The sequence below is a fragment of the Glycine soja genome, chromosome 11 (assembly GCF_004193775.1).
Source record: "Glycine soja cultivar W05 chromosome 11, ASM419377v2, whole genome shotgun sequence".
Lineage (NCBI taxonomy): Eukaryota > Viridiplantae > Streptophyta > Magnoliopsida > Fabales > Fabaceae > Glycine > Glycine soja.
Genome location: NC_041012.1, coordinates 16371168 through 16515346, shown reverse-complemented (window position 1 = coordinate 16515346; position 144179 = coordinate 16371168). Strand labels below are relative to the sequence as shown.

Below are 144179 nucleotides of genomic sequence, written 5' to 3'. Positions count from 1 at the left end.
TGGAAATAGAGAGAACACTAGGTAACTTTGGTAAAATTCAGATACGAATGCTAAGTGTGATGGATTCCTACACGAAAGAGATGTGAGGATCAAAGAAAGAAAAAAAAAAGATAAATCAAGAAGAGTGAGTGGAGAACAATTAGCTTGGTCTAAGTTATTCTGCATAAGTCAGTGATTTTTGCACTATATACTGTTATTCTTTGTAGGAAGAGGTTGAGGTTGTGTTTGAGATGGTGTGAAATGTCATGTGACATCATAAATCATATCAAATTTTGTTTTGAATGAAAAAAACATCTAACCATTATGCTTAGGAAAGCATAAGATTTAAAAGACATCGATACTTTTCTATTTCTCACTTTACTACTAAAAAACAATTAGGGGTGGAAATTACAACAGATGTTTTGCTAATTAAACCCAGAAAATTACAAGAGAATTTTTGTACTTATTCTCATTTGATTTTTTATTCCAATTTATTTTGTTTAATTAAATTTATTGATTTATTTTAGTAGTTTTAAATCTTAATATTTATGTAAAAATTAAACAACCCTAAAAATAAATAATTTTGAATATAATATAAATTTTTTTGAATAAACGGTAGATGCTAATGATGTGAGTTCAATTTTATATTAAAAATGGTCAATACTGTTAAAGTTTAATACATAGTAATTAATTGTAGTTCATGTAGAATTTCGGTTAGTGTTACTAATCTAAACCTACCTGGAGAAAGTATCTCATCTTTATCAACTCATGGTGATATTTTGGTCAACCACATCTTTTACTTGTCTAGAACCTTCTCTTTTATATACATTGAATTAAAACAAAACTCAATATAATCTAATTTAATCCATGGGTCTTTATAAATCCCACAATAATATTTGTCAAAATTTGTCTTCGTATTTCCTTTGTTTTTTTTTATATATTTCTTTTCAACCATTCAACTAATGCATCTTGTGTGACACTTTGAAGAAACAATTTGAACTTAGAAAGTATGTAGTAAAAAACAAGAAAGGTGTAGCAAAAATCTTTAAGAATTGAAAAAAAAAACAAGCCTACATTTTCAATCCCAAAAGTTTAGGGGGTGTTTGGGTTGACTGTTTTCTGTTTTCATTTTCAGTTAAAACAGCAAATGGTGATGAAAATGTGTTTGGTTGGATTTTTGAAAACATTTTCAATAAAAATATTACATGATGTAAATAGTAACTCTAGTTAGTCTTAGTTAATCATAGTTGTAACTGAATTAGTTTAACCAAGTTAAGAGTTTGTCAGTTAGCTAGTTTACTATATATATTAATTACTCTTATGCATTGTAAGTTGTTCTTTTGACAATGAATATATTCCATTTCATAATTTCTCTCCTTTGGTATTCCAAAGTTCACATGGTATCAGTTTGAAACCGTTTCCGCAATTTTTTCGCGCCTTCATCTTCTTCGCGTTCTACAATTCTTTCTTGCTGAATCACCTCAACAATGGTGATTTCTTATTCTGATTTTGCTACCAATCCCTCTAATCCATACTACATGCATCCGAATGAGAATCCTTCTCTTGTTCTCGTTCAACCTGTGCTTGATAACAAAAACTACCAGATCTGGTGCAGATCGATGAAGGTGGCTCTTATCTCCAAGAACAAGGTCAAATTTGTTGATGGCACTCTTTCCCCTCCCCCTATCTCTGATCCTCTCTATGAACCCTGGCTTCGTTGTAATAACCTCGTTCTCTCATGGCTTCAACGTTCAATCTCTGAAGAAATCGCGAAATCTCTCCTCTGGTGTGATCGCGCTTCTCTTGTATGGAAAAGTTTGGCGAATCGGTTCTCTCAGGGTGATATTTTTCGCGTTGCTGATATTCAAGAGGAAGTAGCTCGTCTTCAACAAGGAACTCTTGACATCTCTTCGTATTTCACCAAATTGATGACGCTTTGGGAAGAAATTGAGAATTTTCGTCCAATTCGTGATTGTACTTGTGCTATACCGTGTTCTTGTGGTGCTGCTACAGATTTACGCAAATTCAAGGAGCAAGATAAGGTAATCAAGTTCTTGAAAGGTCTTGGTGATCAATATTCTCATGTTCGCTCGCATATTATGCTTATGTCTCCACTTCCAACCCTAGACAATGCGTTCAATTTGATTCTTCAACAAGAACGCCAGTTCAATCTTCCTTCAACCACTGATTCTTCAATTGAGAATCAATCATCGGTGAATCACTTCTCTCAAACGCCTTCTCGTCCTTCTAATAATTTCGGTTGTGGTCGTGGTCGTGGATATTCCTCCGGTGGCCGTGGCAACCGGCTATGCACTCACTGTAATCGCACCAATCACACTGTTGAGACTTGCTTCATCAAGCACGGGTATCCTCCTGGTTTTCAACATCGTAAGTCCAATTCCTCTGGAAATGCCTCTGTGGTGAAATATGTTCAAAATGCTGGTTCTGCTCACATTTCCTCATCATCATCTGCTTCCACATCAACAAATGGATCAAGTGCTTCTTTGTCCACAGTTCAAGAGCAATATACTCAGATTTTATAGCTACTCCAACAATCCAACTTGCAATCTACTTCACCTTCTTCAGTTAATTCTGTTTTTGCTACAAATTCTGTCTCTCATACCTCTCCCTCTCCTTTATCTGGTACGAATCTCTCAAATAATATCAGTCACTGGTGGATTGTTGACACCGGTGCCACTGATCATATTACTCATATCTTTGACAGTTTTTCTTCCACATATCACATTGCACCCAAAACTATGACCATGCCTAATGGTGACACTGTCACTACCACAATAGCTGGTTCAGTTTTGTTATATGACTCCCTTGTTCTTCATAATGTTTACTACTTTCCTTCGTTTCATGTCAATATTATCTCTATTACTACTCTATTTGATTCCACCTTATATGATGTGAAACTCTACCCTAATTGTTGTAAAATTGTGCAGCTACTTCATCCCAAGATGACTGGATTTACAGCTAGGAGGATTGGCAAATTGTATGTGCTTGACACCACCTTACCTCTGGTTTTCTCTCCCACACCTGGTTCTGTCAACACCTCCATCTCTCATGATCCTGCCACCATTTGGCATTTTAGACTAGGACATTTAAGTTCTCATATACACAAATGTATTTCATCTTACTTTCCCTTTGTCACTTTCAATGACAATCATAAACCTTGTAATACTTGCCATTTGGCTAAACAAAGAAATTTACCTTTTGCTCATAGTACTACTAAATCTGTTGCCATTTTTGATTTAATTCATGCTGATATATGGGGACCTCTTTCCACCCCTTCTATATATGGCCATAAGTATTTTCTAACACTTGTAGATGATTACAGCAGGTTTACTTGGACAATTTTCATGAGAAATAAAAGTGAAACCAGAACTCACTTAGTTAATTTCATTTCCTTCATAGAAACTCAATTCAATAAGAAACTCAAATGTATTCGTAGTGATAATGGGCCTGAGTTTCTCATGACTAGCTTTTACCTTTCTAAAGGTATCATCCATCATAGGTCATGTGTTGAAACACCTCAACAAAATGGCATCGTGGAAAGAAAGCATCAACATATTTTGAATGTAGCACGTGTTCTTTCTTTTCACTCTCATCTCCCTCATAACCTTTGGCACCTCTCCATACAACAAGCTATCCACATTATCAACAGACTTCCCACCCCTCTTTTGAACAACCTCACCCCTTATCAAATGTTTCATTCTACTCCTCCCAGCCTTCATCATTTAAGAGTTTTTGGATGTCTTGCATACTCCTCGACCTTACATAACCATAGAACCAAATTTGCACCAAGGGCAAGAAAATCCATATTTCTTGGATATAGGGAAGGCACCAAAGGCTACCTTCTTTATGATCCTATCACCCATGAGTTTTATGTTTCAAGGAATGTAATCTTCCATGAAACTGTCTTGCCTCACCTCCACCTGCCAATAATCCTGTCAGTGTCAACCTCGATATTACTACCTTAGACACATCTGACATTCTCCTAGATCTTCCATTATCCTTACCTCCACCAAATGAACCTACCTCCCCTCCTGCACCAACCAGAAAATCACATAGACTAACAAAACCTCCTGCTTATCTCTCTGAATACCACTGCAATTTGCTATCCTCAATGCTGCCAGCATCTAATCCAGGTAAATCTCCTTACCCTCTTTCTTCTGTACTGTCATATGACAAATGTAGTCTATGTCACAAACGTTTTTGTCTGTCCATTAGTTCCCTTACAGAACCCAAAACTTATAAACTAGCTTGTAAGTTTGATTGCTGGAATCTTGCTATGAAATCTGAGTTAGATGCTCTTGCATCCACAAACACTTGGTCTGATGTTGATCTGCCTGAAGGTAAGCAACCAATTGGTTGCAAATGGGTTTACAAGATCAAGCATCATGTTGATGGATCCATTGAACGATACAAAGCCCGTTTGGTGGCAAAGGGATACACTCAACTAGAGGGTGTGGATTATTTTGACACTTTTTCACCAGTTGCTAAGCTTACCACAATTCGCACCCTTCTATCTGTGGCTGCTATTAAGGACTGGCACTTAGAACAACTTGACATCAACAATGCTTTCCTTCATGGTGATCTGCATGAGGAAGTATATATGGATCTGCCTCCTGGGTTCTTGCCACCTGGTTCTTCTTCTAATAAAGTATGCAAATTACATAAGTCCTTATATGGACTGAAACAGGCTAGCAGACAATGGTTGTCCAAGTTATCCACTGCTCTTATCTCCCTTGGATACTCACCTTCATCTGCTGACCATTCTTTGTTCACAAAACTACATAATTCTCATTTCACTGCTCGTCTAGTCTATGTTGACGATATTGTCTTGACAGGTGATGATTTGCAGGAAATACAATCTGTCAAACAATTCCTTGACTCCACATTCAAAATCAAGGACCTTGGCAAGCTTAAATACTTTCTTGGATTGGAAATTGCAAGATCTACTCAAGGCATCTTTCTCAATCAAAGGAAGTATGCATTGGAATTGCTTGAGGACAGTGGTTTATTGGCTACTAAGCCTAGTACAACTCCCTTTGATTGCTCCTTGAAGCTTCATGACAGTGACTCACCCCCTTATGAAGATGAAACAGCCTATAGGAGACTTGTTGGCAGACTTTTATATTTAACTACAACCAGGCCTGACATTGCTTTCATTGTTCAGCAACTTAGTCAATTCATCTCTCAGCCATTACAAGTTCATCACTCAGCAACAATTAGAGTCCTCAAATATCTCAAAAGTGCTCCTGCCAAGGGATTGTTCTATTCTTCCTCCTCCACACTCAAACTCTCTGGTTTTGCAGACTCAGATTGGGCAAGTTGCCCTGCTACTCGCAGATCAGTGACTGGTTACTGTGTCTTTCTTGGCACATCTATGCTGTCTTGGAAATTCAAAAAGCAGTCCACAGTATCCAGGTCAAGTTCAGAAGCAGAATATAGAGCTTTGACTAGCTTAACTTGTGAATTACAATGGCTGCAGTATTTGTTCAAGGATCTTCACATCTCTCTTGATCAACCTATCTCAGTCTACTGTGATAATAAGAGTGCTATCTATCTTGCTCACAACCCCATCTTCCATGAGAGGACAAAACATATTGAAATTGACTGTCATGTCATTCGTGAGAAAATACAAACTGGCCTCATTCATCTCCTGCCAGTTTCTTCTGCTGCACAATTGGCAGATGTACTTACCAAGCCATTGCCTGCTCCCTCCTTCAATTCATTGATTTCCAAGCTTGGCCTATTAGACATTCATAGTCCAGCTTGTGGGGGGCTATTACATGATGTAAATAGTAACTCTAGTTAGTCTTAGTTAATCATAGTTGTAACTGAATTAGTTTAACCAAGTTAAGAGTTTGTCAGTTAGCTAGTTTACTATATATATTAATTACTCTTATGCATTGTAAGTTGTTCTTTTGACAATGAATATATTCCATTTCATAATTTCTCTCCTTTGATATTTCAAAGTTCACAAAAAATGAAAACAGGAAACAGCTAGAAAATGAAAATAATAAAATTTCGTTTTCAGTTAAAAATAGAAACCTCATTTTGGGTAAAATAAAAATGCGATGGCAAGAAATGTAATTTTAAGCAAATCTAAAAATACAAAAAAATACAAGAAATTAATATCATAAATTTTCAGTATTTTTATTTTCTGAAAATAAAAAATAAGAAGTCAAACCAAACATATTTTCAGAATTCTAATCTTTAAAAAATGAAGACAATTTTCAAAAAATAAAAATAGAAAATGAAAATACAAATCAAACACACCATTTAGGGATTCACTTTCCACGCTTAAGAGCTTGTACACAAAGTTATTATCATAATAATCAATCAAGACTACTAATTGCCGTTTCATATATTTTGCTTCGAACATTAAATATGTATAATTTCATCTGGTTGACACATCTAATCCAAGCAATTATTTTAAATTTAAGTTGGCCTCTTGGGCAAACTTTGTGCCAAACTAGCTAAAAATAGCCTCACGTACTTGCAATAAACATTTGTTCTATCAATAGAACAATCTATGTCCTTCATCCCATCACAAACAATCAAATTCAATATGAGAGCATTATATCACCTCAAATGCATTTAATCCCTACCCAATGATGTGCATCTATTAATTAAACATATTTCTCTTTAGACATGCTAAAGTCATGTTATTAGCGGTATCATTATTCCTTCAACTTGCATGAATAAGTTTAGCCACAATAATTTACATCAAACCATATTTCCTATCCTTTCAAAACGAGCACAAGCACCACAAACTGGTCAAGTAGTTTTTTTAAGCACTACCTCAGTTACACTCTCAGGAAAATCAAGTTATGCTTAAAATTAAATCGGTTCTTTGTTTTTTTTTTTTTGTGAGTTGATAAAGGATACTGTGCCTCATGTCAAAGAAGTTAACGTGACATTGGAAGATGTTGTAAACAATAATCAATGAATGCGATATATGTCTTTGGAAGATTTTTTTTTCTTTTATTTATCTAAGTGCTTATCATGCATAAGTTTGTCCTTTCAAGATTGACTTTATTTATTTTAAATTTAATTTTTTATTTAAGTTTTTTATCCTGATTTTAATTAATATTTTATTTAAGTTATTCATAAAATTTAATTATTATTTTATTTAGTTTATTTATTGATTTTAATTAATATTTTATTAAAGTTTATTATTTGATTTAATTAGTATTTTATTTAATGATTATAATTAATTTCTACGTCATATTTTCAATTAATGTTTTATTACATTTATTTATTTAATTTAGTTTATCATTGTAATTTTGAATTTTTTATTTAGGTTCATTTGTTTTTTTTATTTAATTAGTATTCAATTTATTTACTTTTTACTATTTATTTATTTAATGCTTTTTTTGAATTTCGTATAATTTCATTATTTAACAATTTAGTGTTATTCATTCATTTTTAAAATTTTAAAGGTTGCCACATGGATAGGCGGCATTCATATGACAATTTTTTTAAATTGTGCTGGTCATGTGACACATATTTTATTTATTTTATAAAAAAAGTAAAAAAAAATCATACAACACTTGAGGTCATCACGTAATCTTAAAGTTTAATTTAATTGATTAACCGATATATATAATTATTATAAATTCTTTAATATTTAATTTGATTCATTATGGATTAAAAAAAAGTTGTCACGTATATTGAGAATTTTCATGATGAAGTGACAAAACCTCTTCACTTTTTGTAATATGTTTCAAAATGATTATTTTACTTTTTTTTTTATAGTTTTGCAGTCCAACCTATTTTTTTTTCTCGCTAGCATTAAATTAATATATATATATATATATATATATATAATTTTAATAATTATTTTAAATTTATATTATAATAATTGCTAATTATTTTACAGTATAAAAAAATTTACACTAAATTTAATATTTTCTTAAAATACGTTGTAAAATGTTTAAGAAATAGTACCAATATTTCTCTAATAAAATTAGTCATTAAAATAACTTATTCTTTATAATTATTTGAATTAGATATGCATCTTAATTATTTAAAAATAAATTATTAAATGTTTTTAACTTTTAATCATATTAAATATTAATATTTTTAATAATTTCAAAAGTTATTATTTTAACATGTACCTTAAATATTCATGCTAAAAAAAACACTTTACAGCATCTTTTGACCAATGCCATTTCATTGTGAGAGATTGAATGTTATGTGTAATTTAAGCAATGAAATTGATTTAAAGGTGTTATATATCTATATATTATATAAAATAGGGTTGCTCACTGTAATTCTTTACACCTGACAAATAATTGTAAAATTATATTTTTGTGTAATTAATTTATCTTTTCCGTTAAAACAAAAATAAATTTCAATTAAAACATAAAAAAATAATTAATTTATTTGAAATGTTTATTTTAAGATATCATCTTATATTTGTAAGAATCTAGAGGAATGTTATAACTAACCCATAACAATATATCTTCTCATTTAATATTTTTTTATAAAAAATAGTATTAAGGCAACCTCATTTGCTTTAAAAAAGAAAAAGGTTGGTATGCTTTATTTACTTAAACCTACATTCATTGATTTAAGCCAATTGATGCATTAAAAGATTAATTAATGTAATTAATATATTTAAGTTGGTTATTAAAGTAATTAATACCACAATTTGAATATTCAGTTATTTATTTTTAAGATATTAAATATAAATTATAATTAATCTAAAAGAGTAAGATAAATCAATTTTTATACATGATAGATAATAATCCAAACTTAATGGTACATTTATGAATACACTTACAGGCATTCACATACTCATTCCCATACTTATACAGAAATGTAGAAATGTATGAACACAAAGACATATTTAAAATAAAAAAAAATTACAAATATATTAAATATGATATATATATATATATATATATATATATATATATATATATATATATAGACCTAAAAAAATTATATTTTTAGTATAAAAAGAAACTCTATTATAAACTTAAATAGTTGTATTAATTACTATAAATGAAAATATAAATATTAATTTTTTAGCACAATAAATCAATCGTGTTTATCATATACATAAAAAATAAATTAATTGTTTTTATCATAATCTCCGTTAAATTTATATAGTATCTTATTGGATATTGTAAAAATCTTTTACCGTCTATTTTCAATGTAAAAGTGGTAACCAACATACGTTTTTAATTAAATAATAATTTTTTAAAATAATTTATTATATTAGTTTTAGAAGTAATATGGTATGACCTCTTTGTCATTTACAACTAGTAAAATATTTTTTTATCGATAAAAATAGAAAATAATATTAAAAGATTTATAATAATGATACGTCTTGCTTTACCAATCCTTTAATAAAGTATTCTGATTTAGGTTTCAACTTGTAACATGGAACTTCTTTACTTGCAATCTTTTTCAGTCTCATTTTCTTTTTCTTTTTCGAATATAGTATTAAGACCTGTGATTATAACTTTTTTGTAATTTAATTTGTTTTCTCTTTCGATTCTGATTTGTTTAAAAATTAAAATATATTTCTCAAAAAAGAATAAAATCATTTCACAATAAAAATAACAATCTTATTTTCTTTTTATACTAAGTTATTTAAAATTTGATATAAAAATTAATTTAAAAGTTTAAATGAGTTTTCTCAAAAAAGAATAAAATGATTTTCATTATAAAATATAAAACCTATTTAAGAAGTTTTTATATGAAAGAAAGAGAGAAAGGTATTATTATTTTTCAATTTTAAAACTACTTTTTGAGTGGTGTCTTGTAAATTGTAATAAATAGTTACATACCGTTTAAACTTTAAACTTTTTTTTTTTGTTTTTTTGTGACAATTTAAGCTTTATACTTCTAATTAAGATTTTGACGCATTTTGCTATAATTTTTAATTTATGATTTAAGACTCAGAGAAATATTTTTCAAGAATAAAAATAAATGCCATATTAAAAACTAATCAATATTTTACACGGAAAATAATATTTGGGAAAAATCTGATTAAATATTATAAAACATTAATTTTTTAAATTCCCAACAATTAAAATTTTAATTGCCAATAAATAAACCATTTAATATTCAAATATTTTTATTTTCATAATCCGCGAGATTCCTTCTTTCGCCCTGTATATTTATTAAAAACAATAGAAAATCAATTGCAATACGAAATAATAATAGCCCGTATTAAGCTTATTTTGTCCTTTTTTATCTCAAGACTCAAAATTCCCAGTGTTCATACAAACAAATCCCCATTTCCTTTGTTTATAAATTCACATTAAAAAACACAGAACAGTTATTTATTTTTTTCTGGAAAAGAAATAAAAAAAATCCAAATGTCTTAAGTCAAGAAAATAGTTTGCACGAGTGTCTGTTGTCATCTTCTTCTTTACATTTTCACATTCTAACACCTCCATCACTTTTTTTTTTGTCACCCACAAGAAAATTTGTTACTTTTGCTGCGAAAAGTTGACAATCCCAAAGGTGTCTATAACCCTATTTTCATGGAGCAACAGAACCATACGACGGACACTGATCAGTTTTTGATCCTGGGCCCCACACCGAATGAGCCACACACTCCAATGGCGCACGTCAACGTCGCCGACACCAACAACAACGTTGTTGGCGGCGCAGTTAACGTTGGAATTGGTTCTGGTTCGGCGCATGTTGTGGCCGTAGCGAAATCCGAGACTGTAGGTTCGGGACAGGCGGTGAAGAGAGGGAGGGGGAGGCCTCGGAAGAACGACATTGTCGAAAACGCGGTGTCGCCGGCGACGGGGCCGCCGGGATTTTCCGATCAGGCTGCCAAGAGAGGCAGGGGACGTCCCCGTGGTTCTAGGAAACTGCAGATTCTAGCTTCCATTGGTGAGTTTTCTCGTGTTTTGTTCGTATTTTGCGTTTTTTTATTTTTGTTTTGTTATGAGTCGTTACCCAACCATTGATTTTGTAAAACTCAGAAGATGCATGCCTTTGAAGAAGAAAGAAAAAGTTTGTTTTTGTGAAGTAATATTTTTTTTTTCGCGAAGAATTATGTTTTTTATAGAATGAGAAAATTTATGGTTCTTTTTTTTATGAAAAAATTAAAAGAAATTGGTATGTATGAGTTTAAATTTGTAACAAAAAATATGAGTTTAAATTTATGTCATGAGTGCTTGGAATGAAAATTTTGCCGCAGGTAATAATCTGAACCAACTTGAACAAGGGAGAATTTTATTGCACATAGCAATCATCTGATTTGAACAACAGAAGATCTTGCTATATGTGTAATGATCTAATGTAATTTGAACAAAATTGTTTCTCTTGAAAAATACACGCCGCGGCATAATTTTTAATTTTTTTTACACAAGGCCTCATTTATTCTGAATTGAAAGGGACCTTTAGAAGATAAAAACATACTTTTTCAGATTTTTTCCACCAAAAAGTTAAAAAAAGTTTCCATGAAGAAAAAGTAAATACACAAACAAGGCATATGTATAATGAAATTAAATATTTGCTCTTTACAAGATTTTTCTTTCATCAATACGTATTACAAAAATAAATAAATGTATTTTATAAATATTTATTTATTATTATTATTTATCTTATTAATTAATTCAAAAAAGAAGTAAACAATTCTTTTATTTTTTATTTTTTAAATTGTTATTATAAACTTTAAAGTTTTGCCAATGATTTTTTTAACTTTAAATTATTTGAGGGAAGGGAGAACTCTCTCTGTGTCCCCCCTCTTAGTTTTAAAACCAACATAATTTTATGTTAAAAAATTATGCTTGAGTGTGCTTGTTTTATCGTTTCAAACCATCGGCATGCATTCCAATGCAACGTTTTGTGAGAAGTAATCCTTGGACATAAGTTTGAAGCTTGTTGAACAGAAAAACAAACACGCTTAATTATTAAAGGTTTGGTGGTAGACTGGTGGTGCAATACAAATGGACTATTAGTCTATTAGACAAAAATTGTAGGACTCTTAAATACTACATGTATAACTAGAACATGATAATTTTTTTTAAGTTATCAGGTGTATTAACTTCAACTTCAAAAGTAATATTCATTTTTTTTTTATTGTTTAGACCAGACACTAACAATTTGAAAATAGTCATCAATTTTGAAGATAACGTCTAGACGTGGATAAATCGAAATGAAACGTCTTATTCTATTTCCTTGTTTTGGCATGAGTATTTTTTAAAGGAACGACAAATGCGCTATGTTTTAATCTCATTTTCTATTTTTTAAACATTCCATGCATAAAAATATTTTGATCTGTTTCTCATACTTGAAACTTTATTTGTTACGGGTGGGTTTGTGGCAGAAACAGCTGGGGGAAGCATCATACCTCACGTGCTGACTGTGAAAACTGGAGAGGTAATGCAAGACTCGTAAAAAGAATTGTTCAAATTTCAGATTTTTCTTAGTTTAACAACTATTCTATAAATTTGCTATCAACATAAAATTATATGTTTTTGGTCATTTTCTTCAGGATTTGGTCAGCACGATAATGTCATTTTTTGACAAAGACCCTCAAGCAATTTGCATACTTTCTGCCACTGGTGCTGTTTCAGATGTGGCCATTCGCCAAAATGGTGCTTCTCATGTTATTACGAGACTCGAGGTACGTAATAAATAGTATATTCATGTGAATCTTCATTTCTTTACTTTGTGCTTCACTTGACATCAAAGTTATGCATTGTGTTACAAGAGTTACATGATTTTGGGTTAAGGAAATTTGATAAGAGTGAGGCTGCTAACAATTATATACTGAAATTTTGCATGTTAATGTTTATATAAGTTCTCTCACTTCTTTTGTGTGTGCTTGTGTTTTGTTTTCTGATTTTTTTTTTCAAATTAATTGTGCTACATACAGGGTACGTTTGAGATATTGTCTTTATCTGGAGCATTTACCTACGCTAATAGCCCTACTGGTCCAGTTAGTAAAACTGGCTCGTTGAGTATTTCATTGGCTAGAACTGATGGGAGGGTTTTTGGAGGTATTCTTGAGAGCGCATTGGTAGCAGCATGCCCTATTCAAGTAAGAATTTTGTAAAATGCAGTAGAGATTTATCGTTTTATTTCACGGAAGCTATGCTATTTAAAATTGAAACATGATGAAATTTAAAGTAAATTTGAAAGGTGATTCATATCAGTTAGTCTGGAGTTATAAGTATAGTTATATTATATATATTCTGGAACATATAGGGCATATGAAAGATGTCTTTACTTTTTGGATGGCAAGAAATCTTTTAAAAGCTAAATGAACTTATGTAAAACTTTTGTAGTTTGTACTTTTTGGGATAAGTTGTACCTTATGATCATTTGTAGCCTTTAATGGGACAAGCATTATGTAAACTAGTGTTGTTCAAACTTATTGACAATTAATTCATTGTGTTTATTGTTGACTAGGAAGTTAAATTTTGCACAAAACTTAAATACAGTTCTTTAGGTACTTTTAGTATTGTTCTTCAATTAGAACTAGAGTTGTACATACTTAATGCAAACTATATGTGAATTATGAAGGTGTAACTTTAATTCTAATCGGAGAATGACATTAACACTTAGAAAACTATATGTAAGTTGCCTTTAAATTTTGTTAGATGTGCTATGTTTATTTAATATATTGATCACTGTTGGATAAAGACCATTTTCAAACCTTTTCTATCTCTCGTGTGTATCAGCTTGTTATGGCCTCTTTCAAGCAAAACATCAGCAGCCAACAAATCAAGAGAAAACAGTTGTCTGAATCTTCTAATGCACCCCTAATGCTGTGCAATTCAGATTCAGAAAGGGACCAACTGAAACTTCTAAAGTTGACGGAAGGTGGTGACAAGAGTTGTCCTTCACCACCACCAACAACAACACTTGAGCCAACAACAGCAACAACTAATGGTGTAGCGGATAATGTCTTTACTGCAACATCCAATGGAGTGGTTGATAATGTTTTTCTTCAAAATCAAATTGTGCACTCTGCCTCTGTTAATGGTGTTGCTGATTTGGACAGCCAGGCCCCGCAGCCCGCATCAGACTATTCTGACCAAATGACTCATGCAGATGTGAATGCAAGTGTCATTGTCTTATGAAGTTATCAACAATAGCCTCTTTCTTCAAGTTTTCATTGTGGAGATTAAGTTTTATGTTTCCTTTTGTTCATGCCAGTGGTTAAATTTTTTTATAGTGTCTGACTTTATGAAAAGTTGTTCATCATGTAGGTTTTGGTTAAGTGGCTGAGAACTCGTTAGTTATCTTTGTAAAAATGTGATGCTTCATTTGGTGATTTCATTTCATGCTTTATTTCTTAAATGGATGAGAATAATTTTTCTTTCTTGAAGTCTTGCTAAGGTAAATTCTTTGGTATCGTGTTTAATTCTTATGGATATAAAAAAAAGTCTTGGTTAAGGTGTTGTGACAGACCACCATTGCCTTCTAAACCCAGTGTGGGGTCTAGTTGTACTTTGGTTAAAGTGTGATTTTTTGTCACTTTTTAAGCTCAATCCTATGGAGACTGTGGATCATTGTGACTGAATCAAGGGCAGAAGATCACATCCAAACTCACGATTTTTCTTATTCTCTTCACCATTAAACCAATCTTATAACTCCAGTTCATACATGATCTTGTTCTGATACCCTCATTATTCATTGAATATAGGAGATATATGCAATTTACAATTTATACATAAAAAAGTATTGTAACAAAAAAAAATCAGAGTTCCACCTTAGGAATTGAGAGGTCATATGCCCTCTTTTAGAACACACGAGACATTCAATTTCCTTGATTAGCAATGTTTAGTTTAAAACTTCAAATTCCTTCAAGTAATTGCGATGTATGAATATATGTGTAGTTGAAATCAGTGTCCACAATGCTTCATCTTATAATAGTTACTCAGTCTCAGTTATTGTGTCTCTTTAGTTCATAATGTCGTTCTGTAACAGTCTTCATTTAATTATATTAAGTCAAATAGCTCAATGATTGGTCTTAAACTAATAGAGAACATTAACGTGAAGAAAATATGATATGAACCATGATATTGAACAACAAAACTTCATATATTAGCAAATAATTGGTAATTTTTAGCATCAAGAACTATCTGCCTAACTGCTGCTATAGCTCCCAATGCGGAGAAAGCCACAACAATTGTCACATTCAACCAGAAAATAGGGCTTCTCTTAGATGGCTTAAATGTCAAATTGTAGAAAACCATAGGCAAGATGAAGTCAAGTGGGATAAAGCCAAATGCTCCTATAAGAGAGTTTATGTCTCCAAAAAATGGAAGCATGGCTGCTATAGTGGTTGAAATAGTAGTAGCTAATGATCGAGAAATCACTCTAGGGATTACATTGGGTTTAGAGAACTCAGGGCTTTTGGGGTCTCCAAATGTTTGCTCCAGCACTTCATTTGTTGGTTGCAAATAAACCTGCATTAAAATTCAAGGGTTATTTTCCTTAAGATGAAAGATGTTAAGGTTAGATAATGTATGCAATTCAATGGTTCTCATGCATATGACTCTAAATTTAACCTAACTATGGTTGGTTCAAGTGGTTAGGACTTAAACTTCTTAAGCATGTGGTGAGAGATTTGAATCCTAATTGGTACTTATGGAATAACTTACCTATGAATGCCAATAGATTTCTTAGGAGGAATTTAAAAATTAAGGTGACCGATCGAGATATTTATTTGCAATCATATGCACTAAAAAAAGAAGTTCTAAATTTATATTTCTTTCTTTCCGCTTGATAAACATTAAATAGGTAGGACGTATTTAATGTTTTATTAAAAGAAAGGTAGATTGAAAATTTAAACATGAAATTATCATTAGATATCATAATGGGGTGGAGCGCGGGTTAAAATTTATTATCCCATCCTGTACCCGTTGGATATCGGGTATCCCGACCCCATCCCGTACCCGATTTAAATTAGAAAAATAATTTTTTTGTAAAAAAAATATTAAAAATTTGATTTTAGAAAAAAATAAATTGATTGTTAAACATTTATTTTTAACTACTTATATATCAATAAATTTATTATAGCGCATATGTCTTAAAAAATCGTTAAGAAAAAAATATTAAATTCTGTAAAAATTTTAAAATAAAATTAACTAGTAATAAAAATTCTAGGACTTTTGATTAAATTATGTCAAAATTCTAAAAAATTTAAATGGCGGGACGGGTCCGGGTTTGGGGTTGGGACGGATGTAGTGATCTCATACCTGTACCTTGTATCCGACTTTTGGTTATCGGGAAAAATCCGAACCCAAACCCATATCCGACCAACTCGGATATTAACTGTCAAAGTCGAGACAGTTTTGGACGGGTACCCACAGATACGAATTTTCTTGTCATGTCTAAATATGATGTAAGTTAACCAAAGTTTGAAAACTTACAATTATCATGTTAAAAGTTAACATAAGTTAAACATGAAAGGGTAACTCCTGTAAGTTTGAAAAGATTATTAATTTTTAAAAAAATTCAAAAACTCTCTCATAAGTTAACAAAACCGAACAATGGTTTCTATAAAATAAATTGAATCAAACATATACTAACTCTCAATTTAGGTGGTGATACTGATGATGGGATGTAGTGTTACTGTGTTAGTGAGTCACTTACCACACCAACCGCAGATAATTGTGTTATAATCAAAATGTTGGTCATGTAAATAAACCACTTGGGCACCAGAGGCTTCCCATTGTCCACGAAGTTGCTTAAGATGAGGCCTTCAGATTCATTACCAAATGCCCAATAACCGGATACAGATACGCTAAAGAAAGTGACTATTAGTACAAGATAACAAACACAGTCCTTTGAGCATCTTCCCTTTTATGGGTGGTGCTAATGTTTTCAATCGAAGAAAATGAGTTTTTTTTTATTACAACGATTAATTTGATGGACCAAATATGTGGTCTTAATCATAGGGAGATAAAATTGTTTCAGACCTGAATTGCTGGAATGATTCCATTTCCATAAGTTGTGGCAATGATAGCTATTACATTGAAGATTCCAAATAAGCGATTCACTGAATCACCTTTCAAAGAATATCCTTTTCTGGTCCTTTTGATGACTCTCCTGTATATTGGTGAAATGCAAACCAAATAATAAAATCAACTCAGTTGTCAAGCATAAAGTGCAAATTACTAAATTACCAAAAGAATTGAAAAGGAGATTGAGAATTTAATTTACCAATGTATATGGAACCAATAGTAGCACCGGCACTATAGGCTAAGCAGAGAACCAAGGAAACTAGATTAATGTGCCTCAATGAGTGGAAAGATGGGATTTGAGCCAAAATCAGCATGAAGCATCCAAATATGATTACAAACTCGTAAAGCTTCATGGTTCCGTTTGGATTTGACAGCAAGTAAATTGCCTGGAGTTAATTCCATTATAGGAAAAAGCATAAAAGGGTAAGGACAAGGTGGAGGTCATCAATTTGATTTTTCTATATTCACAAGTGACCTTTAAAGTATAAAATATGGAGTAATCTTTGATTAAAGAACCATTGGTTTGAAATACATGCACATAGTTTGTATTCTAAAATATACTTTTCATTTTAATGGAGATATCTAAGTAAGTCAGATGAATAGTTCAAGATAACCTTCATGCATAGTCCTCCCAAGAGATTACAAGCTACTACAGCCCCATAACAGACTGCGAATTGAATTGGGCCGACAAAATAATGACCCCATCCTTGACCTGTCAAGGATTTACATTGATGGTGAGAAGTTAGACGAAGGAGAGAGAAGAAAAAATGAAAAAAAATATATATGAATTTCTAGTTTGTTTGAATCGAAAGAAATAAAGAAGAATAAAAAAATCAAATTTTTATTAGTTTTTTTAATTTTAAAAACTATTATGCTTAATTATACTTTTATAGCTACTATAGTTTCATGAATACGTAACTTTAGTCCTTATACAAATTATACAAATTTAATTAGTCATTTCATCCTTAATATATTTTAAAAATTGAACAATTTTAGTTATTCGTTAGTTTGTTATTCAAAATTAAACAAAAACTGTTGATATAGTTCTGTTCATATAGTTCTGATTAATAACATGTGTGCCTAACTTATCTGCACAGAAAGTTAATAATATTAAAAATAAAAATGCTTTAATACATTTTAAAAATATATATTTTTTCAAATAATTATTTTTCAATTTTTAAAATGTATTAAAGAAAATTTCATTTTTTATTTTATTTTTGCACTAATAATTTCTTAAGTTGATAAGTTAGTCCCACATGTTATCAATCATGACCATATATATCAACATTTTTTTCTCTAATTTTAGATGACAAACTAATGATAAACTAAACTTGTTTAATTTTAAAAATATTGAGGATTAAATGTGTAATTAAAATTTTCTAAGGACAAAAGTTGCCTATTCACTAAACTATAGATATCAAAAATAAATTCAAGTCAAAATAAATTATAATTTTATTTTATATATATATATATATGCTGTTGTTAACCAATAAAGTAATTATTATCAAAATATTTTGTCAAGATAAAAATGTACATAAGATAAATATTTTTCTTTTAATATGATTTATTTTTTATATAAAATTAAAATTTAAACCTTAAATTATATTAAAGAATACAAATTACTATCTTTTGTGTCATTAGTTATATATTATTATTATGCACAATAATAACACTTATGCTTTTTCCCTTAAAAAAATTGTGATTTCTAAAATAAAAAAATTGATCACATGCACAATTTCACATTTTTTTTAATTTTGTGTTTTCATCGGTATGATTTCATACTTACGGATCCATATGTTTTATACAGATAAATTTTATACTTACGGATTAACTTCATCCGTCATACAGATCAAGTTAATTCGTATGTGAAAAATCTACTTATAGATCACTATTTAAAAAAAAAAAATAACAACTTAAAATAGAACAATGAGTCAAAGACATTTTGGATATTAATAAAAAACACTCAATACACCTAGCAAGACCCCAATCACAATGATCATAGACTTTATTACTCAATTCTTCATGTGCAGAATAGTCATTTCACGTGTAAAGAAATAATATATTATCGGTTGATATTGATGCAAAAGGATATATATAATATCACTCGTAGGCTTATATTATATATATCATATCATGTCATAGACCTGCTACAATAGCAAACAAAATGAACACAAGAAGAGGATAGATAGTGTGAGGTACCTAAAATATCGCGAGCCATGTCTCTAAACCGTAGCTGACGCTTACCCATCTGAGCGTGGTGTTCAAGAACCCTAGATATTAGATTGTATGAATAGAAAGTGACAAAAGCTCCAATAACTAAGCTTAAGAAGGTGAATGCATAAGGAAGGCTTAGAAGAGGTGGTGCCACAATTGAAGTTGTCAAAGAGGTACCCACAATGCATCCAAGAACCTACAAAATCGCACGTATTAATATCATATAAAATTCCATTGTGTGTAGAATATTTTCTTGTCTTAATTGCTTGTTGTACATCCATGTGCTCCAATTATTAAAACAAGACAGTCAAGGAAGACACGATTGCATCAAATTTTTCCTTCATCAAAGTCGGCTGGGAGAACAATCAACAAGGAAATGATTTTTATATGATGAAATCATGAAATCGCTGAAAGCCAGTTAGTAATGATTAAACTCCCACTTATAATTTTCTTCTTCTTTCAATTTTCAGTATATTCATCTACCAAAAAAGTTAAATGACTAATTTTTTGTGATGTTAAAATTTATTTAAATTTAAAAAATCAATCCAATATATGTATTTTTTTACGCAAACTTGAATATCAAATTCAAAATTAAAGTTTTAATAAATAAAATTATTTATTAATCATATCATATAATATCAATAAAAGAATAATAATACAAGAATATTTTATTGTTATAAAAAATGAATATTTTATTATATTTAAAGATTTCATTAATATTTTTCATTTTTTTTTACTTTTTTTATCATATCATAAATTTTATTATAATTTCTTTGAATTAAGAGATTTATTTATCTTTAATTAAGCATGTAACTAACAATTTTTTGCATGCAGCTATTTTTATGGTAAGAGACTATGATTCAATTGTACTTATATTTTTCTCTTATTTTTTTTTAACTCTCGTACTAGGTATTGAATAACATTTTGGATGTCACCAATCATTTTCCTTGATAAAATATGATGCTCATCATATTCCTTTCTATAATTATGGTGGTGGTACTGGTAGACTAGAGGTGTTTGGTGTTGGTTTAGGGGAAGAAAACTTGCCATTTTCTTTTTATAGTTTTGTTTATGAAATCACAAAGGTTATGGAAGGACCAACACTTTTTGTGCAACATATTCTGAAGAAGGAAAGGTGGGAGAAAAAGAAAGAAACAAGGACAAGAATCCTATGGGCTATGGCTCTAAATAATGTTTCATAAAAGACTAAACAGAAGAACAAAGAGACTTTAAGAAGGGCATAAATGATGAATACCTTCGGATTTGAGGACAAAGAGAGCGCCAGCATCCACATCTTTTTGGTGGTGAAGTTGTTCTCAAGCACTTGGATTCTCTGATTTTTCATCTGGAAGCAGGGTACCCATCCTCTGTCTTCTAAGGCCTTAACAAATGAATAGAGTACGTGATTGAAGGCAGAATAACAGTATATATCTAAAATAACCTCGTAGTCCTTTTAGAGAAAAATAGTGTCAATTTGACAACATACCTCAGTGATGTTGCTTTTATAGACGCCTTTTGCGCTATGCAACGCCAAACTTGGATATAGGGATAGGGATATGACCCAAGCTTCATTAAGAACAGAGAATCCAAAATGGCCTCAGTACTGTCCAAATTTCATATTAGCATAATTAGGAGGAATATACAGGCAAGGCAAATGTTTTATACACATTGACTCAGACGTCCTTGAATTGATATCTAATTCAATCTCAAAAGATAACTTAAGAGATAAGGATTATTTTTTATTTTTATATTCTAATTTGATTTTATTCGTAGTCAATGTGTGACCTAGATTTTTTCCAACATATCTCCTCACGTCCAACACTTTCTGTACTTGATGTGTGAAGAACGATAATAGATAATTTTTTTATTATTATTAATCTTTAATATGGAATTTGGATTTTTTCCCTAACACTATCAACTACCACATTACTTTTCCGAAGAATATGAACTATCTTCACCTCTCAGTCTTTAGCCAACCCAGCATGAGTTTGATTAACCATGGAAGCATAATGGTGACTAATATTAAGAGGCCTGCATATAAACTTAACAGTTGGAGAATTCGACTCAACAATAATCTATCTAAAACCTTTCTCCCAAGCCAACTGAATAGCCGAGAAAATACCCCACAATTCAGCCATCAAAACTGTACAAACACCTTGGTCATCTCTGAAAATATCTCCACAAGAAGCAGAATAGGGATGATTAATTACCGAACCATAACGTTAAATTTAAACCAACCAATATCAGGTGGTTTCCAACCAACATTAATCCATGAGTAAGCCTTACACCTGTGATAAATAAAACGACTCTTGCTGAAAAAGATGTCATGCACCATGGAATTAATAAGTAACAAAACTTTGTGCACAAGCAGCAAAGCATCCTCAAAGACATTGGAGTTTCTCCTCTTCCAAATATGCCACAAAATCACCCCAAACTTAATGTGTGTCTGCTGAGCAAAGTTTGTGCAAATTCTAAAAGGTTTAAGATTAATAAACAACCATTGATTGATATCCCCATAAAAGAAATTAGAATCAATATAGTTGGAAAAATCAAAGAACTAAACCTGTCTAGCATGATAACAAGCCCTTAGCAAATGAAGATATGTTTCAGCCGCACCAGAGCACATGATACACATATCATCCTAAGCCAAGCTATAGTGATGCCTTCTATTGTTTGTCTTTAAACCCCCCTTAGCAACAGTCCAATAGAACAACCTAATTTTCTCAGGACCTTCCCATCACAAAATGATCTTCCAGTTAGGGATAATATTAGAGTCAAGGGAACCTTCAAAGGAATGATAAGCTGAAGCTGTAGTGAACACCCCATCAGGAGTGGGGCCCAAATGGGACAATCATGCGCTAACAATTGACGAGGAGACAAGGTTCCAGCTATTTCCAACAAAATCTCTTTTGGGAGTAAATCATTAAGGATGTCAAAATGCCAAAATCCTGATTCAACAAAAAATATCCACTGTTTTGTTCTTCAAATCTCCCACGGAATAATTCCAATACAATGATCAGCCAAACGAATCCCTGAAGGAAGCCAAGACTGGTTCCAGAAAGACACAAAGTGCCCATCACCAATACTCTACAAAGTACACTTCATAACTTGATCCCAAACTGCAATGCTTTATTAAACAGAAGAAGGTTTCGAAAACCCATGCCTCCACAAGTCTTCGGGTATGTTTGGAACGAATAATGTAATATGGATGCGATACTCTTTCTCCTCGTCCAATACTTTCATTAGGGAAAAGCAAGTATTTGTGGCTTCTGTTTTGACGTGGTTAATCACTTTAAAGAATTGAAAGCAAACACTCCAAGACCTATCAGAATGAGTATGCCAAACAAACTTTCTTATCAGAGATTCCAGCTTCAAACACGTATCTTTAGGCAGCAAGGTGGTCTGCATAGTATAACTCGGAAGAGCCTGAGTAACAGAAGAAGCTAAAGTAAACTTCTCATTTTTTACTCATGCCTTTTTTTTTAAAATTATATTAACGTAAAATCGGAAAACAACTCTGTTGGGTTTTAAGTACGGGCGTACACATCTCAATTTTGATTGGATTTAACAAAACATCCAACCTAATCCACTTAAATTTGAAGGCATTGATTTGAGTTGAATTTCTCATTTTAAGACTTAACCAAAAGTAACTCACTTGTAAACTGTTTGGTTGTGTTGAGTTGAGTCAACTGATCAAAACATTTGATATTGTATGTTATTTTTTAAAATCTAATATTTTTTATAAAATAATTTTTCTTTAAATGAAATAACACATACATTATTTATATATATTATTTATAATTGTTATTATCATCATATTGACTAACATATTATGTTAAACATGATTTAAAAATTAAAATATAAGTTTAATTATTCATTTGTTTTTTATAGTTTTTAAATTTATCTTTTTTAGTCTTTATAGTTAATAAGTGAATTTTTTAGTCTCTCAAGTTTGATAAATTGATTTTTTTAGTCACTCAAGTTTAATAAATTAATTTTTTAGTCTCTGAAGTTTATATTTTAATTCTTAAAAGGTCCCTACCGTTACATTTTTTTTAACTCCATTAGTTAAAGAATTTTAACGCATATACCTTTTGAGAATTAAAATGTAAATTTCAAGATTAAAAAATCCACTAATTAACTATAGCAACTAAAAGAGATAAGTTTAAAAACTATAAAGATTAAATGAGTAATTAAACCTAAAATATAATATACAACTTCAAGCACCACACCCACGAAGTCTAAAAACTCAACAACTAAAACTATTAGAACATAATTTGAAAATTATAATGTTCTACAAATGTCAAATAAGTAATGCAGCTGAAATTTAAATTAAATCTAAAATAGTTTAAAATAAATTAAAAAGCAAAATAATGTTCTACAACCGGCATGGGAGTTGAAACTCTAATTTTGTGAGAGTAACTAAGTAAAATCATGAGAACTAAGAAAAGAAGAGACAATTTTACTATTATTTACTAAGTCAAAAAATAATAATAAATGATTTTTTAATTTAAAAATATTTATTGTATATAATACAAATTAGCAGTTCAATGATACTATATATTAAAACTATGAAATTTAATCCAAAATTTAACAAGTTTGAATGGGTTGAGTCAAATTTTATCCAAACACAAAAAATAATCATTCTAAATAATTTGATTGGTTTAAGTCAATTTCACTAAGTAGATAAAGCGTGCCCCTAGTTTAAGTCACCAAATGGGCCTTCACAACTTCATTTATTTAAGTTTGGTCACTTTTGAGTATGACAAAGAAAGGATAGTAGTTTTCCATTACTTTTTAATTTTAAAAATTATATGCTAATTTTTTTAATTTCTTTCAACATAAAAATGACCCAATAGTAAAACGAAATTATCATCGTAATTTCTCACAGTAATGCATTCAATTTGCATGGTGGAGCAACCTGTTTGCCCTTTTCTGAAAGTGGTTCTCTCTAGCTACTAGCTAGGATTGTTTTAATTTTTTTATTTTGGGACAAGGGTATGGACTTAAGGCCCATCTTGGCAAACTTTACAGACCTTCCTTATGTCAGAGAATGGTGGGTTTTATTAATAGTGTTTTCTGAGGCAACTGTTCATCACACTTAATATAGGGCAGTTGCTTCCTGTATCTCCATAATTATTTCCTACATCTAATTTGGAAATGAAATTTTTTATTCTAGATTAGCCTTTCCTGAATATAATTAAATACCGAACTAGAATTTTTGGAAAAATAAAATAAAATTGAATTAGCTTTTTAGAAACTTAAAATGGTGCCGGAAACAAATTTAAAGGTGCAGGAAGCAACTGCTTTTAATATTGGTTACAGCCTGTTAACATTTATTTTTGCAAAGTAAAGGCCTAGGGCCCATTCTATTTTCTTATGGAAGGCCTAAACTGTCATGGACAAAAAGGAAAAAGAGACCCATATTCAATACGTTACTATTTTTTTTGTGAACAAGGGAGAAAAAGCAACAACAATTATGGAATAGTCAAAATAAAAAAGAAAACGAAATCAGAGTGTAAGCTTTGATAGGAAAAAGATCAATCAAATAATAGTCATATCATATAATAAAATCACCCTTAAAATTTATCAAAAATAAATTCTTGAGAGGTAAAAAAATATTTTTTTATTATAAAAAGATAACAATTAAATAAATTAAAAAAAAAAACTACTAAATAAAAAAAATTATTTTGATTTTCAAAGAAATAATACTTTCCTAAAAATGAAATCTTTTGTTGTGAACAAGGGAGAAGAAGGCAACAACAATTATGGAATGGTCAAAATAAAAAGGAAAACGAAATCAGAGTGTAAGCTTTGATATGAACAAGATCAATCAAATAGTAATCATATCACACAATAAAATCACCCTGAAAATTTATCAAAAACAAATTCTTGAGAAGTAAAAAAATATTTTTTTTATAAAAGATAACAATGAAATAAATTCTATAGAAAAATAACTACTAAATAAAAAAAACACATTATGTTGAATTTTCGACGAAATAATCCTTTCCTAAAAATGAAATAAGTCTATCTCTCTCTCTCTTTATATATATATATATTGGAATAATTACCTTGAATGGTAGTTCTTTTAGGATTTTTTCGTTGACTAGACTATTTTAAAGATTTTTTTCAACCTCTTATTTCTTTTGAGCTATCTTTTTCATTTTTTAAAATTAAATGTTAATACTTTAAAAATTACCGATAGTTAAAAGTTATCTTATGTCACAATTTAAATTTTTATCATAAATTTAAAATATAATCTGTATATTAAATTATTTATTACACATTTTATTATAATATAATTTATACATTCAAAATTATTTATTTATTATAACTTCATTCATCTTGTTCATTGCATAGACTAAAGTACTAGTAGAATATTAAAATTTTAAAAAAGAAAAAGATAAAGGAGAAAGTAGCCAGGCCAATTTAAATAAAAATTAAAAACATCAAATATTAAGTAATCTTTATAATGCATTGATTTTTTTTGTTATCATGTTATTGATACATAATACTTAATGATTTGATTGATAACTAATTTTTATCAAAAATTTTGAATGATTATTTTTAATGAGGTTATTTCCTGTTAGTTGAATAAATATGAAAGTTTCATATTTTTTTTTTCCTTTTATAAGACCTTCTTTTCTTTTTATCCTATAAAAAGAAGAAAAAAGAAAAAGAAAAGAAGTGAATTTCTAGATGTAACAAAATACCACACTTTGCTAGAAAGTAAATATTTTTTAAAATCAGCACATATATAGTTTTGATTATTAAGTCTTTTAAACAAATAAAATAAAATATGCATTTAAATTGGAGAAAAAATTAATAAGTATTACCTATCACATCATATAAAAAAAATATTACTATTTAAACATGAATATATTTTTAACATATGTAATATTGTTAGCCAATACCTTGTAAGTTATCCAGCAAGATAGTTACAGATCCTATAGAATATGCTGCAAGGTAATTAAATAGATTGAAATATCTGGCTAAGGTAAGGATGATGACACCTTGCACAATGCACTATGTTCCAAAATGGGTGACAATCACCGACACTCTAATCACAAAGACGGGCAACCTTTAGTTCATTTCCAGAATTAAATTCATGTGCCCCTTATTGAGTTTTCTGAAGGGTACCCTATGGAATCATAGGTCTTTAAAAAAGTTTATAACATATAAACTGTCATATTCATATTCATGGTTGGCTATTCTTCAACTTGAGTAGGACGGACATTTATATTAATGCCCAACACCCAACTTTGTTTGCCTGAGGTAAAAGCTGGCATAAATTAATGTTCTTAAATAAGAACCGCTATTTGTTTTTGGTTTTGGCCAAAGGAAAAAGTAAATAAGTATGTGAAATTCTCCCTAGACGGAGAGAAAATAGAATAAAGAAATTAAGAATTGTTTCCCTAGATGAAGAGAAAATAGAAGAAATAAATATTTTTTACTGTACTTTTTACCTACTTCCCCTTACTTATTAATTTCCTTTTAAATTTTAATTAATACCCTTTTGATTTTTTGTTTTTATCTTAAAAATTTATATCGATTTTTTAAAATAGATTAAAATGAAAAGAAGAACAAAACTCTACTATCGAAGACATACACATTTGTATTTGGTTCATGAGTTTTTTTTTTCTGTTAAATTTGTATATAACCTTTCATAAATATTCATTATTTTTTTGTAAAATTTTATTTATTTAATACTTATGGAAATAGATGCAAATATAAAGTTGTTATAAGATTAAATTGTGAGAAAAATGGTTATAGACTCTAAAATTTTTTATCCCATCATTCATTCACAAATCATTATATAAGTTTATTGATTTTTAAAATAACCATTTTAAAATAACTTAAATAGTGATTTATGATTAAATGATAATGTAAAATTAGTTTATACTATCAGTGCATAAATCTTAATCTCTTAAATTATCTAATGATAATGAAAAGATAATTTAGTATTTTTATATTTATAGTCTCTATAAATTTTTATTTCACTTTTAATTTCTAACTTTTTCAAACATTCATGAATGTTAAACATGATATCATGGATGTTGAGGTCATCATAGTGTTAGATGGACTATTTTTCTTAATTTTTTTTTTATAGAAATTAAAAAAAATACATGAACAAAAAAAGAAAAAAATAACAGCAAAAAAACATTTAAGCATTGAATATAATATGTAAATTTAATTTGAAATTAATATAAACTGAAAATCTTAAATAACAACAACAAAAATCAATAAATAATATAATGTATCACTCGACTAAAGTTTTTTGTTAGCTTGAACATCCTACACAATAACCAAAATTTATTAAAACTCATATTTAAAGTCACCCATCAATAATGTATGAAAGAGAAATGTTAGCAACACTCTCTTTTTAATACCTTTTTATGTGATTTGTTAAAATTTATTAAAAATTATCAATTTTAGTGAATTTCATTTATTATTAAATGATTTTTTCTTTTGATTTAGATGTGTGAGATACACTAAATTACTAATTTTTAATAAATTTTAACTAATTACATAGAAGATATTAAAAATAGAGTGTTAGAGAGAGTGTTACTTGACATTTCTCATGTGTGAAAATAAAATTAAAGATCATACATTCTTTCAATCCTTCTTTATTTTATTACTTGTTCAACTCATCAATTGTACTCTCAAATTGATGACTTTTTATTTTACTCTAAATTGATTTTTTTCTCTAAAATCTTGGACACACAGGAAAAATATAAACAGTATTTCATTAAATTTAGAAAATAAAAATAGAATGCAAAGAAAAATTACTATTTTTAGACCTTTTTTCTGGGAAATATGTTTATGTTTAAAATATTCAAAATAATTAAACGTTTTATAAAAAAATTAAAACAAAATATGATATTATTCTCATCAGGTAAAGCTTGAGTTTATTCAAATAATCTAAATTATATTATAAAAATACCTTTATTAATTAATAACTTAATAACCAAGTTATGATTACTTATTGAATACCATTTCTTATTCAAGGCACCGTGCTGCCATTGGTGAAAAGCCACACTGGATTCACTATAGTCAGGCTTCACACATTTAGGCCCGCAGCCATGATCTAATGGCTGATTTTTTTTTTTCCTTATATTCGATGAATTTTATAAAAAATGAAAAATAAAATTTAAGGATTCAGACTAATTTTTCTTCTCTCTCCCACCACAGGGAATCCTCATCGGTTGCAAGCAAATTGCATGGGTCAGCACAGTGGCCTGAAACCAACAAAGATGGACTAAATTGGTAAGTAAGAATGTAAATTTGATTTTTGATGTTGATGTGAGATTTTTTTTTTGTGGATAATTTATAAGTATTTTTATAAGTATTTTTTGAGTATTAAGATCTGATTTTGTTCCGTCTATGAGATCTAAGTATATATATAAAGCACACACAAGATCCGATTCTGATCTAATCCTAAAAATATGATTACAGAGCGTAATATTTCATTCTGCATGATGATATTAAATTAAGCCAAAACCAAAATTGAACAAAGTTGGTCCATAAAACCATAATGAAGAGTTGGAACTTTTCCAACCAGATATGAATGTGAAAGTGGAGGCAGACAAGTCCTCACAGAACCAGCTAAGTTCGTAGTGGCACTTAGGGGATCGTTGGGAGAGGAATATATATACTATATATAGATCACGTAGAGCTAAATTGGACCCATGGTGGCATAGCTTTGTTTTATAAACCAACTTGCAAACATATGTCTTAAAATTTGTTGTCATTTTTCAAGAGTTACATTTTTCTGTGGAGATATGTTAGTAGGAATTAGGAAACATTAAAGCGGGTGCACATAATTGGATGAATAATAAATTAAATAATAAAAAAAGTTTGACAGAAATCATGCCAAAAAAAAGCTGATATATGTGTTTAGTGTAATTTGATTGTATCATATGGTAATGTAAATGTTTCGGTCGCTAGGTTGTGTAAAAAAAAAAAAAAAAAAGAGACCTTGTTTAGAAGCATTTGAGTGTAATTTGTCATACTTTCTAGGTTTAGAATAAGTTATATAATAACGATATATTTAAATTGAATCATTTGACATTATAGTTAATAAATTGTAGGTCGATCAATCCAATAAAAATGAAATGATACACAAGGGTTCATCCTCAAATGTTGTAAGTCAAAAAAACTAAATATATATAAAGTGAGTAAACATGAAAAGACTTAAAATAGTGAACAAGGTCAACATTCAATTGAAAAGTAATCCACGTTTAAAACCAGAGAGAGTGGTACAATAAAAAAAAAAAAAAAACCCAAAGTTGCACTATAAAAATGGTGATTATACAAATATTATTTCCGACAATGCTGTACTGTGTCATTTTCCCCTTTTCTCCTCCCTTCCTCTCCCCTTATAACACCCACGAGTAACATGATTGCTCTGACAAATTGTAACATGTTGTATCACTTCTATTGGTCGCTTAGATATTTGGAATTAGACGTGAATGGTAGTAATAGCATAGCACGAAGGATGAAAATAAAATTAAAATAGCACTAAGGAATTTTCTGGTAAATAAGAAGGATTATCGTCATGAAAAATTCTATTTGTGCATACATGTGCTGGAGGGGAGGACCGCGAGGGAGTTCGTGAATGAACAATCTACACATTTCAACTGATATCATCAGTACTTGGATATACAAGCGGTGTTGGCCTATAATTATCGTTCTGTAGCCTTTCACAAATGGAATAAATTGGTTCCAATTACTTTTTGTTTGCATCTCAGGGCAGAACCAACTAAACTACTCTATGATTGCATCAGACCTATGTAGCCCATCACAGCCAATTTTGTAAGGGGGCTTTAGGAATATATATGTGCCTATACCAAAGTGTGTTCATGACATAGACAAGAAAATTTTATAAAAAAATAAATTATAAAATGAGATAATGAAATAATTTTATATTATCATTCAATCATAATTTATTATATATGATAAGCTTGTTAATTTTTATAATATTATTTTAAAAGTGATATCAATAATGATTTTTGTTTAATCGATAATGTAAAATTATTTTAAATTGTTAATATATCGTCTTTAAATTCAAATTTTATTCTCACCTCTATCTGCCTCAAAATTTTGACTAGATTATTAATTTGATATTTAACTTGATTGAGAATTTGAGATTGATAATATATTGAATCAACTCAATTAATCAATATAATATATTAATTTTAATATTAAATATAACTAAATCGTAAAATTAAGAAAATATAAATTAAAATTGTGAGATTAGATATATATTAATTTTAATATTAAATATAACTAAATTGTAATATTGATATAAATATAATTTCATGATTAGATTTATATTGTCCTTTAGAAAACTTATTATTAATATATAATTATTAAAAAAATATACTTTTAGACTAATACTACAAGATACTAGACTTGAATAGGACTACTCAAAACTAACTTTAAATGGGATTGGGCCGAGTTAATGTACATATGACATGTCGAAAATATCCCAATGCCTAAATCCACAAGCTTAATAGGGTTTGATAAATTATCTTAATGCTGAAGAAAAGTTTGCCGTAACTCTTGGTTATTTAGAAATCATGATATTGACTCTTTTTTTTTATTGGCTACATGTCTTTATTAGACACAATCCTATTTGAGTCCAATAGAACTATTATAAACAATAAAACTCTTCTTATTTAATAAATATAAAAGTAAATAAATTTATCATTCATAACTTCTTATGATTTGTGATTTGATGATAATACACCTCTTTATATATATATATATATATATATATATATATATATATTTTCCGGTTATTTTTCTGGTAGTTTAAGGTTTTCCTTTTTCCCCAGTGTTGCTAATAATATGCATTATGCCAGGGTCTGCTTGCATGGTTGAGTAAGGTTTGACTGAAAATATATTGATTTACATTCCTTTCTTCACTCTTCCGACAACACAAGTGTGCAATTAGGCTCCACCTAATAAAGTTTACAGAATATACATTTCTTATTTACTTGCAATTGCGGTTCTTTGTGCTTCACCAATATACATAATTTTGGCCTAAAAAGTGTATGATTTTGATGATTACCTTTACCTCTAATGAAGCGTCAAGCTGCTGCTGATGTGATATGCATTTGATTTGCCAAAGTTCGGTAACAGAGTTTTGGACTTTTTGGGATTAAAAACAAATGACATTAACTAACATTATTATCTTATTAACGCTCATGTCACATTAATATCTTCCCAGCTCTCTTTTCTCTCCATCTTCTTGGCATGCATGTATGTTGTTTCTCCGACAATTATCTCCATCAAAATCGATAAATCTGGTCATTTTCACATTGTTTTCTATGGCATGCGCAACTATCTTCGAGAAAATCCCTTGACAGTTTAATGTCACTGTCTATGTAGACATTTTTCATTAGAGACGCACTAACTTCTCATAAATCACGGTCTAAATTTTCTCAAACATATTTGGGTCATTTTATAAATTTATAAATGATCTCTTGGACTAATATGGAAAACAAAGTTCCTAAAGATTAAGATGAGTCTTGTGCTATTTCGTAGTCTAATATGAGGAGCCAGGGCATCTGCTTTACGTAGGAATTAAGTTTTTTCTTTTTCTTTTTTAAAAAAAGAATATGAAAGAAAGAAGGAAAAAAAAAGCTGTATTATTGGGGTACAAAAGAAAGGCATTGGTATTTTAGTTAGGTATGATTGACTCTTGAATTGGACAAATTATTAATTGATTTGGGATTATCATGATCCTCACTAATTTTTAAGTAACTGTTATTAATTTTTTAAACTAAATGTATTCTAAGTTTATTTAATAATTTTTTATTGAACTGGTTATAATCAATTTTTTAGAGTTTAATATCTATGTATAATGGTGTAAGTTAATTTTATACGATCATCTAATCATAAATTATCATTTAAATTATTTTAAAAATTAATAAACTTATCATATATACATAATAAATTGTGATGGAATGATTATGTAAAAAAATTTATCTTTATTAAGGCATAACTCTTTTTTTCTCATCTTTTTAATAGTGACAACATGTAATAAGCACGTACAATTTCGGTGTAGCTTTTTTTGCCCTCTTGACCCGATTACTTACCCAAAGAAAAATGTGACAAACGCATAGAAAAGTCGAATTCTGTAGAGGAAAGAATAGCAAACCGGGAAGAAAGATACAAAAATTTATAGCTACATAATAGAAGTGGGTTGTTCTTTTTCTTTTGGAACAAAAAGGGACAAAATTATACAAAAGAAAAAGAAATTGTCATTAAACAATGACTATGACTAAATTTGCTTTTTTATAAGCGGAGAAAACAAATCGATTAGGTGGGCATAAAATTAATTTAATTACTCATAATCTTTAATGAGTATGAGTTGGACAAAAGAGATTTTTCCTTATAATCTCTTTCTCCCTTTTTTTTCTCTTAATTCTAAACTAAATCTTTGTAATTTTTGTAAAAAAATTAATAAAATATGGAGGAATGGGGCTTTTGGGAAATAAGTAAAGAAGGGTATGGTGGGTGTAGTCAAGGAGAGTTGCCAAGTGGGTCTCTATGATCTACGTTTTGTAGACACGCAATTCAATTTCAGGGTACTCTTTCTCTTCTTGATCGACAAATTAAAGAAGAAATGGTGTAATTGAGATTCCCCTTCTATTGTAGCTAGTTTGCATTGTGATTTGTCTATCACACCTAAAAATCAGGATTTGATAAATTGGATTTTGGTTAGATTAAGAGAGACAAAGGTTAAACTAAATAGACTTCCAATTCAACTTTGCCATATATATATGGCGTGTTATACATGGTGTTCCAAAATCACCGACCACCTCTTAATAATATCAAATTGCACTTCTTCAATAGAAAAAAAAAAATTGAAGTTATTGCATATTGCACTTATAATAATTGCTGTCTAGCTATCAATGGTAGTAGAGGAACGATGGCTATTGGCTACCGACAGTTTCATTAGTTGAATAGTGCTAAGAAATGGTTTCCAAGACGTTATAGCAAATAACACCTAAAACTTAAAGTTATTGTATTATTTTAACATAAATTGTTTGCATCCGTGTATAAAGTGGGACCAAGCAATCAGATTTGGTTGCTCATTTCCTTCATTATTCATGTATTTATCTACAATTTAGCCCAATTGAGTGTGTAAAATGGCCCATAGGAGAAGACAACCAGAATTTTCTTAGATGCTTTTAGAAGAAACTGTTATTGTCATAAATTAATTATTTCAGAAGTTTAAATTTAACATGTCTATAAGTTCCCACAACAGCTCAATTAATTTTAGGCCTATTTTAACTATATTACTCTTAACTACTTACATTATGTTAATCATGGAAAGGGAGATACTTTCTGTCTCTCTAAATTTTTAAATAATAAAAAAATATAAGTTAAATGCAGTTAATAAAAAATGATAGAATAAAAAAATTAATAATATAAAAATAGTGGGAAGTTAATGTAAGTTAAAAAAATTAAAATTTAAAAAAAGGGTTTAAAGGTAAAATTGTTCAATGAAAATGAAGAATGATTAGTGAGTGGTTACCTAATTTTGGTTAGTAGATCAGTTTTAATTTACATCATTAAAGAGGATTAATTATTGTTATTACTTTAATATTATTAAGTATAATGATAAAATGGTCTAAAAATTTGGAGACCAAAAATAGTTACACAAAGTTATATTCCTTTTATATATTAGTATAGATTATATCATGTTAAAATCCAACTCTTAATTACTTATGTCATGTTAATTTTAAATGAAAAAGAGAAAGTAGTCTAAAACATTGATAATATAAAGTAATTTTATATTGTTATTTTGATTCAATTATAAATTATTAAATATGTTTAATTTGTTTACTTTTTAATATTATTTTAAAAGTTATATTTATCATGAGTTTTGATTGATTGACCATATAATTTTTTTATATTAAAAGTACATAGAAATTAAATCCAATAAAAAAAGTTTTCTCGAATCTAAACTTATCTTTATACTACAAATTTATTTATCATTAATTTAATGTAAAATATATTATAATCTTAAGACTTAAGAGTGAATACATTGCTATTTAACAGACTTTAGAAAAAACTTATTTACCATATTAACTACTTAAAACTTAAACTACTATGGAAAAAATACATTAATGATTTATACTTTTCATATCTCAAACAGTTACTCTTTTTATATTATTAAATCTATATCATCTTAATTATAACATTAATTAATATTATTAAAATAAAAAACAAGCATTGAATGGAATAATACGTTAGAGGGAGTAGTTGGTTAGTTAACCAGTGATGGCAAGCGCAAAAAGATACAGAGTGATGACTTTATGAGCATATCAAAAGGAGAGTCCACGGGATATATTTTTTTCTTTATAGTAATTATTGATTATTGATTTACGTGGTAGTTAAAGTCTACTTGTTTATTTTCGCTTGGACCATTTTGGAGATTTCAGATAAGAAGGAAAAAAAAAGGGGACCTTAAAAAGTGGAAGATGACTGATTGTGCATGAGACAAAATTAGTATGTCTGCAGCGAACAATTGATTATTGTGTTTTGGATGAACGATCCAAATCAAAGCAACTAACAAATGTAACAATTGTAGGCAATGCTCGAGAGTGAGTAGAGCGCAAAATAATGCGCATGTTACTGGGAAGATGGTATATACCAATAACCAATTTGCTCAAGATTTGTCAAAGTTGGTTATTTTGAAAGCAATTAGCTGTGTGTATTGTGCTGCAAAGTCTTCAAACCGAAAAATTGAGAAGTCTGAACATGTGTGTTTCTCTTTTACTGTTTAAAAAAAGGAAAAAGGGGGAAAGAAGAATGAGACTTGTCCAGTTTGACTATAAAAGTTCTTCTTGTTTTAATGTTCTTGATGGAGATTTATTGCTAACGGGGTCATTAAGCTGAAAGACCTAGCTATAATGCAAAAACTAAGTTGGTGACTAAAGAAAAGATAGGAACAAATTGACATGTTTTGTCTAATTTAACATGAAAAAAAAAAAAGTACAACTCATGCATTGAAGTTGTAGGGTTTAATTCCTTTCAATCTTTCATTGAGGGTTAACTTTAAGAACATATCTTTAAAAACACATGAATTATATGATATTCTTTGAGTAGCTTTTTCTTTCTTTCTTTTTTCTTTCTGGCTTTTCTCTTTTTTGTTTGAGAAAGTTAGTGTAGGTTTGTTATATTGGTCCCTTTTTCATATATAAAAAGAGAACAAGAAAGATAAGAACAAAAAAAGGTAGGTACCATAGATGTGTCCACAGTAGTACTTACTCAATGTGGTGGGTAGGTCATATTTCCAACCCTTTTTTCACATGATATTTAGGAGCATCAGAACATCAACAGAACTCTATATCCAATGCGCCTAGAAAGGAGATTTTTTATCTCTAGATACAGGGGAATCTGCAAACTCAGAATCCCAATACATTTTTTCTCTCAGCTGAAAACTAAACTCAAAATTGTAAAAAATTGGAAATAAGTTACTCCTACCTTGAGAGTTTGACTTGGGGCGTTTTCTTAGTTTAATTGAAAGGGGATAAAATGAAACATTTTTAACTTAGTTCAATCTCATTCTTACTGTGTCTCACCTAATTAAGCAAATTGTTCATGACATCAATGTACTATACATATAGGATCCAGTACTAGCTAGGCTTCTAGCTAATGACAATAATATAAATAAATAATTAAGATCCTAGTTATTTGGCAATTGGAAATTCCTACCTCTAGATAAAAACAGTTATGTAAGTACAAGAATAATGCACGATGGTGGAGATAAGCTCAACTATACTTAGTTAAATGACAATCACAGTTTGTTCAACTTTTCACATGGATAAACTGTGAGGTTCAGTTTCTGACTTTTTTGAGAGAAACCGAAATTGAAGGGAATTTTGATTTTCAGATTATACACATTCAGTTTCCTCAACATAGTGCCGAAAGAAGCACAAAACTTTGACAACATGACAGACATAACTCCTTAATCAAGGGCTTGTTAAGTGTCAGGTGCTTAATTATATGTAAGAGGTCATCGAAAACCGATATAAGCATTATTCCAGAGCGCTAAATTTCATGTCACTCATTAATACCTCACATGATTATTTCTTCCAACTTGCTAAGGTTAATATTCTTGTCTATATAGGACTTAAGTATGGCTAATTAAAAAGTAATTAAATTATGCTGTGTACATAGTTTTCCCGCTAAACTATTCCACATGTTTTGTACTAGTCTTTAGCTAGTAGTAGAAGTATCACGTTCTTGATAGTGACGATTTCAATAAATTAAGGTTAAGTAAACACCCGCACTTCACTCACTCTGCATTAACTTGACATCCTTGACATTGTCCTCCAATTACATTTGTACTTTTCTTTGGGAAGGAATGGAGAGATTAAAAAAAAAGTAAATAATTTATGTAGAAATAATATAAAAGATTTTTGCATTGTTATTTAATTAAAATTTAAAACTTATCATGTAGAATAAGTCTATTAATTTTTAAAATAACTAACTTAAAAAACATGCTAATAATATTTTTTATTGGTGGACAATACAAAAAAAACACTATACTAATAATGCATAAAAGTTAAAAACTTCGTACCCCATTACCCGGAGGCTCTTCGCTATGCGAAGGTATGGGGGAGGGATATTGTACGCAGCTTTACCATTGCATATGCAAAGAGGCTGTTTCCGGATTCGAACCCATGGCCAACAAGTCACCAAGGCACAACTTTAGCGTTGCTTCAGGGCTCGCTCTCTAATAATGCATAAAAGTTAAACTAAAAAAATTATGCACATGAGATCATTGAAGAGAAATTAAAACAGGAAGAAAAATTGAAGGGAGTTTGTGAGGGAAAAAAATGGGAATACAATTCCTTGACTAACTCATTTGATTATAATTCAGATTGGATCGATGATCTCGACTGAATATGCTTTTGGTCTCTCGGAACTGTACTTCATATATTTCCCTTCTCCCCAATTAAGAAGGTAATGAACTTTGCCTTGTAGATTATAATATACCTAAAATAAAATAACGTCTCTTGAACAGTTGCGTTTAATATCTAATTTAACAAATGTATATGACATCCTGTATTGGGGCACAATTTGGACTATTCAGAATCCGGTTTTTTGTCCATATGGATAATATCTTTCTACAATTTGTAGTTATATATAAGTCATGCATAATTAAAAGTCAATTTGAACGTTTTCTTTAATCCAAGTTAATCAACTCAATTACACCCAAATAATAATCTAATGCGAAATGCTTACTTATCACCAATAAAGTTTTCTGTATGGTTCTCATGGCTCTTATTCCTTAATAATTGTAATGTTGCTAGAACTTGCATGATAGTATTCTTTGGCAGAGCAAAAAAAAAAAAAAAATCTTAAAACTTCCATTGTTTAATCATTTAAATCTAAAATGCTACTGATTTCAACTAGCATTGTTTCCTCATCACTTCGCATTTAAAAATAGTACTAGTACTTCCACAAGTCAAGAAATAAAAAGTGAACAAGCGTTGAAACAATCTTTTGTCCAGGGGTCGTTGTTTATCCAATTAAATTTTTAGTTAGAAATGGTAATTCAACTTAGATCAAATAGGTATTCATAGAACTTATTAATAATGGACAATATTTTTACTCCGTAAATGGGTCTAAATTAGGTATAAGTAATTATCCACACAATTTTTTTAAGAAAAATTTTAAATATGACCCTGTGATGTAATACTATTGACATTGACTATATGAATAAACCTTAGTGGGAAAAAGGAAAGGAATTCCAAGCTAGACTAGTATAAGTTCATCATACAATAGAGGGGTTCAAGCATAGAAAAAAATATTTGTAGAAGAGGAAACTTCGATACTTCAAACGAAAATCAGCCTCACACAAGTATAAAAAGGAAAAAGGAGATCAACTGAAAAATAATAACGAATTCTTTTATTTTTCCAGAAAAAAATAATTATCTAAGTATGTGTTTCGGTAGTGGCCACGCACAAGGCTCTAGGCTTAAAACACGTCTCCATAGCCAAGGTCATATATAGATTTGACTTTAATGTTACTCTTACTTTATACTACTATTATTACGTTATTTTTACTCTAATACAGGGTTGACCACAAGAATGTAACACTAATTTAATCCAACTTGAGAAAAACATTTAATGCTAGAAGTATCAACTCGGATTAAAAAGTCGTAAATAGAGTATTACCCCCTCCCCTAAAGCACCCACACCCGAAAATGTAAATACTGAGTTTTCTTCAATTTAAAAATCTACATCTATATCCAAATTTGTCTGTATCTCAGTTTTCACCTACCAGACTCATTTTACATCTACATTAATACCCAGAATAAAAAACCAACCATCACAAGTTCATATTCACACATCACACATGCACGGATTAAAAAATTTAATTAACCTTGATAAAAAAAAACTTTAATTAACATACTGAACATTAAAAAATTGTAGATTTATCCCCGTGAGGATGGAATAGTTTAGACTTTAGACAAATGCACCAAATTTACAGTTGTTTTCCAGAGTATCAGTATCACGTTGGATCACATGGTAAGGAGCAAGTTTTTTCACAAAATATCAATGCATATCAATTTATGGAGTTTGGTCCCCAACTTCACACAATCTAGTATCCTAAAACAACAGTATAGTAATAAAGGGTATTTTTTCCTAATTGAAACTTTTTTCTATCAATTACAACAATTGGATGTCATTTTCACTCAATTCTAGCAATACAACAGTATGGGATCTCTTGAAATTTAGAAATTCAGAACCCTAAACCCTAAATCTATACTCCCACCCTACTTTGTTCCTTCTTCGTGAGCAGTGCTTGGTCGTGGCTCAATGGCCTTCTTCACGTTTTCTGTTCCAAATAACCAAATTCCAAGCTGGACTAGTACAAGATCTGTAGTTTAAACTTCAAAGATACATTTCTTGTTTACATGACTGCTTAATCAATAAATATTTTATTTAAAATTAATTTTGTACATATGTAATATAATGTACTATTTTATTGGTATAGTCTTATAACGTTTACACACATTTTGTATGCTAGTAAATTGTCTGCAATATAATGTATTATTTTATTAGTATTGTCTTAAAAGGTTTACACACATCGATACACATTTATGTTAGTAAAATTATAGGATAAATAGTTATTTTTATCTCTGAATGTGTAATTCGTTGATAAATACGTTCCTGAAAGACATAAATATAAAATTTAGTCCCTGAAAATGTAAAAAGCGTGACAAATTTATCCGGTCGTCAACTTCTGTCAGTTACCGTTAAAAAAGTTGCCTACATGACACAAATGGATGAATTTGTCACAAAATTGATTGCCAACATGGTCATGCTTAATAGATTGGACGAAAATGTCACTAAGATATCATTTTTGAACGTAAATGTCAGTAATATTTTGTTAGACGAAAATGTCAATATTTTTTTATTGGAGGAAATTGCTCGTATTTTTTTTGGACCTAAATGTTAGTACGTTTCGTTAGACCAAAATGTCAATAAGTTACTAATTTTAGACGAAAATGCTAGTAATTTTTTATTGGACTTAAATATCAGTATATTCCTATTAGACTAATTTATTAGACCCCAAATTTCGTTTCATTTAAGGGTAAAATATAATTTTATGGTAAATTTTTGTCATTTTTTTATCGTTACAAGTATAATATCACAATAATCACTTAAAAAAAATATTTTGACAAACATAATTTAAAACAAACATAGTAATAAAAATAATATTGATTATGAACCATAATTTGTCTATCAGAATATAAATTATCCAAAACAAATATTGTACTAGTTTATCAAAATAAACATTGTAACAGTGTATCAATCATTACAAATTTATCCAAATTATAATAATTAGTCACAATCTACTATAAATAAAATATAAATATATCTCATATTTCACTTCTTCGAATCTTGACGACGGGGCAGTCCTGGTGTGGGTATAAAACTCATGTAATTCGGTTGGTTCTTATATGAGATACTCCATCTGGGAATATAATTTAAATTGGTGCTGGAGGCCTAACTGGAGGTGATCTAAATGCAATTGACATTGGTGGAGATATGAAGATTGTTTCTTACGATAATAAATAGTGATTAGTTATGCATAACATAATTTAACATTAACTAATCAATTATATGTTAAAACCACTCACAACACTTGGACTTGGAACACTTTGAGCTGGAGCACTTTTAGCATTAGGAGTTGGATTAATTTCCAAATTAGTTGAAGGTTGTTCAACTTGTGGAGCAGATTGAGAGTAATTATTCTCATCCTACAAATATGTAACATATAACATAAATAACTTGTAAGCAATAATAAAACCCAAACTGAAGTTGTACAATTGGACTTGGATTTAGAGTTTTGCAACTTGCATTGCAAACATATTTTTGAAAATTTTGGAGACCATAATCATCCACAAATTATTCGATATGTCGAATATAGAGAATGATCATCAAAATATGTCATGTATAGGTTGTATTCTTTATAGCCTTTATGTTATTCACAACTCCACTGTTGAAGTCCAATATGCAAAAAGAAATTCAATTTGATGCCAAGAGAGGGGACTATCATGTATTTTTGGAATTCATAGGAGAGGAATGTTCCAGGTCCTTAGGTATTCATTTCAGTCCATGTTCATTCCTACCTTACTCAAGAATCAGATTGATACAAGATTTTGAGATTTATGTTAATGGTGCAAACAGAAAGTAATTACTTTTGGCTATCTAACAATGACAGATGCAACTGTTCGACAGTGACTGGGGGCCTAGTTAAAGCCTACTATACGGCTATCCAGTAATAGTCTTAAATTAATTTAAGCATTTAACTAAAAATGACCAAGAGCAACAAGTATTGAAATCCTAAACATATGGGTGTTGAAGCTTTAATATGTCTACAAACAAGGGGACTAACAACAGTGTTGATATGTGTTTTAGCCTCTGCACAAATTTAGTATAACTATAGATAAATAGATTATTGAGCACTAACATCTATAACTAATCATAACAAATTAAGTGATATGATGCTCTTATTTACTCTCCTAATAACCCTTACAAGTTGACAGCGATGCTAAAAGTCACCAAGATCAACTTTAGCAAATGTCTACATGCAAGTAATCCCCCTACGAGGCAAGACAATAAACTTTGAAACCAAATTCCACATGCAAAAGCACAAACCAATTAAGATTTTTATTAATGAATTTTATTGCTTACACAGAGAATTCACATTTGATTCAAAGCACTGTTATTATTGTCAAGTAAGATTTTTATTAATGAATTCTATTGCTTACATAAAGAAATACAAAATAAAGTATGGTTGCAGTAAGCCTAGACAACCTATCCATGTCCTAAACCAAATGTATTATGTTGGTAACCCCCTACAACCATGCCCCGGGAACAATAAAAAAATTAATTAGATTTTTAGAAATATCCTACTAGTGTTGTTGTGGTTGCATTTCTGTTAGTCTCTTATTCAAGAGTCAGTTTCCACTTTTTTGGTCTTGGTAGAACACCACCATTAATGCATCCTCTCCTATTATGACCATTCAGACTGAATCTAGTACAAGTAACCTCTTTGTATGATCTTTTTAGTCTACTATTGTTGACTTGACTTTCATTCTGATCCTTTCTTCTATATTTTTTGGGTCGACCAGGTCTCTTTTTAATATGGGGTGGTGTCGGCCTATCAAAAGGTGTATTTTCCTAATATTGTTGACTCCTGATAGGGCATATGTAATTTTCATAGGTTGCGTTGTAAGATCCAATGGTTAGATACCATCACTGTAGTCCTTTGGTCTGTGGTTATTGTATCTAATGACAACAATCACATGCCTACAAGGCAGACCAGTGTACATAAACAAAATTTTCATAGTGATGCAATACATAATATCCAAAATTGACAAATTTAAGTAACTTAGTGGTATACCTGTAAGTTGTCACATCCTACATTTGCATGACTGGTTTTGTAGATCGACATCAATTCTTGTTTCATAATGGCATACCTCAAATCTAGTTCCACCAGGATAACCAACTCAATTTGCAATCCATTTGTTGGATTCAACTTTCTCCGTTTCAAGCCTTGACTGTTGCATAGGTACCAATGGTCCTAATCTTAGCTGTCATCTTGCACATAGTATAGGTTCTTATATCCTCACACAGACTCAAAATTGGCTTATTTTTTAACTTTAGAATCTTTGCATTAAAAGACTCACAATTGTTGTTGGTTATGCTGTCAACTTTGCAATTTTCACTGAAGTAGGATTTGGTCCATGATTTATGGGGCCACTTGTCTAAATAAGTCCATGTCTTTTCATTCTTCCTTTTGACAACTTCCATACTAACATTAAATTCTGATTCAGTAGTTGATTATGCACATTTCCAGACTATGCCTCTTAACCTGTTGCCTTTCCACTGCTTGGAGAAATTCCTCCATAAGTGCATAACACAATACTTGTGTTTAACACCTAGCATAACTTCCTGCATTGCAAGAAGCAACCCCTACACATAGAATATAAAGAACATTACATATTAAATATTAAAACAAGAAAGGGCATTTATACAGAACAGTATAATTTCATATTTAACTTGTGAAAGAAAATGCAGACAGGGAGAATTAAATGATACAAAAAGATATATAAACCAATATAAGTTCAGATATTGAAGGATTATATAAACCAATTTAGACTTCTTTTTTCCTTGTTTCTCAATTTCATTAGCCTTTGTCGAGGAACAATTAATAAAAGCAACATTTATGGAAAAGAAAAAGTTTGACAAATCATTTGAGGAACAATTTACTACAGTGACAAAGATAACCCTGATGTTTATAACTTATTGACATTTGTATCCTTAAAAAATTATACTTACTAACAAAAATATCCACAACATAAACATATATGATATTGCTAGCATGACACAAAAACTATCACATGTGCATGCATGGAATCAACTTTCTATATTTAAACCTTACTTTGCATCATAATTACTGAAAATAAGACAATTGAATTGCACCTTTTGGATGTCTGACATGAAATTTCAACCATATTGCTTGTAGTCTCCAATGTCTTCATGTAACAATGTGAGGAACTACTTTCAATTATCTTTATCTTCAGCATTTAGTATTGCATATGCAATCACAAAAAATGCATTGTTTGCATCTTGTCCCACTGGTACAAGCAAATGACTGCCAAAGTACCCTTTCAGAAAACAACCATCAAGACCAATAAAAGGTTTGCAGCCAGCCTTGAATTCTTGCTTGCATGCATCTAAACATATATAAATTCAATGGAATTGTGGAGAAGATCTAGGTATGGGAATGCAATTCATTTTCACAGTTGATCCTTCATTGCTTCTTGTTAAGTCATGTTAATAGTCCCAAAGCTTAGCATATTGCAATTGGATACTTCCCTCAACCAGCGACCGAGCCTCTTCAACAGCCCTAAACATCCTTCTTTCATCAATGTGCACACCATAATATTCTCTAAGATGTTCATGTGTCTCCAGATGATTTAGGTTTGGATGAACCCTAAGCTTATCAATCACCATTTTTGTCACCCATTTCATTGTAGCTAGCTTATTTTTGAAGACCCTTCCACTATGTGCTCCTCCAAAAAAGTCTTGATTTGAAAGCTTCTTGTAACTTCAGACCATGAACAAAAATTTTCCCATGGACATCCAATTTGTTTATAGCATGCTCTAACTCGAATGGTGTCAACTTTTACCCATTTCAGATCTTTGCCATTAAAAATGGTATAGTCTCTTACAACTTCAACAAACATATTGATAGTATTAAACTCCATCCCAACCTTCAAATGCACTTGTCCAAAACAACTTCTAGGATTGCATTGATGATAAACAATTTTAGAATTGGTGTCCCTTTCATCATCACTGTTGGGAAGTGATTGAAATTCTTCAGAGTGGTAATTATCATTACTTGTGCCACTTGATTGTCCATCATCTTCTAGAGACATATATACATAGTCTAGGTCACTTTTAGAATGATAAGAAAAGTTAGCATCCTCATCATGTTCTTTAACTTCATCAGCATCTGCACCATTGTTAACTTGAGTTTCAATTCCAACAACTTCAGTTTCTGCATCTTATACACCAGGTTTTGTTTCAACTCCAACAACTTCAGTTCAGCATCTTATACATAAGGTATAGTTTCAACTCCAACCACTTCAATTTTAGCATCTAAATCACCTTTACCCACACTGTTAGCACCATCAACATCCATATCTTCAGTACCATTCTCAGTAGAGTCCTCAGGAACAGCCTCAACCACTTTTTCTACACTATAATTTACAGGCAATGCATATACTTCAATCTCTGACCCAATTTCATTAAGAAGACCCCTCTTCTAGATCAGCATGTTCTAAGTATACACGCACTTGTTTTTTTGTATCAGCAAGCCCAATTTTACACATAGACAAACACATCACGATCATTTTCCAGCCTCTGTAAACTAGTATCAAGCACCAAATAATATACTGAAACAAACTTCACATAGTTGTGACAAACTTTGCACAATTTGTGGGTTATCCACACACTAACCAAATATGTTTCAACTTCTTTCCAGACACAGAATTCACCACCGACATACTCAATGCCCCATTTGCATTTTGTATGAATTTATCATTGTGGTGCAAAATAAGAGTGATTTCATCACACATCCTACAGGTAAACATAAAAATCATTATTTGTATTTTTACAAACCCTACTTAAACACAATATCACTAAAATGACCCCAAAATAGAGAAGAGAAGAAGTTTGAGAACAGAGGAAAAATGAATCACTGTGTTCCAGATTTCAAAATCCAAATGGATGATGACGACGACGGAAAACACAACGGTGATGGCACCATTACGGCCACCATCGAAACCCCAAAACAACTGTCAATGACCACAACGGACAACGATGGTGCCGTTACGACCAACCAAAAATAACATCAAAAAAATGACATACACATACAAAAAAAGTGATGAAAAGCGTAGAAAAATGAGTGAACAAACGAAAAAATGTAAACCTGGGTGTGCGATAGAGAAGAAGAAAATGCTATGGCGATCGTCGTCGGGAACACAGTGCGTTAAAAAAGGAAGCACCTTGGGGAAGGAAGCAATGGAAGTGTGCGAGAAGAAGAACAAGAGTCAGCGTTGGGAAAGGAACGCCAAAAGAAGAAAAAGAGGCGTAATGTGCGTGAAGGATGAATTTTTATTTAAAATTATTAATGTCACAAATATCCTTATTTCCTGAGTGTGGGAAGATCAAAAGTCAAGAAAATGTTACATGACAAATATGTTCATATGTTGGCAATTAAAGATCACCACATTAATAATCTTTTTAGTGACAAATTTGTTCATCTGTGTCACATAGATTATTTTATTAATGGTGACGGACATAAATTAACGGTCAAATATATTTGTCGTACTTTTTACACTTTCGAGAACTAAATTTTATATTTACATATTTCAAAAAATACATTCATAAGTGAATTACTCATTCAAAAACAAACTAATTATTTACCTTAAAATTATATGTAACATAATGTACTACTACTACTTTATTAGTATATTACAGACACATTTTGTATACTAATAAATTATCTGTAATATAGTAGTGTATTATTTCATCCGTGTACTCTTATAACGCTTACATACAACTAGTCTTATAACGTTGACCCACACTAATATAATATATTATTTTATTAGTATAGTCTTATACCATTTACACACGCGCGGAAGAACCATGCATGTGTTGGAGACTCTGTAAAAAAAAATGTATGTGTTGTAGAATTTTTTTTTTCTTTTTTTTTTTTTAAAAAAAAAGGGGGAAAGAGAAGAGACATCAAGGAAAAGGGGAGCATCGAACCAGGTTGTCACCCTCCCCCTCACCAATCCCACAGCCAAAAATTTATAGATGAAAAAATAAAACTACAATCCTTGATGTGAAAACCATTTTAGTTTTACTTAATGATATAAGATAAAAAAAAAGCAATAATTTAATTGAAATACACTAACATTATAAATATTTTTTTATCTTGTCATTCAAGCCTAAATTATCATATAATTGAAAATTATTGGATTTATAAGGTTAAATAAATTTGCAGTTCTTTGATAATTTTTTATTAATTTTTTTTTTATTTTTTTTCTTCAATTTGTATCTATTTTTCAACTGGGACATGCAGATTAATTTAACTAATTTATATATATTTTTTAAATCATATTTAAAATGGTTTCTAATTAGTTAAATGTATAAAAATCTTTACACTAATAGTATATTAAAATTAAACTCTACAAAATGCATCAAATTAAGACATAAAACAATCCCAAAATTAGCACGAAATATTCGTATTAAAATTTTAGACATAAATCATTCTGGTTCAATTAGAACAAAAATATCAAATTCATCCCAACAATAAATACCGAGTTTTGGATACGACACGTCATGGTTCATAAATTGAATTTGTCTAATCCACACCAACCACTGCAAATCGAACATTTACTTGAATTGTGTCAGCAAGTAGCCAAATACTACTACCTATAGCTTGTATTTGTAGTTTTCTACGACATGGGTGCTAAGGGAAAATTGATTGCGAAGATTGGTTAACTAATTATTTAGTTGACATGCTTGTGTCGCATTCATTGTCGGAATCGCAGTCATACACTCATACTCATCTGTAAATCAATTGGTGAGTTAACAATTTAATGCCCAAATACGTCTCGTTTAATTTGATTCACGAAATTTTAAATAATAATAGGTTTGGAATGGAGCAATAATGACAAAAGAAATAACCATTCTCAATTCATAATTTGGTAGCTTTCTAAATTGAATGGTTTTTTAAGTCATAGTAATTAACACTTGTCCATTGCTTCTCGAGTTTATTCATAAAACCGTATAAAAGGAATTGCTTCTTTTGCCTGGAGGCGTCCCTTCGGTGAGACAGGTCTTGAATATCTTCTAAATCATTGCAGCTATTCCTTGGACAGGCAACGTTAACTGATGAGGGTCTTGTATCCCTAATTAGTTAGTTGAGGAAGATTTCGTCCATTGGATCCAATTATATTGAGTACTTGTGCATTGGTAAAATAACTTAAGGCTTTATTTTCAGCTTTTCATATTTGTAGTAAGGGGTGCACGTCTCATTAAGCCTTTCATAAACAACTTTATCGTTGGATCGGTCCTTGTTATGATCTTTTAAATGAATTTAAGCTCTAACTCCATCCATGTTTGATTATCAATGTCAACCCGAATAATAGTTTGATTGTCAATGAATTTCAAATTGGTATCTCGTCTTAGCTGTTTCTTTAATTAGTAGCTAATCGCCTAATCCTGGTGTTGCTTCAGATTGCCTTACAGCATGTGCTTCTCTAGAAGGACAAGTTTGGGTATTTTTATTCTTTTCGGGGTGGGGCTTATGGTCTTGTTTGAGTTTAAATGTGAATGTGAAGTCTTATATTTGAAAAAAAATCATATAAGTGATAAAAATTCATAAATTTTATGTCTTAAGATTTTAAGTTGAAGTGTGATATCAAATTTATTTATATAATTTGTTTGTAGTCTATTAATGGAGATGGTCTTAGTATTTAATTTTCATTGAATTTCTAACAATTGGTATTAGAGTTGATGGTTTGATCAGGTCACGACTCGGACGAGTTGACAACAATGATTAAGCAAGCTTTAAGTGTCACTATTAAATACTCATGGATGAAAAAGACTTTCACTTGAAAGGAAGTTATCAAAGAAACTCACTTGAGAGAAAGATTGAAATTCACATTGGATAAAAATAAACAAGTTGAGTAATGTATAACTTAAAAAAAAAAAACTCATAAACTTGATGTCATAAGACTTTGAATTAAATTGTAGTATCAAATTTTCTTGTGTGATTTGTTTGTTTCTAAATCTCTTTGGATTTTTTCTCTTGCATTTCCCAATAGGTATTATAATTCTCCTTTGGATTACCACCTCTTCCTAAAGAGTTTTAGCTATAAACATAAAAAAAATAAAATATTTCTAGGCATGTTAGTTCCTTGGGAATGAATGTTAAAAATGTCATACCAAACATAAATTTAATATTTTTAACCCAAGATTCTAAAAAAACTTGAAATAATTCCACTGTCAAACATACACTAAGATAAACTTGAGATGGAGAAATTCAAAAGTGTGACATTTGAAAAATTGAAAATCTCTTTCAAACATGTGAACAAGACACACAAATTAATCATCTTAATTACTAACAAAAATATTTAATGAAACCTTAAGTTGAAAAAAGATGAATTTTTTATATAAAAAAAAGTCATTTTTAAAAGAAAAATATATATGTAATTCCTTATTTAGTTTGAAATCAGTCAAATTACAATAGCGAACCAAATAGACTGACTTTAGAATTTTAGAGGTCTTTAATTTTCTTTTTCCTCTCCTACTTTGCGCCTAGCTTGTGTGTGAACAATCTCAACTCTCAAGTACGGAGTCAATTGCGGCAAATATCCTCCTCCACTTTATTTTTCAGATTATGGAACACGTACGATTGGACAGTCTTATTTCTTAAACCCCAAAAGATTATACAAAAATCAAATAAAGTAGCTCCTAAATTCATCCCTGATATTTCGTATATCATTATCATATGACTAATTATAACATACTCACATAACCTGAAAAATGCGGAGTGATCGCAACCACATCCACTTGTAATTTTTAGCAATAATTTATTTTGTACATTCATTTTTCCTCACTTCATTGACACTAATAGAACGAGGCTAAAACTTTGCCCCTCTTTTGGTATATAAGATATTTTCCCTATATAACTAATGAACTTGTGAACACTATTACAATTTCCCTTTTTCCAACCTAAGTAGCGGAGAGGTATCCCAACCATCAATCATATAACAACAAGAATAAATAAATGTACTGTATAAAAAATAAAACATAATTGTTGTAATGTTTAAACAATGAATTTATTGTGGTCGCAGAGTAAAAAAAAACGAAAATGTAAATAAAGTCGCATGTTCTGTCAGACATTATTAACTGTAATGACAGATAGGCAGCCCTCGTCAGTGAAGTTCAGAAAGTTATTTAAGAGAAGATCCTCATTGAAGTCATAATTGATTTCGCATCATCCAAAATATTTAACGACAATAATCGAGGCTTTTGAGATCAGTATCAAACTATTATTCTTTTTTGCGTAGTAATTCTTCTTCTTTAACTACTTATAAGATTTTTTTAATTATCTTTTAATTAATTTACAGTCTTAGAAAAATAATTTATTTAATTAATCACGTTAAATTTATTAATTATTTGAATTATTATTTTAAAATTGCTATTTTTATCTACTTAATTATTTTTTAATAATTTTTTAAGAGAATATTTAAATAAAAATATTTATAAAAAAATAATTAATACATCTAAAAATTAAAAAATCATCTTTTAACAAAAATAATAACAGTCTTATAATAACTAACATAAGAATTAGGAACATAGGAAGTATACTGTAACTTATGGTTATCCATTTAATAATATTTATATATATATTCTTTATATGTATTTTTATAATTATGTATATATATTATGAAAAATAAAATGTTACATTATTAATAGTCTATGAAATATATTTTTTTAAAAAGTAATAACAAAAATTATTGGCATGTTTGTTTCCGCCTTTTTTTCTATCAATTTAGGTTATATTTCTTTTACCCATTTTACTATTTTTTTGTTTATTTTCATAGTTTTTCACTAATTGAATTTTTTTTTGTCCACTTACATAATTTTCAACAAATTTTGTTATCCATTTGCTGTATATTTTTACTCGTTTCGATGATTTTCTCCTATTTTTGTTTCTTTTTTGTATATATTTTTAACACATTTGAATATTGTTTTCCGCTTATTTTAATTTGTCTCTCTCATTTATATGATCCCGTCCCCAATAAGCAATAGCCACTCATTTGAGGGTTTTTTTTTTCTCTTTTCATGCATCTGCACGATTTCCCCCCCTAATTTTCCTACTTTTTTTCATTGTTTTGTTTCTTATTTTCTTGTTAATATTTATGGTATTTTTCTAACTCATCTTACGTGTGTGATCAATTACATGAAAAAATTGTTTCAAAAATAAGTTTTTAAACACGTGAAACGTAGGTTGTTAAATTAGAATTGTATGTGTATTTTTTTTTTTACAGAATAATTGTATGTGTATTTAGTTAATGTTTTATATAAATATTTTTTGTGTATTTTATAAATATTATTTAGACAGATAATATTTTTTGGTAAAATAAAAAATTATTAAACTGCACATAACTGAAAACTTAAACTACTAAAAACAAAATTGTGGGTTTCAATTTCATACAGTGATTCATCCAAAAATAACAAATAAGAAGAAGAAAAATATAAGACAACGAAAACTAGGGTACAGACAATGAAATTGTATTTGATCCAGTTTTTTATTCTTTGTCTAGCTGCCGCCATTTGTAGGATGAAATAGCACATCGACAGCCAATCAAGTATATAAAGTCTTAAAAAATCCAATTTAATATACTCTATTATTAAATAAAAAAATATCTTCATATTTTTAAAATTAAATATATTTATTTCTTCTACAATGATTTTTATAACGCACTAAAATATTATTAGAAAATATTATATGACTCTTAATAAAATATAGATTCTAAATTTAATTAAAAAAATTAAAATAAGTACATTCAATTTTATTCTTTTAGTAAATAAATATGTATTTTTTTAAGAAGGTAGCATTTTTTATCTTGATTTTTAAAATTACACTCCTTTCTTTTGATAGATGCAAGTATTACATTGTTCTCCTTATGTTAAAATGTTCAAGTTAGTTCATTTAACTTATCACTGTTTCTCCTTAAAAAATAAAAAATAAAAACTTATCACTGTTAAGGTAAATAATACACCCCTCTTTTTGAGAGATGAAAGTATTACACGGTCGTTTCCTCTTTATATTGAAATACGCAATTTAGTTCATTTAACTTAACATCATTAAAAAATATTATTTAGAGATTTTTATTTTACCAATTTTACTTTCAGTTGCTCGATGTCCTAACAGTAATTACTTCCTATGTAGATATCAACATTGCCCTCTTTTCCTACAGAGTTGCAGGCGGCAAAGTAAAACGTCTAATTAACCAATTAAATTCAAGGAGATGAATTTAATTGTGAAGGATAAAATCTTTAAAGAAGAAGAGAAAATCAAATTGATTCAATTGAAAATAATTGGAGAGAATTAAGAAATCAAACAATCGTAACAAGTCAATAAAAGGGAGTAGGGATAGAGAAATTGTGCTTCGGAGATTTAATTATTCTGTAACTAGTCTCTAAGTTACATTTAAGATTTTCCCATTATCCAAGCAAAGTATACAACAACAAATCCCTTACATTCAAGGAAGTCCTTCTTGACAACTTCACACTAAACCACTCCAGTTATGCTTAAGGGATCACACGTCCTAGAAAATAAGTGATCACTAATCCTCAAATGTAAACCAAGGAAAAAAATACCTTTGCTCATAAAGAAACAAATAAAAAAGTAATGAATCACTCAATGATAGTGAGATAATCACAAATAAAAGCACTAAGAACTCAACTAAGAACTCAACCTTACAGTATATAAAAAAACTCAACCTTAACAAAGGAGACTCAAGAGAAAATAGTATGATCCGAATTAATTTCTCTGTCTTGCTTAATATAGGTTTTTGAAAAGTTCATCTTATACAATGGATTAAAAGGAAAATCCAATTATTTGCAAAATTTATTTATTAATTTAATTTGCAAAACACAATAAGATTTTAGGCCAAATTCTTTTAAATTTCTCAAATCTCGTGGTGACTTGATTCCTTCTTGGAGACTTGATTCTCTTATAGGAGAATAAATTCTTTACGAGAAAATACCGCAGGAACTAGAATCTATTGATAGAAACTTGATTCTATCGCAAGAGACTATCTAAGATTTTGTTTGATTCAAAAGTTGGGAGATTTTGATTAAATATTTTGTTTGATTAGAAGGAGAGTGGAGAGATTTTAAAAATTAATTTACTTTTATATTCTTACAATTTTAAATTTCAAAATATAAGTAATGATATTTTAGTAAAAATACTTAAAATATTTTAAATTCTCTCCCTTCTCCTCCAAATTCCTCAACATTAGAGGAGAACAAAACCTGAATGAGGAGGGATTTTGCTCTCACCATTTCCCTCTCCTCCCCTCCATTACCCCAACCAAACACTCCCTCTCCTCCCTCCATTAAGCCCAACCAAAAGCAATTTTTATTTTTACGAGATTTTTTACTTAAATATTGTTTTCTTATTTCAATATCATATTTTAGTTATTTTTTATACTTTATAGAAAGCCTACTTTTATAGAGTTAATCTAAAGAGTCATACATTAAATTAATTAATGGAAAACATAAATAAAAACAATTAAATTTCATTGAAATTAAAAAAATACTCCCTCTAGTTCTTATTATAAGACACTTTTAACGTAATTACAAAAACCAATAAAAACAGTTAAATTAGTTAATTTTATTGGTTTTTTAAAAAAATACTACTAACTTTACCCTTATTAATCATCATTTAATTACAACTATGAAGCATATTGTTACTGGAGCAAACCACCATCAACAAACATTATTGCTTTTTTAAAAAATATTGCTCCTTGAAGTGACTTAACATGTTTAAAAGTTGTGTGTTGTGTCATATTTTAATTGAGTTTTTTTACCAATGACGTTCATAAAAATAAAACTAAAATGAGTTTTAAATAATGATAGTATTGCAAAGTAAGAGTAGAATAGAGCTTTCTTATTGTGTTGAATGACCTGTAAAGACAAATAAGTAAATAAGTAAATAATGATAATATTTGATAATTAACAAGCTGTAAGAAAGAACAATAATTTCATAGAGAAGACTATAGATGAATTCTCAAAGGAAAAAAAAAGGTTTTATTTCTCCTCATTTTTAAAGCACATATGCTCAATGTCTTTAATAAGAACAAATAAGAAATAAATAAATGTTTCATAAAACCTGTTAAATGTTTTATACAAAGGATCGATCATATCTTCTACAAGGTATCTTATAATAAGGATCAAAGGGAATAAATGTATCTATTAAATGAAAGTAAATAATAATTGGCTGAAAAATAAATGCAAGAATTAATTTAAATGGAAGCAAAAAAATGGCAAAAAAGTAAATGTGTGATATTAAATGAGAGTGAATAAATATTAGAAAGTAAATGCATGGATTTAAATGAAAGCAAATAAATGATCGAAAAGTAAATGCGTGAATTTAAACGAAGCAAACAAATGAAATATAAAGAACCACACTTGAACTTAAATGGGCATAGAGAATAGATGGTGAAAAATGTAAATGACAAGTGAATTTAAATGCAATAATATGGAAAGACAAAAAAAAGACTTAAAGTGAAAAAAAGTAAAAAAAAAATAAATGTTTTAAGGTAAAATACTAAACAAATTAGGGTTGATTTAAAAATGAGTGATAATTCAAATAAATTTTAAGAGAAATATTTTTACTTTAAATGAGAGAGTTTGTGTGAGGTCTTTTGCTAATAATGTGGTTTTTTTAGTTTATAAGAATTTCAAAGTACAAGTGTCCAATGTCTTTAACAAGGACAAATAAGTAAAATAAATAAATGTTTAGTAGAAAGTGTAAAATACCTTATACAAAAGATCATCCATATCTTCTAGTATGTGTCTTATAATAAGGACGAGAAAGAATAAATGTATGTATTTAATGAAAGTAAATAAATGGTTGGAAAGTAAATGCAAGAATTTAAATGAAAGCAAACAAATGTTTAAAAGGTAAATGTGTGATATTAAATGAGATTGAATAAATGGTGGGTAAGTAAATGCATGAATTTAAATGAAGCAAGCAAATGAAGCATGAACTTGAATGGGTAAAGAGAATAGATGGTGCAAAATGTAAATGATGAGTGAATTTAAATGAAACAATATAAAAAGACAAAAAAAAAAGGACTTAAAGTGCAAAAAAGTAAAAAAAAAAATGTTTAAAGGTAAAATGCTAAACAAATTAAGGGTTGATTTAACAACTAGTGATAATTCAAACAGATTTTAAGTGAAAATATTTTTACATTAAATGAGAGAGCTTATGTGAGGTTTTTTGCTAATAAATGTGGTCTTTTTTAGTTTATAAAAATTTCAAAGCCCAAGTGTCCAATGTCTTTAACAAGGGCAGATAAATAAAATAAATATTCCATAGAAAGTGTAAAATACCTTATACAAAGGACTGCACATATATTTTAGAATGTGTCTTATAATAAGGTTAAAAAAGAGTAAATATATGTATTTAATGAAAGTAAATGTTAGAATTTAAATGAAAGAAAATAAATGGCTAAAAAGTAAATGTGTGATATTAAATGAGAGTGAACAAATGACCGAAAAGTAAATGCATGAATTTACTCTTTGGTCTTTTATTATAAGAATATTTCAATTAATTTACATCTTTCAATAAAAGTAATTATTGCATTAAATTTTTTTTTGTACTATCATTTCAAATTATCTTTTTTATTTTCTCTTTATCCACTTATTTGTTTTCTATTAATGTTTGGAGAGAGAATAATTAAGTAATAATATACACAAAAAATAATTAATAGTTCAGAAATTAGAAAAAAAGTCTTATAAAAAAAGAAAAAAATTATTAAATTTTTTTATAATTAAAGATAAAGGAAGTAAATGAAAGCAAATAAATAATCGGAAATTAAATGCATGAATTTAAATAAAGCAAACAAAATAAACATAAAGAATCCTAATAAAATAAATTACTATTATAAAATACTCCCTTCATTTCAGATTATATTTCAGATTATATGGCGTTTAAAGTTCTGAGATAAAAATTAAAGGAAAAAAATTCACCAAACTATAATTAAAATGTACTCATTTAACAAAACTAAAAATATATTTAATCCTAATTTCTACTTGCATCCAGAAATACAATAATGAAATAGATTAATTTTGTGGAATATATTTTATCTTAAATGTAATAAAGAGGCTAAACATAATTAATTTCTATTTATAAGAAAATATTTTTTTATTATTGTGCTCTCCGTAAATTAAATCAAGACATATTAAAAATATTATTAAAAGATAATACCGATACTAATTACTACATACAGAAGTGAGTATTACTTGTGATGAGGTAGAGTTACATTAGGAAGGGCTAAATAGAAAAATATATTTATATATAAGAAAAATATATATTTTTAAAAAATCAAAATAAAAATGTTAATAATCAGTTTTACATATTACAAAAAAAAGTCCATAAATTATTTTTTTACTATATATCATTAGGTTAAGAGCTATTAATTTTTTTTCTAATTATAAAAATTTATCAATTCAAAAATTTATTTAATATATAAATATTTTGAATTTTTTTATATCATTTTATATATTTCATTTTAATTTTACCAATTTATAAATAAATTTCATAAATTAATATATAAATTATTTTTTAAATTGATTTTAATATATAGATTATTTTTTTACTCTAATTTAAAATATATTTATATAATTAGAATAAAAATAGTTTACATAAATATATTTTAACATGTAAACTATTTTTATTCTAATTATATAAATTAATAAAAAAATTATATTTAAATTTTTAGGAAACCTACATGTTAATATTTTGGTTTTTGACTATATGAATTTATTTAGTAAATAAATTTATTTTATATAGCAATTATATAAATCAATTAAATTGTATAAATTAATATGTAAGCTTTTTATATGAATTTTTTATTTAATTATACAGAGATCAAAATTGTGGATTTAAAATTATAGAAAATCAAAAATACATTTTTTAAAGAAAAAAAACCCTATTAATTATAAATTAGTATCGGAAAATAAATTATTTTCAAATTGTTAGAAAGTAAGGGAAGAATTTTGTATCATATTACAATAAAAAAAATTGTATCATGATAATAGGCATTGTTGTATCTTTCACTATTAAATGAAAAATTAGCAAAACTCAAATATTTTTTCAAGAAAAAATGTAATTATTTCCACATTTAATACTATAAAAAAAAAATATTTTTCTAAAATGAGAAAAAATCATTTTATCTCCACAACAAACACTATAAAAAGAAAATAAAATATTTTATCAAAAAAATGAGATACACTTAAATGCTATTATTTCTACAATCAGACCAATAAGTTGTTGGTGAAATAATATTTTTATCCCTCTTAATTATTTGATCTTTCGTTATACGCACGAGCAAATAATAATAAGGGGGAAAAAATAACTGCTGCCTTTGGAAACCGAAGTAATTAAAGACCGAGAAAACACTAGTTAAACGCCAAACCTACCTTTAGTTTCAGATTACTTTGGGTAAGGTAAACAAATGGCACCTAGTAACTGTGAATATGGTGTGAGATGAGAACCAAAATAATAATAATAATAATTATAATATAACAAAAACGTGATAGCAGGAAAATCTATCACCAAAACATGACTATAAAGGGACCCCTTTATCTCTGCATCTATTGCCCCTCTCTCTCTCTTTCTCTCTGTCTAGAATGCCTCTATTCTCCTCTGTCGGTCACACACAGCGATAGATAGATAATAGAGAAGAGAAGCATTCATAGGCGCCAATTGTGAGTGAGAGAGAAGTTTCTGTTTTTTCTACTTTTCCATTTTTTTGGGAGAGATAGAGAGAGAGAGATCTGATTCTTCACCATAACTGTCATTGCTTTGCTTCTCTCACTCAGCACAAGTTGACAAGAAGGGCATTGCCATTTCAATCCCATACAAAAAGCACACACCCCAATTCACCACCATTTTCCTAAAGCTTCACTCTTTTCTCTGCTAAGAGAAGAAAGCAAGAAAGAAAAAGCCAAAATGGTTGAATCTCAGCCCAAGTTCTTCATCCCGGACTCAATCAACGGCGTGAATTTCGACGTAGCGGCGCAGATTAAGATGGTGTGGGAAGTGATGAAGGCGCCACTGATCGTGCCTCTGCTGAACCTGGCAGTGTACATTAGCCTCGCCATGGCGCTCATGCTCTTCATGGAGAGGGTCTACATGGGCATTGTCATCATCCTCGTCAAGCTCTTCTGGAAGAAGCCACACCAGCGCTACAAGTTCGAGCCACTCCAAGACGACGAGGAACTCGGCAACTCTAATTACCCCGTCGTGCTTGTCCAGATTCCAATGTTCAATGAGAAAGAGGTCAGAAATCAGAATAAAGATTCCCTGCTCTTGTGCTTTGTTTTTCTTTCTTTTTTTTCAACTGATTTTAATTAACTCAAACTCAAATTCCAAGACAATATTAGCATTCACTCATTACTGTTCGTCCTGTCAGATTATCATTGTCTGACTGACCATCAGTTAATGTCTGGCTGGTTCTACAAATTTCACGCTCCAATGTCTGGTGCTTAACTTATATTGAAGATCCAATATTGATTTGTAATATAAATAAAATAATGTATATAAGTAGAGGAAAATTCTTGAATTTGAGTTAAGTTTAAACTGTTACAAAGTTTTGTGCCTTTCTGGATTTATTTGCGCTTTAAAATTGGTGCTTATGTTATAATGTATTCATCTGGGTTGGTTATTTTTTTTTTGGATTCAGGTGTACAAGGTGTCGATTGGAGCAGCTTGTAATCTTTCATGGCCTGCGGATCGTCTCGTCATCCAAGTGCTTGATGATTCTACTGACCCTACCGTCAAGGTATATACACACTCATAAGAGGTTTTTCACATTTTTTTTCAGTTTAATTTTGAGTTATATTCAATGTGAGTTTTTAATGTGTCAATCTTAAAGATTGGAATGTAGAAGTAGCCTTATCGTAGCCTTAGGTGTATAATCATGGTGTTAAGATATGTGGAGTGGGTGCATTTATGTTGAGGGGTTTGGTGGAGGAATTGATCAAATGGCATCTTAAATTTATGTACTCTAATAATGAATTATATGAAATTGAATTTGTGATTGATTGCAGCAAATGGTGGAGATGGAATGCCAGAGATGGGCAAGTAAGGGCATAAACATAGTGTACCAAATCAGAGAAACAAGAGGAGGGTACAAAGCGGGTGCTCTAAAAGAAGGCCTAAAACGTAACTATGTGAAACACTGTGAGTACGTGGCAATTTTCGATGCAGATTTCAGGCCAGAGCCAGATTTTCTCAGACGTTCCATTCCTTTCTTGGTGGGCAACCCCGACATTGCTCTTGTTCAAGCTCGTTGGAGATTTGGTAAATAATTAAAATTAACCCATAGTAAAATAAAATTTTATTAATTAATGCATAAGTAGTAAGTACTAGTACTACTAACTTCACTTCTTGGTTTTTTGACTTTCACTTAATACAATACTCCAACTTTGCTTCTTTTTTTTTTCCCACTCAAGTCCTAAGTGTCGGTGGCATTTCATTTCATTATTTTATTTTTTTGTTTAATTGGAGAAAAATTATTTGTAGTGTGGACTTTCACTTTCCCCTTTGTCGTGGTTTGACCTGCTAGCCCACTAAAACAAACCCTTCAATCACGGTTGGGGACCACTAACGAGCCAGTCACCCTCCCTGTGAAGGTTGTCTCCTTCACGGTCATGTCCCTATTTAGATTAGTAAAATTAAAATAAAATAAAAAAAGAAGTGAAAAAAGTATAAAGAAGAAACAAAACAAATAAAAAGCGTCACTCTTCTAAGTTCTACTCTTAGTTGCCAGCTCAGAAAAATCTAGCCATCCATGGTTAATGCACACACCCAAATATAATAATTGTAAGTGGGGTGTGTGAGATAACTATTGATTTGTGCTTCTAAAATTTTGTCAGAACCAATTGTTTTGTACTTAGTATTTTAATAAGAAAGTGATTAAGTGGAAAGGGGGCAATTTTGTCAATTTAAGTGAAGTGGATCCACTCGTGCTATCTTGCCACAAATTAAGAATTAAACAAAAGCAAGATGGGTTAAGTTAACTCACTCAAAATAGGTTACAAAATAAAAACACTATTAAATCTAACTTTTTTATTTTATTTTTTGTGGGGTTTATAGAGCAACCCGCATTGTCTGACACAATTTATCACTCTAGGGGAGAGGCAGAAGAACTATTTGGGAAAGAACAATAGAACATGGTGAGAGGGGCAAAACTGTCATTTAAGAATCCATCCAAACTTCAAAGTTCCCAATCCAGCGAACCCACTTCCCACGTGCCTTTGCAGTATTGTTTTTTGGGGAGTTAGATAAGAAACAAAAAAAAAAAAAAACTAATAACAGTGAGGGGAGTACCATGTGCCTAAAGGTGGACTTAACTCTTCCTTGCCGACACTTCTCCAATTCCCCATTCTCTTGAGCTGAAAACAGTGATCAAATAAAGAATAAACTTAGTTAGGTAGGATTTTTGTATTTTTTCATTAGTTGAGTTATAACATTGATCATATGGTATTCTCAACAACAATTAGTGGTAGTTTATTATGTCTTTAATTCCACTCACATTCTCAAATTAAATTAATTTTAGTAAACATTAATTTGCAGAAAAATAAAATTAATGTTGTGTCATGTGCATGTGTGGGGCCGTAGCTGACTTTTGCCTTATTGTCTCTGTGGTCCGCCACGGTAGTAACGGCAAGATGGCATTGTGCCATTTGTCCTTTGATTCTGTACTAGTACACTTAGCTTATGAAAAAGTTAATTCAGTAAAAAAATAAAATCATATGATCACAAGTCAAGAACTTTTTTTTCTTCCCTTTTTTAACTTCATACATATTGTTACTACTCTTTTAATCATTTTCACCTTTTAATTATAAAGCTAATCATAATATATATACATTGCTAATAACGTATCTCTTTTTTTTTTTTTTTTTTTGTGACAGTGAATTCTGACGAGTGTTTATTGACAAGAATGCAAGAGATGTCCCTGGATTACCATTTCACAGTAGAGCAAGAAGTTGGATCAGCCACTCATGCTTTCTTCGGTTTCAACGGTAATTATATTCATTTAATTACTTTCAACTCTTCCTAAAACATGTTGACCTTACCTACCACAACATAAAATGTGACACATATGCTACGTGGTACTACATAGTCATATCATAGGTTAGTTTCATAATGATCATTTGTTTACTAAGAAATGTTGCTGTTTTGGGACCTTAATGCAGGAACTGCTGGTATTTGGAGAATAGCTGCTATCAACGAAGCTGGTGGGTGGAAAGACAGAACAACAGTGGAAGATATGGACCTTGCTGTTCGTGCTAGTCTTAGGGGATGGAAATTTTTGTACCTTGGTGACCTCCAGGTTAATCAATGTTCCATCTACTTACCTATTAGTACTTCCAAAGTTAACAATTAACGGAGAATATGAATGACATATGATTATGAATTATCATTTCAATTTTCTTATACTAAGTAATGGTGCCTTTTTTTTAAATGGTAACTTTATATAGGCCAAAAGTGAGCTTCCCAGTACTTTGAGAGCCTTCAGATTCCAGCAGCACAGATGGTCATGTGGTCCTGCTAATTTGTTCCGCAAAATGGTGATGGAGATTGTGAGGAACAAGGTAAGTACTCATTGCAGTTAAGTAATATATATATATATATATATAAAGGGACAATGTTGTTTAAGTAATTCCATGTCTGTTCTGATGTTTTCTTTTGTTTACATTTATTTTCTGCAGAAAGTTAGGTTTTGGAAGAAAGTGTATGTTATATACAGCTTTTTCTTTGTTCGCAAAATCATCGCCCACATGGTCACCTTCTTCTTCTACTGTGTTGTGATTCCCCTTACAATCTTGGTCCCAGAGGTTCATGTTCCAATCTGGGGAGCTGTTTATATTCCTTCTGTCATCACCATTCTCAATTCAGTTGGAACACCAAGGTATCATTAATTTTCTATTGTTTTACACTTTCAATTTGCCATAGTTAGTCCATTAATTTGTTTCTAAAAGATGTGTGGAACTTTGGCAGGTCCATTCACCTTCTGTTCTATTGGATCCTCTTTGAGAATGTGATGTCTTTGCACCGTACCAAGGCAACATTTATAGGTCTCTTAGAGTATGGGAGGGCTAATGAATGGGTTGTGACTGAAAAACTTGGTGACTCTGTCAATAATAATAAGAATAAATCAGGAGATGCTGCCAAGAAGAATAATGCCATCAAGGCCACCCCCAAAAAGACTCGATCCAAATTTGTTGAAAGGTCAGTTCTTAATTTATTTATTTTATTTTTATTTGTATTTTTCGAAAGCAAATAATTGTGTTTGCATTTGGCATTAATTATAGTTTCTTCTCTACATCTCGATTGTGAATTTGTGATTGTCAATCATGCACAAACTGGTATTATGGAGATGGGTTCTAGACTGTGTGGTCAATAATTTAATGATTGCAACAAGGAAATAATTTTGATAGGTTCCTACTTATTAGTGAGTAATTTTTAGTTATTCTTCGTTGTAAACAGTTAAGATTCTCTATGAGTAGGTGAGCATTTCTTTGATTTTTTTTTAATTCCATTTCCAAATCAACGGCATGCCACCCTAATCAAAACGTTTCTGTCACATGCACATGAATATGACATAAGATTTTAGAAAACCACATGCCCATGTCAAGATTTCAGAAAACCCACATCAAAATAATTTTAGTATGAACTCAAAACATGTAATCAAAGAGGAGTTATGTCCCACTTTTCTACTCCATTATTAACTCTCACTTTATTAAACATAGGCCATGTTAAAAGAGAATTCAAATGTACTTACTGTATTAGCCAAATCACACTTTACATTATTGACAAGTACCATATGCACTTTAAGAGGTCTTAAATTTTCTCATATTAGGCCTCTAATTGCAACAAATATTCATTTTTCATCATCTTTTTTTCTTCTTCTGTCTAATTATGATTTCTTTTTCTTGTTTGAACATGATAACAGACTTAATTTACTGGAGTTGGGATTTGCTGCCTTCCTCTTCGTATGTGGATGCTATGATTATGTTCATGGGAAACACAACTACTTCATCTACCTCTTCCTTCAGACCTTAACATTCTCAATTGTAGGATTTGGCTACGTTGGCACCATCGTGTAAACCTCGTTGATCCAAATTTCTCAAGTTACTTAAGTTTCATCAATGTTGTGTCCATATTTTTCTAGTTTCTCCTAAAAAAAAATACATCAAAAGAGGCTGATTTCTTCAAGCAACAAACTCTGTACCAAATCATCTACAGCTAGTTTAGCTCAAATAATTTTCAATTCGGAAAGAAAAAAAAAGTCCTTTCCAAAATTTCATTGTCATCCATCATCAAGAAGATACAAATCATCACAGGCAAAGTGCTGTTATTACTAGAATTGCATTACACAGGCTTAAGGGCAGCTATGAAGATGTACCAAAAACAAAAAGTGGTTAAATTAGAGCCTTAGACATGAAGTAGAGACAGTGTGATTTTGTTTGCATAGATTGTTTTGTGAGATTTTATAGTTATATATTTCGTGAGTCCTTTATTTGTTTAGGTTTGCTTAGTCTGAGCCAAAATAATTTGGTGGATAAAAATGCGCTTCTAATTCATGTTATTTGTCATTTTTTCACCAAGGAATGAATTTTATTTACCATACATGCAATCATTTGCTGCTTTCTTTGGCATATTTCGGTGTGGAGGACTAAAGAGTAAAATAAAGTCATCTTCAATATTTCAATATTTTATTAATGATTCTTCTCCTCCTTTTTATCGCTAGAAACTGTGTGTTTTAGAAAAAAAAAAAGTGAAAGGAATTAACATACTTTATAATCCACTCTTTGTGACATATTTTATTATTGGTTAAAGTTTATTAAAAATTAGAAAATCAGAAAAATAACTTATTAAATAAGAATTGAAACACAAAAAAGTGTGATTTTTAATAAATTTTAGTCATAAAGTGTGATCAAAAGAGTGAGAGAATGAATGGTTAACAATTCTCTCAGAAAAATAAACATTTGTTTTTTAAAATCTCTTTTAAGAAACTGCTAAAAATAAGTCATTTGGCTACAAAGAATGCGAATATTCCCTACTCCCTAGCTTTCTCCTACCGACACTTCTAGCTATGCTCTACGCCTAAGCTCCAATGCATAATTTATTCACACGCACACCTTAATGCTTGATTTATTTTTATAAAAAAATTAAAAGTTACAACTAATAAATTTGATTTCTTAACCTTCCGACAAGAAAACAAATAATTGAAAAACTTCAGATAGTCCTTACATCCAGTCATTTTCATTGGTTCAAAAAGAGGAGGTCCATTGTGTTTTTTCCATTCCTTCTTTTCCCCTTATTTAATACATGTCATGCTACGAGGGAAAAGCACGGGATGCCATATTGCAGTTTTTGTTCATATCTTTCAAGCTTTATAAAAACAAACACTAAGGATAAGAGATCACATGCAGTAGCGCATGTGCCATTTGTTGTGTTCTCTAAACCACACCATCAACCATAATTATTATTTTTCCCATTAGTAAACTTGTTCTTCAACTGACTAATATTCTTAAGCCAGTTGTCTTAGTGCAAATGGTTCAATTATAACCTTATCACAATATTGCTTCATCATGTTTATAAGGTAATGATGTTCTTTTCACAAAAAGTATCCTTTTGGGTTTCACCAAGGGATTAAAAATGTGAGAAGTAACCTTTTTTGGGAATACTTTTCATGCCTGATGCTCAATCATAGTAACCTGTGATGGCAAGAATCATGAATTGTCATTTGGTTACTTCAAGCAAAAGTGTCATTATCCAATGTAACATTTAACATATTTTATAATATCCCTTTATTACTGTCTAATTTTGTTGGCAGAGCGAAAGTTATTAAGACAAGCAATCTTAGTCCTCATAGTCATATGGGTAGGTATATTGAGGCTAATATAATAATATGGGTGCTATCAATAAAATTAAGTTTCTTAAGAACAATGGAAAGGGCCAACATAATTTTGACCATTTAGTTTAAAAGGTACTATGTCACAATGATTGTCCTCTTTATTTGATAAAAAGTAGAAACTTTCAGGGTAAGATTTTTCTCAAAATTAAGCGTCTGCTGGTGATATAAAACAAAGGTTAAAGTAACGGCTACATTTTGTTCTTACACAATATTCATACTGAATTTCTTCTCAAGCTGGCTTTCAACTCTTGTTAGATATGTCACCACCAATTCCGTCAGCTCTATTGTATTATTTTTCAATTTCAACACTGAATAAGATCTTACACTTTCAATCTCCCACAATGTTGTTGTCCTATTGCTAATTAAGCACCGCATTGTGATCATTTTGACCGTGTGGAAATTTCAACATGATATTACTATATTAGAGCCTAATGCAACTAAAAAAAATGTAATTTTGATACTCGATATGCACAAGCTCAGACAAACCAATGATAAAGGAATGTTTTTCATTTCCATTTTTAATGTAAACTTTTCTTTCAAACTTGATTTTTTTTTACCAATAATTATATGTTGAAGGCTGAGCATCCCACTCGTTCTTTAAAGTAATAATAATTTGCTTAAAAGTACATTGTTCAAGCTAATCGTAAAATCAAAAGAAATTAATAAATGCAAATTTAACATATATAAGAAGGCGGAACAACGATTTTAAGAAAGTATAGAAGTAAAAACAAAAATCAATCTAAAACCTTTAAAAATCGGCTAATAGCCTAATAGTGCAAAAGATGCAAATACATGTGATGATATAGAGCTTGTCTCACATCCTATATTAGTAGAAGATGACTATCTCTTATCCTCTTCCCTAGCAACGACCCCACCAAGGGATCATTTTACCAAACCCACAGAATGAGTCATGATCCAAAATTTGCCTTGTCTGCCAAGTTGGTAGAAGACGAAGAATGTCAAGAAATGGCAATTTTAGTCTCAAATGGCTTTGATCAGAGTAATGATACTCACAACCCCATTTTGGGGTGGATGAAAGAGAGAGGCGGATAGAAAAATGATAGATATAACATGTGATGTCAAAGTAGAGGTAGAGAGATAGGAAGAAAAATGGAATGAAAGTGAGAGAATGAGGGGTAAAAGAATGAGATGGATGAGTATTATTTTTTCTTTAATAATTAGGTATTTTTAATTATTGATTAAAAATGAGTAAACACTCAACTTGTGATAAAAAAAAATTATGTGTATATATAATAAATTATGAAGTTGTTAAAATACCAACAAAGAATTTTGAAATCTATGGTTACAACATCATATTTTATTTTTTTTGTTTAATCTACCAGATTAGATTCAGACTAGGCAAAATGATCAAGGATGGCAAAAAATTTTCTACTGGGAGTTATATTACTCCAAATCACTAATTTAGTCAAAATCCTCCTATATCATAATACATTTTTAGCGTTTACTTGTCCTCAAATATGCATTACGATTTAAAACTAAATCTCTAAGACTAATGCTATATAACAAACTTGTCATTTAGTTATTTTCTAAGTGCATACTAATGATTTGTTGTTATTTTTTAAGACTAACCCTCGAAACATAGAGATTATTGAAATAAGTTTTGTCTTTCTCAACAAAATTTTTACCATACACACGATTAGGAGATCAAACCCCTAACAACATGATTAAAGAAGCTAACAATCTATCAACATTGTCGGACCTTTTGGGTTATTTACTAATCTATTATTACACACTAAAAAAATTGTATTACCTATTATGCAATGTTTTTACGATTTTAAAAGAGTGGTGCAATACTTTTGAAATGTGCAAAAATCTCGAGTGTTGCAGCTTAGCAACGCATTGCTTTGCCTCTTTTGCAAGAGCTTTGTGGCCCAAATGAAACTAGTTAAATTTGGGCTATGAGATGAGCTTCCCGCTCTAAAAACTTTCCAAAACAAAAAATGAAAATAAAGAAAGAAATTTAAAAACTTGCTGGCTGTGGGGTTCGAACCCACGCGCACTTATGTGCAGAAGATCTTAAGTCTTCCCCCTTAACCTCTCGGGCAAACCAGCTGAATGTAAAATGCAGGGTGTTTTTTATATATTTAACTATAGTCATTTTATTTTCAACGGAGATTTCCTATTTTCTATCTGGACGAGAGCTATTTCGACGTTTGTTTTACACACAATTTACAACGTTTTAAACCTTCTGCGTAAAAAAAAAAAAAAAAAAAAACTATGTCTTCATCACGTAACCCATATGCTGCTTTTTTATGTTATATATTTTTAACTTCACACCAACAAGTCTCGAAGTTTTCAATCATGTTCCACATTGTATTGTTCAACTGATTAGTGATTGTTAATGAAATTCCTTCTTGAGTTTGCTTTTGTCAAAAAAATTAATTATTAGCCCAACTTTAAATATTTAATCAGCCATTTATTAGAATGTGATCAGTTTCTCGTAATCTCTTTTTCTTACATCTGTTTTTTATATTTATTTTCGTTTTTTGTAACATTACTGACGGTATATATCTTTCACTCTCTTTTTCTCATCTTTCATTCTGATTGAGTGGTTTTGATAAATTATTAATAGATGACAAAGGATAACCAATGTAATTAGAGTATTTAGTTAAGCAATTAAAAAAGAAAGATTTTTATTAAAATATATTATTCATAATGTTTTTTACATTCTCCCCTGTAATTTTTACAATAAATATTTTTTCCTAACCTGTGATTTTAATATTTTTTTCCTAATAGTTAGCAAGACGCTAAATAGATTAATTGACTATTTTTAATTCATCCATTTCAGTCCTAACTCCAAATACTAGGCACATTTTTTTCCCTTTTTTTATTCCGCTAACCATGATTGTGAAGAGTTCTAACCATTCCTTCGTTGCACATTTATTTTTGCCTATGGTATTCCTATCGATTTGCTGATGCCAACGTGAAGGTAAAGAGACCATCTCTTTTTGTTGGCATGCATCCCTCGGCCTTCCTTTTATATTGTTGAATAATAACAAGTAGCGTTTCAACTTTTAAACCTAAGGGAGAAAATATATCAGCTTAATTAAAAAATTTAATATCAATAGTTGTTTGATTTTAGAGATTTCATTCTTCTACTTCTAGGTATTTATTTCAAAATTTCTCACCAGTTCAAGAAACTTGTAATGAAGAAAATATATGATAAATTAGCTGTAACAACAAACAAAGCAGCTACTTCTAATATAAATATCCTCAGTTACGTGTATTGGCAGTTAGTTATCTTGAAATTCAGTGCATCATCTATTTCTTCTCCATACAAAATAAAAATGACTGATAATTAAGTGGTTCTTTTTTTACTCATAATGCTCTAGGATGTACCATCTGATGGGTAAAATTTATACTTCAAAAAATAATGATGCATAAATTACTTTTCATTTTAAACACACCACCAACATCTCTTATTTCTCTAAATTTCTCTCTTTATCACGTCATAAACTCTATTAAATGTTTTCCCACTTCAAAAGCCATATATCTCTGATCATTGTGAATTCAATAAAATATTTTGTTTGATTTGTTTAAACGTCTCTTGTTTCTTTGTTGCTTGCAATTGCAGATTTTGGGACAGGTTTGTGTTGATACCGTTTTAGGAAATGCAACGTTAGGAGGCATCTATGGTGGACAAAGGAAACGTGTTACAAAAATTAACCTAATTTGAATCTTGAAGTGTAACTTTTTTAATCGTCTGAAAATTGATTATATGTGAGCTGTTAAAATCTTGCATATCGAGAGAATTTTACTTATGAAGCACATTTCATTTGTCAACACCTTCAAAGGATTCTAAAATCTCCATGACTTTTATGGAAGTGTATGCTTAGGTATTCCTCAGCTACTGTCTTTGGAAGGTAAAACAGCGGGCCTTACACATTGCTTATGGGTCCTATCAAGAGAAAGTGCACTCCTTTGATTATGTTAATAACAAATGGGGCTGATTTGCACTGTAAAGTCACTAGTTACTATTAAAAAACTTATTAAACAACATTCATTTTTTTTTTGCTGAAAACATTACTTAACTTCAACTCATTTAACCTTAAACATCCACGTTGTAGACAAGGTTAATACTTTTGTTTTATTCAAATGAAAAACCATTCAAACGTTTTTAACATGATAATTTCGGTTTTTTATCTGTTGACATTAAAAATAATAATCAGTTAAAAAACACAAAATACATACAAACTAACGTTATTATATTCTTTGAAAATTTGGAAGATAAATGCAAACACGACACTGCTTTGTTTCAGTTCTTTAAAAAAATCATCCATTAAAAATAGCATCACGAAGAAAATAGCTCTAAATCTCTGGAAAGAGCGATTAAGTTTTGAAAAAGATACGGACTTCATCCAGAAAGGTTCTTAAACTTTTCAGTAAAAAATGAATTAAATGAAATAAAAAACTTAATATCAAGAAAGGTTCTTCAAATTTTCAGTAGCTTTACACATTGACATTCAAGAGGGAATGTTAAAGAATACCCCCATTCTCATTATGCTTTTTCCATTTAGAGTGTCATACCATACATTTGCTCGTAGCAATAGACAACATCATCGGCCAGATTTGAAAGAGAATTTTAATGCCACAAAAGAAAAAGCAAAGCACCAACATCATCACAATATTCTAAGCATTGAATGATTAACAAAATTTAAATGCAGCAGTTCCAATATATAGGGACTCAAACATCAAAACAAAATTTCGAAGTTTCGTTTACTAGCCTAATAGTGAGGATAAATTACCAACCTTCCGAACCTACTCACTGTAATACAGGGGAAAATTACTACATGAGTACGATAAAATGCAGTATCAATATTCACTGACCACCATGCTTAGCCTTCTTATGTTGTTGCAGACCGACTTCGTTGGTGAAAGACCTAGACAAAACCATAAAATAGTCCGTCATAAATCATAATGTAACTTAATAAAACTATTCTTTAAGGTTTACTTAAATCACTTTTGCTACTATTTGCAAAAATAGAATCATACTTTTTACAACTTGCGCAAGATAGTTGTCCAGCAGAACTGGGAGACTGGCCTTTTGTACTGTTGGGTGTCTTTCCACCTTTCTTCGAAGGATGGGGAGTTGCTACATGTACATTTTTCTTACCATCTACAAACAAATTTTGATCAAAATATTACCACTGCATAATGGAAAGATAAACATGAAAAATGCATTAAACAAAAACAATTATATAAGCATTTATTTACAAGTGTCACTCAAACACAGAATGACAAGTAAAGAGTAAAATGTATAATTTGTGTGCATAATACAAACTGAATTCGAATACATTCATCAATGACACACTAGTCTATGAACAATGAAGAACTTGGGAAAACTGACATGAATAAAAAGAATGTATGGAAGATACACTCACTAGTCTTTTCAGGAGTAGCAGTTTTAGCTTTCTTGGCAGAAACAGGAGTTTTTGCTGCAGACTCATTTGGTCTCTTCTTGCCCTGATCCACCTTCACAAAATAAAGTCACATATAAGAGCTGGTGAAGTTTGCTCACTACTCACCAATCATATAGAAGACATTAACATATGTGACCAAACAAAACAATACACAATACAACAGCAATATCATTACCTTCTTAGCAGGGGTCTCTTCATCACTCTCCTCATCACTATCGCTGTCATCATCCATCTACAATGATCAATGATGGAAAATATTTACCTCAAAAGAAACCTCACACCAGCAAGGAAAATCAAGAGATTCTTTGCATAAAAGACAAATGCAACGTTTTACTTAAACCAAGAACACTCTTGCATAAACATTAAAGTGTGACAAAGAAACCTTTTGAAGTGTGCACATTAAATTACAGAAAATGCATCTTGACATCTCAAATGTAGAACATATTGTATAAAACTGAAATTTAAACCATGAGTGACTAAAATACCTCATCGGAACTTCCAAATTCATCTTCACCAGCAAGATCATCATCCGATTCATCATCAGAATCATCACCCTTGTCTTTCTTAGGATCAGCTGTTTTTGCTGGGGCACCAATCTTGGGAACAGGTTTAGAAGGTTTGGTAACCTTTGCACCTTCATCTTTTATTTCAGGTTTTCATAGAAAAAAATAACTATTAGTTACCCGCATGTAACATGCACATCTAACAATGTATTTCACATCAAGAGGAAGTATCTACCATTATCTTGACCCTCCAATGCAAGTTCCTCATCCTCTTCACTATCTGTCAAAATCATATACAACATTTGCATAACTGAATAAAAATAATGATAACAAGAAGTTCAAGAGAGACAATTGATCCTCACCAGAAAAATCAGAAGCATTGTTGCCACCACTTGTGCCACAGGAACACATCAGGTTAAGGGAAAAAAGTGAAAGATCAAGAAGATATTTGAACGAGGTTTAGTAAAAATCCTTATGTCAATGTTGTTACACACATACAACCATCACTAAAAGAAATTCAATCAACCTATAAACAAAAAAGTGTAGTTTCATCACAATAGGGTCTATGTAGCCACAAATGCAACCGCAACCACAGTGTTAAAAAACCATGACTTTCAGGCCAAACACATAACATAACATTTCTATAAAAAAGTAAAACAATATTTTTTGGGTCCTAGGTCATGGGTCATAGACCCAATCCCCTGGATTAAAAACTAATCTCGCTCGCTGTTCATGGCTGCCACTGGCCCAAAGAAAAGCATTTGGGTAAAAAACTAATCTCTCATTAAATAGATGATACCCACTCAGATGAACGCAGCAAGACCTTGCACCGCTATGCCAACAATTTGGGTTAAAGTAAACCAGTATATATCAACAAATCAAGAATGTGATATCAAGGATACGTTAGTACTCTGTACCCACAGAAAAAGACACTGGCACTTTTTGAAGTGTGGGAAAGCTCGGAATCGGAGTCCAGAACCAAATCCAACGATAGATGAGGAATGCCATCCCTAGAAAGGGTTCCCAAGACAATCTTCTGTTCACCAACTTTCAAATACAAAACCACAGACTCATTAGGTTTCTCCTTTTTCGCCTCTCCGAGCGCAACCTGAGATATGTGTATGTATGAATCCACAGGATCCATTGGGTCAACTGTCACGGTCTGACCAACCTTAACCTCAACACCTAAATTTCAAACCAAGACAACATATCACCACATCAAAAATCAATTCACCGAACCGTAAATAAAATATAAGCAAACGAAATTTTCAATCAGACGTATTAAAAGAACGGTACATAGAAGAAACACACGGACGCATAGTCACGGATTAACGACCTTTGTTTGCACAATAATTTTGCTAGATTGAAATAATAGAATAACGAGTATTATGAAGGAGTAAGACTATACCGTAAAATATCGCGAAATGAAGAGAAATCGATCATTAAGGAAATTGAAAGGAAAAGATGAATACGAAGCGAAAAAGAAAAGAGAAAAGAAGAAGTTACCCCAAAACTCCATTGGTGCATCCATTTGGGAGGAACGGCGCAGAGAGGGGAAGTTTGAGCGAGGAGGAAGAGAAAGGTGGAATGCGATGAAAAAAATAATAATTAGGGTTTAAGGGTTTAAGAAATGTATATATATTGCTCGCTGCACCGCATTAGGGTTTCTTTGAGTTCTCCTCCCCCGCTTCTTCTTTCCTTTCTTTCTTTTTTTTTTTTCGAGGAATGATTTTTTTTTCTTTATTTGGTTTTATTTTATATATTTATTTAATAAAAAAATATCTTAAAATAATTTAAAAGATGAAATATAATTTGATAATAATGTAAAATTTTTTTATATTATCATAGACATTAAACTGATTTTAGTATTAGTAACTAAAAATTATCTTTTTAACATTATTTTTTGTATTTTTATTTTTATTTTACTTTTTATTATCTTAAGTTTTTATTTTTGTTAATCTGTTTTATATACATATTGCATTTTATTTTTATATTAGACTTTTAATTTTCATAGACCAATGTAGAATTATTTCAGTTTAACCAAAAGTGTTAAATTCGAGTATTAAATATTTAATTATGTTAAATACTTTAAAAAAATATTATGTATAATGATCTTATTTGATTAAATAGGATTGTATTTAATGTAAGAGTGGGATCTAAAAAAAAACACATATAAATTAAAAAAAAAATCAATCAATTATCAATTATACTAATATAACAATATATTTTTCATGGTGTATAAATACTTGGTCACAATATCATATAATTTTTTTAAAATAATATTACTGAAATTTTATATTTTTTGTTTTTTTAATTCATAAAAATATATAATTATAGTAAGTAAGATGATTGCTAACAATTATATATTTTGATTTAAAATAATTAAGCTAATTATGATCAACAAATATATATATATATATATATATATATATATATATATATATATATGCATGTGTTGTAACCAAGATCACGATGTGTTTCTTCTATGTATATGTTTTAATTTAATTATATTATTAAAAAATAATTTGCATAGCATGTTTTGTAACGATGATCAAGATGGGACAACAAAAACACAAAACCATAATGTTTTGAAGAGTTAAGGAGTTGTTACTAATATTTTATGTGAAAATATTTCTAAACAAAAATAATCTTTGAAAATCAGATTTGGATTCGAGAGTTTACTACACACCGGGAATATATTAACACCCTACATCTTGACGTATTTATTTATTTTATTTTGTTATTATTGTTATTTTTTTTCTTAAGATTTATGGACTATCACAACTCATATATCTTAAAATTAATAGTGATATCACACCAAAATTAATTCCTTAAAGCAAGTTAATGTTGATTTAAATACTTGTTTTAGAGACATCAAATTATCACAATTTATGATTCAAAGTATCAAGGATGTCACATCTTATTAACCCGTTATCTTTAATGATTCAAGACTATTATTATCATTATTGAAATATACTTATTTAGATATTATTATTACTATTATTATCATCATTATTTAAAATAATTTTGAGTACAAAAAATTATCACAACTTGTGTGCTCACGTAAATTTCAAGGGCCAAAATAAGATCACACCTAATTATCTCTTTTTATTTGAAATTTATTTTTATTATTATTATTATTATTATTATTATTATTATTGTTATTATTATTATTATTATTATTATTTGGATTACATCAAATTGTCACAGCTTGTCTCATAAGCATGAAAAATCAAAAGCTATACTGGGGTTCACACTATGCGGTGTTCTCATCATGCCGGGAGGGAAGGTCGGTGAGAGGAAAATGAAAACATGTAGTTGCATTGCCGTCATAGTGGCTTCGTGATGTTGTGATAGGATGCAGATGAGGGAGGAAAGTCATGCCATCATGGTGCAGACGCGGGTAAGGGAGGAAAGTCATGCCATCATGGTGCAGCGGCGGGTATCATTTGTTGGAGTACATGTGTGAGGTGAAGTTTCATATCAAGTAAAAGTGGAAAAGTTAAGCACCATATAAATGAGAAGAAGACCCATAAACTTGAGCCTTGAGGTTTTGGGTTAAAGTGTGATGTTAAGTTCCCTTATGTGGTTGCTGATGACTCTTGGTGTAAATACAAAACATACTGATCTAATGCAAAATGATGAATTTGGTATTAAATAAATGGTGTGCAAATTTGGATATTTACAAGGGAAATATGTACATATTTTTCAAATGAAAATTTGAAATTGTAGCAAAAGTGAAAGATACTAGATAAAATTGGGTGTTTATGGTAAGATTGAAAGAAGATAAATGATGAAAAGGTTGAGAAATTTGTAATTAGCAATGTCACTTTAATTAAAAAGAAAAAAGGGTAGACAAAACTAAGTGATTATATTATGCAAACATAACATGACAATATTATATTATTTTTTTGCAAAAATATTAATACTTTTATTTTAACTTTTAATTTACAAAATGCATAATTATAGTAACATTAATAACTAAAATAAATATATATTTTGAAATGAACTAATTATCATAAATTGTGACACTCTCTATTCCACCATGCATATAAATGGAAAAAAAATATATATATAATGTGGAATATAATTAAAATCAATTTTATTCAATAAAATCATAAGTGAATTCATGTAGGTAAAAAGTTCACATTCACTTTAGTGTTACCAAATAAAACTTATTAGAAACATTTTCGACTCATAATAAGGTCGTTCAAGTTCACAAAAGAACACAAGTTAAGTGACAGAATAAAATAAATTAAATAACGTATTCATAATATAATGCAATTAAAACAGAAACATGGGTCATAATGTCACATCCTATCAAAGTATTATATCACGTCGTCCTTCAGCATGAGATTCCTTAAACCAATTCACCTAGTCATCTACTCTCATGAACACAAGATTCGAGATCATTACAGAATTCAAACACAAACAACACACGGAGAGTGAGTCATCACATTCCTCCACAAATAGAGATAAACAAAAGTTAAGTAGCAGAATAAAATAAAGTAAAATAACATTCAGAATATCATGCAATTAAAACATAAACTTGTGTCCCAATGTCACATCCTATCAAAGCATTGTATCACGTCGTCCTCCAGCATGAGATTCCTTAAAGTAATCCACCTAGTCATCTACTTCCACGAACACAAGATTCAAGATCGTCATAGAATATAAACACAAATAATACACGGGGACTGAGTCATCACATTCCTCCACAAATAGAGATAAACAAAAGCATACATGTATGATATAAATATAACAATAATACAAATATAACAAGGCTCAACTTTGGCACAATTTCTATCATTTCAACATTCATCACGTAACATCACTAGTCCTAGAATTTAATCACAAATCACATTTCATGCCTTCACGATTAATCACATATTCAATACAACATATTTTAAATATAATATTGCATCTCACACTTACAAAATTTATTACACACCATCACATAACAAGTCACAATGATCATTACACAGGCATTATGCCACAAATATACTAAGACTCAATCCAATAAGCATTGTGGTACCATGTCAGTGAAAAACCTCATAGGGTGCCTAGGAGTACATGACAAGACGGACCACACACTGGAAGTCAGGTCACTTTCACTAGGTGATATCATAGAGAGACCAGTCTGAGTCACGCTGTTTTGCGAGAATGATTCAATCATGTAGGATTAACACATACTTAAAGGAACAATCAAACCGAGTGTATTTACCCCCAAGGCCTAGACTCTGAGATGTTTGTTGAGGTCTCTCCCTCCTGATTCAGGTCCTACCCAAAAAACATTTTAACACACAGACTCTACCTATGAACTATGCAATACACACAACTACTCAATTGTTTTCAAAATCATTTTAACTCGTCGGGTTCTCACAGTGGAGCCCATTATAAAACTCATTGCGCGTTAACTCGTCTCCCTTAAAGAGTCTTACAGTTGTGTGATTGTACAGTTCATAGCTCACAACTCAATGCATACAATATCTCAATACACATGTATCTTACAATTCAAGACATACCTAATTTATCACATATAACCAATCTCAATCACAATGTTATAATCCCAAAGTAGCATGTTATCACATCTTATGAATCATATACACATCACACAGTATTAATATATACATGGCACAAACACAAACTTTATCTATGAACTATGCAATACACACAATCACTCAATTGTCTTCAAAGTCATTTTAACTCGTCCCGCCTCAAAGTAATTAGACTCGTCGGGTTCCCACAGTGGAGTCCATCATAAAACTCGTCGTGCATTAACTTGTCACCCTTAAAGAGTCTTACAGTTGTGTAATTGTACAATTTAATGCGTACAATATCTCAATACACATGTATCTTACAATTCAACACATACTCAATTTATCGCATATAACCAATCTTAATCATAATGTCATAATCCCAAAGTAACATGTTATCACACCTCATGAATCATATACACATCACACAGTATTAATATATACATGGCACAAACATAGACTTTACCTATGAACTACGCAATACACACGATTACTCAATTGTTTTCAAAATTATTTTAACTTGTCGTGCCTCAAAGTGATTAGATTAGTCGTGTTCTCACGGTGGAGCTCATAATAAAACTCGTCGTGCATTAATTTGTCGCCCTTAAAGGGTTTTACAGCTATGTGATTGTATAGTTTATTGTTTACAACTCAATGAGTATAATATCTCAATACTCATGTATCTTACAATTCAACACTTACTCAATTTATCACTTACACACAATCTCAATTACAATTTCATAATTTCAATATAACAATTCATCATGCCTCGTGAATCATATACACATCACACAATAATAATATTTGCATGGTACAAAACACACACACACATACACACATATACTAAATCAAACTAGAGAGAAGATTATGTAGAGTACAATTCACATTCTTTAATAAAATACAATTGATGTGCTTGATGTCAAATATCAAAAGTGTAGTGGTACAGGACATAAAAATTCGCGTACGATTTCGGTTTGATTTGAAAGCTTATTTTAATATAACATTACAATGTCTATTTCAATCTATTGTAATATCTAAAACAAACACATATGATTTTTTTTCTTTTGACAATTTATTCTTTATCACAATATGCTAGATTCAAATATAAACTCATAACGCAAATCAAGTAGTAAAGACATTATATTAATCATTCAGATTCATCAATTCATGCTAATTAGAGAGAAAAAATTCAATTTCTAAGGTTTACACTCAACACAAGCACATATCAATTTCACATCAATTTCGCATCGGGATATCAATTAATATGTCAAACATATATAATTCACAATTATAATTATAAAGACAAAATCAAAATTGAAGAAACACCCCAAAATTCATTTCAATTAATCCTCTAAGAATTTCTACACATATTCTCACTACTATCCAACTATGTATAACTCAACTCTTACTTCTAAGAGGACTCACGTGTGTAGTCCAACAATGATAGTAACGTCTCTAGCGATTTCCTAAGATTCTTCAAGTTTCTCCTCTAGTCACTCTGCTAAGGTTTTCAAACATTAGAAAAAAGGAGAATGATTGAAGCCTTAAATTTACTATCTCTGTGCGAGGGGCATATTTCTCTTTATAGACAATTAACCTTTAATGCATAAAAAGCCTTATTAGGGGTCATTAAAATAATAAAAATGTTAATTAATAATATTATTCTTTAAAATACACTCATCTTTATACAAAAATATGACGTTTGTAATATAGATTAGCATCAAGCCATCAACGCCATCTAAGGTAAAATTAATTAAATATCCTAACATAAAAGCTATTTTAGCAATGATAAAGTTGAAAAGGTTTATCCATATTAATAATTTAAATTACTATGCATATTTTTTAAATTTTGAAGGCTTCATGAGACAAATGAAAAATATAATCACGTTAGTCTGGCTAGAGACGGATCTAGAATTCTGACATCATCGTTGCAATCATCAAATATTAGTTGAAAAGGTTGATCCATATTAATAATTTAAATTACTTTGCATATTTTTTAAAATTTGAAGGCTTCATGAGACAAATGAAAAATATAATCACGTTAGTCTGGCTAGAGACGGATCTAGAATTCTGACATCATCGTTGCAATCATCAAATATTAGTGGTTTCTAATAAAAGAAATTGGTTTAGGAAAGTTAAAGCCTAAAAGTATGGAGTCAAATGAAAAATCAAAATAGATTTATACCTCCAAGGCATATACTCTTCGAGGAAGACAAGTTTTTAATTAATTTTAATGGGTACGACTAACGCTGACAAATACAATTACCCTTCTTTAATCACATTCAGATTAGCTAGATAAAAAATTCACAAGTTGCTATAGTACACAAAAAAAGGGAGGAAAAATCACAACTTGCTCAAACTGATAAACATTATAAAAGTTGTCCTATTTGTTTTTTTAACATTAGTCTGGGTAAAATATATATACCAATTTGGCCCCAGCCATAAGGTTGCATACTTATGTACATTATCATAGAACTTGTGCCAAACAATTAATTACAATATGACTTGGTCCAATAGTCCCTTATAGTTCTAATTTCTGAAGCATAAAGCATGCAGAGAATGTTGCAGAACAATAAACTTTTAGATGCCTATAAATTTAATTGCATGAATATTAGGAGTAACCTGACTGATATAGTTTGACTCATGTTCTGTTTGAAACTAAATTTAATGTTTCTCCTATCTATCTTCTATCTAACCGTAATGAGCGACTAAATGAATAGGTGTATTTAACCTACTACAAACAGTTATGACCTAACAGAAAAACCTGATGCATACCCTTCCTAATATCATGCACCTATAAGAAATGCCAAAAAGGATTGATAAAGCAAAAGGCCAAATATTGTTAGAAGTTCATGTCAAACAGTTTTAAAAAATCAAGTAAATTGTAAAAAAGGATCAACCCACTCAAGCCATTTATTAAGAGTTCAATCGTTAAAAATCATTTTTTTAAAAGTAAACAGGTTCAAGCGTGTGCTAACTGATTGTTCACAAAGAAAAGGTAAAGGAGGGAATACAAGATAGATGTATATAACTATACCAAGCAATCTAAGAAGAAGTTCAGTTTCCAATTTCTATGAAGATTGTAATTAAAGATGTTAGCATTTGTTATAAATCCATCTTCAGGATCATAAACATAATCATAATCTTTATAAAGAGAAGATATGTTATGAAAATATTACTCACAACTCCAATAACTAAAGGAAGCCAACCCTTATATAAAGCATGAGGACCTTCTTCCCTAAACATAGTAGACAAAGCATGAAACATTTCTCTGTACTGATATGGGGATGTCTTAGTCTGCAAATAACAGGCAATGAACTTTCAGAGTTTCTACCAACAATAAAGACCACAAAAACATGGATACACTGAAATTTTTTTTTCTCCATTTAATTTTACGATTATTAGAATATGTATTTTCAACTACCATTCTAGCTCACAAGAAAAGCAAGCATTCAGTAAAAATTAAAAAAAAATGAAAAAAGGCACCTGCACAGTAATCATGCCTTGAACCATATCCATTGGATAAGTTGTAGACATAGCAATTATTCCAAGAAAAAAATGGAAAACATGAACATACCATTTCCAGTTTGTTGCTGATACAGATGCAGTATACCTCTATCTTAATAGGAAGGAATGATTAGGAAGAAAAAAAGAAGCAGGAGATAGAGTTTAAAAGATATGAAGTGGGATACACTGAAATATTAAGAAAAAAAATGTTAGCCACTGGAGTAACCCTATTTAAATAAAACCATGAAGGAAAAGGAAAATATTAAGAGAGGATTGCTTAGGATGATTGACATTTGGTATAATAGTCCCCCGAATGAAAACCAACAAAAAGATACTAAACAATAAGGAGCCAACAATATACTTTAATCTAAATAATTATAACAAATATCATGTACAAGGAGCCAACAATATACTTCAATCTAAATAATAGTGATTATAGACAACTTGGCATAGTCAAATTTGAACAATCATGCACTCAATTTTTGAACTTCTTGTCATGAATATAATACAATACAGTCAACATTGTAAAGGCTTGCAAAGACTATGGTACTGTGTGGATTAGAAGCATTTGGCACAAATTTCTATTATCCTACATACCAGTGCCATGTCTTCATTAATAGAATTTCATGAGTTTCATATTCAAGTCACTCCAAACTTGGAGGGATAATCAATTTCAATTTCACAAACATCAGAACAATTTATACTTTATTCTACGCATTTTACACCTCACATTACAACATTTATTTAACTGCAAATCTCTTCTACACTGATTGACAAACACAAGACACAACTATTGCAATAGAATTTTTTTTTCCTAATAACAAATACTTGTTGCCAGAAAACCACAATTGATTACAGTTTATATAGCCAAGTTTCAAAGTGGTTATACCACTCCCCTTACAAACCTTTTTTCATTGAAAAGAACATTCTAAATAGCTAACACAATTGCTCCAATCCTAGCTAGCAAAACCATAAAACAAAACAACACAAAAAATGATCTCCCAATTGCCAATCGTAAGTCAACCAGCCTCCTTTCGTTTCATAACATTAAAATTCAACAATAACATACAAAATAATGTAATGCACAAGTATAAGCACAAACTCAAGAGCTACCAATTATTAATAGAAACTAATTAATTAAACAAGAAATTGGTATAATTGAAGAAAGAAACAGAATCAGAGAAAGTACCTCAAAATCTCATTTCCATCAAGCATGAAAATCATGGGACATCCATTATATTCAACCACCACAATCTTCCCAACCCTGACCCTCTCCCCATTTCCCCCCATATCCCCAACCTCTCTCCAAGCGCCACTCTCCACTCCCATCACTACCGCATCCTTATAATACTCATCCATCGAAAACACCCCCGATATGGTCTTCAATTCGCCATACCCTCCCATCACCCAGAACTCCCTCCCCTCTTCTTCGACAAACCCCACACACTCAGCACGAAACCCAGGGAGATTTTCCATTGGCACCCATCGGTCCCTCCCCACCTCATACTGCTCCACCGACCGAATCCTCGACCCCGCCACCTCGAACATCGTATGCCTCAAGCCCTCACCGTCCACATAAATGCTCCCGCGGGCCGACACCACTGCGCAGGCGAAGCCCCCCCTCGGAGATAGCATCGGCGCGTGGCTCCCACGAAAAGTCGTGGAAGCTGAAGCGGAACGTGGCAGAGGACGGTTAGAGGCGATCGATGGGGAAGGAGCACGATGGGTTAGAGAAGGCTATGAAGTTGTTAAGTTTCTTTCTTTCGGTGCTTTTGAATGCCAAGGGACACCACAACCTTTATGACCAAGAGTGGATAAGACCAGTGAGATAACGACGGAGTTGTAATAAAACCCGTCATAATCTTTATTACCAACACATATTCTAAGGCGGTTTTCAATAACTGTCTTAGAATGTGTGTCATACAAGGCTTTTTTTCAGTAAATAATTACAAAAATACCACTGGTTTGTTTTCTAAGGCGGTTCTAAAAGAACCGTCGTAGAGTGATTGTCGTAAAAACACTCATTTCTAGTAGTGTGAGTAATTGTAACTTGGGGAAAACTGAATGGGGTTCGTTAATATTAGGATGCCTTCCAATTCTACTATTTTTGTAAGATAATTAAAATAAAATTAGACAACTCAATTCATTTTTGGGAACATTTATCATGGGCAATTAAAGTAAAATGTCTAAAAATAATAAAGACTAAGGGTGCATTTGATTTGCTAACAAGATAGGACAAAATATCTAGGTCACATGACAACTTTTTGTATTGTATGTTGTTTGATGGTCGATACAAGCACAGTACAAGTAATTTTGTGTTGAATCTTGTTTGATATACTTATGTACTGGATGAAGTAATGTAAATTTTACTATAAAACTCTAGGTGATAAGGCTCTAGATAGGAGTATGGGCTCGAGTAAGCTGCGGCCTAAGCCCAAAGATTGGAAAGTTTATACTAGGAGAGAAAAAAAAAGGGAAAATGGGAACGATCATGTTTAGGCAGTTAGTGGGGTGTGCATGTGACTAATGCGCGAGAATTCGGTTATATAGGGGAAAGAAGAGAAAGTGACAGGGATCTTAGGTAATTTTTTGTTTGTCATTTTGGGCAGAGAATTTTGTTTTCTCTATAAGGAGCAGTGCTCTGATGTAAGGGAAGACTCTATTCCGTGCACTTTCTTCTTCTTTAGGAAATAATACATCACACTTTTTCATTCATCCTATTTCTCTAGTATATTCTCTGTGTTGTTACATTGTGTCATACCAAATTGGTCTGACTTGCAAGATTCTTGTGAGGGTTTTTTTTCCATCACACCTACTAACCCATCCTTTCGAAATCGCGGATGCCACCAAAGAAAATGGAAGCCAAGGTCGCAGTTCTAGAGAATGAGGTCACGAGCATCAAGGATGCTCTCCAAGCGCTCAACCTCGAGGTTGATGTGAATCAGGATAAGTTGATTGCATTGTTGACTAAAAGAATAGAGGATGTTGGAGGAGACACGTTCGGGGTGAAGACCATGTCGGAGATAGTGACCAAAAACTCCGAAATAGCGAGATTGAAGAAACATCAAGGCGAGTCCTTGGATGAGTTCTACCAATTGGTTAAGAAGGTGGAATTATCGTTGTTCAACGGCGATGACCCCGCTGGGTGGATAACACGAGTAGAGGTGTACTTTTAAGTGCAGGAAACCAGTCCCGATGTTAGAGTGAATCTTACACAACTGTGTATGGAAGGCCACACGTTGCATTTTTTAAAATTGTTGCTAGATGAGAATGTTGAATTGACATGAGAGTAGCTCAAAGTGGAGTTGATTGGGCGCTATGGAGGAATCAAAGAGGGTGACATGTTTAAGCAGCTTGCGAGCCTGCAACAACTGGGCTCAGTGGAGGAGTACATTCAGGAGTTCGAACGCTTGACCTCTCAGGTTAAATGTTTTCCTAATGAACAATTTACGGGTTATTTTATCCATGGTTTGAAGGAAGGTATAAGGGGGAGAATGCGTAGCATGCGAGCTTTGGGACCACTATTGAGGTCGAGGTTATTGAATGTGGCACACGCAGTGGAGTACGAGCTACAAGAACGATGAGGAAGTACACTGTGGAGCAATGGGACCCGAAACCATTTTGGATTGGGTTCCTCTCATCGGTTCAATTCATATTACATGTCTAGCCCAAATGCAATGGGCCGAACCAGTAACAGTGAGTGGAGGTCTGCTCGAGAGGGCAAAGAAATGCATGACAAGGGGCACAGTGGGCCTAGGCATGAGGACCAAAAAGAGGGGGGCACACAGGGATTGAGGGGTTCGTTATTTGCCATACCAAGAGCTGCTGGAACATTGACATAAATGGTTGTGTTTCAAATGTGGTGGTCCTTTTAGTCCCTGAAACCATCAATGTTCAGATCGCCATCTCAAGCTTTTGGTAATTGTGAAGATGCTAAAGATGAGGGCGAGGTTAAGATGCTGATTGAGAGTGAAGGAAAGGAAGCAAAGGCAGATGGTGAGCGTAGTATGATGGGGTATTTGGGGTTGATTAACGACAAACAGTGACACCCTCAAACTATGAAACTATGAGGGTTAGTGAAGGGGTACCCATTCTGATTCTTCTGGATAGTGGGGCGGCCCATAACTTCATTTCCAAGACGATGATGTCGACCATGGGGTGGGTATGGAGGATACTCGGCCCATGACCATTAAGCTAGGAGATGGTTACAGGGCGATGGTGCAAGGGCAATGTCGAGGATTGGAGGTAGTCATGGGTGATGTTTCTGTCAAGGTAGATGCCTTATTGTTCAAATTGGAGGGAATTGATATGGTCCTTGGTATGGCATGGTTGGCTTCTTTGGGAGGAATGTGGGTTAACTGGAAAGAGCAAGTCATAAAGCTCCAGTTGGCTAAGAAATGTGTGGAACTGAGAAGGGAACTTTCATGGAACATAACCCAAGATGCTTTGCAAAGTTTTTTTAGTGAACCAAAACGAGCAGGAGAAATGCAAGCACCTAAATCTGAGAAAGGATGTTGAGCTATAGGAGAGCGAATAGGAACCTCATGGTATTCATCCCAAGCGAAAAAAGAAGCATGCCATCGTTTTGTTGGAGGGCCATGGCCCTGTAAATGTGAGACCTTATCGTTATCTGCATCACCAGAAAATGAGATTGACCCTTTAAATGTGAGACCTTATCGTTATCTGCATCATCGGAAAATGAGATTGAGAAGCAGGTGAAAGAAATGCTCAATACTGGAATCATCAGGCCCAGCCAAAACGCCTTTTTTATTCCTGTGATTCTGGTAAAGAAAAAAGATGCTACATGGTAGATAGGAGTATGGGCTCAAGTAAGTTGTTGCCTAAGCTTATAAGAAGGTGTAAAGGAAGCCTCTATTCCTTGTAGTTTCTTCTTTAGCAAATAATACATCACACACTTTTTTCATTCATCCCATTTCTCTAGTATATTTTATGTATTGTTACCTTGACGACACATTAACAGAACCTTGACAATGTAACAAAAGAGAGACACCTCCACAGAGGAGGTGCAGTCCTTGACATCCCCAGGCACAGGGCTTGGCGGCGCAAGGCCGTCATAGGGTCACAGTCGACAATGATGATACGGCAACACGATGCGACCTTGTTGGAGTTGGCCAATAGAAAAAACATAACAAGACGGATGAAGATGACGATGAGAATATTTAAATAAATTAACAATGAAAAGAAAGAAATAATGAGCAAAAAGGAAACAATCCTCGCTGGCGACCAAGGTACAAAGTTTGGTGGAAAGAAAAGTTTAAAGGAGACGCATAAGAAAAAAGGAAAAAAAAAAAAGAGTGCGATAATGGAAAAGTCAAAAAATAAGGATAATATTATGTTTTTACTTTTGTTAGACACTAGAAAAAAAAGTTATAGAGATTTATTAAGTTACAAATTTTTTAGTATTTATCTCGTTCGATTGTTTTTCTTTTAATTAAAGATTAGATAAATATTTTTGTGTTATCTAGTCCCTTATATTTTAGGGGATCAAACGCATCCAAAAACTTCTTTTTTTATTTATAAAAGAGACTAAAGCTATTATATATATTTTTTATAAAATATAGTATATAAATCAATCATACCTTAACTATGCCTTAAAAAAAAATCATACAATAACTATGAAAGAAAAGTGATAAATGATATCCCGACATCTAAATGTCAAACATCAGTGACTTTTATTACGCAAGAGTCTAGACATTATACCCGTGTCAAACATGACAGACGTATTTTTTTACAAGCAACAGCAGGCCATTCACTCACTGATGCATTCTAAAATTAAAATTAAAAATAATAAAAAAATATCTCCAAATAACATGTGGCTGGCATGGGCAAACACTAGTAGCCTCCAATAATAATAATAATTTTTACCGAGAGAAATCCATGAACCTTAACCAACCAAACGCGCCACCCTTGTTCGTTTTGTCAGCCTCTCTTGAACACGAACCAAACGGCGTCGTTCCACTACCCTCGTCCCCATTACCACCACACTTCCTCGGACACAGAAAAAAGTTTCTCGATCCAATATCCATCAGCTTCTCCTCCCTATCCAAACCTGCACACACAACAATAACATCTCAATTTTCCCTCCAACAAAAAAAATTAAATTAAATTAAATTTAAGTTTAGAGGGTTAATGAGAGTTTACATCAAAGAATTAAACTGAAATTCCAATTTTAATAAGAAAACAACGCAACAGAAACTCTATCTATATATTTCATAACCTCTTTTATGATCAGTCCACTTGATGTATTTATCATGTGTTCTGTGGTACTTCTAGTACCTCTTTCTAATTTTTCTTTTTGCCGATTTAAAAAAAAAAATCTCTTTTTTCCTTTTTCTTTTATTAAAAGAAGCATGCTTACTTTGTAGGCTGAACTGAGAATAATGGAGGTCGAAGTGCGAAGGGTCGTTCGACGGTAAAATTGGCCGGCGACCTTCCTTCACGTATTGCCTCACCGTCACCGCCACTAAATCTCCGACCGTCGATTCCGGCGTCATCACAACCTGCACCGGTCCCAAGCTTCCCATGGGAGTAACCTTCAACAACAACTTTGGCGGCTGTTTTGGCACAACATCCGTCGCCGGCGTCGCTAAAGCCGCGCGGTGCCTCTCCGACAAAAGATCCGGCACCGTCTTCGGCCGCCGGATCGGTTCGCCGGACATGGAAGGCGGCGATGAGTGACCGTAGAAGGACGACGATTTCTTTGTCAATTTCTCGCGGCGGTGAGGCTCGCCGTGTCCGTTACGGTTGTTCTTCGAATTAGGCATGGTGGAAGTAACCGTTAAAAGAAAACAATATTTGCAGGGAGGGGTAAAGTTGGAATTTGAGGATTGGCTCGGCTGGCTTGGAGGCTTTGTATCTCAATCGACGGCACCGAAAGTATGTGTGGAAGCCAAGAGCTTCGGCTCTCTGGCTGACGCCGAATGGAAGCTATCATAACCAGAAGGGTATAAGCGTAAATAGGGCACTGGAAGGGCTTAAAAACCAGAAAAACGTGAAAGAAAGGCAATAGAATAATATGAAGATGGTAGGGCAACGGCGGCGCTAAGAACACTGTCTCTGTGTTTTTTATGCGTTTGGGGTTTTTAAGGAAGAGACTTGGGTTTGAGGGAGTAGCAGTGGTTGGGTTAGATTTTATAGAGAGGGAGTGGACACGTGGGTGGGTGTGATTGACTGGGGCCAAACGCGGTTGACGTTTGATTTGAGAGAAGAGGAGATGAGTGAGGTGAAATTCACAATAACACGTGGAGAGTTTTGTAGAAGATTCGTAATGGCTCCACTCCCTAAGAAAATGGCTCACTGAGTCACTCACCGTTGAGGAATCTAACGGAATCAAAGTCCATCATCTTCAAACAATACTATTAGCTAGCCCTGTTTTTTTTTTCTTCTTCTTCTTCCTGGATTTTTTTTCAATTAAATTAATGTAATTAAAAGACCCAATAATTAAGGAAGATAATATTGTTGTTTTTTTTTTAAAAAAAATAGCAGGCTAAAGTGTTAAATAGATTCAAACAGTCTTTTGGCTGAAACTGAAATTACAAATTACTCTTTTGAAATTCGAATATAAGAAAAAGTATGTGGATCTAAAATTTCATATACTAATTTAGATTTTTTTATCTTTTTATTTTTTTAACGATAGTAACCATATTGTTTTTAAAATGAAAAAAAATCATAAAATTAATTTTTTTATCAATTGGTATTTTTGGTAGTTTAGGTAGTGAAATTCCTCTCTCTACATGTAAATCAAATGCTTTAAACATATGGTTCTTAGTTGGTTTTTTTTTATATTGAAAATGAGATATTTATTAAATATGATGAGGGATCCACTCAAATTTTGCATGTTAAAAATTAGTTAAATTATAATTTTGCTCCCTCTAATTTTTTAACTTCATAAATTCATGATTCTGGTATGCTTCAATTTTAACGGTAACATTTGGTCTATCTGTTTCTATAAATTGATGATTTTGGCCTTCCTAATAGATTATTAACAAATAATTTTAATTATTTAAATTATTAAGTTAATTATAAATTAATCAAAACTATTAATTATTAAAAAAATTAAATTTTAAAAAAATATTAATCATATTTTTTTATTACATTGGGTTATTTTTCTTCTTCCTAAACATCTCTTTTATCTTTCACGATCGCAGTAACTTTACAAGCAGTAACACATGTTAGGGCTCATAATATTTTATTAAATTTGTCTAATGATTTGTAATTTTTATTTAATTTAATATCTCTAATAATTACACTTATTAATTAATGATCTATCATAGAATCAAAATCACAAATTTATAAAATTAGGGAGATCATATGTTACAGTTAAACATTAAAGGGAGCAAAATTATGGAATTCGAAAATTAAGAGAAGCAAAATTATAATTTAACCTAAAAATTTTAGCCAATAAAAGAGTTTGTTTTCTTAACATTTCTTTAAATTAAAATAACTAGTCTAATTTAGTGTGTTTCGAATGAATGGATCTTGCTAACCATTGTCTTTAATTTATTAATCGATGTCTAAAGACACTCGTTAACATTTGCATTTATAAGTCATGGGAGTAACTTTTATATTATTTTTAATTTTTAACATATTATTAATCATTCAATTTAAATTTTAATAAATATATTTTAGTATGCCAAAAAATATATTTTAGTGTGTGTATTATAATTGATTTAAGATTTTATTGAAAATAAAATAAATATAAAATTTACATTAATTATTTGAATTATTCAACATAAATGAATATGTGATTGTCACATGATATCATCTCATAGAATAAAACTTTATTTTATATATATACAATATATAATTAATTTAAAGGAATAAATTATATTGAAAATTTTACTAATTTCTTATATTATTGAAAAATAATATATAATCAATTAAAATGTCTTCAAATATAGAAATTATTTATTGATAAAATAATAGATATAATTAAATATAATTAATTTTCATACAACTTTAAATTTGACTTTGACAATATTACTCCTAAAGTCAAATAAAAAAATTTCTATAAAAAATGTACCTCCCCTAAAAAAATGTACCATAAAAATATGTTCAATTATAGGTTACAATTACAATAATATAATTATGTTTATGTTTTTATCAGTGAATTTATATTAACTTGTTAAAAGGTATAATTACAAAAAATGTGGAATCAAAATGTATTATAAATCTAAAGTATAATTTATACGTTGTAAAATATTTTTTTTTTACAAAATTTTAAGTTTTAATATAATTTATAAATTTAGAAGTATTTATTTATTATAAATTTTAGTTATATAAAATATATATTTTTTAAAGTAGAGGCTATAATACTATTTTGTATTTTAGTACATGCTAAAATACTAGCTTATTTTTAAAATGAGACTACAAAATAAATTAAACAACTAGCATTTTTAATAAACATGAAATAATTTTTATTTTAAAAAATATTATACACTGATAATATAACTTTTTTTACATAATCGTTCAATAATAATAATAATAATAATAAAAACAGATGCATGAAGAAAAGGTCGGAAAGATGCCCCACTAACTTTTCAAGTTATATATCACACACATATAAATCTACAATATTTCAAAATTCAAGGTGCCCCAGCCCCCTACAATATATTATTATAAAAAGAAAGTCAATTAATTAATGATAAATCTACCCAACTACCCGTACTATATTAATGCCAATTGTTATTAAATCAAATATTAAACATAATATTACAAATCAAAATTAATTATGATGTATATTTATGCTTTAAAAATATTATGTTATATTTTTAATGTTGTATATTTATCTATAAATATTATCCCTATTACCTAAAATTGAATTCGTCCACTCATCGTTGTTAATAAATTTATTAATTTTTAAAATAATTGTCTTAAAATAACAAATAATAACATAAAACTATTCTACCCTATTAGTCATTAGTGATGCATTGGATAAAAGTTAGACGGCAAACATAATGAACACAAACACGCAAAACTCATTAACGACGGACCCTCTCTTAGCAATTGAAGTGGCAACTCTAAATGATTTTTTTTTTAGAGAAACTCTGAACGATTGTTTCTTTAAATGTTGTCCAATAATAAATAGTACAAACAATTTGCACAAATCTCGTCCACAAACTTAAACACGATACTCCTCCCACTAATAAAAGTCCTTACAACCACACAAACAAACGTTGTATTCGTGGAAACTTTAACATAATTTTCTAAGCCATGTAATCATCATGAAGAAAAATGCTTATATTTCGGATGAGAATTCTAACACGAAACAACTTTGTTTACAAAATGTACATTATATGTATTAAAAACAGTACATGTATTGATAATGTAAATAATTTTTACCATAAAAAAAATTAAAGATAAAAAATGTAAATAATTTTTTAGTTAAATGATTATGCATAATGTAAAATTAATATTATTTTTTATGAAATTTTTTCATTATCTAAAAAATTTATTTGACTGTTTAGTATATAATTTTTTTTAGTAACTTATAATGTTTTTTGAAACGTTGAAATAATATTTTTAAAATGTTAGTTTCTAATTTTTTATATTTTCTTTCATTATTATTCTTAATATATTTATTCAATTTTTTATTTTTTTTTAAAATAAATCATGATTATATCATTTTTCTGTCATTTTATATTTTTCAGTTATTTCAATGACTAATTTTATTAATACTTATAATTTAATAGGTTTCAACTTTCAATTTACAGACTAACTTTTTCAGCTCCTAACTAAATTTTTTTTTGCTAGTTTTTTTCAAACATAGAGAGATGAATTTGATTGTTTTATACGTGAATATACTCTAATTTATTTGAGTTTAAATTGTTGCAGATATTTCATTATCTGAGTTTAATTTTAGTATTAGTGTAAGAAAATTTACAATATCAATTTTTGTTGTTGCACATATATATGATTGCAAAAGAGTATCCTGATCGGTTATCAAAATATTTTAAATTCCTCCAAGAAATCTATTGGCACTCATAGGTGGCCAGTGTCCTCTTCTAATAATTTTTTCTTATGCATTTATCAAAATTCAAATTCCTAATCACATACTTAAGGAATGAAAACCTCGATCAGTTGTACTAACCATTAATTGTTGGTACTATCAATTTATTAGAATTCATTTTAATATAACTTAATTAATTAAAAAGCACCGACTGTAAACAAACTTTTACACACTCATCATCCAATAACATCTTATCATACATTTTTCTTCTTCTTTTATAGCAAGTCACTTAAAAATCATCTCAATCATGATTTATTAATTATCAATGCAAAATTTTTACACTTACGTATTACAATTAAGCTCTTAATAGTTATATTGCTAAAATCAATAATTTAACCTGACATATATACCAATTTATAATTCGATGAGAGTGTTAAAAACATTTACATTTTTAACGTGCTTTAATTAAATTCTTATTTTTATTCTGCATGTCTTTGTTTAATATGTTTTGCAATTCAGTCATTAATGCATTAAATACTTTGAAAATCAATGAAATGCGTTTTCCCTCGTACAACAAGTGTTTTTTTTTGGGGGGGGTATTTAAAGAAAGCAATATTATAAAAAAAATCTTTCGATATTTAAAGTGACTGTATATTCAAGACCCCAGTTAAATATTACTAATTATGATCTACGCTCGATGTGTACATTTTAAGACAGAATGGAAATGTAGGTGGGAGTGTTGGACGAAGATGATCTTGTTGGGGTTTTCAACAGTGATATGCTGAGGTTATTCAATCTCCAGTTAAGGGAATAATGGATGTATTGAGGTCAAATCCAAGCAAGTAGGATCATAGGCATTGACGGTTGATTTAATGTTTTAGTTGGGTGATTAAGTAGGAGAAAAAGAAGAAAAATGTTTGATCTCTCCTGTTAATAAAAAAAATTAATAAATTAATAATTAATGTATATATACGAATAAAAAAAATTGACTACTCTTATTAGGGTTTGCTGGAACAAATTAAAGACTATATTTTTGGTGGAATTTCAGCTCTGGCGGCAACACCACCGTTGCCACTGAACAAATTAGAGGAATTCAGTTTCATTAGATTTAAAGATTGATATTCTCCAGTAAGTAAAATTTATTTTGAGACAATTACAATTAATTGAATATGTGTTTCATTTATATTTTGAATGAGATTTAATCTATCATTCAAATAAAATAAATTTTTAAATTAATTTTCTATTCCTCTAATTTATTTTTTAGATTTAATTTAGTTTATTACCTCTTTTTTTAGTTTAATTTAATTTTCTAATTTTTTAAATTGATTCAATTTAATCTTTTCTGTTTAAATGGTAAGAAATTAGACTTTGTGACGATTTAAAATATTCCTAAATAATTTTAATTGACACAAAATGTATTTTTTTTTCAAAATGTAAATTGATTTAAAAAATTAAAGAATTAAATTGAACAAACAAAACTAAAAAACCAAATTGTATCCGTTTTATAAATTAGATTACCAAATTGAATCCAAAGAAATTAGAAGATCAAATTGAACATAAATAATAAATTATAGGAAAAAAATTAATTTATCCTAAAATAAATACTATTAAACTAAATTTGAAATATTATCTCTAGAAATAAATTAATTAAAAATAATAATTTTATCAATTTTTCAAACAACCACACCTCCACGAACCTACTAGAAATTCTATCCAAACTCTGAACTATGTTAATTATCTTCAGGCGCATTAATTAGAAAACAGCTTCTTATGTTGTACGTATGCTTAGGCTCGGAATATTCAATACTCAACATTTGTTCACAGTCATAGCCTCCCTAGCCAGCTGCCAAGATTTCTTATGCAAAATGGTTATGGCAATTGTGTTTGTTTTGCACAGTTAAAAGTATGCAACTCGATCGCATGTGTGCCACGATTTTTATTAATCATAAGGTTTGGCAGTTTTTTTTTTATTCAAGGTTTGGCAGGGTTTGAAACTTTGGATTATATTAATTCTTGAATATGAGACAAAACCTACCATATTTGTATTTGCTTTTTTTAGGATGTTGAGTATACTCTTTCCTAAACACATTCATATATATACTAAAAGATTGTACATATATAGTCTGAATTACCGTGTATCTCATAGAATGTAATCAGATTAAAGAAAGAAAAATAAATAAAATCAAGGGCATACATCATCATTATTATTATTAATATTATTATTTTGAAAGGATGTAGTATTGATTTGTGTGGAGAGAGAGTTTAAAAAAAATAAAAACAAAAAAATGGCTTTTAAGTGTTGATTCTAGACATTTCTTTTTTTACTTTTCTTAATTTGTGAATTTATAAATCACTGCTATGTTATATTTCTGTTTTCTTTTTATTAATTATTAAAAACTTGGAATGAAGAACTTAATTTTAACAGTTGAAAAATCAAATTTATGAAAATCATAAATAGACCAAAGTATTAGGGGATAAAAATATAATTAATTAAGAAAATAAAGTAGAGTCTTGTTTATTTATGGGTTTCATCTTTTTGTTGAAACTCAAATTTTTAGTTTTTTTTACCTGTGCATTTAAAGTAAATAAAAATATCAAGTCATAATCACTAAGTAAAAATTAAAAATGCAGTAAAAAAAATAAAGATCAATAACGATAATTGCAACAAATATACGCGCATGTGAATTAACTATGTACCATAAAAATGTGAATTAAATCATAAAAGAAATGTGAATTATCGAACAAATTTGTTTCAAGTGATGAATATCTGACGTCTGTGATGTTAAAAAAAAGTGAATTAACTATTTTTAATTAATGATTATGACTTTTAGTGTTTCCCTTATCTTTAGTGACATCGAATCATCTTTGTTTCTCTGAAGATTCTTTTTTTTTTTTTACAGGATTCTCTAAAGATTTCTATTCAGACAACCATTCGAAATATGTATTTTATTTATTTTATACACTATAATCTTTTTTTTTCTTCTAAAAATTGCTGTGTGCCTGTTTAATTGCACGCCTAGATTATGGATCAACAAGCTTCAAATAAACAAGGGTGAATAATGATTTCAAAAGTGGTTGTGACTTGTGGTGATAGTTATTTGTGAGACAATGACGGTGGGCTACCATTAGACCAATAATGTCTATTGAATGATCAAATCAACGAGTTATTGTCCGATGAAAGGAAGTGAGTGTTTGTCAAGTTGTGATAATTTTCTCCATTAACAATACAATTAGGTCATTTCTAGAAATTTTAATGACTTATATAAATTTTTGGATTGATTCTTAATTTCATATAATAAATTAAATTTTAATTTATTCTTATAACTATTTGTTCCAAAAATCACATTCTCATGTCTCATATTATTTAGAGTCAAAGTCAATAGTCATTTATAAACATCTTTTCCTTTAAATCCATCAAAACGTATTTTATTAAAAACAAAATTATGATCTTTTATCAAACAACCAAGGAAACAATACTTCCATTATGAGGATTCTAATGATGTCAGCTTGGACTTGATGCCGAAACACTATTTAAATTGAAATTATTAATTAAAAGTTTATAATCAAGTAAATTTAATATGAAACAGAGTTTATTTATACCTTCAACAGTTGTCATATGAATATAAAATTACTAGAAACCTTCTATTCTTACCATATTAACCTTAAGGGTGTGTTTGGTAAAAAGAAAAATAAGAAGAAAAAAAAAATAGACAGGTTCTATTTAGACCATTTATATTCTTCTATTTTCATGTTTTCTATTTCTATCATTCCAATCAAATACACTCTAAAACATTTATATTCTATTTAGACCATTTATATTCTATTTTAATTCAAATACCTCTCCTCTATTTTCATGTTTTCTATTTCCATCATTCCAATCAAATACACTCTAAAACAACCATAATTTTGTGGCCAACCTAGTTACTTACATGATAATTAGTATGAAATATATAGAAAATATGTTTGGTTTGAGTTTAAAATATGTTGTTGCATTAAATATTTGTGATGAGACTTTTGGTATTTATAATAATGTTATTCGTCTCAAGTAATTATTATGTCTTGTAAAAATACTTATATTCTTTTAGCCAAAATTCATATATGACATACATGATTAATATTAATTATGATCAAATTTTAATTATATAATTAATTTTTTGAGTAATATAAAATCAGTTGATTTATATCTATAAGGTATAGCTTAGTTGACAATACACTAAATTGATGACAAATAAACTAAGTTTGATTGCCGCATAATACAATCTTAAAAATAAAGGATGAATTTTAAGTGTAATTAAATTTCGAACTAAAATTTAGTTTTATAATTGACCGAAAGAACAAGAGTTTATAAAAATACTTTAAATTATACCCAAAAAAAATCCTAATTAAAATGATTACCAAACAAATCAACTAATTTATAGTTGAGCTGAATTAGTTTCTAAAAGCATTTATCAATACATTAATTATGCAAATTATTTATTATAAAAAATTTAATTATAATATCCATAAAAAAAATATTTGTTGGAATGAAATACATAACTTTGTTCCTTTTAAAAAAATTGTTTTCTTAATTAAAATTGAACAGGGATCGTGTTCACAAATAATGTTTTACGAATATTATTTAGTTACAAGTTGGTAAGGCAGATTTTCATGGTAACAGCCTAACAGGGGATGTTGGGTCACTTAAAAATGATTTAGTTTTTTATATATATATATAAACATATGAAAAACATGACTATTAGATCCGAACTATGATTTAGAGCACAAACTTCTGTTGTTTTATTGTCTCTATGTTTCTACGTCTAAAAACGTCATTCCCTTTCAGGCTAATTAATTAGAAGTTGAAATTATTTATTTTATTAGACAAACTTCCGATTACTAAAATTTTGTGTCATTTTTTGTTTTAATATTTAATTAAATTTAATTTGTTCATATTTAATTGGTAAAATAAAAAGTACATTACTTTTGCCAACTATAACTCTATTAAGGGTTAAAAAAATAATTAAATGTGGATTACTTTCTAAAAAACATATTTCAAAAATCACAGGACTGTAAAGATATTTAAGCATATATAATTTTCTTAAAAAAGTGGTTGTAATTGCAATACTTAATATTTATGAATGTAAATTTGTTAAAGTATATATAATCATTAAAATTTGTTAAGTTACAAAGACATGGGTGACCCGTGACCCCATCTCATGACTAAAAACACCGCCCATGTTAGTATATACTGTGAGGTCACTCTCATTCGTCCTGCATGTGATCAACAATATTGAATCCTCTTCCCTCCTACATTATTGGGGTTTTTTGTTTCATATATACATATGCATGAATCTTATGCTATATATGTGGTTCTGAACCCAAGCATGAGGAATGCCGTTGATGTGTGACCAAATGGACCTTCATGTCATGTTTATATGTCTTGGTGTCCTCCACTACTAGTGAAGATGGATATAGCCACTTGCAAAACAATAATGAGATGTTAATTGTGAAACCCACTTGTTTTGTTTCTTGGTCTATTGGAAAAGTTATACTACTAAGTTTGACTCTTTTTTGGAATGAAATCAAATTTGCTATACGGGGAGCAGTTATGCTACACTTGCAATACAATTCCTTTTCAAACCGAAAGCAACGAGTTCAACAAACATCTACCATCAGATATGGACCATTTCAAACAGTTGATTCATTGCGTCACTGATTGATTCCAAATGTATATTTCTATTTCTATTGAAAAGCATTGTGCTATGCACTTTTCACTGAGGAGGGGATACATTGAAAGGTATATATAGTTTGATGGAGAGAGGGTAAAAGGGCATAGAAAAAGTTTTATGTGACAATCATCACTAGCTACAAGAAAAGGGGAAACATGGTCTACTAATTAATAATTACAATTTAATGCAGGTCGTATATGAAATGTTAATTGTTATCGCACATTCATTATTTTTCCCTTTGGTAAGGTAATTAAATGTTGAAAAAACAAGTCTTAAATTGGTAGATTAGACACAAGTCAAGAGTATATAAATAAAAAGGGAAATACTCATTTTGGTTCATGAAAAAAATGAAAATGTGAGTGACAAATTAATTTTTGAAAGATAAAATATTTAAATTTAATTTTTCAATGTACAAAAAGTGTAATAAATTAGTTCGATATATAATTTAATGACAAATTTGTCCATATGTTTTATAATTTAATATCAAATTGTTCATAAAAAATAAGATTTATTATTAAATTGATTCTTAAATATTACAATTTAATGACAAAATTATCACACAATTTTATCATGACCAATTTGTTATACTTTTTATACATTCAAAAATAAAAATTATTTTTTATTTTATTTTCAGGAATTAATTTATCATCACCTTACATTTTCAAGACCAAAAGAATATTTATCCTAACTAAAATAATCATGAGTCTAGAGAGTCAAAGTACTTATGGATGATTTGGTTGAAGAAAAAAAAACTACTAATGAATAAAGATAAACAACCACTTTCAACTAAGAACTCACATACAAATTTTAGTATTGTATTAGAAGTTAGAACACGCGTATAAGGAAAGACCGAAAGTCCAAATCCAAAAAAAAGGCCAAGATAATAAAAAAGGGCAAAAGGTAGTAAGATTAGACCTAAAATATTTGAAATCTCAATAAAAGAGACCTTTAAAAGATCAACAAAAGGAATACAAGCTCATATAAACAAATGAAAGTAAGACCAAGCTAATTGGAACTAAGAATATATTGTTGAAAAATAAATCTCACATTTGTGAATTTAAAATACATTAAAAGGCCATTTTTTTTTTCACACTCTTAGATAAGAAGCAACGCACAAATCCAAATAAAACATAGATATTTTTTAACTAGTTATTACAAAATTAAATAATTATTAAATATAACAATCTATTATTGAAACACAGAATAAAAAACCTTTACAGATAGTGGAAAAAATTATTTCTGATTGATTTACAATATAAAAAAAATTACGCTAACAATATAGTATTAAAATTAAACTCATTAATTAAAACTTTAAAGTTTTCGAGAGAAAAAAAAATCAGTTTACATTGCAGCATCCCCTCCAAAGTTTGAAGATGGCGATATTTGATGTAAATATATTTAGACAAAACTTCAGTATCCATTTAAGTTCCTTATCCAAATTTTCAAGAATGCAAACTTTAACTTAATGCCAATTTAAATTGGCCGTCTATAATGCTACAACTAATCGATGTGATATGAATGCAACACTTCAACAAGCAAGTGGCTCTCTTTCTGAGTAGGTGCCTGACGGTGTTTAGACTTTTGACTTTAGAGTCAGCCTTTTGTTTTTTGTTTTTTAAGCCGTTTAGACTTTAGAGTCAGAATCTGATTCAATCTTATGATTGGTCCCAAGCTAAACTATAGTACATATTTTGGAATTAAGATGATTAAAAATCAAATTAAGTTATGAATTGTTGTGAACAGAATCAAACCAGACTATGATCCGTAGTATGCTTGATTTTAAATACTTGTTTATTGGTATTTGAAGGTTGGTGAGATGATAACCAAGGGGTAGGTATTAATTAAGTCTTTTCTGGGTCCACATCCCTCCCCCTTGTTCAAAGCTGGTTGCTTGAATAAATGTGTTCAGAGTTTGTTTTTTTTAGGTGCAATCACATTTAGATTTATATTGAGTATTTATCAGTTTTATGGTTAATCCATATCCATGAGAGAAGATTGACAACTTTTTAGTAAAACATTGTATGTCAATTATAATTTTTTTTATCTAAAAAACTCAAATCTAAAATTTTGTATAAGAAATCTGAATTTAGTGTTAGTCGAGCGAATAACATTTTGACGGTCTTCAAAGTATTTGAGGGCTCATGATATGTATATAAATTAAAGAAGTAAATTCCTAAATTTGTGAGATGCTATCATGGTAGTTCTGAATTAAAAAAAGAGTAAGAGCACTCTACAGTTTTACATTTGTCTTTTCAAACATATTTTTGCGTACGTTTTTCAGTCATCAAGGACCAGCCACAAATCACATTCATGTCTTACCTTGCATATTTTCATAACAATAAGTTATTTTTTTTATAAACAAATATTAATTGTTAATTTATATTAATGAGAGAGTCAAATCCTAAACCTCTCATCCTTTCCTTCTTCCTTTGTGATTAAATTAATCTTATAACTCCAATGAAAAATAAGCTAACGTAGTAGGATGAATGAGGGATTTAGGGGCACATTATCACATTAATTCTTTCGTGTGTTTTTATCTCCCTTGTTATTAATTGTCTCAACTAACTTGCTAGATCCTTTATCCTGCTTCATATATAACATAAAACTGATAAAAGGGTCTAGTCAAAGAGTTATATCCTGCCAAAACAAATGGAGAAATACTCTACTAATATGCAAGGATGCAAAATTATATTTCTTGCTGAGTTAATTGTCAAAGGGCACAGAGGTGAATTCAATTAAGTACACATTTGTAGTATAAAATTCTGACCAGCACGAAAGTTTATGCACTAATTTACACAAATTCAAGGAAGGGACTTTTCATTGGTCTATTAACAAATTAAATAACTTGGGAAAAAAATTAAACAATCAAAAGAAAATCAGCCATGTAGTTTTATGTGGCAGTTTTCCTCAATAGTTCGGTACCATCTACCATTTTCCACATTACTAGCTGGCATATATATTGAGTCAAAGCCACAAAAGGGGAAAGAAGAAGGGTGATAAGCAATCTTAACTAATTTTATGAGGAACAAGATACATAAAGTTACCAATCAACGAATCTAGTTATAAAAGAAATGGTCTAAATGAAAGACAAAATACAAATTGAATTGAAGGTTTTCAGTATAAAAATTTAAATAAGTCTAAGGAACTTCAAATTGGGCTTGTGCACAAGCACATCAAACGTTGGAGTGCAGCAGCCACTTGTGACTTATGCATTCTTCTAGACCAGCACGAAGGTAAAAGTGACAGATCAATGACATATTATTGCAACAGCTAGTACATTTTTTTTATAATTTTGAAAACAAAATTTAATACCACTGATATTTCAAGCCCTCCTCAATCATCCAACAATTCTCCAAAATAGAATTTACCCTGCGAGCACACAAACAAATTATGAATCTACGCAAAAGATCGAAAAGTTCTTTTATGTTTGGGCATAAGGTTAATCATATGCCATTATAGTGATGCCTTGCATTTTCTACCCTAGAGTCCTTGTCGACTTGACATCTAGTCACCAGGTTCAACCTTTTTTGTTTTTTGTCAACAAGGTTCAACCTAACAATGCAGATAGTTTGTAGAACGTGTAAAGTCCAGTTCTGTCTATCTTTTTTTTCGTGAAATTCACAAAGTGAAAGAGATATTTAATTGGGCTGGCGAGCACCATACACTTGGTTCGTATAGTTTGTTGGGCCCGTATGCTTAGTTTTAGAAAAACCAATAAATAGGCTCAGCACACCTTCATGATGTAAAAATATAAAACATCATTAATATGAGGAGAAGACTAATAAAGGACACATGAAAAGTCAAGAGAAATTATTATAAGCTACTGACTCTTTTTTTTTTTTTAGAGATAAGCTACTAACTCCAAATATTTTATTTTACATCTAAAAAAAACTCCATTTTTTTATTTTTGAAATTTTGATTTTAACTCAAGAAAACTTTTCCTTATTAATGTAAGATAGTAATGAAACAAAGAGCTTATCCCTCTTAAATTTTGTTCGCATTTAATGCAAGCCAACGTTAAAAAAATAACAAAGAATTAAGACAAACACTTCATGTTCAATAGTGAGCATAACAAAGAAGTAGAGGAAAAAGTAGGGTAAAATATGTAAATGCACTCAATGGAACGTGGTGGGTCTCCTCACTTCACTTGGTTCCTATAATGGTTGATGCATAACAAAATTTGCTGGAAATAGGGAGAAGTCAGAACGACCTAACTCATGAAGACCTGGCTCGTGACAGAGAAAGGGAAAATATGTGCTTCAATTGATAGTGTAAGTCATGCTGGCATGGCAAGAGATAGGATTGAAGGAATGAGAAAGAAATAGGAGTTTGAAGTGTTTAGTTGTCAGGATAGAAGAGAGAAATTTGCCATGAAAGGGTCTGAGAAAAAGATAGGAAAATTTCGAGTATGGCTGTATGGGGTAATAGATTTACCTTTAAATAAGCAAGTTATTTGGCGTCTTAAACGAAGCAAAATATCCTATCCTCTTGTCAACCAAAAAACAAGGGAAAATCATTTTTCTTTCTACTTTAAACTAATAATAATTGAAGTAGTTTTGGTGTACAAATTTCCAGTGAATATTATGAGTCTTTGCTTGCAGGTTGGGATCAAAGACGAATGACCAACTGTAATTTGAATTAAGGGCATCATTGTCTTCAAGAAAATTTCGTACAATATCTATTTTATTTGCTGAACAGATGGGGTTATGGCTCAAAATTATAGGTCAAACTGGTCAACAGAGTAAGAACATTGATGCTTGAATTAGTTTTTTAAAGAGATAAAATCTTAGCAGAATTTTTTAACCACCGGATAATTAGGGACTTTGAGACTGAAGTATTGTGTAAGCTTTGATTCTTTGAAGTGGTTATAAAACTGTTCAGGTGATGAAGATCTAATTTAGGGAGAGATTCTGAGTTAGAGTTGAATCGTGATGACAATTTCGGTGACAGAATGAGAATGCAGATCGTATAATGATATTGGAATATTTGCATAGACTATGAAGCTGAAGTCGGTAAGAGTTTCAAGTGGAGAAAATGGAATAGAGTTAGTTATCACACCAATGTTATATTTTTATATCCTGTTCATGATATGAAAATCAGTTCACGCAGGATGCATATCTAAAAAGAGGGGGTCACACGTTCAACATAAGTGTTTTCTTAATGTAGTCGAGAAGCTTGTCGCTTTCGATCGAGTTACGAAATCCTTGGAAGCGATTGGTAAGGATGAGGGTGAACTTCTAGTTACATGGACCAAGTTGTGTTAACATCCCGATTCACATGATATGGAGATTTTACTTCTTGAATAGTTGTCCCCCAAGTTGGTGGTTTTTTTTTGTAGAGTTTGTTGGTCTATGTGTTATGTCAAAGCAATCAACCAATTTATGTGACTTGATATGTATTATGTCAAGATTTCACTTCCTATCGGTTTAAACTTTAACCTTAATCACATTTAAAATTTCATCACTAAAGATGTTTTATGAAATAATCATTTTCAAACTTTCTCATATAAATTGATTGTGTGTTGTCAATTATATCACACTCATTCAATAAAATCTCATTGTATTTGACTTTAAAATGATTATATTAGTGATATAAAAAACTTGAAAATATTTTGATGATGAAATGAATTTCTAAAGAACTAATTAATTATAAATATATATATATATATATATATATATATATATATATATATATATATAGAAGTGTTTTTAATTTTATTAATTTAGAAAATCACTTAGAATAAACATTTAATTTCGTCCATCAAGTATTACTTTTTTTAAAAGACCTTTTTTTAAAGTAGTTTAAAAATTAATAAAATTATATAAGTAATCCCTCAAATATTATATATCTACCGTGTTTTTTTATAAGTTGATATATTTCATTAATGTTGAAGACCATTTGATAAAATTTTCAATACTTGAAAAACTACTTGTTACAATTTTAAATACATGCAAATTGTTTATATAAGTTTGTAATTTTAGAGACTATTAGGAGAGAGAGTAATATTTTAAGGATAAAATTGTATTTTTTTTTCATTTTTAAGAAAATAATATAATAACCTATATAACTAATTTATCAAGGTAAAGGTTTACCCCATTTTTATTCCAAGCCATTCAATTTTATCAGTAGGCACTCCATTCTATTAGAGCTTTAGGGATTTGTCTTACGTGCGTGATTAATAAATGTGAACAACTATGTTTGTGCAAATTAGTCAAGGTTTTAGAATTTGGTCAATTGATTAAATACAATAATTAATGATGAGTTTTTTTTTTATATCAACCGATTAATCTCAGAAAACATAATAAATCAATCTCCATAAATATTGATTTAATTTCATTAATATTAAAAGCATGTTTATTTTGATGTTGAACCAACTCTAACTTTCCTTCAACTCAAAGCAGCCAGATATACTTTTTCATTGGAGGGCATTAAAAATTGTGTTAATCTAGATCAAACATAGACTAAGTAATCTTACAAATAGTTAACTAACTATAAATCAATTTGACTAATCTATACAGATCATTAGATGTAATATATGATTACGATTTTTATCAAAGAGGGGGAAAAATGCTAGAAACATCTAAATTCAACCCAGGGCACACCCACTTTGGCAAAGAAAGAAATAAATCATAACCCCCATATTTCTGTCACGTCACATCACATGACATGTACAGACCATTGAATTCAATTCCCTAAACTGCAATTCGCACTGTTCAAACCAAAAGTTAGAGCAGATTGGGGGTGGGGGTGGGGGGTCGTACCTTGTGTTTGTAAGTGTTCTAACACAATAACCAATTAAGTTCCAAGAAGAAAAAAATAAAAATCCTTTTCTACCTTGTGTCTTTCCCTGTGTGAAGTTTGAAGCCGACAGCATACATTGTTCTCGCGCATCAAATAAATTACAAGTAAATATTCGAAGACTAAAACAGATGCATTTTCGCAGCCACACTCCCTGTTTGTTTGTCTCCCCCACTCTCTTATCCTCCTCTATGTCGCGTCTAAGATATTTCCAATATGACTTTGATGATGCCTTCAAACGAGTTTTGGGAGGAGAAAGTAGATGATTATGCGTCAGTGAAACACATTGATCATGCATTCATGCTTCAAAACAAAGACACTACCATATATTAGCTACATTCTTAAGCCTAATCTAGCAAAATGAAGTCACCAAGAAAGACTGAGATTATGCAAAAGAAAGAACCAAATAGCCACCGGGAAAAAAATTGTTTCTTCGCCATCTTTCTTATTTACTGCTTCAGTTCCATATACAACGAAAAATTATGAAACCTAAACACACATTTACATTTACATTTACTTTTTCTTTCATATTATTTTCAATCTCTTTCCTTTTCTTCCTTTTTATCATTGTCCTTTACAATGTAATGTCATGTCATGAGAAATAATAATAATAATAATAATAGCAGGAGGAGGAGTTAGTATTAGTTTATTGCTTTTAGACGATCTAACGATATATCATTTTTTTAATCTCTTACTCTTATAGTACGATAATTTGGTGTTACGAAACATCACGACAGCATGCGAAACCTATACCTAACTTGTTCCAAGTTTAGCAACGCTACTGCACATTCTATTTGTATTATCGATGTCGAGGTAACCATCACTTAAATTAATGAGTAATTAATAATTCCTGTACAAAACGAAAAAAGAAATATTTAAAATAAAATAAACACATCTCAAAACGATATGTCGTTTAGTTTGGAAGCACTTTTTATTTTTATTTTTATTACCTTGCGTCAATCCAGACTCTTGTTTTTTTCATTTACTATTTGACGGTTTCTATTATTTCCTCCTGTCTTAATTACAAGTAAAAAATATATTTTATATTTGTTGAGAGGATTAATTTATTTAATTGTGTTATTTTTAATTAATTTTTTTAAACTATGATTTATTAAAACTTGATATTGATCTTATTAATTGAAAAATATTTTTGAGAGAGTTTGGTTAAATGATATAAGAAATTAAAATTTATTTATATTTAAGATAAAAATAAATAAAAAGCAAGAGAGTACTACTAAATAAGAAAGTTAAATAGAAAAAGAAAAAGAAAATAAAAACGAATAGGCATTACCGTTTTACGTTGTGGGCGAGGACCTAAGAAGTCGTTTACTGAGGTGTGCGGTTGACGACGGTCTCTGAGAACGAGTCGCGCGTTTCAACGGTTCCACAACCGAGTCTCTGAACCGGTACGGCAACGCCTGGTTCCTTCCTCTTTTGGACCTCACCACCGGTTCTGTCTCCTCCAAAACGTCACCGTATAAATCCACCACCACCCACTTCTCCCTCCGTTTCTCTTCACTAGCCCTCCGAGTCTTTAACTCGCCGCCGAGTCCACTCTCTTCCCCAGAGTCCGGCTCGTCCTTCCCGGACACCACCCTCGCCGCTTCGATAAGCAAATCAAAGCAATTACCATCGCGTCCCTTAAACGACGTCGTTTCCTCCTGATCGTTACCTTCGTTAATGTTGTTGTTGTCGAGTTTCTCCGAAACTTCCACGCTCTTCTCCGGAAACCCTTCTTCTTCTTCGTTGTTGTTTTCGTCGCTTCTTGAAGATTCGGATTCCGGGGTCTCTGTGACGGAACAGAATCTGAGATTCAAATCGATGCCAACGCCTTTGCTGGGAAAGGGTTCTTCTTCTTCTTGTTTGGAGGGTGGGGTAGATGAAATTATGCGGAGAATCTTGAAGAAGCACATTTGGGCTTTGGAATAGCCGCGGCATGAGGAAGCCATTGATGTTTGAACGAATAAAGAGAAATGTTTTTTTTTTTCAACGGAAAGGGTTAACTTAACGCATGGATCGGAGACAGACGCAGAGCATGAGTTGCGATACTGCTTACTAGTGACTAGTAAGGATGGTGACTGAGATCAAAGGTTTGTGTGTGTGTTTGCAACCCAAAAAGAAAAGTGTGCCTTCATAAATAAAAAAAAATTCTGCCAAGTTATAGCGTCTTTATCATAATTTTGGGTATTATAACTCCATGTAAATTAAGCATTTTAAATAAAAATTTATTCAAATGCTAAGATATAAGTATTTTACAAGTCTTATAATACTTAAAAATATTATTTATGAAATAATGTGATTAAATAACCATTATTTATATAAATAATAATATTTATATAAGTAACTTTAAAAAAAAACTTAAACAACATTAGTTAAAATTAACCAATGCATGTAAGCATTTGTCATAGATGCTCTAACACAAGTATTATTTTTTTAACGATGAATAATCAAATTTATCCTTAAAAATATGAGTTGCTAAAATTTTGAGCTGATTAATACAAAGTTTTGCACAAAAGTTAAAATTATATTTTGATCAATAAAATAGTTTTATATTATTATCAAATTACAAATTATTATTAATATAACTTTTAAAATAATTATAATAAAAATCAATAATTTTATTATACGAATTTTGATCGATTGATAATGTACATTTTTTAAAATTGTTAGAGTTTCATTTATTTCTTATATAATAAATGTTCCCAACAAAAATGTAAGATATGACTGATACTACGTTAAAAAAATGAAAACATACATATAATTGTTTAAAGAATATTTATTAATAATAAAATAAAAAAATTAAAAAAAAATCAATAATTGTTTAAAAAAACCTTGTTATTAATTCATTCATTGATTAAGAATTTTAAAATGCTTGTTAATAACATTTAAAAAATCAATATTTTTTAACATTATAAATGAAAAATATTATATTTTTAAAAAATTAAAATGAAAATAAAATAAAATATCTGACACTGTACCTTAATATATCCGATGTTTTCCTTTTGTTCAGGTCAAAGTACACTATATTTTTTGTATGGGAATCAAACACTAAACCATGAATTAGTCTGCGAAATAAAAAAGAAATAGCGACTTATTTTATTATTTTATGTATTTGCGATGGGTTCTACAGAATAATGTCGTTTGTGCGGTTGAGTAAGGTTGTCGGACTGTGATTGGGGCTGAGACGACGTGTCATGGTTGTTCCGATGTCATGAGACACGTGGCAAACTGGGATTGACTGAAGAGAAAATTGAAGGTGCTGCCAGTGGCCTTGGCCCCCCCCATGCAAATAACAGCTGCTTCCTCTATTATGCCCCAATCTCAACCCTTCTATTTCTATCTTCTAATCAAATCAAACTGCTTCTATTATTATATGCACAACCATCTCCAACATCATTTTTTTTACTTTTATGAATTTTACATTAAGGGTGTTTTTTAACTCATTAAATTATAAATTAATTTTAGGAAAAAAAATCATTTTTCTTCCACAGTCCCCATGCCTTCTTCTTCTTGTATAGAGTTTAAACACGTTAAGTATTTGAAATTTCCGTTCAAAAAAAAAAAACACGTGAAATTATTTCATTTACCGGGGTTAACAAATCAAGTTAAGAATCACATATATGATTGTGTTTGGTTTCTTAGACCAATTATTTCTGACCGATGTAAATTAATCCTCAATTTTAACATTATTATTATTTTATATATATTCAAAAAAGTGGCTTATCAATTATGCTATCCTTATTTTACGGGTGTAATTTTAACTACTAAATATTTTTTTATAACAAGTAAGTATTAAATTTCTTTACCCTTTTTTTGAAAAAGTTAATAATTGTCATTCTCTCATTTATAGGATTTTTCAATGATAGAAAATTTTATAATGTTTTCTTATCTTGATCGTTCGAAATAGAAACTAGAGTTAGTTTTATTTGTAAAACTAATAAATATGTTTGTAAAAGTCAATATCTGTTAAATAATTATACGAGAAGTTAGATATTTAAATAATTAAAAAAAATAACCTAATGTGTAAATTAATTGGGACAATATTATTTTAGCTTAATAAGTAATTTTAAGTTTAAGTTTATAATAATCTTGACCGATTCAAATTGTCTCTTGTAAAAGATACTATTTCTTTGTTGAAAAAATTATTGTAAAATTCAAAGAAAAAAAAAGCCCCCCTTTATTGGATGCATGAATCTGTGTTAACCATTTAAGTTGCCATCATGACTTTTGAATGGTTAAAATAATTTACGTTTTTCTTTTTTTAACTAAAATATAATTTTGTTCCCTCGCTTGAATCGTTGTTTTTAATGCAGTTTCTTAAGTTTGAAAATAATATTTTACTAATCTCTTAAAATGTTTCTTTTACTCACAAAACTAGATTGATTGATGATTAATCTTTAATAAAGAATCTAATTAATTATTTTTTAATATAATTTTTCTTTTTAGTCACATTTGTTCTGTTCAGAAAGTTTGAATTCGATTTTAATGAGAAATATAACCCTCAATTTTAGATAAAGATATTTACTGAATACAAAACTCCTTTGACAAAAAGTTTTTTTTTTTCAGCTAAAAAACTATGTATTACTAGGTACCAACAGTACCAAAAAAGTGTTTTACAAAAAGATTTTCCTTCCCCATCCGAATTCCCGTAACCCTTTACATAATACTCTGTACACTACTCCCCTCAAAACATAACAAAAAGTTATATTTCGGGTGATCCAAGTTGAACTGGACAATCTCATAAGGTTGAGATTTAGGAGGATTATCAATTCATCATATAACTGTAATCTTTCTTACTATTACTGTTATTGTTATGCTCGTATTTGATTAATATTTTTTTTCCCTTTTTCTGTTTCTGATATGACATGTTTTGGACTGGATTTGGTTCAGTCGTGGTTGGCAAACAAAGTTCATCATAGCTTACAAGGAATCAAGGTAACTTTAACTTTCCAGCTTTAGTTTGGCAAGTACTAATATTATTATAATTATTAGAGAAAAATAGGTATTCTGTGTCTAACTGTTTTTTTTAAGTAAAAAGAAAGATAATAAAAGTTACTGAATTATGAAAGTAATTATAGAGATAAAATAACAACTTATGAATATAGTTATAGAAATAAAATGAACAAACATGTATACCAAAATATCTTATTTCCTTTACATATAGTTGCAGATTTACTATATATACTCTTTTGTAGATTTAGTATATATAATTATAAATATACTCTTTCGTAAAGTAATTTAACGGACTTATCACTGTGGGTGTATTGGGTAATGGGTGAATATTGCGGATTAAGCTGCGAAACTTCTGCCCCACACAAGTTTGGATTAACTAACTGTTTTATTTCTTCCCTTAAATTTTATTTGTAGTTGTGAAGTTTATAGATTAAGGGAACTTTTCTTTTTTGCAGTAAGAAAAAAAGGGAACTTTTTTGGATTCATTTATAGATTGAGAGAACTTTTGAAAAAGGTTTAATTTATTTCGTAAAAAAAAGTTTAATTTACACAATTCATTTAAACTTATAGAAACAATTTATGATTTTTATAAGCTTTTTTGATATATTTTTGCAAGCCTCTTTAGAAAAAGAAATTGTAAGCTTTAAGGTGAAACTCAATAAAAATATGTGACAAGAGAATATTATCACTTAAATTGTTTTTGAAGAAGATTATTATCACTTAATTAAGTTTTTTATTTAAAAATTTAATATAAATGTTTACTATTAGAAAAAATAAATTTAGTAACAAATATAGAAACAATTTTAGTGACGTACGGATCATAAGTTCATATGATGAAATTAAATTATGTTAGTTAACAATGGAATTTTATTTTGATGAATATTTAACAATGGAATTAGTAATAGACTTGATCCTCCATTAAAAATTCTACCAAAAAACAAATAGAATGTTTTTAACGAAAGATGTATGGAGAGAAAATCCCCTTCTCTGAAGTTCTATTATAAAATTCTTGGTGACAAAATAAATAAAATACTTTTAATGAAGGAACTTCTCCCCCTCAATCTTCCTGACAAAAAATTAATGAAAATAAATAGACTGTCTATAGTGAAAGATTTAGCATATTGCCAGTGGATCCTTACATTCAAAGTTAATAGACTCAATTCGTGCCAATCTTTGAAGGGAGACAATCGAATTAAAGACTTAAAATCATAAGTTGATCCACAAACTACCATTGAGGTACAATTATTATATCTCACATTACATTATTTTATAACATTTTCATTTCTTCCTCTCTCAAAGATGTTTATTAGTATGAAATATTCGTGCATTATTTTTCCTCTTTTTGTAAGCAGTGGCGAATCCACACTGACAATGACGCCAATTGTCTTCCTAATGTAATTTCTTTTTTTTGGAAAAAATGTAAATTATATTAAATCTAAAATAATACAATAGTAAATAGGGCATACCCGCAGTTAAAGAAAATCAAAAGTCTCCCTAAAAGATATATATCAAGATGCTAAAACAAATGTAATAGGTGCGCTTGTCTATCTTAAATAATTGTCTTTTTTTTTTCTTCATAAAAGATAAGTGTTGACGTCATCAGATAATTATTTTAAAAAAATGTAAAAAGTCATCAGAGAGAAAAGAAAGAACAAATTAGTGCTAATTTAATCCAAAAAAATTAATACTAATTTTACTCATTTCATCTTTTTAATTTAATCATTCATAATTTTTTTAAAAAGCTTATGATATTTATCATAGACAATTTTTTTATCCAACTAAAAAAATCTGGATCCGCCATTTGATTGTAAGGATCATAAATCGAAGAAAGAAACTCATTTGTTCGTAAATATTTCAGTTGCGATTAGGCACTCACCGTTTGAAGCCCAATGCTCCAATAACCATTAATAAATTATTGTGATATATTAATTGACATTAGTTAAATAGGTCGAGTGTTAAATAAGTCACACGCGCAATTGCTGAATGTATCAGCAATTTTAGTGGGTGTGCGTAACAACCCTTGACAAGCCTATCTTTTGGACATCGTCACAATTTTCTAAGCCCAAATGTTTTTTCCTTATGTGAAAGCTTCAATTGGCAGAAAACGAATTGCCTTCGCCATCAAAGGTGAAAGGAAATAAGGGGGTTTGTTTCAGGACATACCCAACAAGAAGAGAGGCATTTTTTAAAAAATATTTGTATTTTAAATGAGAGAATTATAAATTGGAAGTTTGTTAATATACGTGATTTTTTTTTTATAAAAATATGACATTTTATGTTTTATAAAAACTAAAGATAAATATTTTTTTATTGATGATCCTAAAGCTTGAGCTTTAATTGTTTAACTTTGGGGTGACCTGGTTTGTTTGCTAGCTTAAACTCTCTCTCTATATATATATATATATATAGAGAGAGAGAGAGAGGGAGCCATGACCCCCCAAATTTTTTTACTAACTTGTATAGGTAAAGGTAATTTGTCCCTCGTGAATGATGTATTTTAACATATGATTTTAAAAAACCATGAACGAGACTTCTCTTAAGGATGGGTGTTGTCATGCTCTCCTACGAAGCTATTAGCCACGGGTTGGAGAGACAACAACTTAAACCAGAAAGGCAAAAGCAGTAAAAATAGTTTTTATATAATTTACAAAGACAAATTCTCATTCTTAATCAATTATGGAAAGTAAAATAAATAATGGGGAGAATCTTTGAGGTTATTATGTCACCTATTTTAAAGGGTTTTAAATAGAAAATGATTAGATTTAATTTTAATAGATTTTTCTTTTGGTTTTATTTATCATACATGTGCAGAAGTCACGTACCTTCTCATATTATTATCTTAAGATTTAATTACTCATTTAATCATTATAATAACACAAATTTTACCTTAATTTCTATACGTAAAAATTATGTATTTTAAAGTTTTAATTGTTACACATTATTTTATACCATTCTTAATCATCTCTTATTTTAACTAGTTGAAATACCTTTTATTTGTCGAATTAGCTGAATTAGTTTAATATGTGTGGATATATTTTATTATTTTTTTTTATCTGTAAATATTAGTTATCAATTTGTTAGTTTTTTTTTTTTAGCGAAGATATTGAATCCGCAGCCTTTCTCTCTCCCTTCATCCTACCACTCAATTAGGCTTTTATAACTCATAAATCACTTTCTTATTATTTTGTGTTTTTTAAAATTTTAATATATGATTTTTTTTACTATTTTGGCCCCCAAAACTTATGGACAAGTTGTCATTAGATTAACTTATACCAAAAATAATTCGTTTAAATTTATACCTATAATTAAAATCTAATGATTATAAAGTAAAAGTGATGTAAAACTAATTTTATAAAATTATTATTATTTTTTCTTGTATAAAACAACTTAATATGATTATTATTTTAAGAAAGAGGAAGTAATATATAATTGCCTTTGAATCAAAGTTTGACTGCGTTATCATCAAAGATTGACAGACCTGTTATGAGCTAATCCATTTCATTATTTTATTTGAGCTTTAATACATCATGTTAATCAATTGACTGTGACTTGTGAGCAAGTTCATTTTTTGTCGGAACCTGGTTTATTTTTTCATTCGATAGTGTTTGATGCATGCATAGAAAACAGAAGAGATTCCATTTCTCATAAAGTGCAATGTTTTGTAAAAAATGGCGAAGCAGATTGTTGCTCCACTTTTGAATTTAGAGTTAACTGGTCCCATATGTCTTTTCCATGTTATTAATGAATAGTTAGATTAAAACCTAAACCATGCTTCTTTTAAAGATTGGTAGAAAGTGGCGAAGCTGATTCTTATTCCACCACATTTGAATTCAATTAGAGTTAGCTGGTAACATTTGTCGTTTCCATGTAATTAATGGAGAGTTAGTTTCAAGCCTAAGTCATGCCCCTAAATTTTTAAAGATTTCTTGAATCTTAGCCAAGATTTGTTTGACGGATAACTATTTTTTATTTTATTCTCGAGAATATTAATTTTAAGAATAAAATATGATCGGATATTTAATAAAAAAAATATGTTTTGTTAACTATTAAATTAATTACAAATATTTTTTATATTCTCAGAAATAATTAAAACGCATGTTTGGTTAAAATATTTTTTCTTGAAAATATATATTATAATTACTACAATATTCTTATTATGTTAAAAAAGTTATTTTTTATAAAACAAACAACTTTATTATGAGATTAACAAATGCCAATCAAACTATACTCAAAATGTTATATATCTCATGTTCATTCATTACCAACAAATTATTATGGGTAAAATTAATGAAATTGACGATAAATAAAAATTAACACATACATGAACAAAAATTAGAGAATATAAACTATGGAATTATTAAGAGAGAAGTGTGATACTAGGTATAAAGAGAATATATGTGTATTTTTACTTACAAAGGAAATTTTTGTCTCATAGGGATAAATATTTCCCGTCCCTTTCTCGAGATTATATATTGGTTGAATGTAGGATTATTGCTTACCCAACTAAAAAATATACTCAAGATTAATTATTTTATTACTAAGTAACAAATGTGCTAAAATATTTTTTTCGTTCCTATAAATACCGAAAAGTTAGAAATTTGTCCCTGTAAAATTTTTGGTATATTTTTTGTCTTCATAAAATTGAAATGTGTTGATTTTTGGCCCGGAGCCAGACTTTGATGAATTCGAACCTATGTGACATTTTTGAAAACTTAAATTATAGGTTAAAATATGTTTTTCATCTTTATAAATTTCAAAATGTTCAGAATTTGTTTATACAAAATTTTGAGTCTTTTTTCATCCTCGAAAAATTGAAATCGGTTATTTTTTGGTTCGGACTTAGGTTCAGGTTTCTGAACTTACGTGTTACTCTTTCAATTGTTACATCAATGACCATGAGAGTTGGTGATTTTTGGGGTTAAAAAACGTCACAAAATGTAAAAAAAAAAAAAAACCCCACAAATTTATAAACTGCCCTTTCCTAACTTCTTCAAATTTAAATAAACAATTTTTTTCTTTTTTCTTTTTTAAATGTTCTGTTCAACTGCAATGGTCAACACCATCTTATTCACCCTATCATCTTCTCCTTCTTCTTTGAATTTCCCTTCCTTCCAAAAATCTAACACTTTCACTCCCAAACTTAACGTTACGAATACCAATTCCGAATTCAAAGACTATTGGAATCAAATGTTGTCGACAAACTCAACAATCTGACTTTTGAATTCACCTAGCCTGGTGGACAGAGAAGATGAAGAAAGTTAGGGAAGAGGAATTTACAAATTTGTGGATTTTTTTTTTTTTTACATTTTGTGGCAATTTTTAACCCTTCTGAAACCACCAACTCCATAGTCATCAATAGAACCGATAAAAGAGTGACACATAGGTTTGAATTTACCCGAACCTACGTCCAGACCAAAAAATAATAGATTTCAATTTTTCAAGGATGAAAAAAAGACTCCAAAATTTGCAATGACAGATTTTGAATATTTTTTATATTTATAGGGATGAAAAACATATTTTAGTCTATAATTTAACTTTTAAAAAATGTCACGTAAGCTCAAATTCCTCCAAGCCTGACTCTGGGCTAAAAAACAATACATTTCAATTTCACAAAGACGAAAAAACATTCTAAAAATTTTGTAGGGACAAATTTCAAACTTTTCAATATTTACAAGAATGAAAAACATATTTTAACCTAAAATATTATATGACAACTATGGTTGGATAATGAGAGCATTTCTAATGTTGGAACTTGAGCTAGGTTTTTTAGCTCAAGATCTATTCTTCATGATATCTACCACTAGACATAGGTTTGGGATGTTTGGTGTGTAGGATGAGTTCTTGTGGAAGAATTTTAAAGATCTCAAAAAGTAGGATCTATTGTGAATAACTCTAAAGAAAAATTTTAAAAGTGAGATTCATTGTGAGACCTACAAAAAGTAGTTTAAGATCTCAAAATGAGATTCACAACTAGAATAAAGAATGAAATGAGATTCATCACTAGAGTAAAAAATGAAAGAGATCTTGAATCCTATATAACGTTGTGGGATCCACAAAAAAGTTATTCAAGATCTCAAAATGAGATCTAACATTAAAGATGATATAAGATTATGAGTAGTTATAATTTTTTAAGTGATTTTGTTGTGAATTGAATAGGAAAATTATAAATGTCACCTCATTTTGGAGTAGATTTGAGTAGTAAAAAAGAAAAAAAAAAGAAAATAGAGTAAGAAAGTAATAGATATAATAAGTAATGAGATAAGAAAAAAAGAGTGAGCTAAAAAAATAGAAGAAAGTAAATAAATGTATATTTATAAGAACCCGATTAATAACTACTGAAGTCTTCAAAACATGTGCTAGAGACATCTCATACCCCAAAACTATTAATATATGTGATTGCAACCATTATATGATAACATCTTATTTATAAGTTTGCGATATCATATGCCGGTGAATTTTCCCGAATCCGGGTCATATATCAGGAATTTTAGTATTACCAAAAATAATATATATATATATATATATATATATATATATATATATATATATATATATATATATATATATATATCTTGTAGAAAATAAAGATGGATGAATGCATCACTAATCACTATCGTTATCAAGCATCTTTGAGAAGAAAAACAAAGCGTTAGATAATGGATTAGTCAAGTTGGCCCCTGCCAATTTCCTAAATTTCATGTCACAGCAAGACATACCAAAGTTTGTTTATTTGCCCAAAGCTTGGATTCACGACAGATCTTTCAAATAAGTTTCATTTTATTTCATAATTGGAAAGAGAGAATAATTTTTTGTGTAAATTAAAAACGATTGGCCCGTTTTATGTCATTTGCTTTCATTCTCACATCTAACTAAGATGCCATTTGGATAAACAAAATATCATAAAGTATTGAAATGTTAAATCTTTTTTACATTCTATAAATTACATACCTCGTCTGGTGTTGAAACCTGATCTAACGTGCAAGGGTAAGTGATGTGATAAAAATGAACTTACTCCAAAACATGCCATGTAGTTGAGATGGCCGAGTTGGTCTAAGGCGCCAGATTAAGGTTCTGGTCCGAAAGGGCGTGGGTTCAAATCCCACTCTCAACAACAACAGTTTTTTTCTTCGTTGAGCTAATTGGGTTGACCCAAGAACACAAGTTTATTTCATTGTGGACCAAGTATTGCTCAACCTAACACACCGATTTCATGTCTGTTGGGTCCAATCCAAGTCATTAAACTGAAAATCTGTTTAGAAATAGCCTAGCGGCAAAACCCATCCTACCTAAATCCATCTTCTGAAACATAGTGATTTTTGTAGGGTTTAACATAAAAATTTAGGTCAAACGTAATTTAACATAATGATTTAAGTGAAACATAACAATACAGTAAGCTTTATTATTATCTTTTAAAAGTTATTACATTTTTTCCCTTTCATTTAATATATCTTTTTTCCTATGAGGTTGTACATATCTCATATGAACAATAATGCCGAATAGAATCAATAATAATAAAAAATTATATTCAATAACATATTTTAGTTAATTTTTAGTTTTTTTTATTAGTTTAAAAGCTTTTTTTTTTCATTTTTATCCTTATTATCAAATTTCCCGATTATCTTTTTTAAATAAATTATGATTTCATTATTTTTATATCATTTTATATTTTTTAACTACTTCAATAACTAATTTTACTGAACACTTATAGTTTAATAAGTTAAATTTTCAATTTCTAGTTTTAAGCTTTCAAATAACCTTTCAACTAATTTTTCCCAACATAATCTTATTATCCCAAATATTTTAGATCTCTTTCTACTTGAACAGAACTATTTGTTTATACTATGATCATAATACTTTTTGAGAGTTATTACTAAAACGTTACCTAATTGGCATGTTCAACATTCTCCTCCTCTTTATGGTCCAAATACTTTAAATCAATTGTTTTCATCCAGTACAAAAGCAATGCATTTAAGATTTATTACGTTATTGACAAAAAAAAATTGTTTTATAATGTTTTATTCATAAAATAGTTTTCTTACATTATCGAACAAAAACAGTTTTACTATGTTTTATTTATTAAGAACTTTTAGATTAAATTACAATTTTGATCTTCCTTTTGATGCTAATTCGGTCCCCCTATTTTAAAAACCAACAATTTCAATCTAATTATGAATTTTTCATTTTTTCCCGTCAAATTAAATACTAAATCTAGCAGTCATTAATCTCTCTTTATTTGGACAAAACTGTTTGTTTCCACTATATTTTTCTTTTTGAATTTTAGAAATTGAGTTTGTTATGCACGACATTTTATCATTAAATGATAATAATGCAGTTCAGGGTAAGGAAAGCTTTTCCAGCTTTCTTTTTTTTTTTTTTTTTTTAGCTTTTCTTCTCTTTTTTAGGAGAAGCTTGGTCAAAACACTTTTTGATAAAAGCTCTTAAAAAAAACAAGGAACTTATTTATAGTAAAGAAAATGTAGAAAAAGAAGCTCCATTGACTAACTTATTTTAAACTTTTGTGGGCTTATACTGCAGAACAACATTCTCAGTGGCCGATAGACCCAATACTTAGTTGAATCCAAGAATATAGGCCAATGGAGCTAGTCGGTATCAAAAATGATATCTTAAATTACACGTATCAATTTTGCCGGTTTTAAAAGAATTCAGACATTTACAGGCAAAAAGCTGTCCACAACTCAAGTTTTTTGTCCAATCTTATCAAAATGGGAGACCAAGCAGCAAACTCTTAACAGCAGCAGGAAAGGTAATAGATGCACAAAGCTAGAAACCTGCTGCCAGAAACAAGAATTTGTGCAAAATGACAGTTTTTGAAGGGAAAGAAAAATACCGTATCTATTCGGAGGCAAGGAAGATGATTCATGGATTATTGTGTTTCGTGCTCCATCATCCCTGCAATTACATAATACTTGATTGATCAAGCAGACTCAATTCAAGTTAAAATTAAGCACTGCCAGAGGAATGTGAAAGTAATATCTATTGCATTAAAGAACCCACCTGTATCCTTATATAAGGGGGTGAAAACTAAGCAGGAGGATGTCATTGGCTCGTCTGCAGAACTCTTATGATCTATGAAAAGCAATGACTGAATTCCAAGTATGCTTGAAGGAAGTAAGGAACGGTAACATGCGTCATCTGTTGAATCTTATAGACCCTTGAATTGTACAAGCAGGGAGAATCCAATCATGTAGTATTGCCCCAATGTGGCAAAGCTGTAGCAGGCAAATAGGTTTCAGTGTTCTGGCCTGAAACATGATCAAATTGTTGAGACTAGCTTAGCATTCACAGTTGGCTAAACGTAGTTAAACTTGGGTAACTAGTAAGATATTGATTTTATATGAATAATGGCTAATGTTGGCCTTCATTATCATGTTTTATATTGAAAAGCATGTAAAATTCAGTTGAAGCAATACGTATATAATCTGCTAAAGAAGCAGCTTAGCCAGATAGCCCTCTAAATGTACCATCCTGATAATTTATCTTTTTTGCATTTCATTTTGTTCTTCTAAGAACTATCATATGCTCTTTCAAAAACCTGTTTTCACGTGAAAAAGATTAAATTTAAGACAGCTAACTAAAGTGATTAACCAAAAACAACTTCTAAGTTTAAGCATAACTGAAAGTTAATATTTGTAACCAATGCATTCCACGATGCATGATGGCCATCATTAGCTTAGCATCTTTAGCTCTCTCCAAATTCCATCAAGATATGGCATCTCTGGCATATATTTCATGGGAGTGTTACAAGTTATTTATTAAGTATACCCTTAGAAAAACAGAATGTCTAAGTTCAAATTGGGACATTGTCTAGGCTTTCACATATTGGTTTTCTTAAAATGAATCTAAGCAATATTCTACGTGAAAAAATAGCAGAGTCCATTGCCCTTTTATCATGTAAATACATCCAGGCATAACACGGGGAGAAAATGCTTATAGAGAAAATCTGTGTTCCAGCAACATATCACATTGAAACTTGAAATAAACCAAGCTTAGAATGAATGTTACTCAAAATAAACATGTAGTTTCAGCGCCAAAACACATCAAAATCAACACTTAAAATAATATTTTGTTCAACACACAAACAGAAAAAAGGAAATCAAAATGGAACGTTGAAATGAACCTGATTTTCAGCAATGGTGGGTTCATCACCAGAGAGTTCCCTAGAATGCAGAAACTTTGTCAAAATTACAGAATGGGGACATGCTCTCCAATGGAACAGAACAGACAATATACTTTCAATTGTTCAGAACCATGTAGATTGTCTTTCTTCAACTTCAAGTATCTAACATTGCCACATATGACACAAGTGAGCAGCCACCAATATGATCTCAAGAAAAAAAAAAAAAAAAAAAACAGATTGAAACCTCTTCTAATAGAAAATAAAAGCTAAAAAAGAACAACTCACCCAAGCCAACAATAAAACATGTCACAATTTCAAACGCCGAACAACACGGCCACACCTGCTCTGCATTCTGAGTATATCCTTTGCAAAATCCTGATTGCCAGTAATAACAAGTCCATTTAGCACCCTATTAAAAGTAAACTTGCGTGGCAAGAAGCCTCTCTCAACCATCTCCATCAACAACTTCCCAGCCACCACCAAATCCTCCGATTTCTTCCTCACAAACATCGCACTAATCAGAACATTATAAGTATCCAAATTCGGCAAACACAACCCATCCCCCATCTTCCCAAACACCTCCAAACCCTTCTCAATCTCCCCAGCATCACAAAAATACCGAATCACAACATTATAAGTCTGAACACTAGCCCTCAAACCATGCTCCCCCATCCTCTCCATAAACCCCAACGCCCTCTCCATGTCCCCAACATGACACAAACCTCGTATAACAACATTGAAAGTAACCACATTCGGCGAACACACCCCCTCCCTCACCATCTCCTCAAAAACCGCCACTGCGTTCTGCACACTATCCTTCTTACAAAAAACCTGAATCAAAGCATTGTAAGTAGCAACATTAGGAGCCACACCCTCCTTCACCATCTCATCAAAAACCCTTTTTGCTTTCTTAACCTCACCCGCCACTCCAAACCCGTGAATCACAGTGGTGTAAGACACAACATCAATCTCACACTTCCTCTTCTTCATCTCCAAGTAAAACTCCCAAGCCTCCTTAATCTGATTACTCCTAAAATACCCCTTCAGCATGGTGTTATACGTGACCATCGTAGGCTCAATCCCACGCTGTACCATCTCCTTCAAAACCCGCAGCGCCATCGGCGTGCGTTTTTTCAAGCAATAACCGTTCGCGAGAATGTTGTAACTAACGGTGTCGGGTCTGAACCTAGATTTGAGAGTTCTGAGGAGGTCGTGAGCGGTTTCGACGCGGTTCGATTTGCAGAGGATGTCAAGGAGGGTGTTGAAGGAGTGGAGATCTTGGTGGAGGCCGTGCTCGTGCATGGAGAGGAAGGTGCGGACGGCGCGGTGGGGCTTGCCGATGGAGGCGTAGCGCTCGGCGAGGATAGCGAGGGTTTTGGGAGACGGGCCGAGGCGGAGGGAGCGCATGCGGCCCACGAGGGCCCAGGCGGAGTTGAAGTCGCGCATGCGGGCCGCGATGTCGACGGCGTGGTCGAAGGAGGAGGGGGAGTGGGTGTAGGAAGGGAGGTGGCGGTCGAGGTGTTTGAAGAATAGGAGGGCCTTGGGCCCGTGGTTCCAGAGGCGCTTAAGGGTTTTGTTTACTAGCTCTGGGGTCCAGTGGATTCTGGGCTTGGTTAGGGCTTCGGAGAGGGTGCGTGGGTCTGATTCCAGGACTAGTTTGGCTATGGTTGCGTCTGAGGCCTCGGCAATGTGAACTGCGTCACGGGGAAGATGGAACTGAAAGTACTTCTTTGACCCAATCAGAAGCTGGACATGAGAAGCGGAAGCCTTCTGGAACAGGAACATTCTAGGGCTGTTTTCGGGATTTTCACTGGGAATCAAGGAACGCGCGGTTTTAGATGGTGGCTGGGTGTTTTAGATTCTCTCCTCCTCCCCATGCCATCATCTCTCAACCTGTTTTGCAATGGAGGAATTGTAATTTTGTCCTTGTGATTGTTTTATTTGTAGGTTGCTATCAATGTTGTGTAAATTTCTATATGGTCTTTCTTGTAAATTGCAACTCAAATTTCTCTGAATTTACTACCACAGCTTTTCATCCATTTAGAATCATTTGCAATATCAGGGAGGTGATGGTGGCCTGGCAAAGCAAAGAAGTTGACCATGGACCATTTTGCAATATCAGATCAAGATAAACCTTTTCAACATGTTGGCTTTTTTTCTTTCTCTTTTCAGTCCTTCAACTATAATTAGGGATTTGATTTTTTTAATCTCTCAAATAAAAATATCTTTTTTAATCTCTTCAATTCAAAAAATACTTTTTTAGTTTCTCTTTTCAAATAAAATTTTGTATTTTTAGTCACCCAAATTTTAGTTGGACAAAAAATATTAGTTTTTAAAACTGAGACTAAAAAAATATAAATTTTTATTTGCAATATTAACAAAATAGATGTTAATTTAAGAGATTAAAAATATAATTAAATCTTTTTTTTAGTAAATTGCAATAGTTAATCTTGAGGTTTTATGAATTTTTACAAACTGGAATTCTTTAATATTTATAGCAATCTCCCTTACAAGGGAGCACGACATTATATTCAAACAGTCAAGGGGGTTAATATAACTTATAAGGGAGTGTTGGTGTACATCTTTCAAATAATTAAGCAGGTTAGTATAAAAATAGAAAAAATGGGGAGAACTAATGTAATTTCACTAAACTTTTAGGAGTGGTTAGTGTAATTTGTTTTTTTTTTATATATATATATACAATCCACATGTATCATTTATAAGGGCATCTATAATGCAAGAATTCACACTATCACATGAGTTTCTCTAGTTCCTATTAATAATATTTCATAAAATATTTTTTAACCACTATAATTAAGGTTTTTAGCTTTTTAGTGGCATCTTAGATATTCTTGTCAACTTCTATTTGTTGAACAAACTACACGTGTTTGTGTTTGCATTCATTTTGACGCAATGCAAAAGTACGTCCTCCGTTGATGTATAAATTTTGCATTAAAAAATCTGATTTTCTTCGTTAACATGATTTTAACACATTTTCAAACACAATATGCTACATAAATCTTTAATTTAAAATTTAATCATATTTAAAATTCTTTGCTCATCTCTAAAAAAATATTATATGAAAATCAAACTCAATTCCTCTCTGACAAGTTCAACTTATACCAACTAAGTTATATTTATGACATATTTTACACTTTTCTATAATGTCATCCATTAAATTCATTTCTTTCATAAATCAGTATTATTATCTTCAGGGTCGGTTTAAGGTCCAAGCAGTCCAAACAAGAGTTTTAGGCAAAAAAAAAAAAGGTCTCAAATTTTTTTTTAGCACTAATATACCTAAAAAATATTATTGTAAAATTATATTTGAAAATAAATTTTAATTAAAATATTATAATTAACTGTTAATTTTTTTATTGGTACCGTAAGTAACAATTAATGAGCAATAATTCTTCACCAATATCATAGTTTTGTTTAGAAAAAAAGAGATTTAATAGTTAATAGCTAAAGAAATCCAAAAAAAATTATTTTATTTCTATTATCTTCCTATTTAATTCTAATTTTGTCTTCTTTTCTCACTGTCTCTCATACTTCTGTATCGTCTTCTCTCCTGCTTCTTTAGTTTACTTGATTATTGTTTCACTTTGACACATTAGCCAATAGCTCTTCAATACCTATTTGTTTATTCTCATCTCTTGTGTGCATGTGTCTCTATTTGGAGGATAGAAGAAACAATTGACATTTCTCCCTTTTAAGTGTGTCAATATCAGGTAAAAGCCAAAAATAGAATTTATTGTACTCTTATTTACTCAAATTTTCTTTTGTTGATAATTATTACATACTTACATGTTCCTTTATCAACTTATAATTACCTTTTCTATTGAAAACTGTTAGTTTAATAATCTAAAATCTTATACACACAGTAATAGTCTTATTATTATATTGACAAATGATAAGTTATATATATATGATATATTATTAAGCTTCTACCCAAAATCCTGATGAATTGTGAGATTGATTCAAAATAAGTTTATTTTTTATTGTTTTATTAATGAATAATGATTAATCTCAAAATAATTTATGCAGATTTAACAAAAAGGTTAAAATTTGGAAATTAAGTTTAAGCAGTTACCAAAGAAGAGAAAGAGACTTAAGACTTCAAGAGATCAAGTTCATTTTCTAGACAACTAGAATCAAGTTTTATTGTTTTAGCTCATTCTTATTTTATATACTCATCTTTGTAGTGTTTTATATATTATAATTTTTAATTTCATACAAAAATATATATAATAAGTATGTCAACTAGAAAATATGAATTAGGCTATTCAAAACTACAGAAAAATAGAAGAGTCGAGGCTTTAATTGCATCGCAAAAAGGAGTTATGGATAAATTTATAAAAATAGATGAGAAAAATGAATTAGAAAATGCAGGTGGGTGCTCTTTGAACGAACAAGATAACAATTTAGATATAGGTGAAAACAACAATAGAGAAGTAGTTAGTGATGAGGATAATTATAATTCTGATTCTCAAACTCTCATGATAACGAGGATGAGATTGGGAGACTAGATGATTCTACTTTTGAAAATATATATGATCTAAGCCAATAGAAGAATATTGATAAGACTTTGAGAGATCTATTAGTAGAAAATGACCCTATTAAAGTTATTGATATGGATTTCCCAAAGGATAAATATTCTAGGCACTTTTCTTCATCAAATTACATTCAAAAATTGCTTTATGGAAAGAAACATGAAAGAAATTGGCTAATTTATTCTAGAGATTTGGATAGAGTCTTTTGTTTTTGTTGCAAATTATTTAATGTTGTTTCTTGCACAAGTAAACTAGTTAGCGAAGGTAGTAAAGATTGGAGAAATCTTAGTGCTAAGTTGAAGAGTAATGAAATAACCAATGAACATATTATTAACATGAATGCATGGATTGATTTGGAAATGAGATTGGTAAAAAATAAAACAATAGACAAACATGTTCAAAAACAAATAAATAGAGATAGAGAACATTGGAGAAATGTGTTGTTAAGAATTATTGTAGCGGTTAAAACCCTTTGTAAAAATAACTTAGCCTTCCGTGGAAAAAAGTGAAAAGATCTACCAAGAAGCTAATGGAAATTTTTTAAGTCTAATTGAAATGATAGTATAATTTGATCCAATCATGCAAGAACATATTCGTCAAATTAAAGACGATGAAATTCACAACCATTACCTTGAGCATAATATACAAAATGAGTTGATAAATCTGTTAGCAGATGAAATCAAAATAAAAATTATAAAAAAAATTAAGGATGCGAAATATTATGCAATCATACTTGAGTGTACTCCATATATAAGTCATCAAAGAGTGAATGTTTTTTGTATTAAGGTATGTGGATATTTCATCAACTCAAATATAAGTTAATGAGTATTTTTTAGAATTTTTAAAAGTAGATGATACAATTGGAAAATATCTTTTTGATGCTATTGTAGATGAATTAAAAATTGTTGGACTTGATATTAATGACCTTAGGGGACAAGGATATGATAATGGATCTAATATGAAAGAAAAACATTACGGTGTGCAGAAAAGATTCCTTGATATTAATCCTAGATCATTTTATACTTTTTATGGTTGTCATAGTTTAAATTTAGTACTTTGTGATATGGCTAACTCTTGTCCTAAAGCTACATCTTTCTTTGGTGTGTTACAATGTGTATACACTTTATTTTCTTCTTTTACAAAAAGGTGGAAAATTTTACAAAATCATATACATAGCTTAACTCTTAAATCATTGTCACAAACAAGTTGAGAAAGCCGTATTGAAAGTGTGAAAGCTGTAAGATTTCAAACTTTACAAATAAGAGATGCTTTATTTGAATTAAAGCTAGTGATGATCCTAAAATAAAAAGTGAAGCTAATTGTTTAGCAAATTATGAGCTTGAAAACATTAAATTTTTGTTAGGCATGACTATTTGGTATGACATTTTATTTGCAGTTAACTTAGTAAAAATTTACAATCAAAAGATATGTGCATTGATGAAGCTATTGAACAATTAAAAGGTCTTCTTTCATTTTTTTTAAAAAAAGTACAGGGAAAATGGATTTGAAAATGCATTGATTTCTACCAAGGAAATTGTTTTTGGAATGAATATAGAGCCTAAGTTTCATGAAAAACGTATTAGTCATAAAAAGAAACAATTTGATGAAAATGTTGAGGATGAAATTGTAAAATCTCTTCAAGAATCATTTAGAATTGATTGCTTTTTGTACATCGTAAGTAAAACAATTACCACACTTCAAAGTAGATTTGAACAATTTAAAATATATGAAAATATTTTTTATTTTTTATTTAGTGTTAAAAAATTAAAGTTACTAGATTGTACACTTTAGAAATGTCTAAACCTTGAAAAATCTTTGAAACATGATAATTTGTTGGATGTTGATGGATTAGATTTATTTTTAGAATTAAATATCTTAAGGAAATTATAAGATTGGAAAATGATAAACCAATTGACATTCTTAATTATATAAAATAAATAAATTCTTTTCCAAATATGTATATAGCTTATAAAATAATGTTAACGATATCAGTATCAGTTGCTTCAACAACTGAAAAGAGTTTTTCAAAGCTAAAAATAATAAAAATTTACTTAAGATCAACAATGTCTGAACAAAAATTGAACGAATTGACATTATTGTCTATTGAAAAAGAAATGTTAAATGAAATTAATTAGGATAATTTAATCGATAATTTTACATCACAAAAAGTTTGAAAAATCAATTTTAAATAAAATAATGATAATTTTAATAAATTATTTTATGAGTAAATAAAATGTTTCATTCTTAAATTTGCTTTAGGTCTCTAAGTCCTTGAGCCGTCCCTGATTAGCATTAGTATATGACTGGAATCATTTAACCAAAAAACTAAGTTGACGCTGATCAATAAACAACTCAAAAAAACCCTGAAATTTAAGTTAGTTGATGTCATAGAGCTAAAAACAAATTCATATTCAGCCTGACTCAAATCACTTAAATTAAAAAATTTATGCAAGTTGAACATATATAAGCAGTTCATTTGAATATTTCAACTCATTTTCAGCAATGTATTCCACTAATGGTTGAACACAATAATGCAAAAATCATCTCTCCCTTCAAAAACTATATGCTTCAGTACTACTATAATGAAAAGAGAAAAAAAAAAAACTAAATGGGAAAGGAACAAGTAAGGAGGGCGTGCAGTGGAGATTTACTTGATTCGTAAGCTAGCTAGAGATAATGGAAGCATCAGTGACTATCAACCACAAATCATATAATTAATTAACAATTAATGAACATAACAATAATAACAAAGCACATCCTCACCTGCCACTACAAGAACACCCCTTTCATCACCATGCTCTCTCTTCCTCACCAAACCCTCATTCTCAAAACCTTTCGCCCAAGAAATTAGTACTGTATATATATGACTATCTTCTCTCTTACATTAATTTCCTTCTTACTCATCTTCGATTATTGATTTATTATATTATTATATTTATAGCATTTGTTGATGGCTTCCTTAAAAAAAACTCTGGCCAAATCATCTACCATTCAATCTATACACAACTTATGACGGTTTGAACCATCGTAACATATGATCTAAAACTGTTGTATATAAATGTAGATTACGGAAGTTTAATTTATGGAGAACAAAACTTGACAGTTTTAAAAGAAGGACGATTATATATAGCTGCTGTAATGTGTTTGTAAAAGCTATCATTTTTAGTAGTGTCTAGATGTTAAAACTTTTGGATGCTGATTACTCTACATTTTTATTACTTGTCTGAAAGTTTTTTGTCTTCATAATTTTTTTTAAGCGGCCGGGTTAATTATTTATTATATAATACTTAAAGTAATTATTATAAAAGTTTATGATTTTCAATAACATAAAAATTAATAATTAGTTGACTGTATAGAAAATATTTACACTCTTAATTGATATATTTTAATTAAATAATTAATCAAAATGTTGAATATCAGTACAAATTGTAAAGAAAACAACATGTAATAACTTGGAGCCCTGATATCATAAACCCTTTATGACTATAAATTATTTTCTATGTATCATTAGTCTTAGTCTAGAGTTATTAATTTATTTTTCAAATTATCAAAATTTATACATTAAAAAATATTTAATTTATAAATTTTAATTTTATTTTATATAATTTTATATGTTTTTATTTTGAATAGTTTTTTTACATATTTTTATTTTTATTTTATCAATTTATAATTAAATTTCATAAATTAATATTTAAATTATTTACATAATTTTTTTTGTAAATTGATTTTAATATATGGATTATTTTTACTCTAATTATTTACATAAAATTATTCATAGACAAGACAATAAAATACTAATTTGTTTAATTAATTATATTAGCATTATTTTCTATGTATCATTGGTCAATAGTTATTAATTTTTTTTAAAATTATCAAAATTTATAAATTTATAAATATTTAATATATAAATATTTTTAATTTTATGTAAATAATTAGAGTAAAAATAATCTATATATTAAAATCAATTTACAAAAACAATTATATAAATAATTTACATATTAATTTAATTAAAAATATGTAAAGCATTCAAAATAAAAACATAAAAAATAAAATAAATAAAAAATTTATATATTTAAATATTTTTAAATTTTGATAATTTAAAAAAAAATTAATAATTCTTAACTAATGATACACAGAAAATAATTTTAACTTAGTTAACCAAATAAACCAAATGTGTTAGTAGTTTATTGTGTATATAAATAAAAGAGTGATGAATTCAATTTTTATTAAAATATTTTTTATTTTTCACTTTATTTAATATTTTTTCACATAAGCATAACACAGAAGCTCCACATTAGTATTAATATGACACATCAATTTCAACATTTGATTTTTGATGGTGAAGTTTATTAGCCTTTATACATTACAATTTATATTATTTAATTCTTCAAAACCGTTAACATTAATTTAATTAGTTCCTCGATCAGTTTCAGAAGTAGCATCAAAGTCGTTGTTTTGTCTATGGATATACTAATATGTGGACAGCAGATTGATGAACACATGTTGATATTAGCTTCCATCCTTTGAATTAATTAGATTTCCGTTGTGAAGTTTTGGTTTAAAGACATAAGAAATGATAATTTGTTTTCTACTCGGAATGAATTATTTTCCAGTACATAATATTAGTTATTCAAAAGAAAAAATATTTCAATAATCACAAAATATCATTTTTAATAACTATTGTCTAGTAAAAATATTTCTACTATTTCTAATATAAAATATTCAAAATAAAAAATATGATACTTTATAGTCTTCATAAAAATTAAAATAAAAAGTGAGTAAAGTAGTAAACTAGAAGAGTACTGAATATGAAAATACCTAGTGAGATGCCAAGCGGAATATTCTATCCCCTTTCGTTTTACACGTGCAAAAATTTCAAACATAAAATATTCGTCACCCTCAACATGGCGAACAGCAAAGTCCAAACACATAAGCACATTTTTGCAATACAAAATTTTTTGACCCAAATCTGCAATCAACGCATTAATTTTTTTTATTTAAAAAATATAAATCTTAACGAACTAAAAATAAGGTTTGATTTTGATATATTATTATTATGTAATTTTTGTTAGAAATGGAAGGGAATGTAGAAGAAGTTGTTGGCAATATGTTAATTTTGGCGCGGACAAGAGGGAGTCCAGGGTGACATATCGATAGGGTAACTCCCCAAGACTCGCAAGAAGGAAGTGAATTCTTGAACCTCAGCGAGTGCGTTCTGTGCCCTAACCTCAGCCATAGAAGCTTCGAAATCAATGTAAAACAGATACTCAAAGTGCTTCGCGGTTCCTTCACTCTCATCATCAACCACGCGAATCGGACGGCTACGGTGAGGCCTGGACTCGATCTTTGTTAAGCTTATGTTTCTGAACGCAAACGCGGAAAGCACTTTGAAGAGCACTGAGGTTCCTTTATCGTGCGCGAACACGATGCTCGTCTTGAACGGCCGATCCGTGCGCGGAATGATCGGTTCGCGCGCCAGCATCACGAACCGCGTCACGTTATTCGGATCATCCTGGATTCCGTCGGCCAGGATCTGGAGGCCGTAGAGCTCCGCCGCGCGCGCGCTCGCGATCGCCGCCGTGGAGCGGAGGTCGTTCTTGGCGACGAACTCGGCAGCGCCGGCAGTATCGTCGACGGCCTCACGCGCCACGGTGAGGCCGAGTTTTGTAAGTGAGTGCTCGCACTGCGCTAAGGCCTGCGGATGTGAGATCACGCGCTCGAGGGACTCCTTGCGGACGCCGGGGAGAGCGAGGAGGCAGTGGTGCACTGGGAGCTGGACCTCGCCGACGATGTGGAGGCGGTGGCGGAGGAGGAGGTCGTAATTGCGGTGGATCGAGCCGCCGAAGGAGTTTTCGACCGGTAAAACCGCCCGATCCGCGATCCAGAGCTCCACCGCTTGAAACGCCACCTCGAACTGGTCACACGGAATCGCCTCTCCGTTCGGATACGCTTTCCCCGCCGCGGCTTCGGAGTACGCGCCGGGAACGCCTTGGTACGCCACGCGCAGCTGCGAGCCGTGCATCGGCGCCGGCAACAGGTCGGAGATCGTGAGCGGCTTCGGCGGAATCGGCTTGATGTTTTCATCATCGGCTTTGACAGGTACGAGATTTAGATTCGTTACGGCGGCGTTGTGGCCGTTCACGGCGCCGACGTTGTTGTTGTTGTCGCCGCCGTGGGCGGGAGAATCTTCCCTCTGCGACACGACTTTACTGGCTAAGATGGCGCACGAGCTTTGCCAATCGGCTCGGCTCGCGCCGACTCCCTGCGAGAAACTCGCGGATTCAAAGCCGTAGCCGCATTTGACGGTGAATCGGGTCGGCGCGAACCGAATAGCCGAGTGTCGCGCTCGGGTTAGATAGTTGAGAGGGTTGGGGCACGGTTGATTGAGGGTCTGCATATTAAAGGACTTAAATGAAATTAATTAAGAAGATAAATTAGGGTTGGAAAGGGGATTTTAGTTGCCTATTGGTTCTAGTACTGCTTGAATTTGCTGATTGGGGCTCTGCTTTCTCTGTACTCTGAAACTTGGTGTTCCTTCTCTTTGAAGAGCTGAGAGAAGACAGGGAAGGGTTAAAGGGTTTATATATTGGTTGGTTGGTTAAGGATTTTGAGGAAATGGAACATGACAACGAGTCTTGTGCGTGACGGAGATTCAATCCCACACCTACCCCCATCACTCTCTCTCTCTCTCATTGCATACGGACATGAACATTAATTATTACTGTTATTTTTTATTGTATCTATTAATGGCAGTAGTATTTTATTGTGGAAGTCAGCAAAAAAAAAGTATTTTATTTTCGTGTTGAGTATTTTTTTTTCCTCTTGTCAGGTATCATATGTCTCAGGATCAGAAATTAATTCCACAATTACAGCATGCCACTTCTCTAAGAAAATTTTAAACACATTTTTTTATTAAATAAATTATTCTAACTCATATATATCCAGATTGAGATTTTACACTAATACCCAATGCTATGAGTTATTTTGGTGTAGAGGATTGTCATTGTAGAATTTCTGCCGGGGCCATGATTTATTTCCGTTTTCAAAAATCATTTTTAATTTCTTAAAAACAAAAAGAGCTAAAAATGTGTCGGGTTAACTGTTTTTTTTCAACTATAAGTTGGCATCTTCTAGTCACAATTGGAAACTAATAACTAATTTTTTAAATTTAATCAAATTCATTTAAAGATTTAATATTTTTCCATAAATGTTATTCAATATTCATGGACATGGCCATGAGAAGTGAATCCTTATCACATTCTTAAAAAGTTAAAAAGCATGACTAATTGACTATTTAATATTTTTCAACCATTCCATACTACTATGTTGGTAACTAGTTCATTTCTTTCTTGTTATGAAAACACATCTCAGAATGATAGAATGGAAGTAACATACAAGTTTTAACTTCTGGTTTTGCCCTCCAGAAAAAAAATGTAACGATAAATTTAATTAGAGAAATGTTTGTAACATATTTTTTATTTTTTTAACACGTTCTTTATTATTAGTTAAAAAAAATTATAATTTCTATTTGATTGCAATAAATTTTAGAATAAATTATATTGAGGTTTACTCGATATTCCTTTATCCTTGTACATCACTTTGAGTCTCTTAAGGGGGTTAGTATAATACTTTTTAGGCTTAAGAGGGGTTGTTGTAACCATTTACGCTTAAGAGACATGTCAGTATAATGAATGGTAGAATTTTTGTAAGGACATACTTTATGAAATCAATGTAATTTACTCTAAATTTTAATCTACAGCAGAGACTACTTTAGAAATTGTATTTGCCAATATAAATACTTGCCTTTTTTAATGTTATTGTGAAAATAAATAAAATACAATTTCATCTCCCCTTTGTAAGAAAAAGAAGATCATCGCAAAATTATGGATAAAAAACTCAATTGCTTTCAACAATTGATTTTTTTCTTTTTTCATTCTGAACAAGTTTTACATTCATTTTATTTTTAAAAACTTATCTTAAACAAATTTTTAGAATAATTTTAGAACATGTTTTAAAAATGAAAAGCAGAAAATCATTTTAAACAAATTCTAATTCTTGCTCTTAAGTCTTGTTCCTGTTAATTTTAAAGTTGCAAAATTATTTTTTTATACTTTTAAATTTTTTTATCATATTTAATTGGTTTTCATTTATTTCATTTTGGTTTAAAATTAATTCTGGTTGTCGTTATTGATCCTTTGATTTATTAAGATACACAACAAAACTCCAAAGTGCAAATCATAAATAACCTAATCTCAGTTGAGGATCTATAATGATCTGACTAAAGACAAAATAACTAAAAAAATGTGTTCGGTGAACTAATTTTTTCAGATATTTTAAAAACAAATCTTAAAACAATCAATTTTAACCACAAAACAGAAATATCTTGTACATGATTTTGAACTCCTTTTCTATTAGATGTTTCATGAATTTTGGAAATAATATTTTTGAGAATGTTATCAAAAGATGTTTGGTAAATACTTTTAATTTCCAAAAATATTATTTTATGTTGTGTTTGTAGGGGTGTTTAGAACCAAATCAAATCGAGAGTAAAACAAAAAATTGACAAAAAACCACAAACGGCAGGAAAAATTGAAGGACATTAATTTGGTTTGATTTTGGTTTTCCTCACACCATATGATTTGTTTTGGTTTTAGGTTTGAGATGTGGAAACCAAATCGCATTCATTAGCTTAATATATGACAATATAACTTTAAGCTTACGTGAATCAACACTTACACTTGATCTAACTCTCTCCTTTCTCATGAAACCCTGATGCGGAAACACTTACACTTGATCTATCTGTCGATAACATTTACCATTTTATTTTGTTAAATTAGTCTTTAGAACTTGAAATCAAATATTACATATTATTTTTATTTTTAAGTTTAATAATTATTATTTAAGTTAAAACTTTAAATTGATCACTTATACCGTTGAGTATTAAATTAATTATTATTTAAATTTTATCCAATTATAACTAATTTTAATTTTTTTTAATATTCACTAATAGAATTTTTAAACCATAAAAACTAAATCAAACCAAGCTACAAGTTTGATTTGATTTAAATTTCATAAATAATTTAAATCAAACTAAACCGACACTATATTTAATTTAGACTAATTTTAAGATAAAACAACATCACAAATACCATTAGATATCTGTGTAGAAGTAGAGTGCAAAGAAATGAAAAGAAAAAAATATCAATGGTTCTTAAGTTCTTACAAATAATAAATTTGATCTTTTCCAATAAATTGACAGTGATGACGTTAAGGTAAAAAATTTGGAGATCTCATTTGCAAACAGTGACGACTAATTACAGTAAAAAAAATATATATTTCCTTTCCTTCTTTCTCTTCTTCCCCTCTCTCCTGCATTTAAGAATCCGTGGCTTTCATGATGCATTGGACACCGCGCGTTCGGGTAGTGGCAGTAGCTAGTGGAGTTGAGTATTAGACTCTTGTTTTTGAAATAGAAAGGAAGACAGAGGTGTTAATGAATACAATGTATTTTGCTCAAGCCTCAAAGTAAAACTGGCATACTATCCAATAGGTGGTGGGTGACGGTTAGCTTACATTTCTTGAGAGTAGGTTGAAAAATACAACACCAGCTAACAGTTTTTTCGGGTTCTTATGCTGGAGGAAACATAAAATAATCTTATTATTTTGGGATTTAGTCTTAAAATGGTTGAGCTTATTTTGATTTATGGATGGTGCTAAGTTTGAAAGCTATAAAGGAAAACTGAATGCTGTCTTGGGATTAAAAAGAATGCAGATGTTCCTGATGCAGGTTGGGAGGTTTTCCTTTCATCGTGAAGGCCCTTGCAGAACTTGGGAAGGAGAGAGGGAAGAAGACAAAGAAGGAAAGAAAAGAAAAAAAGATCATTATTTACAAATGAAATTCCCAAAAATTTTATGCATTTGAGGATCAAATTGAAGTTTTTAAATATTTAAAGATCAAATTTAATAATTTAAAATTATTTGAGAATCAAAATTGATAATTAAACAATTTTATAAAGAAAAAAAGTTTTAAAATTCTTCAAAATTTTAATTAAATACACCCTAGATTCTTTGGGATTTTCCCCTTTTCTTCACATTTTTTAACAAGACTCAATCACAAAAAAAAAGTTATATTGCAATTAAAATAAATCAAAATTTAAAATATATTGCGTCAATGAATTTAGTTCGGCTTAAGAATTCAATCATAAAATCCAAAAATCAACTCAAAGAATAATGAGTTATTTTGATTGAGTTGAGTCGGATTCTCCTAAATAATTCAAAAAAAAAACCAACCAAAGTATTTTGAGTTGGATTGAATTTACATTCAAAATACTTATATACATAAATATCTCTAAAAAATAATGTTAAAGAATCGGAATGTGTATAGATGAGTGCCTAACAAATGTTAGGAGTACCCAAACCAAAGTGATGTGTAGAAATTAAATTGATGTAATAATTTTAATAAATAATTACTTATAGGAGTAGTTGAGCATAAATATAAGAAAATGTTCCTTAAACTCAAAAAAAGTAGTATGTCGTTAATCTGAATGAAATTTTATTTGATTCTTTAAATAAAATTTTGAATTTGAATTTTGTGGATGAAAAAAATTGGTTAAGAGAAATACACTTTTTATTAGGATAACCAAAGACAACATAAAACATGTGTTTGAATATCTCAAACAAACACCAGTCCTTCTTTAAAATATCCTAAGCAGTTCATGTAGGTTGAGTGTCTTGTTCAAGAAAATATAGAATAACAAAAATATTTAAATATGTTTGATTCTTTATTGGATCATAAAAACCCACTTTTCGAATATCACTTCTTTCTCTTTGGGATCGAACACCTATTTTCTAAAACATAATATAATGTAATTCATTACTTTTATATTATTTATCTATCATTCCATGTTTGAGTATGGTATAATCTGTAGCACAATCTTGTATTTGTTCAGCAAGATACCAAAAATCGATATTTATAGATATCTTAGTCCTCAACCTGGTCTTCCCATTTCCATAGGCCTGGTGGAGATATTTCTGGTGAAAAATTAGATTGGTAGGTCTACTTGATTATGCCACATTTTAAACATTTCTATTTAACCAAAATGATTGTGCCACAATATTAGGACAACCAAAGACAACATCAAACATGTTGTGAACTTAATGGAGACCGGTGTTACTGTGTTCTGTCTAAACACTTTTGAATCTGAGACAATTTTTAAAACATAGTCTAATGTAATGTAACTCATTAATTTCCTTGCTATTTTTCTATCTTTTCACGATAGGATTTTATTTTACTAAGGTATGGACATACCAAAGTTGTTTTTGGTCAGGAGCATATCAAATACTGATACAATTTTTTTAGATGCCTTAGGCCTCAATGTGGCCTATACATTTCCATGGACATGGTGGAAACATTTTCCGGACAGTTGCTTCCTACACTTAAAAAATTACTTCCTACATCTTATTAATTTGGAATGTAAAAGTAAAAGGGATTTTCTTCCTACACCAGAAGAATTTCTTCTACACCCAATGCTTTTATTAAAATTCCAAAACTAACCCTTTTAACTTATTCTTTTTCCTTTGTTCGTTCATTGTTTTCTTCATACACCATACATTTTCGTGAGTCATGGTCGAGCTCCTCCTTCCTTGTTGTGTCTGATTTGGTCGAGGTGCATTGTTATGGTGGTTCGTTGGAAGTCCATGGTTGTCGTGGTGGTTGGTGTTGCGATGTAATGACAGAGGTATGTTTTTTTTTTCACAACTTCAATTTGTTTGTGCTAATAAACATACAGATTGATAATTCGTAAGATTCATACGGATTATCAATTCGTAAGAATCATACAGATTGTTAATCCGTATAGCTCTTACAAATTGTCAATCTGTATGAATCATATGGATTATAAATCCATATAACATAAAAATTTTATTAAAAAATTTAATGTTTTTTTAAATAAATTTAGTTATAATTTTTTATAATATTTGTGTAAATATTATTACATTAAGTAGATTTCTGTTTTTGGCCTCATTTCACCCATCCTATCACAATTGTTTTTTTTTCATGGTGTTGCAACATGAAATATAAGGTGAACTAGGATTTGGATTGTATGGAAAGTTATTTAGATGTTATATTGATATTTATATATTTATATATAGACAAAGATGGATGTAGATAAATATTAAAGGGGAGTTAATTTTTTATACACAATCATCTAATAAATTGTGAATTTGACACAAACATTTATTATTTTTATGTGTAAAACTAGAGATAAATTATGTTAACACTAACTTGATTAACACTCTATTTTGATATATCAACATACTTATGTAGTGTAGAAGATTTTAAAATAAATTTAAGCATGGAAGTTGTTTAAAATAAATAGATTTATTTATAAATAATTAGAATTATGTATGGTATTATTAGGGGTCGTTAGTTTGTCATTGAATTTTTTTAATATTTTGTTAAGATAAACGAAGATCAGTGGATATATGACAACATAATGTTTGAAGAAGTTAATAAGAATGAAGACAATATAGAGGAATTTGGTGTGTTTGAAAATATTGATTGTCCTGATTCCTTCAATATTTCTCAGGTATTGATATGATTTTGTATTTTTGTTAAAGTAAGTAAATGAATGTTCCTTGAAGACTAAACATGTATTATCCCTTTTGTAGGTGTTTGTTACTCGTGATGACGTTTTACATTGGGGTCACTTTGTTGCGTATGATATTGGTTTTGTGGCAGTGATAATGAGGTCAAACACAGATAATGGAAATAGTGGAAAGATTCATATGTTTTAATTAGTTGTGAGAGGAATGGAAAATATAAGGCATACAAGAAAGATTTAGTACGAACAATTACTAACAGTAGAAAGTGTGGGTGTCCTTTTAAGCTGCGAGCGAAACCAGTGTTGGGAGGTGAACGATTGATGGTGAAGTTAATATGTGGGAGTCATAATAATGCATTGAATAAGTCATTAGTTGGATATCCATATGTTGGTCGATTGACTAAAGATGAGAAGATTATTATTGGTGATATGACAAAATGAATGATCAAACAAAGAAATATTCTTCTAACATTGAAGGAGCACAATTGTCAACAGTTTTACAACAATGAAGCAAGTATACAATGTAAGATATGCATATCATTCTTCTATAAGAGGCAATAATAGTGAAATGCAAAAACTAATGAAGTTTTTTGAACGGGATCAGTATATTCATTGACATAGATTGAACGATGAAGATATTGTACGTGATATATTTTGGAGTCATCCCGATGCAATGAAATTAACTAATGCCTGTAATTTGGTATTTCTCATAGATAGTACCTACAAAACAAACAAATACAGACTGTCTGTACTTGACATTGTTGGTTTGACACCAATTGAGATGACATTTTTAGCAGCATTTGCCTATTTGGAGGGAGAACGTATAAACAATGTTGTTTGGGTAGAACGGTTTCAAGGCATTTTTTTTAGACGTGATGCAATCCCTCAAGTTATTGTTATCGATAGAGATTTAGCATTGATGAATGCAGTGAAAACTATTTCCCCTAAGTCAACCAACTTGCTATGTCAGTTTCACATTGATAAGAATGTGAAGGCAAAATGTAAAACTCTTGTGGGTCAAAAAAATGCATGGAATTATGTCATAGAAGCATGAGGGAGTTTGGTAGATTGTCCTTTTGAACAAGAGTTCGATGAATGCCTTATGAAGTTTGAAATTTATTTCTCACCATAACTAATGTTTGTTGACTATGTCAAACAAACATGGTTGATTCCCCATAAACAAAGATTTGTTAAAGCCTGGACGAATAAGATGATACATCTAGGAAACATAAAAATTAATAGGTATGAAAATTGTAAATATATATTGTTTTAGGGTTTAGACATAAATGGATAAAAATAATTTTTTTGTTTACTTGTTTGTGTTTTTCAAATGTAGGATTGAGTTTGCACATTGGACCTTAAAGAGATTATTACATAATAGCCTTTGAGACCTATGTAGTGTTTGGAAAGCCATGAACAACACGATCACTCTACAACACACTAAAATTAAGGCATCTTTTGAGACAAATACACATGTGGTTGGACATGTTTTTAAAATTACTTTATCAAGAAACTACTTGACATGGTATCAAAGTATGTGTTAAACCATATTGCTGCTGAGTTTGAGCGTGTAAATTGTGATAGCATTGACAATTCTCGTTGTGGATGTATAATGAGAACTACTCATGGTCTTTCATATGCATGTGAGCTAACTAGATATGTTATTGGTAGCATACCACTTAACACAATCCATATGTTTTAGCGGACTCTAAGTTTTTCAGACCAAGGTTTATCTGAGCCCGAAATCACCATAACCGAAGAGATGAAAGCCATATCCAAACAGTTTGAAGAGCTTGATGTATGTGGTAAAGTGACTCTAAAGAGTAAACTTCAGGAAATTGCCTACCCTACATCATCATCTAAACAACCAAAACCGAAGAGGAAGATGTCAATGTTGGATCAATTTCATCCAGGCATTCATGATTTCATTGAAAACATTGTCGATGTTAAAGCTGATGGTAATTGTGGATATCATGCAATTGTTGGCTTATTAGGTATGGGTGAAGATTCATGATCTTTGATTTGTAACCATTTGCTGAAAGAACTTGCAAAATGGTTTGATGAGTATAGGCACCTGCTTGGTAGCATACACAAATACGAGGAGTTAAAGAGGTCGCTACTTGTTGATGGATTGTCCATGGTATATAAGTTTTTTGTTACGTTTTCATGGATTAATTTTCTGTACATAATACTAATTAAAATTGTTACGTGCAAGTTATCATGGATAAGTAAATGAATATAACTGACATAAGTTATGTGATTGCATCAAAGTATAATGTCATTCTCGTTTCTCTTTCTCTCCAACAAAGCATGATGGTTTTTCCTCTTAGAGGTCAACCATTAAGATATAGCTCTGTATATCGCGTTATATGAATTGCTCATGTGTATGACAATCATTTTGTTCAGGTAAAACAATGATCATCCTGTTTGTTAATTTTTTTATTATAAAATGTATTGTGAACATTTGAATGTGTATGCGCCTATGTAAGAGGTATTTCTAAGAGATGGTTGTCCCTTGTCGCCAACAACTTTGTTCTGGTCAACACATTGTCATTATCATGCAAAACAGTGACTTGCTCCTTATATTAGTATAATGCACCAACATACCAATTTGATGAGATTGACCACACACTATGTTGATTTAGGAGAAGATTGAACATTTTGTTATTGTTTGGGCAATGTTTGTGACTTACATACTAGTCAAACAAACATGGATAACACATGTAATGTGGTAATTAACGTGTTTTTCAATGGATGTTCATATAATTATTTCTTTATGTATTCATGAGTTGTTCAAATATTCAAATTAGGGTTTAAGGCGTAATGAGTTTAGGGTTCAGGGTTTATGTTGTAGGATTTATGGTTTAGGGTTTGTTGTTTAATGTAATCCATTTAGCCGAAGAACACAATAGTGAAATATTGCATAAACGCAAATTAAAACCATAATCATAAGATACATAGTTTGTCAAATAATAGAAATATTAAACACTACTGAGTCATATTTCATACATATATCATATGCTACATAATCAATCCTAACTATATTCATGTGTCCTGAGTATCCCTCCTTTGTCTGGATTGAACATAAATATTTCGTTGCTTAATAGCACTCCTGACAAATCTTAGATGATGCTCTGTCAGAGTGTATGCTTCATAAATCAATGTACAAATTCTTTTTTAAAATTTTTATACTTCACATCACTAATTATAGCAAACTAAAATATATGATCAAAGTCAAAGTACACTTTTATTTTTTTATTTCTAATAAATGATTACATTATTTTACAAATAACTATTTTAATACATTTAAAATTTATAAATAAATGAAAATTCATTTTTTTATACTTCCAAACACTATTTATGTAAATATTTAATACTATTAGTGTAATAATATTTATACAAGTATATTAATAAAAAACATTTGTCATATACAACATTACCTTTTCTTGTTTAACTAAATTCTACAATATATACATTATAAAAAAAATGAGATTTTTGTTATTTAACAATTTTATAAATAAATATTTTAAATATTAAAATTAATTAAGATAGTTAGTTTAAAAATAAATAAATAACGAAAAAATTTATACATTGATTTTTAAATAAACAAAATTTGTAAATAAATTATTTATTAAATAAAAAATTATTAAAAACCAACTTAAATAAAAATATAGTTAATTAAATAAATAAAATTTTAAAATAAACAACAATAGTTATTTAAAAAATAATTAAATAACAACAAAATTTTAAAATTAATTTTAAAATAAAAAATAATTAAATGATAATTTATTAAATAAAAAAAATGAAATATACGGATTGTCAATCTGTATGGTCCACATGGATACAGATTGACCAATTCGTATTCATATGGGTCATATGAATTCCCTAACACAACGCAAAAAACAATGGTGATGATGACAATGATAGTGAAAGCAGGAGAAGACACAAACAACAACAATGGTGAAAATGAATGGAGGGATGGAGGAGGGGAGATTGCGGTGCAATGAAGGGAGAACAATAAGAGAAGAAGGAGGGGATGGGTGTAGCAGTGTAGGGGATGATGGTTTTCAATTTTAAGTGAAGGGTAAATTTGACAATTCACTTTAATTGTTGGGTGTAGAAGCAGTTTTCACAGTGCAGGATAAAAATCCCAAATTAAGTTCCAAATTAGCCTTTTTAAAATGTAACCAAAGGCTAATCGGGAAAGTACTTTTACATTCTTGATTGGTGCAAGGAAGCAATTCCATTTGGACTAGTAGGCCCAATTAATTATGCCACATTTAAAAAAAAAATCAATGTTTGGATTTTGTATTTGAAAATAGAAAATAAAAAATAGTTTGGGGTGGAATGCTTCATATTTTCAGCCACAGTTTTTAAAACTGTTTCCTTAAATATGTTTTAAAACTTTTATTATGATTAAGCTAGGAATGTGACAAATAAAATTATTATTATTATAAAAAATAAGAAAAAAACTAACATCTAAATCATTAGATTGAGGCAGTTGGTCTTGTGAGTGAACCATAGTTATTCCATCATTTCCATGACATCGGACAATCCAGCATTTCTCATAATTAAATTGAATACGAAGACAATGTAAAATGAGCTGCATTTGACTCTAAACAGATTGTTCCATGAATACACTTAACTAGGAATTACATTTGAAGCTAGCTCGATTAAACTGCAAAAGAAGAAAAGTATATATACATTCAAAATGATTTGTCAAATGTCTCACCTTTAAGCAAGCAAAAAAATATATATATATATACCTGGAAATACTAGATTAATCTAATAAATTACAACACAAATAGGCCCTACAAATTCCCAATTGATACTAATGAACTCTGTAACATCACCTATTACTCTCTCAATCATTGAATCCACCCAAGACATACCCCCCCCTCAGCAGTTGAGAGCATTTAACAAAGTGAATATGTCAGCCAAAGAAACCCTAGTTTTACAGGCCAACCCACTTCACCCATCTGAAAATCCGACCAACTTTCAAGGGCAATTCATAGTCATTAGCAACAGCAGGCTCTCTTCTAGCAACCTCAGCTTTGGACCAAACATATACCCCACGTTCCTGCTTACTGCCAGGTACAGTATTATCCAGGATAAAAGCGACAAGAAACGCTATCACCATGTGTAGCGAAAAAAGTGTGTTCAAGACATAGTTCAACTGCAAAAAGAGCAGATTAACAAGTGCTTTAAGAAAAAAAAAGACATTCCAATTTACGAGAAATTTCTACCAGGGAGTAAAAGTAATTTGTAACCAGCATTCAAGTGCTAAAATAACATAGTTAAAGCTAATTCCAGATACATATTAATAGTTAGTTTCACTGCATCATGAATTCAAGATGGCCTACATATCAATATAATAAAATGATTTAGCAACTATAAAATAAAGAATAGGCAGCGTTGTGTGATTCTGTCAAAAAGAACATGCATATATAAAAGCAGAAATCTTAGCCAAAACTACATAGTAATAGAAAATTGATCTTAAAACATATGAAACCATCTAATTATTCCCTATTGAGTGTGGGTAGTCTCAACATCCATTCACAAGACCGTGTAGATAGATATGTAATGACAATTTTGGGAGCCACCCACACCCACCAAGAGAGATGAAAGTGGCCATTGGGTTACTTTTTATCTTTTCTGAAAATCATACAGTAGTTAACAAATTTTGGGATCAAAATTTGACACAAATTCAAGCATGATATTCATAATTGTATAAAAGCATGACACAAGCATACCCCTCCATATTTGCTGTGGAAAGGCCCGTGAGAAGTCACAATGTAGGGCTGAAAATAACTTGGCACAGACAAGTTGGAATTTGGAGAGATGCCATATTGTTGAAAGTAGGCAGGTATGGAAAGAGAGAAAAACAATGATAACCCAACTATGATGATATTCCGAGAGCTTCCAGCCTCACTATAGCGTAGATTAGACAATCCTAATGCTGTGAGCATTGCCCACATAAAGCAGAGGAGACCAGCAACCATGACTTTGGGAATTGAAGCAATGAATCCTCCAACCTTACCTGTTGTATGGCATAAGCAAAATTAAACACGGATAAATTTACAAGAGGAGCTTTTTACAGACGAGAGACAAAACTATATCAAATGGGAACAAGAGAAGCTGACAAAATAACAGACCAATAAATCGCTTATTCTAATTGTCTTATGGCTTATTTAGTCACAAAAGTGGATACACTTTGCACAAGAAACCAACAGCTTTATTAAAGTTTCTATGTAGGTTGACAATTGAATTGGTAATGAATAGCCAATTATATGCAATGCCAGTAGCTATACTGCTTCAAGACATTACAAGTTCAACAGACAAATTGAATGCAAGTTAGGTTCTATCACGCGGAAGATAGAAAACACTCTTAAATCATCAGTTCAAAAGGGCTAACTAGCCACCAGTTTAAGTAACAAAATGGCCATGCAAATATTGATAAAACCTATTGAAGCATTTGGCAGCATAGAGATATGAGGCATAGATACATCAGAAAGCAGCTGCATTCATGTTCAACATGCATCAAACTCAACACATTACTTTAAATATAATTGAGCATAAGTTCTTTAGATGTCCCATGATGCTAAAATAACATTGAAATTATAAAATAATAATATGGTAATTGATAACTTGGAAATATGCAATTTAGGATGCAAAAGCATGTAAATGCATGGAAACACTGAATAATTAAAGGTTGCAAAGTTATGTAATGATATTTATGTGAACAGCCTAAGCAATGACAAGATTCCCTAATACCATTCCAATACACATCCATAAAAAAATTGACATGGTATAAATAGAATCACATCACAGATCAGTAACCTAAGACAATTCTTTCACTTTTCAAATTACAGGTCAGTATTAGTAACCTAAGTTTTGTCAATAACATATACTGGATTTTTTAACATAACTGCTCATTAGTTTACTAACATTTTGTATAGTTAGTCTTAGCTTAAAAGACCAGTTTCTCACTTTCTCTGAGTGCATTATCCAGAGTGCAAATAAACACATGTAAAGCTGCTGGCGTTTTAGCCTTGCCTTAAATGGCACCACAGATGTCTATTAGAAAATTGTCAGTATATTACAATAACACAGGCCTGCAGTAAAACAGATCCATATTACAAAGGAAATTGGGCCAGAAGCTAGCAATGCCCAAATTGATGTAACATGAATCAGTTTAGTAGTTAGTGTTGGTTAGAAGTCTGGATCAATGCTGGTTAGGGATGGTTGTTATGTATGGGAGAGTAACAAATCAAGGGATCTGGTTGTTGAACAGTGTAAGGTCTTTAGGAGAGAGTCCAGGGTCTAATTTCTCTGGAGCATTGTCATATTGTATTTCCCTTTCCAGGCCGCACTCACACTGAGCCAGACCTATAGATTTTTCCTATACGATAAAGATTCTTTCTTTCTGTTTTCAATGGTAACAATGTAACATATCATATTGCAACCAGAATAAGAAGCCCACAGGAAAGCCTAATGTCCGTTGAATCTATCCTTTAGAATCTACCACAGTTTATGTCCTTCCTCTCTTAACTCCAATGTTATCAAATTTGACTTCATAAACCCTAGGCACATCACAGATAACCTAAATATTTGCAACGACTTGTAAATTTTTACATCACCATCTAATCTGATAAGGGGGGAATTCTACCAATATAAGTAAAAAAATATTCTTACACCACTCATAATTTCATATAGAACGTGATTTTTGTTGATCCAAATATTGAATTATGATTATCAATTACCTATACCATTTGTGTCTAAGTTTGTAGAAAAATAAATCAATGAAATACTAAATAGATTAATCTATAACATTAACATTGATTAATATCAATGAAATACTACATAGATTAACGTAAATGTTCACAAATATGATCTATGATAAGAACTTCTGATCCAACTGTAATTATGTAAAATAACTATCCAATAAAAATTATTGAATGGTGCAGGAATGCTTTTATCTACACCAGTTAAACAGATCCAACCTCATTGTCCTTTATTCACTTGTTAGGAAATCATTGATCAATTGCAAATTGCAGTAGCCATTTGTTTGGACAAGAATTTACATAGGATTAGAAACTTAAAATTCACTTGGACATAATAATGAATGAAAGTAATGAAAAATTTGTTATCCTACTGCCTCTAATTCTTCAGGAAGCCTAATTTCCAGAAATGATGTTACAAACATCATATGGTTTTTCACAAAACTATTGTCCTAAGTACTGCAGACCAGAAAAATGAAATTTCAGTGTCACTGGGAAACCAAAGAAATTGCACGATAAATAATACCACAAACTAAATGAGTTCCTTACAAGAAAAATCAAGTATACACAACCCAAATTGGCTTTTCCTCCCAGTCACTCATTGTTCATAATAAGTATACCTCTAATGAAGGTTAGATCCAAGAGCAGAAAGATAATAAACACTTACCTACAAGCGATAACACTATCAGAAAGCATGCACCCAGTTGAACTGCCTTGCGGCTTCCCATTTTAGTCACAGCAATTGTGTGAACATTTTCAGTTAAAGTTGTAGATCCAGTTCCAGTTCCCCAGAGACCAGCCAAGACACTGGAAAGACCTTCCAAACCAATTCCTCGACTAAGAACTCCAGGAGTTGGCGGTCTGGATGCTACCAATAATGAAGATGCATGGTATGAGCCAACCTATAAAAAGATTAAAGTAAATGAATATCTATGACACAGTACAGTGATTAGTTACAATCCTGCAAGTTGAGAAAAATACAAGTAACATTATTATAATTGAGATATTATACAGTTGTTCTCTAGAACATCAATACATATTATTATTTGATTAATAACACAGTGGTTGTTCACAGCATCAAAATCTAAAAAATTTAGTAATTAAAGAATTATTGTCATTGATCCAGTCATTTCCTAAATCTTGAACCAGCACTACATTACTCACCCTTGTAATTGGTATCTACTTAATGTGGAAAAAAGGACAGCCAAAAGAAAAGGCATTGATCTACAAAACAATGTGACAACTGACAAGTAGACAACAATGGTTTTAAAGTTTGGATCTGATAAAGTATCATTTTAATAACAAAAGTTTTCAAGCTTCATTGACAAAGAATGCAGTTAAAATGAATTTACAAATAGTTTTAACTCTTAAGAAAATAGCATATGCAAGTTTCATATTTCATCATCCAAACCATATTTTTATCAAACATATATCATAGTGGTAGCCTGGTAGGTCCAAATCATAATTTCCCATCAAAGCCTGTATCACATCCAAGAAAAAGAACAACCTTATAAATACAACATTTCTAGAACATACTTGTGAAGTTGGTAAAAAGGCCCTGTAGATAATTAGCTTTTAGCTAAAATAACACAAGCAAGTAAAAAAAAATACAGCTCAGGAACCAAAACAGAGAAAGACAAGAAACTAACCGAA

The 144179-nt window shown here is 30.2% G+C and overlaps 8 protein-coding genes, 2 non-coding genes and 1 pseudogene across 12 annotated transcripts in view; 3 read left to right on the top strand and 8 right to left on the bottom strand.

Moving 5' to 3' along the window:
- The first annotated feature begins 10382 nt into the window (after positions 1-10382).
- Positions 10383-14262, top strand: LOC114373771 (AT-hook motif nuclear-localized protein 11-like). The gene is made up of 5 exons (XM_028331308.1): positions 10383-10860; positions 12302-12354; positions 12470-12601; positions 12854-13018; positions 13662-14262. The coding sequence occupies exons 1-5, from the start codon at positions 10500-10502 to the stop codon at positions 14061-14063; spliced, it is 1113 nt and encodes a 370-aa protein (XP_028187109.1). The 5' UTR covers positions 10383-10499; the 3' UTR covers positions 14064-14262.
- A 746-nt stretch (positions 14263-15008) lies between these two features.
- Positions 15009-20630, bottom strand: LOC114375040 (annotated as a pseudogene).
- A 36060-nt stretch (positions 20631-56690) lies between these two features.
- Positions 56691-62752, top strand: LOC114374917 (glucomannan 4-beta-mannosyltransferase 2-like). Its single transcript, XM_028332642.1, has 9 exons — positions 56691-57387; positions 57791-57889; positions 58158-58410; positions 60024-60134; positions 60309-60445; positions 60594-60707; positions 60825-61024; positions 61114-61344; positions 62069-62752. The coding sequence occupies exons 1-9, from the start codon at positions 57058-57060 to the stop codon at positions 62220-62222; spliced, it is 1629 nt and encodes a 542-aa protein (XP_028188443.1). The 5' UTR covers positions 56691-57057; the 3' UTR covers positions 62223-62752.
- Positions 62753-66026: 3274 nt separating this feature from the next.
- On the bottom strand, positions 66027-66109 carry TRNAL-UAA. The gene has a single exon. It is a non-coding gene; the product is annotated as a tRNA-Leu (tRNA).
- Positions 66110-68625: 2516 nt separating this feature from the next.
- On the bottom strand, positions 68626-71621 carry LOC114373543 (histone deacetylase HDT1-like). The gene is made up of 9 exons (XM_028331024.1): positions 71487-71621; positions 70883-71165; positions 70343-70371; positions 70216-70260; positions 69963-70117; positions 69653-69709; positions 69439-69529; positions 69050-69173; positions 68626-68937 (listed from the first exon to the last, which is right to left on the bottom strand). The coding sequence occupies exons 1-9, from the start codon at positions 71509-71511 to the stop codon at positions 68877-68879; spliced, it is 870 nt and encodes a 289-aa protein (XP_028186825.1). The 5' UTR covers positions 71512-71621; the 3' UTR covers positions 68626-68876.
- Positions 71622-84672: 13051 nt separating this feature from the next.
- On the bottom strand, positions 84673-86163 carry LOC114373698 (uncharacterized protein At4g22758-like). Its single transcript, XM_028331217.1, has 2 exons — positions 85404-86163; positions 84673-85094 (listed from the first exon to the last, which is right to left on the bottom strand). The coding sequence occupies exons 1-2, from the start codon at positions 85807-85809 to the stop codon at positions 84907-84909; spliced, it is 594 nt and encodes a 197-aa protein (XP_028187018.1). The 5' UTR covers positions 85810-86163; the 3' UTR covers positions 84673-84906.
- A 16019-nt stretch (positions 86164-102182) lies between these two features.
- Positions 102183-104633, bottom strand: LOC114375275. Of its 2 annotated transcripts, none has more exons than XM_028333053.1 (2): positions 103791-104633; positions 102183-102731 (listed from the first exon to the last, which is right to left on the bottom strand). In XM_028333053.1, exon 1 carries the CDS (start codon positions 104446-104448, stop codon positions 103795-103797), a length of 654 nt encoding a protein of 217 aa, XP_028188854.1. In that variant the 5' UTR covers positions 104449-104633; the 3' UTR covers positions 102183-102731; positions 103791-103794. The 2 variants fall into 2 exon arrangements, with proteins under 2 accessions (XP_028188854.1, XP_028188853.1); XM_028333052.1 differs by having other exon boundaries at positions 102183-102802; positions 103791-104631.
- A 9849-nt stretch (positions 104634-114482) lies between these two features.
- On the top strand, positions 114483-114563 carry TRNAL-AAG. The gene has a single exon. It is a non-coding gene; the product is annotated as a tRNA-Leu (tRNA).
- Positions 114564-115890: 1327 nt separating this feature from the next.
- Positions 115891-119655, bottom strand: LOC114373546 (pentatricopeptide repeat-containing protein At1g74900, mitochondrial-like). Of its 2 annotated transcripts, none has more exons than XM_028331028.1 (4): positions 117876-119655; positions 117591-117752; positions 116468-116682; positions 115891-116362 (listed from the first exon to the last, which is right to left on the bottom strand). In XM_028331028.1, exon 1 carries the CDS (start codon positions 119373-119375, stop codon positions 117897-117899), a length of 1479 nt encoding a protein of 492 aa, XP_028186829.1. In that variant the 5' UTR covers positions 119376-119655; the 3' UTR covers positions 115891-116362; positions 116468-116682; positions 117591-117752; positions 117876-117896. The 2 variants fall into 2 exon arrangements, with proteins under 2 accessions (XP_028186829.1, XP_028186828.1); XM_028331027.1 differs by having other exon boundaries at positions 115930-116362; positions 116468-116715.
- A 7291-nt stretch (positions 119656-126946) lies between these two features.
- On the bottom strand, positions 126947-128910 carry LOC114373827 (arogenate dehydratase/prephenate dehydratase 6, chloroplastic-like). The gene has a single exon (XM_028331370.1). The coding sequence runs from the start codon at positions 128538-128540 to the stop codon at positions 127254-127256; it is 1287 nt and encodes a 428-aa protein (XP_028187171.1). The 5' UTR covers positions 128541-128910; the 3' UTR covers positions 126947-127253.
- Positions 128911-139336: 10426 nt separating this feature from the next.
- The window catches only part of LOC114376811 (nucleobase-ascorbate transporter 12-like), an 8022-nt gene continuing 3179 nt past the window's right edge, over positions 139337-144179 (bottom strand). The window contains exons 7-10 of the mRNA XM_028335092.1: positions 144176-144179; positions 143194-143428; positions 140499-140785; positions 139337-139921 (exon numbers count right to left, since the gene is read on the bottom strand). The exon at positions 144176-144179 is cut by the window's right edge and continues 284 nt beyond it. Of these exons, the coding sequence (XP_028190893.1) occupies positions 139700-139921; positions 140499-140785; positions 143194-143428; positions 144176-144179 (748 nt within the window). The 3' untranslated portion in view covers positions 139337-139699. The remainder of the gene's footprint in view (positions 139922-140498; positions 140786-143193; positions 143429-144175) is intronic.

Excerpts from the sequence above, each read along its gene's own strand:
- LOC114375275 (XM_028333053.1), bottom strand. The coding sequence starts at position 104,448 with ATGGCTTCCTCATGCCGCGGCTATTCCAAAGCCCAAATGTGCTTCTTC.
- LOC114373546 (XM_028331028.1), bottom strand. The coding sequence starts at position 119,375 with ATGTTCCTGTTCCAGAAGGCTTCCGCTTCTCATGTCCAGCTTCTGATT.
- LOC114373771 (XM_028331308.1), top strand. The coding sequence starts at position 10,500 with ATGGAGCAACAGAACCATACGACGGACACTGATCAGTTTTTGATCCTG. Across the intron at positions 12,355-12,469 it reads TGACTGTGAAAACTGGAGAG|GATTTGGTCAGCACGATAAT; the intron begins GTAATGCAAGAC and ends CATTTTCTTCAG. Across the intron at positions 12,602-12,853 it reads ATGTTATTACGAGACTCGAG|GGTACGTTTGAGATATTGTC; the intron begins GTACGTAATAAA and ends TGCTACATACAG.
- LOC114373827 (XM_028331370.1), bottom strand. The coding sequence starts at position 128,540 with ATGCAGACCCTCAATCAACCGTGCCCCAACCCTCTCAACTATCTAACC.
- LOC114373543 (XM_028331024.1), bottom strand. The coding sequence starts at position 71,511 with ATGGATGCACCAATGGAGTTTTGGG. Across the intron at positions 71,166-71,486 it reads TGCACCAATGGAGTTTTGGG|GTGTTGAGGTTAAGGTTGGT; the intron begins GTAACTTCTTCT and ends TTTGAAATTTAG. Across the intron at positions 69,174-69,438 it reads TGCTACTCCTGAAAAGACTA|ATGGTAAGAAAAATGTACAT; the intron begins GTGAGTGTATCT and ends ATTTGTTTGTAG.
- LOC114374917 (XM_028332642.1), top strand. The coding sequence starts at position 57,058 with ATGGTTGAATCTCAGCCCAAGTTCTTCATCCCGGACTCAATCAACGGC. Across the intron at positions 61,025-61,113 it reads AATTCAGTTGGAACACCAAG|GTCCATTCACCTTCTGTTCT; the intron begins GTATCATTAATT and ends GAACTTTGGCAG. Across the intron at positions 61,345-62,068 it reads CGATCCAAATTTGTTGAAAG|ACTTAATTTACTGGAGTTGG; the intron begins GTCAGTTCTTAA and ends ACATGATAACAG.
- LOC114373698 (XM_028331217.1), bottom strand. The coding sequence starts at position 85,809 with ATGCCTAATTCGAAGAACAACCGTAACGGACACGGCGAGCCTCACCGC. Across the intron at positions 85,095-85,403 it reads TTCTCAGTTCAGCCTACAAA|GTTTGGATAGGGAGGAGAAG; the intron begins GTAAGCATGCTT and ends TTGTGTGTGCAG.